Below are 104,174 nucleotides of genomic sequence, written 5' to 3'. Positions count from 1 at the left end.
AGGTATCACATCCCTGAAACCCCCCAAGGTACCATATCCCTGAAACCCCCGCAAGGTATCACATCCCTGAAACCCCCCAGGAACCACATCCCTAAAATCCCCCAGGAACCACATCCCTGAAATCCCCCAAGGTACCACATCCCTGAACTCCCCCAGGAACCACATCCCTAAAATCCCCCCAAGGTATCACATCCCTAAAATCCCCCCAGGAACCACATCCCTGAAACCCCCCAGGAACCACATCCCTAAAATCCCCCCAAAGTATCACATACCTAAAATCCCCTCAGGAACCACATCCCTAAAATCCCAAGAACCACATCCCTGAAACCCCCCCAAGGTATCACATCCCTGAAATCCCCCCAGGAACCACATCCCTAAAACCCCCCCAAGGTACCACATCCCTAAAATCCCCCAGGTTACCACATCCCTAAAATCCCCCCTAGGTACCACATTCCTAAAATCCCCCCAGGAACCACATCCCTGCATCCCTAAAATGCCTCCATGGACCACATCCCTGAAATCCCCCAGGGACCGCATCCCTAAAATCCCCTCAAGGTATCACATCCCCGAAATTTCCCCTGGATACCACATCCCTGCAACCCTAAATCCCCCAGGTTACCACATCCCTAAAATCCCCCCAGGAACCACATCCCTGCATCCCTAAAATGCCTCCAAGGTACCACATCCCTGCACCCCTAAAGTCCCCCCAGGAGCCACATCCCTGCATCCCCCCGCTCCACCTGTATCCCCCTCCAACCTCCCCCCGCCCCACATCCCGCACCCCTCTCCGCATCCCCCCCGCAGCCCCGCACGCTTCCCACCCCCTCCCGCCTCCTCGCAGCCGCTGCATCCCCCCCAGCGCCGGGTACCACACCCCCGCATCCTCCATCTCCCGCATCCTCCATCCCTCCTCGCATCCCCCGCATCCCTCCCCACCCTCCGCATCCCCGCACCCCACGCATCCCTCCCCACCCCGTATCCTCACTCCGCCCCCCCCGATCGCAGCTCCCCCCCCCCGTTCCGCAGCCCAATCAGGGCCGCTCGGAGGAATTCAAACCCCGGCCCCGCAAGCGCCGGCGGCGGCTCCGCTCCCGGGCCGGGCAGGCTGCGCCGTGGAGCGGCGGCGGGGCCGGTCCGGATGGGCTCGGGGAGCGGCGGGGCGGGCGCGGCCCCCGCCCGCCGCCCGGAGCGCAGGTGAGCGGGGAGGAACCGGGGGGAACCGGGGGGAACCGGCAAAGTTTGGTGGCGGAGCCCCGCGGCTGCACCGGGCACCGCCCGGCCGCGGCTCCGCAGGGGCGGTGCGGGATGCGGGGGGATCCGCTCCCGGTGCCGCTCCCGGTGCCGCTCCCGGTGCCGCTCCCGGTGCCCGGGTGGGCTCCCTGTGGGCATGGGGGGTCCCGAGAGGTGCGGTATCCCCGGGGGTCGGGGGTCTGTGACAGCCTGGGGTGGGGGAGAGGGGGAAAAAAGGGGAATATTGGAAGGAATATCGCTGTTCGATAAAATCTGGGATGGGCGTTTCGGGGAAGAAGAAGTGGAAAACAAGGAATTCCCGCAGCTGCTGCAAAGCCGCTGGTTTTGGGGTTCTGCTGTCGGGGAGCCAAGGGGCGGCTGCCGAAGCCCCCGAGGGCTGAGGGGATTTGAGGTCCTCACCCCGGTCTGGGAGACGGTGGGGGAGGCGGCTTCGGGAAAGTTTGGGATGAACCGGAGCCGCTGGGTCCCTGCTGGAGCCGGGGGTCGGTGCGGGAGCCGGGGGGGTCCCGCAGAACCCCAGGACAAGGGGCAGAGCCCCGCAGGAGCCGGGGCCGTTCCACTCCCAGCCCCTCGGGAAGAGCTGCGGGAGCTCTCCGGGAGTGCCGGGGAGTGGCGGGGGGAACTGGGGAAGTCTGGGCCGGCTGGAGGCAGCTTTTGGTGCAGAGCCTCGTGTTGAACATGAGCTGAGGCTCCAGCAGGGCCAGCGGTGGCATTGAGGCGCTTTGGGGGCTCCCGGGACCCGGCTGCCGTCCCCTCCTTTCTGCCGTTGCCGGGGCTCTGCCTCCTCCCGGCTCGGCTGGGGACGGGGCGATGCTCGCGGTGGCTCCGGCGGTGCCCGGGCTGGGCCGTGCGTGGGACAGGAGCCGGGGATGGTTTTCCCGGCCGAGGGAGGCGGTGGGAGCAGGATCTGCCCGGTTGCTGTGGCAGCGCAGCCCCAGCGCTGCTGGCAGTGCCCAGGTCCTTGGGTGAGGCTCTGTTTTTCCCTGAGCAGCCCTGGGAGGATCCTGGGCTCTGTTCGGGGTCTCTCCCCACGGTTCCTGTGCCAGGAGGGGAAGGGAAGGAGGTGGGATCGTCCCTGAGAGCGGCGCGGGTGGAACCCCCGGGCTGCAAATGCCCCCGGGAAGGACGAGGACAGGGCCTCAGGCTGTGCCACGCAGGGTTTAGGGTGGAGATTGGGGCAATTTCTCCACAGAGAAGCTGCTCCAGCACCGGCACGGCGGCACTGGGGGCGTCCCCATCCCCGTGGCCATTTCAAACCGTGGATGTGGCACTTGGGGACGGGGAGCAGCGCTGGCCTGGGCAATGCCGGCAACGGGCTCAGCGACCTCGGGGGACTTTTCCAACGTAAACAATTCCCTGATTCCATCACCTGGGACAGCTCCAGGGCCACCCAGCAGCGCCTGCTGTCCCCAAGGCTCCATCCACCTGTTGCCGCTGGCCCCGGCCGGGCGCTCCCGCTGCCGGCGGCATCTGCTCGCTGCTCCCGGGGCCGGGGCAGCGTTCCCGGGGCTCAGCGGGACGGAGCGGGCCGTGGGCAGCCCGGGCAGGCCGGGCTGGGGCTGGAGCAGCAGCAGGGCCGTGGGTGGATGCCGGAAAAGCCGGAGCTGGGAGCGGCAGCCGCGGTTCGTGAGCTCCGCGCCTCCCCCGGCGCCTGACACGGTGACAGCAGCGGGTGACAGCAGCGGGTGACAGCAGCGGGTGACAGCAGCGGTGACACCTCGGGCTGGCGGCTCTGAGCTCCCTGCAAGCGCCGAGTGCCGCCGGTAAATGCCGAGCCGAGCTCTGGGAGCGGCTGATCCCAAGGAAGCGCTGCCCGGCTGGAGCTGCGCTGCCTCCGAGCGCTCCCCACAAAGTGGAATTGATGGATCGGAGCTCCCCGGAGGGAGCCCAGGGCCATCAGGCTGAGCTGCAGCCCGGGGCGGGGCGCTAAACCCGGGATTAAAGGAATGACCGAGGATGGAGAGGGAATGGCGGGGTGGGAGTGCTCCAGGGCGTGGGGGCAGGGATGGAAAACGGGGATTAAAGGGGAGCTGGAGGCTGTTCCCTGCTGGAACCTGCGGGGAAGAGCTCTGGGGACCCAAAAGAGGGATCTGGAGTGGGTCTGGAATTGTTGATCCCAGTCGTGCCTGGCTGGTGGGACAGGACCTGCCCGTTCCCTTTCCCTTTCCCATCCCAGCCGTGCCTGGAGTTGAATCTGTCTGGAAACCACCCGGGATCCCGAGGGAGGGACCCACCAGACCCTTCCACGGGCACCTGCTGAAGGATTCTGTGGTGTGGGCAGGGCAGGGTGCTGCTGGGGAGCTGGGATGTGCCTGAGGTGCAGAGCTGCAGCCTGGGAAGCTCCCAGCACTGGGCAGCACAGCTGAATCCATGGATTTTCACATCTCCCCAAGCCCTTGCGTGGCTTTCCCTTCCTTGGTGCCCACCAGGTCTCTACATCCCAACCGCCCAGGCAGAACCTCCTTCAGGGAGGATTTTTGGAATCCAAACGTTTCTTTGGAAGCTTCTGCTGGGATTCCCCAGTCCTTGGGAATGGTTTGGAGCAGAGAGCCCTGAACCCACAGGAGAGCAGCAGCTTTGGGGTCATGGAGAGGAGCAGAATCCTGGGAGCTCCCAAAGAGGCAGGGCAGGAGCTCCTGGATGCTCCTCCAGCCTGGAAAGGCTCTGGAGGCCGGGCAGGAGCTCCTGGATGCTCTTCCAGCCTGGAAAGGCTCTGGAGGCCAGGCAGGAGCTCCTGGATCCTCCTCCAGCCTGGAATGGCTCTGGAGGCCAGGCAGGAGCTCCTGGATGCTCTTCCAGCCTGGAATAGCTCTGGAGGCCAGACAGGAGCTCCTGGATGCTCTTCCAGCCTGGAATGGCTCTGGAGGCCGGGCTGGCCGGGGCTTGGAGCAGCCTGGGGCAGTGGGAGCTGTCCCTGAGCCCATTCCATGATCCCACAGCTCCCTTGGAGGTGTCCCCGTGTTGTGGCTTTGCCATCCCAGCCTCGCCGTCCCCACCTTCCCACTGCCCTTGGGGCTGGCCCAGCCCAGGGGGATGAGGGATCCTCTGGCCTGGGAGAGCTCTTGGCTGGGGGAATTCAGCTGGAAAATCCCTGGATTGGCCCCGTGGAGCTGCCCGGGCTCCTCAGGGCTCCTCGGGGCTCCTCAGGCCGGAGACTCCGGTGCCTGAATTCCCTGAATTCCCGGGATCTCCCGCAGCCCCTCTGCATTGCAGGGCTGGGAGTTTGTCTTTAATTGTGCCGGGCTGTGCTAACGAAGGGATTAAGGCCTGGGAGGGCGAGCGGGTGCCGGCCAAATTCCCTTCCAAATTCCCTTCCCTGCTCCAAGGGCTGTTTTGTAACGCTCTCCTTTCATTCCTTCATCCCTGCCTGGAGCATCCCACACTGGGATCCAGATCTGAGCCACTGCTGGGGCTGGGCCATGAGTCCCCAGCAGCTGCTGAGCCTTCCCAAGGACTGAGGGATGAGGGAACTCCTGGATGGGCCTGGACACTCCCTGGATGGAGCTGGGCACTCCCTGGATGGAGCTGGGCACTCCCTGGGGGTGCTGGGGGTGTTCCAGAGGGCTGGGGATGGGCTCAGGGCAGGGCAGAGCTGGGGGATGCTTTGTCTCCTGCTCCCTGCTGGAGCTGCTCCATCCATGGGATCCTCTCCTCTCCAGGTCAGGGATGCCCCCAAGGCTCCTCCAGGAGAGGAGGAGGGGGCTGGAACCAGAGCTGCTGCCAGGGGATGGAGCAAACACACACGGATTCTGCAGAGCTGTGCAGGACAGGGGCGTCAGGAACATTCCCTGAGAGCAGCAGGGAGGGAACCTCGTCCCCAGGGCGCCTGGTGTCCCGCCAGGCCCGGGGCAGACACAGCCCTGCTGGTCCTGGAGCAGGATCCCAGCCCAGCCTGGCTGCCAAGGTGCTTCCAGGAACGCCTCTGTCCACCAGGGCACGGCGGGGAGACAAAGCAGGCAGTGATGGAGAGAGAGAGCTTGGACCAGGCAGTGATGGAGAGAGAGAGCTTGGACCAGGCAGTGATGGAGAGAGCTTGGCACCGGCCTGGCACAGAGTGTCCTGGCAGGGCAGGAGCAGCCTGGGATGCTGGAACAGGGCTGGAGCTGCAGCCCAGAGCAGGGTGGGGGACACAGGGATCCCCTGGGCAGGATGGGGGTCCCCCCTGCAGGGGGACAGCGCCGTCCCCCTGTCTGGAAGGGGGAAGGGGAAGGGTTCCAGCACTGGGATGAGAGGATTTGGGTGCTGGGGATGCTCCTTCCCTCCTGCTCCGTCCCGTGGGTGTCACTCACCCCAACCCAGGCCAGGCATCCCTGGCCCTGGGGGAGCCATGGAGGAGGGGAGAGATGGGGATGGGCCAGAGGGACCTGCTGGGATCCGGGCCCTGCTGGGATCTGGACCCTGATGGGATCCAGGACCCTGCTGGGATCCAGGACCCTGCTGGGATCTGGACCCTGCTGGGATCTGGACCCTGCTCAGATCCAGGACCCTGTTGGGATCCAGGACCCTGCTGGGATCCAGGACCCTGCTGGGATCCAGGACCCTGCTGGATCCCCCTGGTTTTGATAGAGATTTTTGGTGATTTTGGGAATATTTCTGGGGGGATTTTTTGGGTCCGTGGCCATCCCTGCCTTCCCTAATCCTGTCCATCCCACAGCACATCCCTGGAGCAGAGTCTGGATCTGGGGAGCCTCAAGGAGCTCAGGGCAGCCCCTGTGATCCACCAGCAGCTCCCAGATCCTTCCCCTGCCTGCTTTGCCCCAAATGCTGGGGACCGTGGCCAGATTTGATCAGGACCTCCCCTGAGGGAGGCAGGAATGGGATCCCCCCGCTCCCTGCAGCCCCTAAGCCTGGATAAAATCCCGGGGAGTTCTCGGCATGGGAACGGCATCGATTTCCCGGAGCTGAGCCCTGGCCCTGCCATCGATCTGCATTTTTATCAGCTCATCTCGGTGACTGAGAGGCTTTGGCACTGCGGGGGAGGAGGAGGAGGAGGAGGAGGAGGAGGGAGAGAGGAGGAGGAGGAGCAGCTCAGCTCTGGGGGTGCTGCCGGGGGTCCCTCAGCTCCTCGGGGCTCCTGCTCGGTCCTGCAGGGCCCCACATGTCCTGAAAAGCCTGGAGGGATGGAGGGAGGGATGGAGGGATGGGAGGAATCAGGGATGGAAGGAAGGAGGGATGCGGGAATTGAGGGATGGGAGGATGGAAGGAATCAGGGATGGAAGGAGGGAAGGAGGGATGGGAGGAATAAGGGATGCAGGGATTGAGGGATGGAAGGAATCAGGGATGCAGGGATGGGAGGATGGAAGGAATCAGGGACAGAAGGAATGAGGGATGCAGGGATTGAAGGAATGAGGGATGCAGGGATGGAAGGAATGAGGGATGGAAGGAATGAGGGATGCAGGGATGGAAGGAATGAGGGATGCAGGGATGGAAGGAATGAGGGATGCAGGGATGGAAGGAATGAGGGATGGAAGGAATCGGGGATGCAGGGATAGAAGGATGGAAGGAATCAGGGATGCAGGGATGGAAGGATGGAAGGAATGAGGGATGCAGGGATTGAAGGAATGAGGGATGGAAGGATGGTGAGGGATGGAAGGAATGAGGGATGGGAGGAATCAGGGATGCAGGGATGGAAGGATGGTGAGGGATGGAAGGAATCAGGGATGGAAGGAATCAGGGATGCAGGGATGCTCTCCAGGTTAAAACACTCCCCAGGCAGAGAGGCTGGGACACTTTTTTCGTGCTTTTGGGAAGGACATGGAGCAAATCCAGCGAGGCTTCGCTTTCCCTCCTCGCCTCCCTCTCCTGCTCCCTCTGAGCTGGGTGGGCTGGAGGGGCTGAACAATTCCAGAGAATTCCCCAGGCGGGGAGGGGCCGCTCTTGGCGCCTCTGGAATCCCTGGATGGCAGCAATCAGCCCGTGCCGGCCCTGGCAAAGCCCATTTCCCCTCGGATTCACGGCCGTGCGGGGATGCTGGGCTGGGGAGCACTCGGCATCCGCCGTGGATTTGGGGGTGTTCGCTCTGTTCGGCCTCTGCTGCCTTCCCAGTCGGGTTTTAGGGGCTGGGAGCGCCCTGGGACAGCGGGAGGTGCCCAGGGGCGGCGCTGCCTGCGCTTCAAGGTCCCTCCAAGCCAGCCCGGTCTGGAATTCTGTGGCAGGAGCGAAGCTGCCCAGGCTGGGATCGATGACCCCACTCTCGTGCGCTCCCATCCCCGTTTATTTCGGGGGAATTCAGCTCCGTGGTCCTCGCAGAGCCTCGGCTGCTGCTCCGGGTCCTGGTGCACGTGGAGGGCGGCTCCGAACAGCGCCTCCGACCCAGGAATGATTAAAAATCCTTTAATTGCAGCGCCGGAGTTCTTCGGAGCTGAGTCTTTGCCCATTTGCTCAATAATTCATGGCAGAGCCCGGTAATTAAATGCTAAAGACCCGATTTGCCTGGCATTGTTTGCAGTTCCATTGCTGCTTGAATGCAAGAAATTACCGAGTCATTTAATTGGTAATTAAAAGTAATGATTGCTTCCCATGCTCCAGGAATTACTCAGCATTTCTGGGGTTGTTTGCACACAGCAGAAACGCCCTCCCTGTTTTCCAGGCTGAATTCCTGTAAACTTATCCCTGGATTGGTGCTGGGGGAGGCCTCGAGCTGCCCCATCCTCTTTCAATGGCTCATAAAGAACAGGAAAAATGCAAATTAACACAAAATGAGGCGGCGCAGGCTGCCCGTGGGAAACTCCTGGGTTTGATCCCCTTCCGGGCTCTCCCACTGCACATGGCCTTGGATGGGTGGATTTGGGGGGAATTTGGAATGTCCAGGTGCTTTTGGAGCTGGGTTTGGGCCTTTGGATGAGGGAGTGTGGGGCTGCGTTTATAAATATCCCACAATTCCTGACAGGGGAAATCGGGATCTGCTCCCGGGGAACAACAACAGGACAAGAGGGAACAGCCTCGAGCTGTGCCAGGGGGGGTTTAATTTGGATATTGGGAAAAGTCCTTCACGGAAAGGATGGTCAGGATGAGGGGTCGGGAGCTGGCACTGGGATGGGATGGGATGGGAGTGGCACTGGGATGGGATGGGAGTGACTTTTAGGACCCTCCAGGAGCCTTCCCCAGGTTTTGATCCCCAGGGACGGATCCTGGAGTGTTCAGGAGGTGTCCCCACGTTTTTGGCGCTGATGAAATCCCGAATTTCCTCCCCCTGGGGCTCAGAGACCCCGACCCCAAGGGAAACATCCCCTGAACAGGGCAGGGTCAGGGCAGGGCCCTGGGGGAGCTGGGAGCCCCTGGAGGGGCTGGAGCTGACATTCCCAGAGCCTCAGGGAGCGCTGGAACTGGGATTGCAATTCCCAGAGCTGGGGACAGGGAATGATTTCATTTTTTGTGCAGAGCTCCGGAGCTGAGCGTGGCTGTTCCATGCACAATCCAGGCACGGATAACCTTTGCTTATTCCCAGCCTGGAGTTACCCTGGGCTGGGTTTTTGCTGCCTAAGCCCTTCCAGCTGCCCTTTCCTGCTCTGATTCCCAAATCGCCGGCTCTGGAGGCACCTCGGAGCCAGAATGTGAATTAATAATGTGCTAAGAAAATAAAGACACTTCAACAGCCTTTAAATCAAGGGGAACAGCCTGTTAAAGGCTTTGGACAAATCCCATTACTTTGTGTGCAGTTTTAGGGCTGGCAGGAATAAATCTCCCAGCAATTTATGGATGTGACAAATTCTTTCAGGAAGAAAGAATCCCATGGGATGCTCCCGGTTATCCAGAGGTTCTCTGAGGAGTTATGGAGCAGATTGATGTGTCCCACCGCAAGTGGCAACACAATTTGTGGCCTCTGGGTCACCTGGGCTGGCATCAAAATCCATTTTGGGAGCCTGGGATGCTCCTCCCCGGGCCCTGGAGCGGGGCTGGGGTGGCAGGAGCGGAGCAGGAGGAGGGGACGGGCACTGGGAATTTCCTGTGGTTGGTGCATGGCAAGGAAAGAGGGATCAGGGAATGCTGCGGCTCTGGAGCTGCTGAGGCCTCTCCTGGGGTGGCTGCAGGGACCTGGACCCTGCTGGTGTCCCCAGAGCTCCCTGACCCCTCTGTCACTCCCATTTTTGGTGTCACAAACCTCGACCAGGAAAGGCTGGTTTTGATGGAAAACTGCAGGAATTTGGTTGGGGTTGTCCAGAGCTGCGGATTGCCCTGGCTGCAGCCCCCAGTTCCTGTCTGGGGACACCTCAGGGCTCCCTGGAAATTGGGGTTTCCTCCCTGTGTTTGCCTAACCCTGGAAATTCCTGCTCCAGGAGTTTCCTCTGTTCCCCTCTGGAGCATCCAAAGGAGCAGGATTGCCCTCGTGGCCTCTCCTCGGTGCTTCAGGGAAGCTGCAGGGATGGGATTCTGTGCAGGGAGAGCTCCTGCAGCAAGCAGGGAGCAGCTCAGGTGTGAAACATCCCTCACCTGTCCAGGAGAGCTCTGCAGGGCTGGGCTTGGCTCGGGAAGGGGCAGCGAGCTGGAATTTGGAATTCTCTGCTTGAGCAGGGGAGCCTGGAGAGGACAGGACAGGACAGGACAGGACAGGACAGGACAATCCCTCAGTGTCACCAGGAAATGTTGGGAGTGAGGCCTCAGCCCTCGGGAAGGGGCTTTGGGTGGGAGGGGAGCCCCACCAGGGCCAGGGGTTCTGGTGGATATAATTGAATATTGTGGAACTGGATAAAGCCTCCAAGGCCATCGAGCCCAGCACTGCCAAGGCCACCCCTGTCCCCAAGTGCCACATCCCCGTGGCTTTCAGCCCCTGCAGGAAGGGGGATCCAGCCCGTTCCAAGGCCTGCCCACCCTTTCCATGGAGGAATTTCTCTCCTGCAGCCACCCAGGCTCCCAATAAGCCCAAGGTGATTTTCTTTCATTTCCATTGGCAGCTGAAATCCAACCTGCCGTGGCTGGAAGCTGCAGGAAGCACAAATGGTTTTCCCCCAGCCACGGGCAATGTTTTTTTTTGGGTTTTTTTTTGCCTGGAACTGGAGCAGCCAAGTGTGGGATTGTCCTCCAAGCAGGAACAGTCACTCGGTGCCACAGGGCTGTACCCGGAGCAGCCACTGCAGGTTCCACAGATCCCTTTGTCAGCACTAAAAAGGGCTCAGATCCTGCTGGAGGTTTCTGGCATTTTGTAGGGAAGGGAGCTCAGATTAGAGAAACACTGGGATTTTCCTGTCCCCAGACCGCAGGGCTGAGCGTGGGACAAGGCAAAGGCTGAGCCTCATTTCGTTATCCAGCAGGAACCTGCTCCTTCCTGCCTCCACCTGGAATTTCTTCAGCATCCCCCAAACCCCAGATCCCCCTGAGGCTGCAGCTCCAAACCTGGCTCTGAGGCAGGGCTGGGACTGATATTCCTGAGTGCCAGAATTTCTGAATATTCCTGAATCCCTGTGCCTCAGGGCGCCTCTGTCCCCAGCTCCCCCTGAGACCATCCAGCTTTTTGTGCTGTAGGAGGAACAATTCCTCAGCACAGGGATCTCTTCCAGCTCTGAGAGCCTTCCAAGGAGAGAGGGCAGAGTGGGAAGCTCCACACAGCAATTCCCACAGCGAGGGGCTCTTTATCAAGGACCTCGGGAGAGGCAGAGGAATTTTGGGACAAAAGTCTTGAAATTAAAGTTGAATTAAAGCCACGAATCCCAGAATGGCTTCAGCTGGGAGGGACCTGAAAGCTCTTCCAGTCCCATCCCTGTCCCAGGGTGCTCCAAGCCCTGTCCAGCCTGGCCTTGGATGGATGGATGATGGATGGATGGATGGATGGATGGATGGATGGATGGATGGATGGATGATGGATGGATGGATGGATGGATGATGGATGGATGGATGATGGATGGATGGATGCAGGGATGGATGATGGATGGATGATGGATGGATGGATGGATGGATGGATGGATGGATGATGGATGGATGGATGGATGGATGGATGATGGATGGATGATGGATGGATGATGGATGATGGATGGATGGATGGATGGATGGATGGATGGATGGATGATGGATGGATGATGGATGGATGATGGATGGATGGATGATGGATCCATGGATGGATGGATGGATGATGGATGGATGGATGGATGGATGGATGGATGGATGGATGGATGGATGGATGGATGATGGATGATGGATGGATGGATGATGGATCCATGGATGGATGGATGGATGATGGATGGATGGATGATGGATGGATGGATGGATGGATGGATGGAGAGGGAGGCTCTGAGCACCCTTGGCCACATTTGGGATTTGGAGATGGCACAGGGGATGGATTTTTCCAGAGGAACTCTGGGAGCTGCCAGGACAGCCACACCAGGCCCTGTGGCTCTTCCAGGAGCAGGTGGGAAGGAGACCTTCAGGAATTGTCCATCCATACGAGCAAAGCAGTTTTAATTTGCCCCTGCTGAGCTGCCCTGTGCCCCGGGCACCGAGCGTTCCCTGCGCTGCTGGAGTGTGGAAAACTCCCCGTGGGCACCTCCCAGGAACCCAGACTCCATCAGAGAGGTTTTTTTGGGATCACAGGGATGCCAGATCTTCCCAGGGGTCAGCAGGGAGGTTTTTAGGATGCAGTAGCTTCCCAGGGGGTCAGAGCAGAATTTTTGGGGATGCAGGAGCTCCCTGTGGGATCAGCAGGGAGGTTTTTAGGATGCAGGTGCTTCTTAGGGGGCAGAGCAGAATTTTTGGGATGCAGGAGCTCCCTGGGGTTTTTTTTTTTGGGATGCAGGAGCCCCCCGTGGGATCAGGGGGTATTTTTTGGGATGCAGGAGCCCCCCATGGGATCGGGGGTATTTTTTGGGATCGCAGGGATGCGGAGCCGGGGCGGGGGCGCAGCTCAGCCCCAGAGCCCGAGCACTCCCACGGTCTGGCTTTCCCAGGCAGGCGCCTCAGGAAACTTCTCCGGCTCCGACTGCTGCGCTCCACCTTTTATTCTAATGGATTCCGCATCGCCATAGGAACCCGCTCGGGCGGCAGCGAGCGCCGCCGCTCCCCGGGAGCCGGGGGATGGCCGGGGATGGAGCCGGGAGCCCGGGGCAGCGGCCAGGTACCGATCCCGAGGGGACAGGGACCCCCAGCCCCGCTCTGCCGGGGGGGGCAGCCAGGAAATGTTCCAGGGTGGGTGGAGAGGGCAGAGCAGCCGGGATTTGGGGTGGGCACAGCCTTTCCTGGGGTTGGATTGGTCTGGGAGAAGGGTCCTTGGCAGGGTCGGGGTCTCAGAGCTTGGGATTTGGGGAAATCCGTCCCTGCGTGGCTGGGGCTGGGCTGAGCCTTCCCCTGGGCTGCCCCTGGATGGGATGGGACATCCCAGGCGCTCCATGGGGCTGATCCACTGGGATCTCCCTGGATCCAGGGTCCATCTGCCCCACGCTGCTGGATCCAGGCAGGATTGCGGCTTGGGAGAGGGGCTGGAGCCCTCCCATCACCCACAGGCTGCTCCAGCAGGGAACTGCCCCAGCTGGAGAGGTCCTGAGAGCAGGTTTGGGATGTGAGGGGACACCAGACACCCGAGGAATCCTGATGGGGCTCAGGATCCTCCCTGGGCATTGTCCGGACCCTCCTGCATCCCTTTGTCCATCCCACAGGGCTGGGGGAAGGAGAGGGGCTGGGAGGGAGCCCCTGGGTCCTGCTGGATCCTTGGGAAGGGCTGGCACTGCCCGGTGCTGGCTGTGCCTGCTTCTCCAGGGTGGGATGGATCCACTGGAGGGTTGGGGACAGCCAGGCTGGAGGTGCAGGGGGGGCTCAGCATCCCCCAGGCACGGACAGGGTGGGAAGAAGGATCTGACCCTACCGGGGAAGCTGGGAAGGGGAGGTGGATCCCAGTGGATCCCAGTGGATCCCAGTGGGTCCCAGTGGATCCCAGTGGATCCCATGGATGGGATTCCTGGCATGGGGAACACTTTTACTCCTGCTGGGCCTGGCACAGGGCAGAGGAGCAGCCCCTGGGGCAGCCCTGAGCTGGGGCAGGAGCAGATTCCAGGGGTAACAGAGCTCTGGGACTCACAGCAGCTCTGGGAGACAGGAAAATCAGGATTGTCCCAGCCCCACAAAGCAGGGGAACAGCCCCGTGCTCTGCAGGAGCCTCACACCCTGCTTTGACTGGGGCCAGCTCCGTGCCCGGGGCTTGGATCCCACTGGAAGTTCAGGATTCCCTGGCACAGCCCCTGGATGTGCTCCAGAGGCTGCCAGGCCCCGTCCCAGCAGCAGCATTTACTGAAAAAGGCAATGCAGGGATTGCAGCTGCTCCTGGGGGGGCACCAGGGTGTCCAGAGGGGCACGGAGCTGCCTCTGTCCCTCTGTCCTGCTGGACACGGCTCAGACACGGCTGGGACACGGCTCAGACACGGCTCAGACACCAGGACCCGCTGCTGAGGAGGTGAAGGGAAGGAGGGAGGGATCCCCATGGCCCTGCCACTGAAGCCTTTCCCCACCTTTGAGGAGTTCAGGCACCAAAAAACCGTGGAAAAAACATTCCGGGGAGATTTTCCAGTGCTTCACTTATGAGGGTGAAGATGAGGGTGGGGAAGTGGTTTTAAGGGAAAAGAGGGGAGATTCGGGGCGGAATGAGGGAGGAATTTGTTAGGATGAGGGTGGGGAGGGGCTGGGATGGAATTCCCAGAGCTCCATCCCTGGGGGTGCCCAAGGCCGGGGGTTTGGAGCTGCCTGGGGCACTGGAAGGTGCCAGGGCTGGCTCTGGATGGGCTTTAAGGTCCTTCCAGCCCAAACCTGGATCCTGCCCTCCATCCCACCTGGATCACACCCAGATCCTGCCTGGCTCCGTGCTGACTCCCTCCTTTGTTCGTAATAAGCATCTCATTAGATATTCCCTGTTCCCAAATTAACATTTAATTCGTGCCTCGTTCCCAGAAAAAACCTGGGCACAGCCTCCTGGAATTGTTGACAGTGATCCTGTTCCTTTGTGAGCTCTGTCCCTATTAAGCAATTTCCTCGCCTGTGTCTTTTGAGTTACTAAGGGAACAGGAATAAAATCTTAATAAAACTCCATCAACTGTTCCTGAAATAACAGCAGCTCCTTGGAGGGGCCTGAGCGCAGGGATGGGGCTCTGCTCCAAATTCCCAGGAAATCCAGAGCACAGAGTCAGGGATGGGTTAGGCTGGAAGGGCCCAAAGCTCGTCCAATTGCACCCAATTGCACCCAATTCCACCACCCCAGGGTGCTCCAGCCTGGCCCTGGACACAGCTGCTCTGGGAGCCCCAAGGGATGAAAAGGCAACAAATCTCAAAGGGGAATAAATCCTTTATTTTCAGGAGAAATAGCACTTAATATAAACAATATATAAATTATAGAAATATATATTTTGTATTAATAGCATATAAATAAAATATAAATATATCTATAAAATAAATTACATATATTAAATATAAATAAATATATTAATATCAATGTGTTAATAATATATAAATCATACCAGGGTTACCAATTAGCAGGAATTATTCGATTTTGTCCTGACTGTGCCTGATCCTCCCTGGATTTGGGCCCTGAGCCATTTGGCATCTCCAGATCCAGGATTTATTGCTGTCCTGAGCACCACAAAGGGGAATTTTTAAACCAAATATATCCATGGGAAGCACAGAGAGAAGTTTAGGCTAGGTTTAGGATACTGGGGGAATTCCTCCATGGAAAGGGGTGGAATCCCCATTCCTGGGGGGATTTAAAATCTTATGGATGTGGCATCTGGGGAGAGGGTCAGTGGCGGCCTTGGGATTGCTCTGCCTTGCCCTTCCCCATGGATATTGGATATTAAATATTGGATATTGAATATTGGACATTGGATATTGAATATTGGATATTAAATATTGGATATTGGAGGTTGGATATCGGATATTGAATATTGGATGTTGGATATTGGAGGTTGGTTATTGGATATCGGGTATTGAATATTGGATGTTGGATATTGGATATGGGATATTGAATATTGGATATTGGATATTGGATGTTGGATATCGCTGCCAGGGAGGGCAGGGGATGTTCCTGAGCTCTCTCAGGGAGATTTTGGGCTTTTTTTTCCTGGAGCCTGGATTCAGGCTCCAGGATGCTGCAAGGGGATATTGGGGTGGGTGTTCCAGGGAGGATGGTATGGATATTTCAGGGATATTCTAGAGATTATGGTGTGGGTGTTGTAGGGATATTGATGTGGATATTCTAGAGATGATGGTGTGGATGTTGCAGGGATGATGGTGTGGATATTCTAGAGATTATGGTGTGGATGTTGCAGGGGGAATGGTGTGAATGTTGCAGGGATGATGGTGTGGATGTTGCAGGGATGATGGTGTGGATGTTGCAGGGATATTGATGTGGATATTCCAGAGATTATGGTGTGGATGTTGCAGGGATGATGGTGTGGATGTTGCAGGGATATTGATGTGGATATTCCAGAGATTATGCTGTGGATGTTCCAGGGATGATGGTGTGGATGTTGAAGGGATATTGATGTGGATATTCCAGGGATTATGGTGTGGATGTTGCAGGGGGAATGGTGTGGATGTTCTCCTGAGGGGGTGGTGTCAATGTTCTCCCAGGGAGGATGACGTGGATGTTTTCCCAGGGAGGTTGTCATGGATGTTCTCCCAGGAATGTTGGTGTGGATATTGCAGGAATATTGATGTGGATATTCCAGGGATTTTGGTGTGGATATTCCGTGGATATTGGTGTGGATATTGAAGGGACTTTGGTGTGGATATTCCGGGGATTTTGGTGTGGATATTGGTGTGGATATTCCTGGGAGGTTGGTGTGGATATTCCAGGGACTTTGGTGTGGATATTCCTGGGAGGTTGGTGTGGATATTCCATGGATATTGGTGTGGATATTGCAGGAATATTGATGTGGATATTCCGGGGATTTTGGTGTGGATATTCCATGGATATTGGTGTGGATATTGCAGGGACTTTGGTGTGGATATTCCAGGGATATTGATGTGGATATTCCAGGGATTTTGGTGTGGATATTGGCGGGACTTTGGTGTGGACATTCCTGGGAGGTTGATGTGGATATTGCAGGGACTTTGGTGTGGATATTGCAGGGATATTGATGTGGATATTGCAGGGATATTGGTGTGGATATTCCGGGGATTTTGGTGTGAATTTCTCCTGGGTGAGCTCCCACAGTGCTGGGAATTCCAGAGCAGTCCCGGGATGTGCTGTTGTGCTCCCTGCAGTGGCCAGAGCCCCTGTTGTTAACCCTGTCCCTGTTCTCTCTGTCCCTCTCCCTCGCCTCCCAAAGCCCTGGAGAGCCGGAGCCCAGCTCGGTGACGGGGCTGTGTGGGCACAGCCTGGCCTTGCTCCTGTCCCCACGCAGCTGCAGCCAGGTGGGTGCCCCTGTTCCTTCCCCCTGCTCCAAACCCTGGGGGAAGCAGCAGCTGGACACGAGTCCCCAGCAGGAACCAGCCCCCCCTGTCCTTGTTGAGTCCATCCTGGGGCAGCTCCAGGCCTCCCTGAGCAGCCCCTGGGTCCCCACAGCTCCTTTTTGTGGGGATCACCTGGGATTTGGGCTTCCAAAGGGTCCCTCAGCACCAGCCTGGGCCTCTCCAGGGATTGCTGGGCATTCATGGCCAGAGGAGCAGCCTCTGCACCAGTGCCTGGAGCTGCCCACCCACGCCTTGTGCCCTCACCAGTGGCTTCCTGAGCTTGCCAGGAAATCCAGAACTCCCTGAAAACCTCCTGAGCACCTCCCTGGGCCTGTTGCTGTATCCCGTGGCTGGTTCCTCCTCCCCAGCCATCTCTGCTTTCCCCACATCCCATTCCTTCTCCTTCACCATCTGTTTTTCCACATCCAATCCCTCCTCCCTCACCATCCCTGCTTCCCCCACACTCAATTCCTCCTCCCTCACCATCTCTGCTTTCCTCGTGGCCAATTCTCCCTCCCTCACCATCTCTGCTTTCCTCGTGGCCAATTCCTCCTCCCTCACCATCTCTGCTTTCCTGTAGCCAATTCCTCCTCCCTCACCATCTCTGCTTTCCTCGTGGCCAATTCTCCCTCCCTCACCATCTCTGCTTTCCTCGTGGCCAATTCCTCCTCCCTCACCATCTCTCCATGCCCGTACCCAATCCCTGCTCCCTCACCGGTTCTGCTTTTCCCTCCAGGAGCTCTGGGCTCGCCCAGGAGCCGATCCCGAGGGGTTGCCCATGGAATAGGCGCTATCCCAGGTGCCTGGGCACGCGAGAGGCTGAAGTTGATCGCCCCGGGGCACCCAAACCCGCCCTGCCCTGGAGCCCCCGGCCTCTGCCATGAATGATGCATCCACCATGGATTATGAACTGCTCTCCCCGTCCCTGGTGGAGCACCCCGCCGGCGCCGCGGGCATGGATGCCGAGCAGAAAACTGTCTTTGCCTTCGTCATCTTCCTCCTGGTGTTCTTGGTGATGCTGATGGTGCGCTGCTTCCGCATCCTGCTGGACCCCTACAGCCGCATGCCCGCCTCCTCCTGGACGGACCACAAGGAGGGCTTGGAGCGGGGCCAGTTCGACTACGCCCTGGTGTGAGGGGAGCCCGGGCCGAGCTCCGGTGCCGCCCCCGGCCCCGCTCCCCCTCCACCCACCCACCCACCCACCCATCCATCCCTCCTTCCCTCCCTCCCTCCGCAGGGATGCTCCGGGCAGGGGGGCGAGCAGGGGGTCCGGCCCCGGGGAGGTTTTCTAGGGCTTTCTCTCTTTTCTAAGCACTTTTCGGTTCTCTCGGCAGCCCGCGGGACGCTGGGGGTTGGACGGGGAGGCTGGACGGGGACCCCGCTGCCCCTCGTGCCCCCGGGCACCGCGGACGGGGCATGGCGGGACCTGCCCTCGGCCTGCGGGGCCCCTGGGCTGGGCTCTGCCCGGTGCCAGGCCCGAGCTTCGACCCCCGTGCCCCCGCTGCCCCCCGTGCCCCCCGGCAGTGCCCCCGTGGTCCAGTGCGTGTCCGTGTGTCCTGTAGCTGAGCTGTGTCCGTCAGGGGTTTCTCGGCACCGGCCCCCAGTGCTGGCTTTGTTCCTCCTCTGTGCCACTCCCGAGCCCCCCCAAAAGGGAGGGGAGGGTGGGGACCCCCCCCGTGCAGCCCCCCCTTGGCTCCAGCCCTGTCCCCTCTCCCTGTCCCTGCCCAGCTGGTGACACTGGGCTGAGCGAGGGGCAGTCCTGGCCTGGGGACACCAGGACGGGCCAGGGGTCCCCAAAACACCCGGGAGAGGCTCCTGGGGCATCCCTGCCGGGGTGTCCGGCCCTTCCCGGGCTCTCCCGGGGCTCTGGAAGGGGCCGAGGGGCTGCCAAGGGCCGTGGTGGGCAGCGGGAGGGTCCCGCCAAGGGATTTGGGCCTGGGGGGAGGGAGAACCTGGCCCCCCTCCATGGAAATAAAGGGATTTGGAAATAAAGCAGCACCGTGCCGACCCCAGCCGGCTCCCGCTCCGCTCTGTGCCGCGTCCCGGGAGGGGAACGGGACCCCCAAAAATCCTGGGGGCAGCAGGAGGAGGAGGAGGAGGCGAGGGGTCACTGCCAGGTGTGACCACCAGGACACGGGGACCCAGCCCGGCCGCCTCCTGTCCCAGCACGGACCGGCACAAATCCCCTCTCACGCACGGAGCTGTTCCAGGACATTTTCTGGCTGTCCCAGCTCCTGTTTGCCCCCGCCCGGTGCTGTCCCCGTTCCCTCCCGGTGCTGTCCCCGCTCCCTCCCGGCCCCGGGTGCCGCAGTCCCGCCCGCCCTCTGCTGGCACCGGGCTCCGTCTGCGCTGGCAGCCGGGAAGGGCTTCCAAAAACCGGGAATATCGGCCTGGAAGGAGCGTCTGGGCTGGGCTCCATCGGCCCCACCGAGGCCAAGCCACCCAGTGCCAGCCCTGCCATGGCAGGGACACTTCCACTGTCCCAGGCTGCTCCAGCCTGGCCTGGGCACTGCCAGGGATCCAGGGATCCACAGCTGCTCTGGGAATCCCATCCCAGCCCCTCCCAGCCAGGAATTCCTTCCCAATACCCACCCAAGTTCCCCTGGTCCAGTTTGAAGCCGTTCCCTGTGTCCTGTCCCTCCATCCTTGCCCCCATTCCCTCTCCTGGAGCCCCTTTAGGCTCTGGAAGGGGCTCTGAGCTCTCCCCGGAGCCTTCTCCAGGTTGGAGAATCCCAATTCCAGCTCCAAGGAAGCTCCAGGTTGGAGGTGGATGGGCCCAGTCCGTGCCCACACAAAGACACAGCTCCAATTAACCCAAAATAATTTTATTGTTGCCGTTGCTTCTGATACAAAAAAGGAATTCCACAAAGAGCCACCTCTCTGTGCGGGACAAGGGGCACAGGTTCGGGGGTTCAACACTTCCCCCCAAAAAAACCAACCAGCAAGAAATGTCAATATAAAACAAATTAAAAAAAAAACAAACCAAAAACTAAAAAAAAAACCCCAAAAAACAAACCAAAACACCACACCAGAGAGGAGGAGAGGAAACCTTGAGCTTTGAGACTTTGGCTCAACACACGCACACAAACCCAGCTCTGCTAATTTATTATTATTATTATTATTAATACTTTTTGCATTTTGGTTTTTCTTTTTTTTTTTTTTTAAAAAAGCACCTGTTGGAAAAAAAACAAACCAAAAATAATAATTAAAAAAAAAAAAACCAAAAAAAACAATCCCAAACATCAGGCCACCCATCCTGTCACAAGCTCTGGGACTCTTGTAAAATCCAGAGTCTGGAGCTGCTGCTTTGAAGAGTTTTCAAGTTTGCCTGGAGCCCCGATACAGTAAACACACACATCCCCCACCCCAGAGAAATTCCCACCCCTCCAAAAAAATGTAAAGGTACAGGAAAATGCACTCCTGACAGCACCGAGCCAGCATTCCTTTGGTGGTTTTCCATAAATATGGGAGGGTGGATGGATGGATACAGTGCAGAACGCTGGCCAGGAACCAGCACCCAGGAGCACCTCGGGCCTGGGGATGAGGCAGTTCCCGGGAATGAGCACCTTTATCCCGGGAATCAGCACCTTAATCACGGGAATGAGCACCTTTATCCCGGGAATCAGCACCTTAATCACGGGAATGAGCACCTTTATCCCGGGAATGAGCATCTTTTAGCCTGGGAATGAGCACCTTTATCCCAGGAATGAGCATCTTTTATGCCGGGAATGAGCACCTTTTGTCTCGAGAATCAGCACCTTTTATCCCGGGAATGAGCGCAGGGCTGGTGGAGAACTGCAAAGGGTTCCCACAAACCCAGGGAATGGCCCTGCAGGGATCGGCTGGGAGAGGCAGGAGGGGAAGCCCACAGGGGCAGAAGGGGCTGCAGGCACCCCCAGAGGTGCTGATCCCACAGGGACATTCCCCATGGCTGTCCTGGTGGTGGCTGATCCTACAAGGACATTCCCCATGGCTGATCCCACAGGGACAGTTCCCATAGTGGCTGATCCTACAAGGACAGTTCCTGTGGTGGCTGATCTTAGCAGGACATCCTCCATGGCTGTCCCAGCAGGTGCTGATCCCACAGGGCCATTTCCCCATGGCTGATCCCACAGGGACATTCCCCATGGCTGATCCCACAGGGACATTTCCCCATGGCTGATCCCACAGGGACATTCCCGGTGGCTGATCCCACAGGGACATTCCCCATGAATGTCCTGGTGGTGGCTGATCCCACAGGGACATTCCCCACGGCTGTCCCAGAAGGTGCTGATCCCACAGGGACATTCCCCATGGCTGATCCCACAGGGACATTCCCCACGTTGTCCCAGCGGTGGCGGCGGCGGTGGCAGGAGAGGATCCCGTTGTTCCCGGGGCGGGTGGCGAGGGGCAGGGCTGGGGTGGGGGTCTCTGGTGGCTTTAGTAGAGCTGGAGCTGCAGCTTCATCCTCAGTGCCTGGCCCAGCTCCCCCGCCAAGTAGTCGAGGTGGTTGTCGGCCTCGAGTTTGTGCAGTTCCCGCCGGCGGGGCAGGCCCACGCTGACGATCTCCAGCACGTAGGTGCCCGGCAGGATTTTCTTGCGGCCCAGGTGCAGGAAGCTGAGCCCTTCCCTGTGGTGGATGCGGAACAGCCCCTCCTCGTTGCCCTGGGCGATGGCGTAGCGCACGCGGTTCTCCAGCGGCTCCAGCGCCGGCAGCAGCTCCAGGATGTGCTCCTTGTGCGCCAGCTCTGACAGGTTCAGCGCCATGGACAGCGGCGCCTCCACGTCCATGCTGGCCAGGTTCACCGCGTGATCCTGCCCGGGAACAGAGGAATTAACACACAAACCGCAGAGGTTTGTGCCCAAAAAGGAGACAGAGGAGTCCTTCTGACTTTATTCGGATAAAGGGAGAACCATGTTGGCCAGGTTCACCGCGTGATCCTGCCCAAAAACAGTGGAATTAACCCACCAACAGCAGAGGTTTGTGAACTCCCTCTGAGGAACAGCACCATGGAATGCTTTAGGTTGAAAGGGACCTCAAAAAGTCTTGTCCCAGCCCCTTGGGACACCTCCCACTATCCCAAGTTGCTCCAAGCCCTGTCCAGCCAGGCCTTGGACACTTCCAGGGATGGGAAACGTGGGCTCGATTCCTTGGTTTCACAAGGATGGTTTGGGGATGCCAAACCTGGGCAGATAGGGATGAGCTGCTGGCTCTGCCTGGACTGAGGGAACGGGATCCACTCCAGGCCCCTATTCCTGAAGGGATCCAGCCCCTGCCTTGCTCCAGCCCCTCCAGGATGCCCTGGGTTCCTCACCTGGTGCCTCTCTGTGCCGTTGACGCTGCGCCGCTGCCGGCCCCTCTTGGGGTACCCGTTGATCTTGCACTCGTAGCAGGTCTCAGGGGACAGCAGGTTGTCCTCATCCTCCTCCTGGGGCGCAGGCAGGTAGGGACCCTTCCCAAATCCCAAGCCAGAAATGCAGTGGCTGGTGGCAGAAGAGCAGAGGGAATCCATGAATCCAATGGAAATGCCAGCACTCCCAGGTTCTCCGCGTGGGAAACACCCAGAGGGTCACGCATGGGTGTGACGTGCCCAAGAGACACCGCAACAAGGTGGTTTCATTAATTAACAGATTAATTAATGCACTGGGTGTATGCACAGAGCACCTGCTGGCAGCCCTGGGATCAGGCACATGGGGCAGGAGATGTGAGTTACAGGAGCCTCCTCCAGCCAGGTCTCCTAAGCTCTTGGAGCTCCATTTCTCACCCAAGGTAGCTCAGCTACCTCTGGAGGCATAAAACCAGCAGGATGGCTTCGGTGGCAGTGTTGGAAACAAAAAGGTTTAATAAAAGGCAAAACAACAAACTCACTACAGAGAAAAACTGATCCAGGTGCAGGAAGTCCTTGCTCCTGGTAAAACACCTCACAAAAGTGATTAGTTCCTTTGTTCTCTTCTTTTTTTTTAGTAAATTGCCCAGGTGGGACTTTTTGGCTCTGTCACAGACATCTCTTATGAAAAATCTTTTCCTTATGATTTTTTTTCCTCCTGAGAAGCTGAGAGGCCTCAGGAACAAAATGCAAACAATGGTTATCTGCTGCTGTGGAATGCAACAGGTGCATCTGGGATTGGGCTCATGTGGTTGTTTCTAATCAATGGTCAATCACAGCCCAGCTGGCTCGGACTCTCTGTACGAGCCACAAACCTTTGTTATCATTCCTTCTTTTTCTATTCTTAGCCAGCCTTCTGATGAAATCCTTTCTTCTATTCTTTTAGCATAGTTTTAATGTAATATATATCATAAAATAACAAATCAAGCCTTCTGAACCATGGAGTCAGATCCTCGTCCCTTCCCTCATCCTTGGACCCCTGTGAACACGGTCACACAGCTCCTGTCCAATTTGCTTTCCTTAAGTTTGAGATGAAGCCCCCCAGACCTATAAGATGCCTTTTTCACCTAATCCAGGAGAGAAACTCCTGTGCTTCTTCCCTTTTTACGGGGACAAAGGATAACTTTGTCACTTCTATCACTCAACAGGGGGCACATTGAGGCTCTTGGGACGGGGCTGAGGAGAAGCTGAGCGCTCCTTATCCCACATCCCCCCGCAGTTCCCAGCCGGGCCAGCCCCTCCGGGCCCTCCTTACCCCTGTCCTGCTCGGAAGTACCCCCCGGGGCAGCCGCACAGGTACCCCCCGTCCGTGTTGGAGCAGCCGTAGCTGCAGGGGCTGCCCCCGGCCGAGCACTCGTCCACGTCCTGGCAGCCCCCGAAGGCCTGGTCGAAGTCGAAGCCCGAGGGACAAACGCACTTGAAGCTGCCCAGGGTGTTGTAGCAGGAGGCAGAGCCACAGGCAGAGGGGCTGGAGCACTCATTCTCATCTGCACGGAGCCGTGGAGGGGTGGAATGGGGGAGTCATGGAGTCACAGAGGCGTGGGGTGTCACCCACGGGTACGGGGTGCATCCCATGGGTACAGGATACACCCCACAGGTACACGATACAGCCCACAGGTACAGGATACACCCCACAGATAAAGAGTGCATCCCATGGGTACAGGATACAGCCCATGGGTACAGGGTAACTCCCATGGGTACAGGATACACCTCATGGGTACAAGATACACCTCACAGGTAAAGGGTGACTCCCATGGGTACAGGATGCACCCCACAGGTACAGAACCCATCCAGTGGGTACAGGATACACCCCACAGGTTCAGAACCCATCCAATGGGTACAGGATGCACCCCACAGGTACAGAACCCATCCAATGGGTACAGGATGCACCCCACAGGTACGGAATCCCTCCCACAGGTACGTGACACGCCCCACAGAATGCACCCCACAGGTATGGGACACCTGCCCCAGGCAGGGCACGCCCCCCCAGGTGTGCCAGCCCTCCCCAGCGTGCCCCACTCACCCACGCACTGGTTCCACTGGTAGTGCTGCACGTAGCCCTGGGGGCAGCCGCAGCGGTACCCGCCCAGCACGTTCTGGCAGCCGTGCTGGCACCGGTGGTTCCCGTCACACTCGTCCACATCTGCACCCAAGGGACACACAGGCAGCTCACACACCGTCCCCTGGCCCTGTGGGGGCTCAGGGACCTGCCTGGCACCCTCCATGCTGTTCCTGTGCCCCATTCTGGCCCTGCCTGGCACCCTCCATGCTGCTCCTGTGCCCCATTCTGGCCCTGCAGGGACACCCTCGGCTCCCAGACAGCCCTGCTGGGGTAGTCCTTGATCCCAGCTGAGGCCTGGGCTGTCCCCAGCTCTGCTCTGAGATCTCTCCTGCTGGAATATGGCACCATTCCCGTCCCCAGGGATCATCCAGTTCAGCCCCCAGCCCTGCCCAGACCCCCCAGTAACCCCACCCCATCTCTGGGAGCGTTGTCCAAACACTCCTGGAAGTTCCCACCAGCACTGAGGCTCCTCAGAGAACCGCAGAGTTCCTCCCCATGGAAGCTCCCTGGAGGCCCAGCCCCACCTTCACAGTTGACCCCGGAGCTGTCCAGGGAAAATCCCTTCTGGCACTCGCAGTTGTAGCTGCCTGGGGTGTTCAGGCACTGCCCCTTGGCTCCACACAGGGAGGGCTGAGCTGTGCACTCGTTGTTGTCTGCAAAACACCACCAGGAGGGCTTTGTGGCCACCTGGAAATCCATCTCTGGCCACCTGGAAATCCATCCCTGGAAATCCACCTGAAAGTCCATCCCTGGCCACCTGGAAATCCACTTGGAAATCCATCCCTGACCATTTGAAAGTTCATCCCTGGTGATCTAGAAATCCACCCCTGGCCACCTGGAAATCCACCTGGAAATCCACATGGAAACCCACCCCTGACCACCTGAAAGTCCACCCCTGGCCCTGTGGCCACCTCAGATGCTGGGGCAGAGCCCAGGCTGAGCAGCAGAAGGACAAAGCAGCCACTGCCAGGGCGACTGCAGAGGGACAGGGCTCAGTTTGGGGGATTTGGGGGCTGGGAAGCCTCTGCTGAGCCAGAGCTGCTCGGTGGGAACGGGCAGGGCAGGAATTGTGCACTCACTCAGGAATTGTGCACTCAGGAATTGTGCACTCACTCAGGAATTGTGCACACACTCAGGAATTGTGCACTCACTCAGGAATTGTGCACTCACCAATGCAGGATGAGTGGTGCTGGGTGAAGCCAGGGGGGCACTTGCAGTTGAAGCCCCCGATGACGTTGACACAGAGGAACTGGCAGTTGTGCTGCTTGGTGGAGCACTCATCCAGGTCTGGAGGGACAAGGAGAAGGGCTCAGCCTGTCCCCCTGAGGCTGTGACACCTCAGTGTCCCTGTGGGTGCACAGCAGCAGCCCCGGGAACAAATCCCCTGAAGTTCTCCCGGGGGAAGGACAAACCTGTCCCCATCTCATACCCTGATGACGTGGGGACCTCATATCCATTATTTTCCTTGGTTTTCCCAATTATTTCCCCCAGTGTTGCCCATTATTTTCTCCCAATTTTCCCCATTATTTTTCCCATTCCCCCCCCCATTTTTCCCCCATTATTTTCCACAATTTTCCCCATTATTTCCCCCCCATTTTTCCCAATTATTTTCCCCGTTTTCCCCCATTATTTTTCCAAAACTTTCCTGATTAATTTCCCCCAATTCCCCCATTATTTTTCCTACCCCACACAGACACATCTGCAAGATGCAGGGATGTTCCCCTGCCTCTCCTGCAGGTCACAAATCCCAGGTTCTCCCAGATCCTGAGGCCAGGCTCCTCACACTGGAGGGGTGGGCACAGCCCCAGCCTGGCTGGTGACAATGCCACGTGCAGGGGACACCCCTCTGAGCTCCCTGGAGCTGTGCAGTCTCCAGGAAAGAACCAGGAGCTTTTTTTCCCCTGATGAGCCACACTTGGAGCATGGAAGGGTGAAACCCTCATGCACGGCACCTTTCCCCACATCTTCCTGCTGACATTTTTCCATGTCTGGCTGCCCTGTCCCCTGTCCCCCAGCTCCCTGCACCTGTACCTTTGCAGATCTTGCCATCCTCCTGCAGGATGTAGCCCCGGGGGCAGGAGCACTGGTAGCTGCCCTCGGTGTTCTTGCAGATGAAGTTGCAGGGCTTTGGGGACTGGTTACACTCGTCCAGATCTGCACTCCAGGGACAAAACACATCAGCTTGTGCTGCTGGGCAGGGTCCCCTCCACCCCTCGGACATCCCAGCCCACTCAGGGGACCCTGAACAGAAGGTTTTGTGCTCAGGGCTGAGATATCCCCGTGGATTCTGGCATTCCTGGATGAACACCCCATTTTCACTGTCCAGGAAGCAGCTGAGCAGAGCCGGGGGCTTTGGGGGAGCAGCTCAGTTGGAGCCAGCACAGCAAATCTGGGACAAGTCCCACAGAGAGAGTGCTGTGATTCCAGATGTTTATGCCAACATCTGGATCCCAGCAGGGCGCGCAGCCTGCCTGGAACCAGCTGTGCAGCCTGGGAGGGGCTGGCAGCTCCCGAATTTCAGCTCAGATCCCAGTCCTGGGCTTGGGGAAGACTGAGCTCAGTTTGAAGGAGTGAAAGGAGGACTCGGAGGTGAGCAGGGCCGAGATCCAGACCCACAGCTCCGGGGAGCCCGGGCGGGGTTAAGGACCGGGGAGGGCAGCCCGGGTGTGGCAGAATCCATGGAACTTGTGAGAGCTCCGTGGAGGATTGAGACTTAACAGTAGGAACCGCTGAGTCATGATGAGACAGCAAAATAAGCTCCTGTCTTCTGTCTCGCCCCATAGCTTATCTCTAACCCCATAGGTCACTTTTTCCCTAACCCTGACTATTGGACAAGTTTGGATCCCTCTATACCCTATAAAAGGGGCTGGTTTAGCCCATCTGACAGCAGAAGAGCCGTCGCTGGAACCCTTCACAGACCCCTCAACAAACCATCCACCAGGACCTCTCCTTCTCCTCTCTCCCGTCTCCTTCTGCCCCAGCCAAAGGCACCCTAGCGAGCCAGCAAGGAGCTGAAATCCTGAGAGAGCTGAGAATCACTAAAGAGCTGAAAATCACCGAGCTTGCTGAGGGTGGCCAGCAGCTACGAGCTGACTGGGTATTCAGCACTCTGTCAGCTCTCCCAGAGGGACTGAACTATCTGGATTGGCCTGCATCGCTCGGGGATAAGCCCAATATCTGGGTCCTATCACCCGGGGGTGGTGGGGCCATGCTGGGGATGGTGGGGCTGTGCCTGGTGCCCAGGGAGGGCAGCCCGGGGTTGGTGGGGCTGTGCTGGTGCAAGGGGTAGGCAGCCTGGCATTGGTGGGGCCATGCCCAGTGCCCAGGGAGGGCAGCCCGGGGTTAGTGGGGCCGTGCTGGGGATAGTGGGGCTGTGCTGGTGCCCAGGGAGGGCAGCCTGGCATTGGTGGAGCTGTGCTGGTGCCCAGGGAGGGCAGCCCAGCGCTGGTGGGGCCGTGCCCGATGCCCAGGGAGGGCAGCCCAGCGCCGGTGGGGCCGTGCCCGGTGCCCAGGGAGGGCAGCCCAGCGCCGGTGGGGCCGTGCCCGGTGCCCAGGGAGGGCAGCCCAGCGCCGGTGGGGCCGTGCCCGGTGCCCGGCTCACCCTGGCAGGCGGTGCCCGTGATGTCCGGGGTGTAGCCCAGGCGGCAGTGGCAGCGGAAGGAGCCGATGCTGTTGATGCACTGCCCGTTCCTGCACAGGTTGGGCAGCACCTTGCACTCGTCGATGTCTGTGGAGGGAGACAGGGACAGCAGGAGGTGTCAGTGCCACATGCCAGGGCAGCTGGCCCCCCACAAAAAGCTTATCTGGTGTTTGTTGTCAGATAATTCACACAGCACAAATGTCTCGGGGTTATTCTGGCAGCTCCCAAGTGCCAATAAACATCCCCCTGCTAAAGTGGGAGCTGGGAAGATAAACTGGATTTGTGGCTGAGCTGTCACAAAGCAGAAATCTTCTGCACATTCCCTGGAGGTGTGTGGGGCTTGTCCCCAGAGCAGGGATGGAGGCTCAGTGAAGGACTCTGTTAATTTATCATTATTTTCAAGCTAAGTTACATTTGGCTCCTGATCAATCCTATTTCTTTTGCCAGCTTTAGCTCCACGATATCTGCACAGTTTATATTCTGCTCTAATCTACCAGCAGTTCTTTTTATTTTACACTGTGCAATAAGTAATTCTGATTAAGATCTTTTATCTCCTTTGTTAATAAATAACTCATTCTATAATAGACCTGATCTGCCATCCTTAAACCTCAAAGGCCAGAGGGATTCCTTACAATTAAGCCAAAAATCCAAGGCTAAGGCAGGGCAGGTCTGAAGCTCCCCCTCACCCCGTGCCAGGCTGGAGTCTCCCAGAGAGCCAGGGAACCCTGCAGAGGCTCCTGGTCTGCTCAGGGGGATCATTCCTGTGCCCACCCCTGCCCTGTCACAGTCATATTTTCTGGAAAAATCCCTTTGCCCTGGATTCTTCTCCTGGGAAGCTGAGAAGCCTCAGAGAAAAAGGAAAACAATAATTATCTCATTTGCTTCTCCTGTGTTTTGCTGCTTTGGAATGTGGTTGGAGATTGTTTATCCAACGTGTGAATTGTTTTTACTTAATGACCAATCATGCTCAGGCTGTGTCAGGATTCTGGAAGGAGTCAGGGGTTTTCATTCTCATTCTTTGTAGCCTTCTGTCTGTATCGTTTCTCTATTCTTTAGTATAGTTTTAGTATAATATAATGTAATGTAATACACTATAATGTAATGTAATGTAATATAATGTAGTATAATATTATAATGTAATGTAATGTAGTATGATATAATGCAATGTAATGCAATATAATGCAATATATAATATAATATAATATAATATAATATAATATAATATAATATAATATAATATAATATAATATAATATAATATAATATCCTTCCAAGAACATGGAGTCAGCTCCTTCGTCCTGGGGACCCAGCAAACACCACAGTGCCCCCACTGACCTCTGCCATCCGTGGAGTACCCAGGGCCATGGGGACACATCTTCTTGTAGTGGGCAGTGCCAGGCAGGGGGCAGAGCTCGCACTGGGGGCCCCAGCTGCGCCCGCTGTTGCAGCAGCACTCGGACTTGGTGACCAGGTTGCGGTTGGTGGAGGACATCTGGCACATGGTCTGCAGCACCTCCGTGAAGCAGAAGCCCTGGCGGGTGTCTGGGCACAGAAAGGGGACACAAACCCAGGCTCTGAGGCAGTGCCAGCACCAGGGGGAATGGAGCAGGCGGTGCTGAGGAGCCTGGGGGGGTTTGGATAAAGGGGATGCTCCAACAGCTTTCCTGCTCAGGAGCAAAGAATCCCAGAGAGGTTTGGGTTGGAGGGACCTTAAACCCGCCCAGTGCCACCCTTGCCATGGCAGGGACACCTCCCACTGTCCCAGGGTGCCCCAAGTCCCAGTGTCCAACCTGGCCTTGAACAGTTCCAGGGGCAACCCTGTGCCAGGCCCTCCCCACCCTCCAGGGAACAATTCCTGCCCAGTATCCCACCTGCCAGCAGGACGCCATCCCCTGTGTCCCTGTCCCCAGTCCCTTCCCGCTCTCTGAGCCCCTCTAAACACCCAAAAATCTGCCTGTGCTGCCGGGGGGGCGCTGCAGCAGCCCAGCAGGGCATTACCGATGCACTCGGTGCCCGAGGCACTGACTTCAAAGCCCTCGTTGCAGTCGCAGCGGTAACTGCCGGCCGTGTTCACGCAGCGCCCGTTGGGGCAGATCCCGGGCTTGCTCCGGCACTCGTTCTCATCTGCCAGGGAGGCACACACACACACAGAGCCCTGCTGAGGCCAGGCACAAACCTGCCCCGAGAGCCCTCACTGAGCCCCTGAGGGTCCCTTCTGTGTCTTTGGGCAGATGGGAGGAACGTCCACCTGCCCCGGGGGAAAACATCCACCTCCACCTGCCCTGGGGGAAACATCCACCCATCCCAGAGCTCTCCCAGGGCAGGGTGGCCAGAACTCAGCTTCCCTGGCTTGGCCATGCTCCAGCTGCTGCTGGGATTGGGTAGGGTTGGCTTGGGTTGGGTTGGATTGGGTTGGATTGGGTTGGACTGGACTGGGTTGGCTTGGGTTGGATTGGGTTGGGTTGGATTCGGTTGGGTTGGACTGGACTGGATTGGACTGGACTGAATTGGACTGGACTGAATTGGACTGGATTGGACAGGATTGGATTGGACTGGATTGGACTGGACTGAATTGGACTGGATTGGATTTGAGCTGTCTCTGTCATACAGCTCTGGGCTGTTCATTCCTCCCCATCCCAAAAGTAGCTTGGAACACTCAGTAAAACTCAAAGGCAAGGACACCTGGCCCGGGGCTGTGTCACCCACGGCTCCAAGGATGGACAAAGGTTTTGTGTGTCCTACTGGGACACTCAGGAAGTTGTGACACGTGGGAAAGACCAGGGAGGAGCCCGAGGATGTAAAACAGAGAAGGATGTAAAATAAAGAAGGATGGAAAGCAGAGAAGGATGTGAACCACAGGTCTGTGGATGATCCCTCAGAGAGGAAGATTCCTGTCTGTGCCCCAGGAATGCCCCAGGAATGCCCCTGGTACCTGTGCAGCCCTCGCCGTCGGGCCTGCGCTGCATGCCAGGAGGGCAGATGCACATGAAGGTGCCGATGAGGTTCTTGCAGAGCATCCCCCGGGACTCACAGTCGTGCAGCCCCTCTGCACACTCGTCCAGATCTGCAATGAAACCCATCAGAGCCCCTGCCAGCCCTGCCAGCCCAGCTCTGCCACCCCTGCACTGCCCCCTTCCATCCCTGCAGCCTCAGGCCAGGCTGGCCGGCACACGGGTTAAAAAATGTCATGGAATGAGTTGGGACTTTGAAACTCATCCAGTGCCACCCCTGCCATGGCAGGGACACCCTCCACTGTCCCAGGCTGCTCCAAGCCTTGGACACTTCCAAGGATCCAGGGGCAGCTTCTCTGGGAAACCTCCCCACCCTCCCAGGGAAGAATTCCTTCCTAGCACAGCACCGAGGTGGGTGATGGTGAGAAAAGCCAGCGCAGAATTCCCACCTCCCCTGTGCACAGCTGGCCGAGTGCAGGGGCTGGGGGCAGTTTGGGCCGTGCCCTGGTGGCTGCAGAAGGGGTTTTACCTCTGCACATCCTCCTGTCCTCCCGCAGGGCGTACCCAGAGGGGCAGGTGCACTCGTAGGAGCCGAAGGTGTTGATGCAGCGGAAAGCGCAGAGCAGGGGGTTCAGGGAGCACTCGTTGATGTCTGCAGGGAGGAGAGGCCAGGACTCACCTGGGTGCCCTCAGCAGGGGGAGGAGCTCCCCAGGGCACGTCCACCCTCCCTGGGCATCCGTCCCATGCCAGAGCTTTGCTCCACCAAAGCCTCCTGCCGTGCTCTGCCCTTGCAGAGGGACAGACCCCTGGTGTCCCAGCAGCTTTGGCGGGAATGGGCTGCTGGGCCTTGGGGAGGCAGCTCCTGTGCTCATCCAGGGCTCCAGAGAGAGCCAAAGGAGCCCAGTGTGGAGAGGAGCCTCACCCAGCTTCCCACACCATCCATGGGGGGCTGGCCCAGGCAGGGAGTGGGGGTCCCTGGAAGCCCAGGGTGGTGGGAAATGAAGGGGCTGTCCCCAGGTCATTACCTTCACAGGTCATCATGGGCCCCGGCTCAAAGCCCTCGTCGCAGGCGCACTCGAAGCCTCCCACCACGTTGGTGCAGGTGCCATTGCCACAGGGATTGCCAATGGAGCACTCGTCCGTGTCTGGGGAGCACAGCAGCGTGAGGAGGAGGAGGAGGAGGATGGGGAAGGGCTGGGCTCTTGCAGGCAGAGCACTCCAAGTGTCCCAGCAGAGCCGGGATGGAAGGGAAGGGGCTGGGAAGCAGCAATTCCCTCCCTGCACATGCACACAGCGATCCATCCCCTCTGGAGTGATGGGGATGGAGCAGGGCACCCCCCCAGAGCCCCCCAGAGCCTCACCCACGCAGTTGACCCCTGTGTAGTCCAGGTTGTAGCCGAAGGGGCACTCGCAGCGGAAGGAGCCGTCGGTGTTGATGCAGGCGCCGTTGATGCACACCCCCAGGTTCTCCGAGCACTCGTTCACATCTGGAAATGGAACAATTGCAGCTTCACATGGCCACAAACAGCCCTGTCCCCTCAGCATTTAGGTGTTCCCTCTCCAGAGCTGAGGGATGAAGCCCTGGTGAGCAGTTTGGGGGGTTTGGGGGTGCCCAGTCCTGTGTGTCCCCCCAGGATCCCACCCTGCTCTCCAGCAGCCCAGGACTCATCAATTCCAGGCAACAACCTCCAGCCCAAACTTTTGCTCGTCCCTCCACACAGCCTCACCTTCCCGGGTGTCACCTGGGCCTGGGATGGCCCCGTGGCCATAGGGACACAGCTCCTGGAAGGCAACTGGAAGAGAGCAGGAAAATGGGAGTGGAAAGAGAAAGGAAAGTGGATGTGCTGATGGGATTCTGCTCCCAGCAGCTGAAACAGGCTTGGAAGGTTTCTGGAAGTAGCATGGAGACACAGCCACCACTGGTCCCATGGGGACACACCCATGTCTTCATGGGGACACACCCATGTCTCCATGGGGACACACCCATTCCTCTCCCATGGGGCCACACCCATCCCTCTCCCATGGGGACACACCCATCCCTCTCCCATGGGGACACACCCATCTCTCCATGGGGACACACCCACCACTGCTCCCCAGGGGACCCTCCCACCTCTCCCCTGGGGACACCCCTGTCCCTGTCCCCTCCCTACCGTTGCCCTCCTGTGGGCACAGCTCGCAGGGGTCTCCCCAGCCCTCCCCGGGCATTTTGCTGCAGCAGCACCGAGCCTTGGTGGTGTTGAAGGCCTTGGGCACCGAGCACTTCCCGTTGTCGAAGCGCGTGAAGCAGAAGCTCTGGCGAGTGTCTGGGGGAGGATGGGGACATGCCAAGGTCAGGGAGATTCCCGGGAACTCTGCAGGGATTCCAGGAGCTGGGCACTGACCGAAGCAGCGGCGGCCGTTGTCGGACAGCACGAAGCCCGGCGGACACACGCACTGGAAGCTGCCGGGGGTGTTGGTGCACGTCCCAAAGAGGCAGATGTTGGGCTCCTCCTCGCACTCGTTGATGTCTGGGAGCAGCAGGGACACAGCCAGGGCTCGTTAGAGCAGGTGAGGGGGGTGGACACCACCCCTGCCCCACCCCACAGCCCTCCTGCAGGGAGAATGGGCACAGCAACGCCCCCGGAGCCTCCTGTGCCACCAGGGCTGGGCTTGCTGGCTCCCAGCAGGAATCTGGGGGTGCTGACCCTCGGGAAGGACAGGCTGGGGTGTGCAGGGGCTGTGATGGGGCACAGGGCTGGCCTTACCAATGCAGTTGTCGTTCTGCACCTCGTAGCCAGGGGGGCAGATGCAGCGGAAGGAGCCCTCCAGGTTCTGGCAGGTGCCTGGGGAGCAGGTCCCGGGCAGGCTCACACACTCGTTGATGTCTGGAGAGGGGAAAACAGCCAGGGGTGGGGTCTGGGCTCTGCTCTGAGCACCTCAGGCTGCACCAGGCCCTGCTTTGCCCCAAAGGTGACAGGGAACGGGGGAAATATTTCCAGGATGGATCCCAGGGCATCTCTGGTAGGACTCTGGGGCATGGACAGGATGTTCCTCCCGCTGCCTGCACGCAGAGGGACAGGCCTGGAGGGAGATGGAGGCAGGGAGGCACCAGTCCAGCTCTCCATGGGCATCTCAATGAGCAGACTTTGCTTCCAGGGGACTTTTGGGTGCTTCTGGAGAATGGAAGTGCTGGGACCAGCTCGGGGACCACATGGGCAGCACCAGGCAGGCCAGAGGAGCCTGGACACTGGGGTGGGCACTCACCCACACAGTTCTTGCCGTCAGGGGTGCGGTCGTAGCCCTCCTGGCACAGGCACTGGAAGGAGCCCACGCTGTTGATGCACTGCCCGTTCCTGCACACCTGCCCCACCAGCGACGAGCACTCGTCCACGTCTGCAGAGCCACAGCGAGAGCGCCAGGTGTCACCTGTGGCACACACAGCCAGCAGGGCTGGCCCCAGGGGTGTCCCCAGGGCTCGGGCACTCACCCATGCAGTCGTTGTTGTGGGTGAGCTCGAAGCCAGGGAAGCACAGGCAGTTGTAGGAGCCCACGGTGTTCTTGCAGGTGCCGTTGCCGCAGGGCTGCCGGTCACACTCGTCAATGTCTGCAGGGACAGGGACACACCTGAGAGGCCAGGGGGCTGCAGGGCACAGGGACGGACTGGGGACAGGCTGGGGACAGGCTGCAGGGCACAGGGACAGCCTGGGGACAGGCTGGGGACAGGCTGCAGGGCACAGGGACAGACTGGGGACAGGCTGGGGACAGGCTACAGGACACAGGGACAGACTGACTGGGGACAAGCTGCAGGGCTGCAGGGCACAGGGACAGCCTGGCAGGACACTCAGCTGTCCCTGGCAGAACCCTGGAGTGTCAGGGACTTGTGTCCCCCTGGGGAGGCACTGACCAGGGGAATGACACTGACCCAGGGGGTGTGACACTCACCTGGGGTGGGTGACACTGACCCGGGGTGGGTGACACTGACCCAGGGGATGTGGCACTGACCCAGGGGGTGTGACACTGACCCAGGGGATGTGACACTGACCCAGGATGGGTGACACTGACCTGGGGTGGGTGACACTGACCCAGGGGATGTGACACTGACTGGGGGGTGTGACACTGACCCATGCACATGGTCTGCTCCCCGGTGGCCTTGAAGCCGTTGTGGCAGATGCAGACGTAGCTGCCCTCGGTGTCCACGCAGTCCCCGTGGCTGCACACGTTGGGGATCTCCTGGCACTCATTGCGACCTGGAATGGAGCCCAGGGGGTGCAGGTGAGGGGCAGGGAGGGGACAGGTGGGGAGAGCAGAGCCCCGCTCACGGTTCTGGAACAGGTGACTTGAGAGACAATGAGATTTCTGTGCTGTCACCCCCGAAAAAGGGGGGTGTGCTCAGGTGTGTGCTCAGGTGTGTGCTCAGGTGTGTCCCAGGTGTTTCCCAGGTGTTTCCCAGGTGTGTTTCCCAGGTGTATCCCGGTGTATCCCAGGTGTATCCCGGTGTTTCCCAGGTGTTTCCCAGGTATATCCCCAGTGTTTCCCAGGTGTTTCCCAGGTGTATCCCTGGTGTTTCCCATATGTTTCCAGGTGTATCCCAGGGGTGTCCCAGGTGTGTTTCCCAGGTGTATCCCAGGTGTGTTTCCCAGGTGTATCCCCAGTGTATCCCTGGTGTTTCCCACGTGTTTCCCAGGTGTATCCCGGTGTATCCCAGGTGTATCCCGGTGTTTCCCAGGTGTTTCCCAGGTATATCCCCAGTGTTTCCCAGGTGTTTCCCAGATGTTTCCCAGGTGTCTCCCAGGTGTGTTCCCAGCTGTGTCCTTACCCACGCAGGCTCCCCCCGGGGACAGCCGGTACCCCGTGGCGCACTCGCAGCGGAAGCTGCCGGGGATGTTGACGCACTCGGCGTGCCGCTGGCACAGCGTCTCCCCACTGCTGCACTCGTCAATGTCTGTGGGGACAGAGGGCACGGGGACACCGCCGTGGCACTGGGAACATCCCAGGGGGCATCCCAGGAACGGCTGAGCGGGGCTGGGATCGCTGATCCCGGCGGGACAGCTCGGGAAGGAGCACGGGGATCAGGGAGTGCAACTCCCAGTGCTGGGCAGGACACCCCGAAAATCCCCCCCTGGAGCTGCCATAGCCCCGTGGCAGCGTCCCAGGGAGGGAGGAGCCGGAATTCCTGCGGGGATGAGCTGCCCCCGGGGCAGGAAGAGCCAGAATGCCCCGGAATTCCCGCAGTACCTTCACAGATGAGCAGGATGTTGTTGTAGCTGAAGCCGATGGGGCACTCACAGCGGAAGCTCCCGATCTGGTTGATGCAGACGCCGTTGGTGCAGATGGCCGGGATCTCACTGCACTCATCGATATCTGCATCAGTGCAACATCAGCATCCCACCCTGGCATCCCAGGAATCCTCCACAACATCAGCATCCCACCCCTGCATCCTGGGAATGCTCCACAGCATCAGCATCCCACCCCTGCATCCTGGGAATGCTCCACAACATCAGCATCTCCCCCTCTGCATCCCAGGAATGCTCCACAGCATCAGCATCCCATCCCTGAATCCTGGGAATCCTCCACAGCATCAGCATCTCCCCCTCTGCACCCCAGGAATGATCCACAATATCAACATCCCATCCCTGCATCCCAGGAATGCTCGACACCATCAGCATTTTGGGAAAGCTCCACCCAGGACATGGCCCCTGCTTGCTCTGAGTGTGTCCCTGCAGTAACAGCTCAGCTCTGGGACCAGGCTGGAAATGGGGAGCCCAGGGGGTCACTGGAATATTGGGATGGCTCTGGGGTCCCAGCACAACCCACCACCAATTCCCTCTGTTGCACTTCCTTCCCAGGAAGAGAAGATTAACTCATCTCCCAGCTCTTCAGTCCCTGGCATTGCCAACCCTCTTCTCCTTGCCCCAACCTTTCACTCCCTAAGAAGCTCCCATGGGACAGGAGCAGCCCTGGCCCCGTGGGATGCAGGATTTACTCACCAATGGGCTTCCCTGTGTGGATGTCAATGATGAACCCAGGGGCTTGGTTCCCGCACAGGATCTGGTACTCAGCTGGAAAGGGAACGCCGAGGTCATGGCAGTGCCCAGGGAGGGGCAAGAGTGCTGGAATTGGGCTCTGAGAGGAACCAGGGGCTCCCCACTGTGCTGGGAGTCACCCCCAGAGTGCTCTCCTTCCTCCCCATTCACTTGTTGGTGCCCATGCCCCAAATTTAACGGGAAAGTGGGAAAATTGATGGGACAGGGGTCACATGGGAAGGGTTGTGGTGGGCAGGGGTGGGACAGGGACCCTGTGGGGGCACTTAGGGGTGGGACAGGGACCCTGTGAGGGCACTTACGGCTGGCAGGGGTGGGACAGGGCTCGCAGGGTTTGTTCCAGGCCTTGCCAATGTTGTAGGAGCAGCAGCACATCTTCTTGGTCATGTTGAAGGACAGCTCGTTCTCGCAGGTGTCGTTGTAGTTGCGGTAGCAAACGCTCTTCCTCATGTCTGCAGTGGCAGTGCCAGGCTTGGGACAGCCCTGGGAGTGGCACTGCCAGCCCCAGGAATGGCAGGAGAGACCTCCAAATGGAGCCCAAGCTATCACGCAGAGCAGAGCCCCGAGTGCCACATCCAGCTCTCAATCCCAGCCCCTGTTTCCAGCACTTCTGCTCCATCCCCTTGGCACAGCCCCCTCCCCAGAGATCTGGACCATTCCCCATGGATTTGAGCCCTCCCCAGGAATCCAGAGGACCCAGAGCCGTACCCATGCAGTTGTTTCCCCCGTTGACCTGCATGTACTCAGGTGGGCACACGCAGGTGTAGTTGCCCAGGGTGTTGTAGCAGGTGCCAGGGCCACAGATCCCGATGTGGGCAGAGCACTCGTCAATGTCTGTGGGAGGAAGGACTCAGAGCACTGGGCACGGGTGGAGAAGGGCACAGGTGGGGTGGGGGTAGGCTTGGCACGAGGGATGGGTGGGTTTGGCACAGGGACCAGGCTGGGGACAGGTTGGTGATGAGGGAATCTGGAAAGGAAAGGGGAAGGGACGCTCCCACCCATTCCTGGGGCAGCTGGCACACACGGTCAGCACCTGGGCACACACACAGGGTGCCACCCCTGTGTCCCCAGCCCCTGGAGCAGGTGCCACCCCGGTCCCCAGCCCCTGTCCCCGGTACCCTCGCAGATCCGGGTGTCCTCGTTGAGGTAGTAGCCCAGGGGACACTCGCACTGGAAGCTGCCGAAGGTGTTGACACAATTCCCGCCCTGGCACAGCCCTGGCAGCTCCTGGCACTCGTCAATGTCTGAGGAGGGACAGCAGTGGGACATTTTCACTGCCTGTGCCAGCCCCCAGCTGCAGAGAGCTCAGCCCACCACACCCAGCCCTGCTCTGCATGGCCAAGGAGAGCCACACTTTGTGTCCATCACCTGGGGGTCAGTGGGCACCCAGTGCCATGGCACAGAGTGTCCCCACAGCCCCGGGGTCCCCCAGCACCCCATCCCTCAGGAAGGGCTGTGGGAACAGGGATAACTCACCCTCCAGGATGACAGTGATGGGGTTGGGCCGGAACCCTTCTCCCCCAGGGCACAAGGTCTTGTACTCAGCTGTGGAGAAAGGCAGGCAGGGGGAGCTGAGGGGGCTGAGGGGCTCCCCTGAAGCAGGAGGGTGGGGAGAGCCAGGAGAAGCCCAGCAGGAACAGCCACGGGGCTGTGGCCAGGGCTGGATGGGGCAGCTCCATCCCCATCGCCTGCTGAGCCATCCCACAGCCTGCCCTCCCTTCCAGGGGCGGATTCCACATTCCCTCCCCAGCCCACTGGGAAGGAAAGATCCCAACCTGCGCCCCCCAGACACAACAGCCTGGCCTGTCCCACCCCACTTCACCTCTGCCCTGCCCCGGGGGGAGCAGCAAATCCCAAACTCAGCACCTCCAGTCCGGGGCTGAGGATCCATCAGGGAGCGACCCTGCCCCTCTTCTTCCCTCCTTCCTCCCCGTGTCCATGCCGAGCTGTTCCCCACTCACTGGTGTTGGCTGGAGGGCAGAGCTCGCAGGGGTTGCCCCAGGCACGGCCCAGGGAGCAGCAGCAGGAGGCCCTGGTGACCCCCACGCCGATCTCAGCGCTGCAGGAGATGCCCCCATCCCCTCGGTCCTGCGTGTCCAGGAAGCAATTCCCAACCCGGGTATCTGCACAGACACAGGGCTGCTGAGCAAAGAAACCTCTCCTGGAGAGCTTGGGGGTGCAGGAGGGATGGAATCGTGGAATTGTGGAATGGTTTGGGATGGAGGGGACCTTAAAGGTGACCCTGCTCCACACCCTGCAAAGGAATGGGAAATCTTCCAGGGATAAGGAAAAACTGGGGGTTACTGGGGCTGGGAGCTGTGTGGGATCATGGAATCCAAAATGGTTTGGGCTGAAAGGACCTGAAGGATCATCCTGGCCATGGGCAGGGACACCTTCCACTGTGCCAGGCTGCTCCAAGCACCATCCAACCCGGCCTGGGGCACTGCCAGGGAATAAAACAGCTCCAGAGCTGCCCTGGAGCAACGTGGCAGCAACAAGAGTGCAGTGACAGTGACCCCAGGTGGGACACACCCAACAGGGCGTGGGTTCTGCTGCTGCTGCAGGGTTAAACCCCTGGGGGACAGCCAGGCAGGGACAGCCACCCTCGTTGTGTCCAGTTCCAGCCACACAGGACCAGCAAGAAGGATCCCCAGGGTGGGTCTGGGTGGGGTCCCACTCACCCACACAGCCCACCCCCGTGGGGTTCAGCTCGAAGTCCTGGGGGCAGTTGCACAGGTAGCTGCCCGGGGTGTTGACACAGAGCCCGTTGATGCAGTTCACAGGGTCTGCACACTCGTTGATGTCTGAAAGGACGGACAGATGGACACTGAAGATGAAGGTGAGCGCTGCCAGGAAAGCCCAGCCCAGCCCCAGCTCTGTGTCCCCACCCCAGGGTGCCCCCTCCAGAGCATCCCTTGCCCTGTGCCACCCCCAGCTCCCTGCCCAGAGGAGGAGCAGAGCCACACTCAGCTGTCCCCCCTGGCCACCCCAGCAGCAAAGGCACCACAGGGACCATGGGCTGGTTTCAGGCTGCCATGGATGGGGCCAGCAGAGCCCAGAGCAGGGAGCCAGGAGCCCTGACCTGTGCAGTTGCCCCCACTCCTGTCCAGCTCATATCCATCGTCGCAGGCACAGCGGAACATCCCGGGCAGGTTCTGGCAGGTGCCAAAGACACAGATGTTCTGGAAGGTGCATTCATCAATGTCTGCAAAACAGGGACAGCTGGGGACAGGCTGTGGCAGGCTGAGGGCCAGGACAGGCTGCTCCTGCTCCCACCTCCTGCCCAGCTGTGACCAACCCACCCCAGGATGGCCCTGGTGCCATTTGGGACAAACTCCTGGGGGAGCTGGAACCCCCCACCCTCTCCCACTCTCTCCCCTCACCCCTTTTCTCCTGGTTTTCCATTTTGCAGGAATCCAGGCTCAGCCCAAGCTCTCTGAAGGCTGGGGACCAACCGCCGCCAGTGGCAGAGGTGGCACCTCAGGAGCCTGGCACCAGCAGGTGCTGGGGGCTGGCTCATGGACCAGGAGGAGCCAGAGAGGGCCAGGAGGGGGTCAGGGCCCGGGCACTCACCCTGGCAGGCCTTGCTGTCCTCGGTGGGGTTGAAGCCCATCTCGCACTCGCAGCGGTACCCGCCGGGCGCGTTGAGGCACTGCCCGTTCTCACACAGGTTCACATTGTCTGCACACTCATCCACGTCTGCAGGGAGGGACATGGGGCTGGGGGCTGCCCTCAGCCAGCCCAGGGACCCCAGCAGTGTGCCCACCCACGGCTGGGAGGCTGCAGCTCCTGCCATGGCCCTGAGCCTCCCCTGACACCTGTGAGGAGGTGCTGGATCCCTGCTGCAGGTGGCACAGACCAGGCTGTGCTTTGGGGAACCCCAGGCAAGGCACAGACCAGGCTGTGCTCTGGGGGACCCCAGCCAAGGCAGAACCCAGCAAGGCTGGTGGCTCAGAGGGACTGTCCTGGATTGGAAGGTAATGGGTGTATTCTATTGACATCTGTCAGAGCTGGGGCAGTTATCTTCTGTTCATTGGGCAGTTTCCTTTATCTCTTCCACAACCAATCCTCCCTCCAGGAGATATCTTCAGTTAATGGGCCATTAATTATTAATTATCTTCTGTTAATGGGCCATTGAGTGTTAAATACAAATAAAATCCCATCATCCCATGGGGATAAGCTCCGCCCAGGGGAGGAGCCAAGCATTCCTACCTGGATACAATCTGAGGTTTGGGACCAGCACAGCAGCCTTTGCCCAGTGCATTCCCAGAGGAGCAGCTTCTGCTGCCCTGCATTGCCAGAGGGAGCCCAGGCCCATCTCCAGGAGCCCTGGAGCTGCAGAGGAAAACTCCCCCCTTGTGCAGGATCCCTGCTCCAGCAGAACCACAGCTGGCACTGCATGGGATGGGGCTGTGCCACCTCCCTGACACACAGGGGGGCAGCTCCTATTCTGACACTGTCAGTGGTTTGTTTGTACTATTGCATTTGTATTTTTAATTTCCCTAGTGCAGAACTGTCATTCCTATTCCCACATCTTTACCCGAGCGCCCCTTAATTTCAGAATTACAACAATTCGGAGGGAGGGGAGGCTGCTGCCTTCCTTAGCATTCAGAACTTGTCTGTTCAAACCCGGACAGGGGCTGGGGTCTGTCCCAGCCCTGCTGCTGTGCCAGCCCTGGGCTCACCTGAGCAGGAGAAGCCATCGCCGTTGAAGCCGTCGCGGCAGGCGCAGCGGTAGGAGCCGGGTGTGTTCACACAGTTGGCGTTCAGGTTGCACTTGTGCTCCTCGGTTGCACACTCATCCAGGTCTGGGCATGGATAACAGCCTGTCAGTGCCTGGCCTGGCTAATCTGGAATGAGCTTGGGCTCCTGGATGAGCTGGACTCTCTTACGGAAGCACAGAGTGGTTTGGGTGGGAAGGACCTTAAGGATCATCCAGTTCCACCTCCAGGGACACCTTCCACCAAGCCCTGTCCAGCCTGGCATTTTCGTGGCTTTGCCCTGAGCCTGAGCAGCTACAGGGGCACACAAATGGCCCAGGAGATTGTCTGGAGGCTTCAGCACATCCCTGAGAGCCTCTACGGCCATCACCAGGACACTGCCAAGCCACTGACCATGTCACCAACCACCACATCTGCATGGCTTTAAATCCCTCAGGGATGGAGACTGGGCCAGGGCTGGACATTGCATGAAGGCATTTTCCCAATATCCCACCTAAACCCCCCCCTGGTGGCCCAGCCTGAGGCCATTCCCACTTGTCCTGTTGTCCCCTGGGAGCAGAGCCTGACCCCCCAGCTGCCCCCTCCTGTCAGGGAGCTGTGCAGGTCCCCTCTGAGCCTCCTTTTCTGCAGGCTGAACCCCTCCATCCCAGCCCAGCCTCCCCAGGTGCCTGCAGAGCACCTGCAGAGGGCTGGCCCTGCCCTGCTGAGCACTCACCGTTGCACTTGAGCCCGTCCCCGAGCCAGCCTGAGCGACACTTGCACTTGAAGCTGCCGGGGACGTTGATGCAGGAGGCGTGCATGTCACAGTTGTGGGCCCCAATCTCACACTCGTCGATGTCTGCAGAGCAAGGACACCAGGGTTGGCCCAGCTCAGCTCCCCCAGCACAGCAGGGCTGAGCCTGGGCTGATCCCACTCCCACAGCTCCCAGGGCTTTGGGGGAGAGGCTGCCTGGGCTTGGACCCTGCAGCTGAGGAGCTCAGCCCTGGCAAACGTGCAGGAGGAAGGGCAGGCTCCTGGCTTGGCCATCACCTGGGAACAGGTGGGTCCTGGCGCTCTGTGCCTGCCCAGCACATCCCACAGCATCCCCCACACAGCACCCCGGGCTGGGGCTCTCTCCAGGGCAGCTCTGGGAGGGGTTTCTTGTTTTTTCTCACTGGCAGCCCCAGCTCCAGGCGTGCTGAGCTCCCACCTGTGCACCCTGTGGTTCCCTTCTTGACGAAGTAGCCCAGCTGGCAGTGGCAGATGAAGGAGCCCTTGGTGTTCTCACACTCGCCGTGCAGGCAGATGTTGGGGTTGAGGTCGCACTCGTTCACATCTGCAGGACAAAAGCACCCATGGGACACCCCGAGGACCCCCCAGTGTGGCTCTGGGGACAGGAGGCAGAGCTGGGACACGGCCAGGGCGCAGCCAGGGCCTCACCAATGCAGGTCTTCATGTCCAGGGATGCCATGAAGCCGTCGAAGCAGAGGCAGCGGTACTCGCCGGGGATGTTGGTGCACTGCCCCCCGTCGCAGATCTCGGGGTTGTCCTCACACTCATCAATATCTGCAGAGAGGAGACCATGCCAAGGTGAACACAGGGAGTGCTGGAGCACCAGGGGGAAGGAGGAAATCCCAAATTGTGAGCAGCTGGATGTGGCAGTGCAAAGAAAAACCATCCATCTCTGGAAGGGACTTAAAAATGAGACCCCTCATCCTGGAGCCAGCTGTGGGGGACACAGAAGGTCCCTGGGGCAGCACCTGCAAGAGCCAAGGTGGGCACTGACCTGCACAGGACCTCTTGTCTGGCATCAGGGCATAGCCTTCACTGCAGCTGCACTCGTAGCTGCCCTCGGAGTTGGAGCAGTGGGTGTCACAGCCCCCGTTGGTGATGGTGCACTCGTCGATGTCTGGGGACAACCACAGCACCCTGAGCCGGGAGGGACCCACGGGGACCCAGCCCTGCACAGACGAGGGCCCAAGCAGCAGTTTGGGTGGGAGAAGAGGACACAAATCTCCCCCAGCCACAAGAGAACACCTCATTCCTTCTGCCCAGCCCCTGGCAGTGCCCTCACAGCCCAGTGCCAGCAGCACAGATTTGGCTGCCACTCATCCAGGACATTTGCTTTACCCTCTGAACACAACGCCCACGAGCCCGGGAGGGTTCTGGGCTCATGCCAGGGCTCTGGAAGGACCCTTTGGAGGAGCACTCACCCACACAGCCCTGCCTGTCCGGGGTGGCCTGGAAGCCCGAGTCGCAGGAGCACTGGTAGGTGCCGATGACGTTGACGCAGCGCCCGTTGCGACAGAGGTTGTCACTGAGGGAGCACTCGTTGATGTCTGAGGGGACAAGAGCACTACTTGGAGCAGCCAGCCCTGCTCAGGCCATGCCCAGGCCATCGTCTGGTGCCCAAACTGAATTTTTTCCCACTGGTCAAAGGGAGCAGCAAAATGAACAACACCAATGCAACAAAGCGCTGGGAATGAGCTTGGTCTGGATGAGCTCTTGGTCTTGGAATGAGCTCCTCTGGGATGAGCTGGACACACTTATCATGGAAGCACAGAAGGATTTGGATGGGAGGGACCTTAAGGATCATCCATGGGCAGGGACACGGGCAGGGACACGGGCAGGGACACCTTCCCCCAGCCCAGGCTGCTCCAAGCCCTTGGCCACCTCCAGGGATGGGATGTGCGGGATGGGAAGGAGACACCCCCAGCCCTGCAGGAGCTCTGCCTGTGGGGTTTCCCTGCTGTGCCCCTCACCAATGCAGGTGTTGCCCTCTGCTGTCAGCTCGTGCCCAGGGGGGCAGATGCACTCGAAGCTGCCGTCGGTGTTCATGCAGATCCCGCCCCGGCACAGCAGCGGGTCCCGCTCGCACTCGTTGATGTCTGCACGGGAAAATGGGATTGGTCCCTTCCAGAGGCTTCTCCACTGGGGGAGCATCCCAGAACGGGGAATAACACAGGGTTAACAGGGCAGGGAGTGCAGGGCTTGGATCCCAGGACAGGGAATATCACAGGGTTAACAGGACAGGGAAAGCTGGGCTTGGATCCCAGAACAGGGAATATCACACAGGTAACAGGACAGGGAAAGCTGGGCTTGGTTCCAGTAGTCTCTCCTGGTTGGAGTCTGAATGTTGGGAAATCTGAGCTCGTGCCTCGACCTCAGCAGAACCCAAGAGCCCCTCAGTGACAGCAGAGAAAGGGACTGAGGCTGGATATATTTAAAAAACCCTCATTTTCCTCTCATGTTTATTTTCCTGACTCCAGCATTGAAATTAAGAACAGGTTATTTTCCCTGACTTGACAAAAACACTGATGAGATGTTCACGTAAAGAGGGCTGGGATACACCAGAAAATGGGGGTGACAGGTCCCTACCAAACACCCCCAGATCAGTGGGAGCCTGCTCCTGGTGAATCCCAGGCTGCATTTTCACTGCTGGTGCTGTCCCCTGCCCCAGGTTGCAAAGAATTCCTCCCTCAGGAGGCTGAAGCCAAATTCTTTGGCCGAACACAGGTGGGAAGAAGTTAATCCTTGACCACAGGCAATGACAAAACGTCACCACCCCCTTTGGGGTGAGATGACTCAGCTCCCTGTCACCCAGAAAAAAAAGGATAAAGTGGAATTGGACAAGTAAGAGTGAGCATTAAATTTCAAAAAAGAACAATGAAATTTATATCCTTCTATAAAGATTAGAAATCAGACTACTGCAAGAAGGCAGCAGGTCATGGGTGAGGACTGTGACATTCCCAGGGTCCCAGAAATGGAGCAGGAGGAGGAGGGGGATCAGTGGGAGCTGTGGAAACCCACGCTGCAAATTGTGCGGAAAAGACAAAGCCCCTGCCAGGGACAGTGATTTATTTTAAAGAGCACAGGGAATAAAACATGAAAAATAAATAAATGGTGTTGAATCATGGCTTGAAGTGGTTTGAAAGTCCAAGCCAAAGCAGAATATTAAGAGCAGGTCAGTGAGACAAGTGAGTCTGGCTGGACAGAGGACAGGAACATGGAATGCCAGGAATTAGAGGACAGCAGGAGTCTGGCTGAGCTGTTGGAGACAAACTGAGGTACTGAGGTCACTGATGGGATTTTTTTTTTAAGCTCCAAACAAGAAATTATTCAATTGAAAACAGATGAGACTCTGACAGAATAAAAACAAGCCTTGGGCAGGCGGGAGGAGCTGTAAGGAACTGTGTGAGGATAAAGGGAGATTAAAAGGGCAGGTGAAGGGAGCCCCTATAACTGAGAGGGTGGAAGGGGGCACAGAGAGTCCCAGAGGTGGAAGAGGGCACAGGGAGTCCCAGAGCTCCTCATGGAAATGAGAATTGATCCGTGCAGTGTTTGGGGAGCTGGGCAGCTCTGGCTGTGCCCTGCCCTGCCCCAGGGCCCTGCCCTGTCCCAGGAGGGTCAGGAGGTGCCCTCAGGGGCTCAGCCTTGCTCACCCATGCAGTTCTTCATCATCATGAAGCCGCTCTCGTAGCCCTCGAAGCACTCGCACTCGAAGCTGCCCGGGGTGTTCACGCACGAGCCGTGGCCACACAGGTCCGGGGAGATGCGGCACTCGTCGATGTCTGGGTGACAGGAGAGGATTTTAAAATCATAGGAAAGTCAGGGAGTTAGAAAGAAAGTCAGGCTCAGTAGGGAAAATGTTAAAGGCAGGCCCTGGGAAATGTTAGGCCTTGTGTTTGCTGGATCGTGTGAAGCTGCACGTGTGTTGTCAGTATGTGATAAATGATGTAATTGTTAGATGTGATTAGATATAATTATTGTTTAAAGAATCATGAGAAACTACGTTAGGGGTTTGAGGGGGATCACGAGAAATCCATGCTTGGGTGAAATCAATGTATACAATAGAACTGTGTAAGTTTAATAATTAATATGTAAGGTATATAATAATAGAATATAAAACACGTTCAGCTCGAAACCATGTTGGGTCAGATTTGGGTCTGTGCAGCCCTGACACCCAGAGCTCTTCAATAAAAGCACCTGCATGTAATCATTCTGTGATTATGTGTTCCTGAACGCTAACATGGGGACAAGGACAGGCAGTGGGGCAGGACAGGCCACCAGCAGGGCCAGAGCCAGGGCTGGGCTGCCTGCAGGCTCACCAGGGACCAGCAGGCAAAGGAATTCCCCCTCCTTGGAGAGGCTGCAGTTCTGCTGCTCCCCGGGGCAGGGCTGAGCCTTCACCCCACAGGCAGGAGGAGCCTTGTGGAATCATGGAGTTCCAGGATGGTTTGGGTTGGAGGGACCTTAAATCCTCCCCAGTGCCAGCCCTGCCATGGGCAGGGACACCTTCCACTGTCCCAGGCTGCTCCAAACCCCGTCCCCCCTGGCCCTGACACTCCTGCTCATGGTCCTGCCCTTGGCTCCTCCCCACGGCAGGGACCCCTCTGGGCACCCCCATCCCTCTGAGCCCCCCAAAGGCAGCAGCAACAGCCCGGGGAGGGGAGGGGGGGTCCCTCACCTGTGCAGTTCCTCTCCTCAGCATCCAGAGCGAAGCCGTTGCCGCAGATGCACCTGAAGCTGCCGATGGTGTTCCTGCAGGTGCCGTGGGTGCAGAGCCCGGAGAACACCTTGCACTCGTTCACATCTGGGGGCATCAGACACATCCAGCCAGGGGGGCTCTCCATGAACCCCCCCAGCTCCACCTGAGAACCCCCTCAGCTCAAGCACCAGCCCTGACCACCCTTCCTCACTGGCTGCAGTGTGATTTCAGGGTTTACCTCAGAACCTGGGTCCCTCCCCTGCAGATTCCCTCCCAGGTGTGTCAGTGTCACCTCTCCTTTCCCCACCCTGACCCCTGCCAGCACTGTCTGTCAGTCCTGGCATTCCAGAAGGGATTGGCAGATCCAAAGGATGCCCTCTACCCCTGGGGGGCATTGGGGCCATGCAGGTGTCCTTTGTCCCTTTGTCCCTCCCCTCCTGTCCCTGCTTGGTGCCTCCCTGCCCCTTCCCTCCCCTCTCCCCGGGGTTCAAAGGAGCAGCAGCCACGGGCTCAGGGAGTTCTGTTGGAGCTGGTGCTGCATTCAGAGGCCAGAATAAAGCTCTGGATCCAAACCCTCCATCAGAACCAACTCCTTTCCTTCACCGTTGCCTTAAAGCTTCTCTGGCAGAGGGAAACCTGAGGAGCAGCCCCTGTTATGGGGGGAAGCTCCATCCCAGCACCACCAGAGCTCCTGCAGGCCTGGACTTGTCTGCAGTGCCAACTGCATCACCCAGCCAGCCAAAAGTGTCTGTGGGATGAAACACCACACATCCATCTACTAACAAGTCATCCCACTCTTTTGCCACAGAGACAGGTTCACTCAATTATAGCTGCTCATAAGTAGCTCGCTTGGGTTTTGGGATGGCAAACTTAAATTCATTTTGCTTGGTTTTTCTTGCTAGACCATGATGAAAAAGGTGCAAGGCTTGATCTTTGCTGTTTATAGCTTAAGTTTTCATTATTATTTCATCTTTCCCTTACGGTACGTAGTCTCTATCACACCAATGGTGTCTTTTCTATCGCCTATAATGGGACTAGGAAATGCTTTAGTTGGGCAAAAGTGTCTGTGGGGTGAAACACCACACATCCAGATAGCCAAAAGTGTCTGTGGGGTGAAACACCACACACCCAGCCAGCCAAAAGTGTCTGTGGGGTGAAACACCACACATCCAGATAGCCAGAAGTGTTTGTGGGGTGAAACACCACACACCCAGCCAGCCAAAAGTGTCTGTGGGGTGAAACACCACACACCCAGCCAGCCAGAAGTGTCTCAGGGGTTAAACACCACATATCCAGATAGCCAGAAGTGTCTGTGGGGTGAAATGCCACACATCCAGATAGCCAGAAGTGTCTCAGGGGTGAAACACCACACACCCAGCCAGCCAGAAGTGTCTGTGGGGTGAAACGCCACAGTTGCCACTGTTTGGTTCAGCAGCAGGGGCCAGGCAAGCCGAGGCAGGTCCCAGCTGTGACACTGGTGACTCCAGCACTCACCTTTGTAGAAGGGCCGTCCCGAGAGCACGTCGCCGCGGTTGGCGAAGCCGGGCCCGCGGGGACACAGCGCCTTGAACTCGGCAGAGCCGGCGCGGGGACACTCCTCGCAGTCGGAGCCCCAGGCCGAGCCCACGGAGCAGCAGCACATGTCCATGCGGAACTTGCCGGGCAGCGGCTCCGTGCACTCGTCCTCGTCCCAGCGCATGTAGCACTGCTCCACCCGCACGTCTGGGGACACAGCACGCGCGTGGGTTTGCTGCCCACCGCGGGCTTGCCCGGTGCGCTGGGATGGCAGCGTTTGCCTCAGAAATCCGGTCCCTCCCGCGGTCATTCCCTCCCAGGTGGGTCAGCCACCTCTCCCTTCCCCTCTCTGTCCCCTCCCAGCGCTGTCTGTCAGTCCTGGAATTCCAGAAGGTGTTGAGTGATTGGCCAGAATAAAGCTCTGGATCCAAACCCTCCATCAGAACCGACTCCTTTCCTTCACCATCGCCTTAAAGCTTCTCTGGCACAGGGAAACCCGAGGAGCAGCCCCTGTTATGAGGGGAAGCTCCATCCCAGCACCACCAGAGCTCCTGCAGGCCTGGACTTCTTTTAATATAATATTTATAATAAAATAATAAATCAACCTCCTGAAACATGGAGTCAAGGTTCTCATCTCTTCCCTCGTTCTGAGACCCCTGCCAACACCACCACGCCAAGGCTACCCCCATGACAACGGGATGGGAGAGAGAAAGTTAAAAGACAGGGACTCCAGCTGGCTCACAGAATGACGTGGCTCCTTGTTCACCTATTGAGAACTTTGTTTCTTTTTTATCACTAATGGGCAGTGAATGTGTCTGTTAAGTAAATGTAAATATCCTGAAAAACTATGAAAGCAACTATAAAAGCTGAAACTCTGGTTCGGCTGGGAGGTTTTCTTGGGGTCTTTCAGGTATGACTGAATTCCCAAGAATTCCTGGTGGGGAGGTGGCAAGCGGGAGGGCAGGATCCGGGCAGAGGAGGAGGTGTCCTTACCCACACAGGTCCTGGCAGTGCCATCCAGGGTCAGCCCCTCGGGGCACTCGCAGCGGAAGGAGCCGGCCGAGTTCACGCAGCGCCCGTTGGGGCACACGCCCGGGAACACCTCGCACTCGTTCACGTCTGTGGGGTGGCACAGATATATATATATATATATATGTATATATGTATATATGTATGTGTATATATATATATGTGTGTGTATATATAAATATAATATATAATATATATACATATAATATATAATATATAATATATAATATATAATATATAATATATAATATATAATATATAATATTATATATATTATATATAATATATATATTTTTTTTATATATATATATTATATATTCCATCTAAATATATAAATCTAAATATATAAATTATAGATATAAACATGTAATATAAATAGTCCTAATAACAATATCAAAAATATCAGGGATGGTGAGGGGTGGCACGGGGACGCGGCCAGCGGGGCCTCAAGGGGCTCCTGGAGGAGCTGGGAGGAGCCCAGAGCTGCCCATCGGGCTCCAAACGGCAACTTACCCATGAAAACCGGGCAGAAACAGAGCCAGGATCTGGGCACAGACACACGGACAGACAGACAGACACAGACACAGGGCCAGAGAGTGGAGATCCCCCCCAAGACTCAGAGAGGCCGGAGAACAGTGACCACATTCCCAAGAAAAGCAGTTTTCCCTCGCTGCAGCACATTACCTTCACAGGTGACCCCCTTCATGCGGGCGTACCCCCGGGGACAGGCGGTGTCTGCAAGGGACAAGGATGTCAGCAAGGAAACCCTTCCAGCTCTCCCACAGAACCATGGAATACCCAGAGCTGGGAGGGACCCACAGGATCACCCAGCCCAACTCCTGACCCTCCACAGCACCCCACCCACCCCACCGTGCCCCTGAGAGCGCTGGCAGTGCCCAAGCACCCTGTGGGGATTTCTCCCTGTTCCTGCTCTCCATCCCCGCTCCAGCGTTTCCTCGGGAACGCCCGGGCCTGGCAGAGCCTCACCGATCTCGCAGCGCTCGCAGGGGCTGCCCCAGGCTGCCCCCAGGGTGGCACAGCACTCGGATTTCAGCGTGGCCCCGTTGATGTTGACCTCGCAGCGCCCGTCCTGGATGTTGAGCCAGCAGGTGCCCTTCATGCTGTCTGCAGGGACACACCGGGGGCTCAGGGGCTGCCCCGTGCCCCCAGCCCGGGGCTGGCAGCCCTGAGAGGCAGCTGGGCAGGGCTGTCCCTCCCCACTGCTGGGAGTCACTGATCCCTTAGGATGTGGCTACAAGCACAACCCAGAGCCCTAAAACCCTTCCAGTGCCACCCCTGCCATGGGGACACCTTCCCTGGTCCCAAGGTGCTCCAGCCTGGCCTTGGACGCTGCCAGGGACCCACAGCTGCTCTGGGAAATCCGTCCCAGGCCCCCAACACCCTCCCAGCCAGGAATTCCCCCTCATCATCCCATCCATCCCTGCCCTGTGGGATTCCTGTCCCCGTGCCAGTCCAGGTGACGCTGCAGGGTGACACTGGCAGTGCCACCCAGGCTGGCAGGAGCTGGCCCTGCTCACCCACACAGATGGTGCCACTGGGGTCCAGTTTGCTGCCCGGGGAGCACTCGCAGGCGAAGGAGCCGGCGTTGTTCCTGCACAGCCCGTTCACACACGGGTTGGACGTGCACTCGTTGATGTCTGCGGGGACAAAGGGACAAGGGGACAAGGGGACAAAGGTCACTGGGGGCAGTGACAGGGACACAGCCCTGGGGGGACACAAACTGGAGGAGGTGAGAGCACAGAGAGTGAAGAATGGTGGGTTTAAATTGTTTTTTACCTGGTTTTAAATAGAAAAATAAAATTCAAACTGCATTAAAATATATTATATATCAATATATAAAGTATGTAATATAGAAATTACATAAGATAAACATAAAATACAAAACCATAAAATATAAAGAACATAAAATATTATATAATATACTCATATAGTACATCATAAATATATATAATATATGGTATGTTATATATATTATATAATATCTATTATATAATATTTATTAAATATATAATATATATTATAATCTATTATATATAATAAAACCTATAATATATAATATAATCTATAATATATATTATAATCTATTATATAATACCTATTATATAATATCTATTATATATTTACTATATTGTGTATATATAATATATAAGATAATATGTAATATATAATATATTATAGAATTAATAATAAATTATAAATTATATATATTCCATATAGATATATAAATTATAGATATAAACATGTAATATAAATAGCCCTAATAACAATATCAAAAAAGACAAGATTTAAAAAAAATTATTTGGGTTGAGGGTGGTTGGAGCACTTGTGTGCAAAGTGCCAGTTTGCAAATATTTGAGGCCTCTGCGCACAGGAAACCATTTTTCCTCCTCCAAATCACAGCCTTTCAATCAAATTCCCCAAACCTTGCAATTTTGGTCAGGCCTCAAGCTCAAATTTTGTGGCCCTGCAGGAAATTGCTCTGGTTTCCAGGCTCAGATGTCTTGGGGTCAGGTGTCCATTCTGCTTTGAACCCAGTGTGAAATATCACTAAAACCCCCAGAAAAAAAAAACCCTAAAAATGAGGCAAAACCCCCTGAACCCCAAAGGTGCAGCTGCTGCAGCCCAGAGCACGCAGAGGGGAGGGAAGCAGGGATGTGCAGCTCCAGGCAGGAGCTCAGGCCGTGGTTTCTGCAGGTGCTGGGGCTGCCTGGCCCCGTTACCTTCGCAGGTGTCGGTCTCGGTGCGGAACACGAAGCCCTTGGGGCAGGTGCAGGTGTAGCTGCCAGGGGTGTTCCTGCACAGCCCGTTGTCACACAGCAGCCGGTTGACGCTGCACTCGTCCACATCTGGGGACAGACGTGGCATCCGTGAGCTGCTTTGGGCTGGGAAGGGTTAATTTCCCCCACGCAGTCACGGGAGGGACCCATGGGATCTGATCCAACCCCTGGCCCTGCACAGGCACCCCAACAACCCCAGCCTGTCCCAGAGTGGGGCCCAAGGGCTCCTGGAGCTCTGGCAGGGCTGGGAAGGGACCATTCCCTGGGGAATTCAGTGCCCAGCACCCTCAGGGGGAAGAACCTTTCCCTGATCTCCATCCCAAACCCCTGAACCTTTCCCTGATCTCCATCCCAAACCCCTGACCCTTTCCCTGATCTCCATCCCAAACCCCAGAACCTTTCCCTGATCTCCATCCCAAACCCCTGAGCCTTTCCCTGATCTCCATCCCAAACCCCTGAGCCTTTCCCTGATCTCCATCCCAAACCCCTGACCCTTTCCCTGATCTCCATCCCAAACCCCCAAGCCTTTCCCTGATCTCCATCCCAAACCCCTGAGCCTTTCCCTGTTCTCCATCCCAAATCCCTGAACCTTTCTCTGCTGTCCATCCCACCCCCCTGGCACAGCTCCAGCCATTCCCTGGGTCCTGTCCCTGCTCCCAGAGCAGAAATCAGAGCTGCCCCTGCTCTCCTGGGGGTGCTGAACACCAGCCCACAGGGAGCAGGGCACAAATTCCTCATTTTCCTTTCCCCACTGAAACCCTTATCCCAACCCATGAGCTCTCCAGCTTCCACCCTTCCCATTCTCCTCCCAGCCCAACTTCTGTGGGGAATTTGGATGGTGCTGGAGGGGACCAGGCACTGCAGCAGCTCCTGGAGGTGCTGGCACCCCCTGAGCCCCCCCTGAGCCCCAGCCCTGACTCACCCACGCAGTTCTTGCCCGTGGGGTCAGACTCGTAGCCCAGGTTGCAGATGCAGCGGTAGCTGCCCCGCAGATTCTCACACATCCCGTTGGGGCAGATGTCGGGGTTCAGGGCGCACTCGTTGATGTCTGACAGGCAAAAAGAGGCACGTGAGGTGGAGCACAGCAAATGCAAAGACAGAAACATTCCACCCCCTGGCTCTTCGCTGCAGGAACCGTGGAGTCCCAGAGTAGTTTGGGTTGGGAGGGACCTTAAAGCCCATCTTGTTCCACTTCCACCATTCCAGGCTGCACCAAGCCCTGTCCAGCCTGGCCTTGGACAGTCCAAGGATGGGGCAGCCACAGCTTCTCCCTGTCCTGAGCCAGCCTGGGGCTCTGAGCTCAGGAGGAGAGAGCTGGATAAGGGGCTGGGATAAGCCCAGTTTTATGGCAAGGGCTCTCAGGTCCCTGTGTGACATCCCAGGGTGTTCTTTATCCCAGCACCGAGCTCAGGCCCTTGAATTACCCCTGGGTTCAGCACTGAGTAACCCAGAAGGGTGGCAGCCAGGTGGGCACCGTCCCTTCCCTGCAGCAGCATCCCCTCCTCTGCCCTTTTGGAGCCAAGCCCCGGTGCCAGGGCAGAGATTCCAGCCCAGGCAGGCTGTGCTGGCACCACAGGGTCCCCACAGTGCCAGATGGCCACGGCTGCCCAGGCACTGCTGGCCTTTGTCCCCACGCTCTTGGAGCTCACTTCCATCCAGGGAAACCCAGCCTGGAAGGCTCTGAATGCAGCCCTGGCTCCAGGCAGGGGTGGAATGACCAGAGTGTGGCCTTGCTAGAAAGAGTCTCATCATTCCCCTGGGGCTGCCTCTGGCCAGGACAAGGAGCCCTGGATGGGAGCCCAAGGAGCCACCGGGGCTTTGCCTCTGGCTCCTTCCCTGTGGAAGGCTTGGCAGGGCTGCCTGGCTGCTCCAAGCACTGCCCAGGGCTGGCACTGGCACCTCTTGGAACTCAAAGCAGCCCCTTGGCAGCACAGTTTGTCACCTCCCAGGTGCTGTCCAGCTCCAAGGAGGAGCTGGAAAGCAGAGGAGGGAAACAACCAGGAGGGTCCCACTGCTCATTCCCATCACAGCAGGGATGGGAGCCCCAGCCTCTCCTGGCACAGCTCCCACAGGAAAAGCAGCTGAGGGTGCTGTGGGATGTGCCTGTGGAATCCTGCACGCCCCTGAGGAATCCTGCACATCCCTCTGGAATCCTGCATACCCCTCTGGAATCCTGCACATCCCTCTGGAATCCTGCACCCACCTCTGCCATCAGCCGTGATCCCGATGCCGCTGCTGCAGAGAGCCTGGAATTCCGCTGGGGACAGAGCACAACAGAGCCATCAGCGTGGCAGGACACTCCCCTCAGGGAGCTTCACTGAGCTGAGGGCTTCAACCCACCAAGACTGAATTCTGTGTTTGTCACAGGGGCTGCTCTAGGCCTGTTTATGCTCATACAACACAATCACAGAACGAGGTGAGTTGGGAGGGACCCCAAGGATCATCCAGCCCAGCCCCTGGCCCTGCCCAGACACCCCAACAATCCCACCCTGTGCCTGGGAGCGCTGTCCAAGCTCCCCTTGAGCTCTCCCAGCCTTGCTGCTGCGACCTTGTACATTTCAATGCCGATACTCCCACTTCCAACTTCCACCCCGTTTATAATTTATCCATAAATTATGGATATGGAGTAAGGATATGGATTGTGGATCGTGGATTGTGGATCGTGGATCATGGATCATGGATCATGGATTGTGGATTATCGATCGTGGATTATGGATTGTAGATTATGGATTGTGGATCGTGGATTATGGATCATGGATCATGGATTATGGATCATGGATTGTGGATCGCGGATTGTGGATCGCGGATTGTGGATCATGGATTGTGGATTGTAGATTATAGATTATGGATCATGGATTACGGATTGTGGATTGTAGATTATAGATTATGGATTGTGGATCATGGATCATGGATTATGGATTGTGGATTGTGGATTGTGGATTGTGGGTTATAGATTATGGATTGTGGATTATGGATTACGGATCGTGGATTGTAGATTATAGATTATGGATTGTGGATCATGGATCATGGATTGTGGATTATGGATCGTGGATTGTGGATCATGGAACATGGATTATGGATTGTGGATCATAGATTATGGATTGTGGATTACGGATTACGTCCCAACCAACACCATGGCCCAGCCAGGCGTGGTGGCCTCACCCGAGTTCTTGGCCGGGCAGGGCTGGCAGGGCTCCCCGAAGCCGTGGTCGGGGTTGGCGCAGCAGCACTCGGATTTGGTGACGGCGCCGGGGAAGGGGCGGGCGCAGGTGCCCTTCTTGATGCCCCCGTAGCAGGTGCTGCGCATGTGGGTGTCCACGCAGACGCGGCCGTCCACGCCGATGGCCAGGCCCCCCAGGCACTCGCAGCGGAACGAGCCCTCGGTGTTGATGCACCAGCCGTTCATGCAGATCCCCGGCGTCTCGCACTCGTCGATGTCTGGGCAGGGCGGGGAGGGGAGAGGGGTGAGATCGGGCAGGGAGAGGGGTGGGAGACAGGGACAGGGATGGGGGACAGGGAGAGAGGGGTGGGACACGCAGAGAGAGGGATGGGACGTGAGGAAAAGGGGACTGGGACGTGAGGAAATTGAACTGGGACACAGGGAGAGGTCTGGGACACAGGGAGAGGTCTGGGACACAGGGAGAGAGGGGTGGGGGATATGGAGGGAGGGCTGGGACACAGAGAGAGAGGGCTGGGACATGACGAGAGGGGACTGGGACATGAGGAAATCAAACTGGGACATGAGGAAATCAAACTGGGACACAGGGAGAGAGGGTTGGGATATGAGGAGAAGGCTGGGACACACAGAGAGAGGGCTGGGACACATGAATGGGGGCAGAACACATGGACCGGAGCTCAGGACATGCAGAGAGAGGCTCAGGACACATGGCCAGGGCATCAGGACACACGGACAGCAGTTAGAACGTGCAGAGAGAGGCTCGGGACACACAGAGAGGGGATCAGGACACAGACAAGGCTCAAGTCACGCTGAAAGAGGCTCAGAACACTAAAACAGAGGGTGAAAGACACTGAGAGAGGCTCAGGACACACAGACAGGGCCTCAGGACAGACAGGGGCTCAGGACATGAGAACCTTTCCCCTTTTGCCCATTGTCCCACAAAAGGACAATTTCTGGCGGCACAGCAGGAGCTGCCTGGAGACACCCTTGGATTTCTCATCTCCCCTTGCCCTGAGGAGCTCACAGGTGCCCTGAGGAATGTGGGCAGGGTCTGGGGGTGGGAAGAGCCCAGCTGGGGCTCACTCACCCACGCAGTAGCGCCCGTTGGGAGCCAGGACAAAGCCGGGTTTGCAGATGCACTTGAAGCTCCCGTCCTCGTTGATGCACATCCCGTTGAGGCACATGTTGGTGGTGGCACACTCGTCGTGGTCTGGGGGCACAGACAGCACCCCAGAGCTGCAGCAGGACCCTCCTGTGCCCCAAACCCCCCTGTGCCCCATCTCATGGCCAAACTGTGGGTGCTGGGCCTCAAAGCAGAGGGGGAGATGGAGGGGGAACCTCCAAGAGCATCAGCTGCAAGCCCAGGGTCACCTTTCCTGGTCAGAGCTGTCCTGCTCCAGCCCTGCTGATCCCCTGCACCCCAAACCCCCTCACAGAAACCCCTCCCCAGCCCTCTCCTTGGGGGACAGCCCAGATTATCAGCCCAGGGAGGAGGTGGTCCCAGCCCAGCCCTGAGCTGCTGGAGGCCAGGGGAGCCTCACCCACGCAGTTCTTGCCGTCGGGGGTGATCTCAAAGCCGGCGTTGCAGATGCACTGGAAGCTGCCGTCGGTGTTGACGCAGCGCCCGTTCCTGCACATGACCCCGTTCATGATGCACTCGTCAATGTCTGCGGGGAAAGCACCAAAAAGTGGCAGCAGGGAGGGACAGGAGTGGTGCCAGCTCAATATCCCCTGTGAGAAACCCAGGCAGTGCCCTCAGACACGGGAATTCATCTTCAAAAACCCCACTTGGGAAATCGGAACCTTCTCACCTTGCCGGGCAGTGGGGGAGCCTTTGGAAGCCGCTTTGTCAGGGAGGGAGAAAATGAACATTTCAAAGCTTGGGCACTGCCATGGGAATCTGCCTTTGCTCGTTGTTCCTGTGGTGGAACAGTCCCTTCCCATCCCTGTTTTTTTGGCAGTCCCTCACCTGCAGCAGCCTCTTGGCAGAACAGCCTTGCTGGAAATGCTGCATCCACACCAACACGGCCCAGAACACCCCCTTTTGTCAAATGAAGCTCTCCCAACAGGATTCTGCTCTTGGGGAGGACTCTGCAGCTCCCTTGACTACCACCAGAAAATTTTAAGGAAAGCCAAGGCAGAGGAAACTTCTGGAGAGACCCCATCCCACGCCTGGCCCTGCTGGGGACCCCACACTGCATTTCACCCCTACCACCCTTTCTTGGTGCCGGGGGCTCTGCTGACCCCTCTGCCACCTCTGCCACCTCTGCCACCCCCCAAAAAGGGGGGGACAGCCCTTACCAATGCAGGCCTGCTTGGTGGGGGTGCTCTGGAAGCCCTCGTGGCACTTGCAGTGGTAGGAGCCCGGGGTGTTGACGCAGTCCCCGTGGACGCAGGGGCTGCTCGAGCACTCGTCCACATCTGCAAGGGGGGAAAGCCCCACCTGTGAGGGACCCTGAGGCACAGCAGAGCCCAGGAGCAGCAGGAGCAGCCTGGAGGAGCCCTGGGAGCTTTGGGACAGCCCCTCTCACCGATGCACTCGCCCCGGACGTCCTGCTTGTAGCCCATGTTGCACTCGCAGCGGTAGCTGGACGGGGTGGGGATGCAGCGCCCGTTCAGGCACAGGTTGGTGAAGTGTTTGCAGATGTCGATGGTCTGGTTCAGAGTGGCCGTTCCTGGGGGGCACACAGAGGGTTGGGGAGCCCTTGGGTGAAGCACCGGGAGGGGTTGGGGAGCCCTGGGATGTCCCCAGGACTTGGGATGGGGTGGCAGTGCCTGGGGAACACAGGGAGGGTTGGGGAGCCCTGGGATGTCCCCAGGACTCCGAATGAATGGGGTGGCACTTCCTGGGGGACACAGGGAGGGTTGGGGAGCCCTGGGATGTCCCCAGGATTCAGGAGGAGGTGGCAGCTCCTGGGGGACACAGGGAGGGTTGGGGAGCCCTGGGATGTCCCCAGGATTCAGGATGAGGTGGCAGCTCCTGGGGGACACAGGGAAGGTTGGGGACCCTTTGGATGTCCCAGGAGCTCCATGGGGGGATATCAGAGAGGTGCAAGGTGGGGAGGACAAGACTGAGGTGGTGATGGGAAAGCTCTGTTCCTATCTGGAGCTTTTGGGAACCTATTTGGGAACCAGGGAGTGATGCCAGACCAGACCCAGCCTCGCTGGATCCTGGTGGGGGCTCAGCATCAGTGCCACATCCCAGCTCTTCCCCAGCCAGGACATCCCGTGAGTGGCATTCCAGCCTGGGGGAGGCTGCCCTGGGGCTGGGCAGCCAGGACAAACCGGGACAAACCGGGACAAACCGGGACAAACCCGGGACAAAGGCGGAATTACCGATGCTGGAGCTCCCGGGGCCCATCCCGGGCAGCCCCGGGATCCCGCCCTGCCCGTTGGCCCCGTTGGGGCCGATGCCCCCGGGCCCGTTGAGTCCCGGCCCGACCCCATTGGGCCCGAATCCGGGAATTCCTGGGAAGTTCCCGGGGAAGCCTGGCATGACCGGGAGCCCCTCGATGCAGAGCCTGCGGTACTCGTCTGAAACAAAAGAGGGCTTTGGCTGCAGTGCCTGCACCCCCTGAGGGGAGCAAAGGGTGGGTCCTGGTGGGAACGGGGATAGGAAATTATGGGAATGGGGCAGAAGGACCAGGAGGGATTGAACACCTCGACCCTATGGTGCCATGGGGGGGCCAAGGGGGCTGGCAGAGGATTTTTGGGACATTTGGGGTCCCTCCAGGCAGGGAAGGATGGGCATGGAGAAGCTCTGCCCTGCTCAGAGCTGGGGCTGAAGGAGGGGATGCACAGTTTGCTTTGCTGAGAGGGGAGGGGAATGGACCCAGTGCTGGTGCTCCTAAATACCTGGTGCACCTTGGGGACTGGGTTTGGTGGCTCTTGGGGACTGGGTTTGGTGGCACCTGGGGACAGGGTTTGGTGGCTCTTGGGGACAGGGTTTGGTGGCACCTGGAAAGCTTTTCCAGCCTCATTTTCCAACAAGCATGGTTTTGGGGTGCTGGTTTTGGGGTGCCGGTTTGGGGGCGCAGGGTTTGGGGTGCCGGTTTTAGGGTGTTGGTTTTAGGGTGCCGGTTTTGGGGTGCAGGGTTTGGGGTGCAGGGTTTTGGGGTGCAGGGTTTGGGGTGCCGGTTTTGGGGCGTTGGTTTTGGGGTGCAGGGTTTGGGGTGCTGGTTTTGGGGTGCTGGTTTTGCGGTGCCGGTTTTGGGGTGCCGGTTTTGGGGTGCTGGGTTTGGGGTGCCGGTTTTGGGGTGCCGGTTTTGCGGTGCAGGGTTTGGGGTGCCGGTTTGGGGTGCAGGGTTTGAGGTGCCGGTTTTGGGGTGCAGGGTTTGGGGTGCAGGGTTTGGGGTGCCGGTTTTGAGGTGCCGGTTTTGGGGTGCAGGGTTTGGGGTGCAGGGTTTGGGGTACCAGTTTGGGGTGCAGGGTTTGGGGTGCGGGGTTTGGGGCACTGGTTTTGGGGTGCTGGTTTTGGGGTGCCGGTTTTGGGGTGCAGAGTTTTGGGGTGCAGGGTTTGGGGTGCCGGTTTTGGGGCGTTGGTTTTGGGGTGCAGGGTTTGGGGTGCCGGTTTTGGGGTGCTGGGTTTGGGGTGCCGGTTTGGGGGTGCAGGGTTTGGGGTGTTGGTTTTGGGGTGCCGGTTTTGGGGTGCCGGTTTTGGGGTGCTGGTTTTGGGGTGCGGGTTTTGGGGTGCAGGGTTTGGGGGTGCAGGGTTTGGGGTGCCGGTTTTGGGGTGCAGGGTTTGGGGTGCCGGTTTTAGGGTGTTGGTTTTAGGGTGCCGGTTTGGGGTACAGGGTTTGGGGTGCCAGTTTGGGGTGCCGGTTTTGCGGTGCCGGTTTTGGGGTGACTCACCCGAGCCCCGCACCGGGCACACCTCGGGGGTCTGGCCGATGGCCCAGCAGCGCCCCGAGTCGCAGCAGCACTGCATCCTGCTGGCCTGGCCCGGAACGTCCCCGGCACAGCGACCGCCCAGCAGCGCCGAGAAACACGTGCCCAGGCGCTGGTCTGAGGGGACAGGACCGGGATAGGGTGGGGACAGCACAGGGACAGCACGGGGACAGCACGGGGACAGGGACAGCACGGGGATGGGGTGAGGATGGGGTGGGGAGAGGACGAGGAATGGGGAGGGGGAGAGGGACAGGGATGGGGATGGGGAGAGGGATGGGGAGAGGGGAGAGGGACAGGTATGGGGACAAGGAAAGGGACAGGGACAGGGATGGGGACAGGGAGAAAGGGAAAAGGACAGGAACAAGGAGAGGGACAGGGACAAGGACAGGGAGAGGGAAAGGGACAGGGAGAGGGGAGAGGGACAAGGATGAGGATGGGGACAGGGATGGGGACAGGGAAAGGAAGAGAGACAGGGAGAAAGAAAGGGAAAAGGACAGAGAGAAGGAGAGGAACAGGGACAGGGATGGGGACAGGGATGAGGAGAGGCATAAGGGAGAGGGACAGGAATGGGGACAAGGACAGGGATGGGGACAGGGATGGGGATTGGGAGAAAGAAAGGGAAAAGGACAGGGACAAGGAGAGGAACAGGGACAAGGACAGGGACAGGGATGGGGACAGGGATGAGGAGAAGGATAAGGGAGAGGGACAGGGAAAGGGACAGGGATGGGGAAAAGGACAGGGATGGGCACAGGGAGGGGGACAGGGATGGGGATTGGGAGAAAGAAAGGGAAAAGGACAGGGAGAAGGACAGGAACAGGGACAAGGACAGGGAGAGGAACAGGGACAGGGAAAGGAAGAAGACACACGGTCACAATGTGGCACCACCACCCTCCCAGGCAGCTCCTGAGGGCCCATTCCCCATGGAATCTCTCCCTGTCTCAGCCTGGCCCCCCTGACCCCAGCCCTGGCCCTGCTGAGGGGGCGTTTGTGGCTCCTGGCCAAGGCCCAGGGCACTGAGGGTCTCTCACATCCAGCAGGCTCCATCCACCTGGCACCAAGCCCTCCAGGAAAACCTGGAATCTTCCCCTCCTGCTCTCCCACCTTGCTTTCTCTCAAGTCGGTTAATGAGGGGGAAAGTCTCCCGGGGTGTGGCTGCCACTTCCCAGGAGTGTAATTGGAATTAATGGCCCGGGGCTGTTTGATCTGGGGCTGGATTCTGCTCCCAGCACAGCTCGGGGACCCCCAGGGCACAGTGACCCCAGTTCAAACCAGCAGCTCCTTCCTCAGAGCTGGGTTCAGGCAGAATTGCTCCTTTCAGGAAACTTTACCCACCAAAAACACCGGCAGACACAAAGCCAGACCTGGAGAAGGGGATTTGAAAAGCAGGGATTGAATGCAAAGCTGGATCAGCCCCTAATCCTCAGGAAGGGGAGGAGAAGCCCTGGGGGTGTTTGGGTCCCAGGGCACCAGCTTGCACAAAACCCCAGAAAAGCAGAAAATGCTGCAGGAGAGAGGGGAGGGGAAATTCCAGCTGGGATTAGAGAGAGCTCAGAGGTGGGGACGGAGCCCAGGGGGTGACCAGGTCCAGCAGGGATGGCAGGGCAGGAGGGGAAGGGGGTCCTGCTCATCCTCAGGGACAGGAGCACTCCCAGGCTGGCTCTGGGGTCTGCAGGGCCTGCACCCATCCCGTGGAGGGGTCCTGATGCCAGGAGAGGCAGCAGAGATCATCCAGCACAGCCCATCCCACCCAGCTGGGCCGGTGGGAGATGTCCCGGATGAGCTCTGAGATCCCTCCTGGATTCCCATTCCAGGATCCCCTCAGGTTCCCCTTTTCCTCTTTCTTAGACCAAAGTGCATCAAAAAAAGGGGAACTCCAGGCAGGCAAAGCCCTCAGTGAAACCTCCCCAGCCTGGCTGAGCCCAGGGCTGGGCCAGGCTCAGCAAGACCCAGAACTGGAGGTGCTGAATCTGCTGCTGCTGCTGCCCCAGGAGAGGCACAGCCCAAACCCTCCAGAGCTCTGCAGGGCGAAAAAGGAGCTCAAAAAAGGCCAGAGCAAGAGAGCTGGGTGGCAGGGAGGGAGGGAGGAACACCATGTGCACGTCTGGGAATGCACTGAAAGGCCAATTTTTATATATATATATGTATTTGTTTTTTTTTTTTAATGCTCCCATGAATGTTCCTCTGGGTTTTTCTCCTGGTGGGGTTTTACTGCACTGAAAGCAGCTCCTGGCACTGGGGGTCAGCTCCAGCTCTGGGTGTTGCTGTGCCAGCTGTGAAAACTGTGAAAACTTTGCTTTTTGAGATTCTTGCAGTGCCATAAAAAGGTGTTTGCTTTGCTGGGAGGGGAGGGGAACGGAGCAAGTGCTGGTGCCCCTCAATACCTTTACATTGTCACCTCCAGGCTGGCAGTGTCCCCTCTCCTGATGCTTTACAAGTGCCCACATTATTCATTATTTATCCATTCCCACTTTCCCAGCTGCTCCCTGGCTTTATTTCATGGGATGGAAACCTGGAACCCCAAACTCTCCACACAAACCCCCCCTGGGACAGAACTGGCGAGGTTTGGGTGCCAGGGCAGCCCCAGCCCAGCAGGAGCTGTGGGTTCTGCCAAAACAAACCCAGCCTGTCCCAAAAAGGAGCTGCAGCACCCAGAGCCAGCTCAGGTGCAGTCAGAGTCCACTGCAGCTCAATCAGCTCAGCACTATTTTTAAATCTGGCCTTTCTAATTCTATTTATTTTCGTTTCTCGAAGCTCTTGGTTTCAAGGAAAGTGGGGAATGTCCCCATGACTCATCCCAGAACTGTCACACCCCTCTGGGCTCATGGCAGGGCTGGGAAACAGCAGGAAAAAAATTCCATTCCCATTAAAATCTATCAGTTTCCCAAACAAGAGGACTTGGGCTTTACTTTTTACTCACACTTCACAACATTTTTTTTCCCCTCCTGGAACTAAAACATTTAATTCTGCTCCAGGATCCGTGGCTAGAAAAGAATTTGGAGCTGATTTTTTTTTTTTTCTTTTTTTTTTTGCTGAATTCATTTCCACAGAAAGCTGTGCCTGACACTTTGCACTGCACCACCAATCCCTGCCTGTGCTGGAAGAATTCCTCTTCCCAAATCTCCTCATCCTCATCTTCCTGAAGGCAAATGGACTTTCAGACCAGGGGGAAAAAAAAAACCAAAAAAAAACCCCTGGGATTTATTTGCTGAGTGTGAATAACCACAGAGCTGCCCCTCTATCCCAGGAACTGGGGTTTGGTACCAATGGACCATCAAATATTTACAGGAAAGGAGTTTTGATCAGTTAAAAATTCAAACAATTCGCTGCAGGCTCTGGAGGTTGGAGGCAGCAGAGCTCAGGCTGGGGAGAGCCCTGGAGTGGGGCCAGTTTGGGGCTTTGGGATGGGAACACCTGGAGCCAAAATGGGCCAGGGCTGAGGGGGATTGGGATTTGGGATTCCCACAGCAGCCTGGGAAGGGCTTTGGGGCCAGAACTGGGGAGCTGGGGGGGAAAGGAGGGTGGGAATGGGGAAAGGAGGGCGGGAATGGGGAAAGGAGGGCAGGAATTGGATGCTGTGGGGGCAAGGAGGGCAGGGATTGGGAAGGAAGGCTGGAATTGGATGCTGTGGGGGCAAGAGGGCAGGAATTGGATGCTGTGGGGGCAAGGAGGCTCCCAGGGAATGTGCAGGAGGTTCCCTGTTAGCCCCACAGGGATGGGGGATCTGTCTGTGCACCTCCTCCCAGGATCCAGAAGGATCCAGAGAAGCAGCTCAGGGCTAGGAGCTCTCTCCCAAGGGCTGATTCCAGGGGGATGGAGCCAGCTGAGCCCTGTGAGTACCAGCCCGGAGCCACTGGGATTGATGAGCCGTGCTGGGAGCAGGAAGCAGCAGCAGGAGGTGATAAAATTCCCTGACTGTTTTCCCTGGAGCCCTTTCCCTGTCCCTCTGCAGAGCAGGGATGTGCAGCTGGGGCTGTCCCTGTGTCCCCCTGTGCTCCAGGGAGGGCTCCAAGCTTTCCCTTGGGCTTCCACAGCCCAACACCACAGCCAGCCCAGCTGCACTGGGAGCACTGGTGGAAAACACCAGCACAGGATGGGGAGGGGAGAGTCTGGGGCCCTCCTGAAAACTGGGAATACCCAGATGGGACATTCTGTGAGAGGAGAGCACGGGGATCCTCCCTCATGGCCCCTCTCCCAGTTCCTTCCTCACTGCCCCTAAATTCCCTGCCCCAAGCCTTCCTCCCAATTCCTGCCTCACTGCTCCTCTCCCAGTTCCTTCCTCATTCCCCCCACATTCCCAGCCCCAAGCCTTCCTCCCAATTCCTTCCTCATTCCCCCCAAATTCCCAGCCCTGCTCCTTCCTCCCAATTCCTTCCTCACTGCTCCTCTCCCAGTTCCTTCCTCACTTCCCCCAAATTCTCAGCCCCAAGCCTTCCTCCCAATCTCTTCCTCACTGCTCCTCTCCCAATCCCTCTCTCATTCCCCCCAAATTCCCTGCCCTGCTCCTTCCTCCCAATTCCTTCCTCACTGCTCCTCTCCCGGTTCCTTCCTCAATCCCCCCAAATTTCCAGCCCTGCTCCTCTCTCCCAGTCCCTCCCTCACTGTCCCCACATTCCCAGCCCCGGTCCTTCATCCCAATCTCTTCCTCACTGCCCCTCTCCCAGTTCCTTCCTCACTGCCCCCACATTCCCAGCCCCACACCTTCCTCCCAACCCTCCTCCTCCTCCTCCTCACACCCTTCCCACCCCATTCCACCACTGAGACCCCCCCACAACACCCCAAATCCTGGAGAGGCACAAAGACCAAGCGAGCCCGGCCGGGCTCAGGATGGAGCAGCCTGGAGGAGGAGGAGGAGGAGGAGGAGGAGGAGGAGGAGGAGGAGGAGGAGGAGGATTCCCCACCTGTCCCGGCACCACCCCCGAGCCCTGTGCGGGCATTCCCGGCCCCGATCCCGCCCCAAATCCCGCATTTCCCCCCTCACCGAGGCAGCGGGAGCCGTCGGGGCTGCTGATGAAGCCGCGGGGGCAGGAGCACACGTAGCTGCCCACGGTGTTGGTGCAGTCGCCTCCATCGCACACGCCCGGGATGGCCCCGCACTCATCCACGTCTGCAAGGCACAGAAAACACCACGGGCAGCATGGAAAATGTCCCCTTCCCCACCCAAAGCCACGCAGATGGGGTTTGGGGGCTCAGGGGATGCTGGGGGTCATTAAAGCTCTGCCATGCGTGGAGTTTCTGCTTCTCTCCACAGCCCATCCCAGGGGACGGTTAGGATGGACAGAAGGGAATAAATCATTCCCAGAAACAGGGATTGGAGATTGGAGAGGGCTGCCAGGGAGGGATGGAGTCCTGGACCCAAACCCCATCCCAATCCAGGGCACAGAGGATGGGAGTTGGGTTTTGGGGGATCAGGGAATGCTGGGGGCCATGAAGAGTCTCCAAAATTCTCCCATTCGTGGAGTTTCTCCTTCTCTCCACAGCCCTTCCCAGGAGAATTTTGGGATGGACAGCAGGGAAGAAATCCCTCCCAGAAACAGGGATTGGACATTGGAAAGGGCTGCCAGGGAGGGATGGAGTCCTGGTCCCTGGACACCACCCAAATCCAGGGCAGAGAGGATGGGAGTTGGGTTTTGGGTATCAGGGGATGCTGGGGGTCATTAAAACTCAGCCATTTGTGGAGTCTCTGCTTCTCTCCTCAGCCTCTCCCAGAGGAAGTTTGGGATGGACAGCAGGAGGAAATCCCTCCCAGAAACAGGGACTGGACATTGGAAAGGGCTCCCAGGGAGGGTTGGAGTCCTGGTCCCTCAGGTGACCTTGGCCATGGGCTGCAGGTCCAGCCCTTGGTGATGGGTTGGGCTTGCAGACCCCTGTGGGCCCTTCCCAGCCCAGGACATTCCCCATTTCCATTCTCTGATTCTATCCCAGGCCAGAAGGGAACACAAATCCCTGCTTGGCTCTTGAGGACTCTCAAATTCTGCCCCTGGCCACCCCCTGAGCACCCCCGTGCTGCTCTGGCTCCCTGATGCTCAGAAAAGCCCTGAGAGCTCCCAGGGCAGCAGAGCAGAACACAGGAACGCCTCCCCCACCTGGGCCCCTGCAGCCAAAATCAGATTTTATCAGCCAGCCTTGCCCTGCCATCCAACCCCAGCCCTGCCCTGGGCTCCAGCTCCTAAAGCTCTCTGCGAAATAAAGAGCTTTAGGAAGGCAAAGCTGAAAAAACCCAGCCCAAAACTTGGGGTGGCACTGGGGAGGCTCCCAGACCTGGGGCTGCTGCCAGATCTGTGCCTCTGCCATTCCCCCCTCACCCCAAGGCAGCAGAGAATCCCATTCCTACGGAAAACAGGAAACCCAGGAGCTTCCATCAATCTGCAGCTCCTCTTTTATCCGAAACCCCTTGAAAATCCCAGCTCTGAGGAGCAGGAACAGAGCCCGTTCCTGCAGGACTCCACATCCTGCGCTTCAGGAACCCGATCCCTGGGCTTTGTTGTCCTTGCAGCCCTTCCCCAGCCCATTTTCCGTCTCGGTTTTCCCCCGGTGAGCGTCCCGTGGTGGTTTGGAGCCGTTCAGGCAGCGCTGAGCCGGTGGGATGGGTTCATTAACACCGCTCTCATTAACGCCCAGCGCCGGGAGGGAATCCTGCCAGCTCCAGCCTGGCTCCTGCCCGGCTTTTCCGACCTTCTGTTCGAAATTAAAGCGGGATCCTGAGCTCTGCTGCTCAGACAATGGCAGGATTCAAGGCAAACGTTGATTTTGGAGCAGGGCTGGGATTGGAATTGGCCTCGTCCTTAAGGCTGGAAAAGCCAAAAAGGCTGCAGAGCCTCTGGAAGAGCTGGGGCTGCAGAGCTCATCCCACACTGTGCCCCCAGGGCTGTGGGAACCCCAACCTTTCCTTGTGCTAAAAACCCAGGGTTTGATGGAGAAAACACCCCCAAGGGTTGTGCCCTGCAATCACCAGGGACTCGCTGCCCTCCCCGCCCAGAAAGGAACCACAGAGGGGAAAATGGAAGCTCCAAACCGCCCAAATGCAGGGAAACGAGCTCTGGATGGAGCCAAACAAGGGAAAGAAAGCGGCTGTGGGGTTCCATCCGCCCGTGGAAAACTCTGGGGAGCCTCCTCTGGTGCAGGAACATCAGGAAATTCGGGATTCTGCGCCCTGGTGGCAAAAGCCTGGCCTGTGGGGGCACGAGGAGCACCTCACATCTACAGGGGTGAGGAACAGGGGCGAGGTTTGGAACCCCTGGATTTGTTCCCTCTGACAGAATATCCCAGAGAGGCCAAAAATGGGCAAATCCTGGCTGAAGCTTGTTGCACACAGCTTGCCTGGAGCCTTCCACTCCCTTTCCTGGTGTCTCTCCGTGGATTTTTGTTTAGTCTCTTATCACCCTGATATGGATTTTGGTTGCAGGACACATTCCTTTGGGAAGCATCCTGGAGAGGCACTGGCATTACCTCACTGATAGCAGGGCTTGGCCTTTGTCCTGCAGCACAGGAAGGGCTGTTAAAAAGTGAAATTCTTGGCAGAGAAAGCCTGGAATTACGGCAGGAAAAGCTTTGTCCAGCCAGTGATTCCCCCTTAACTCCACACCACGGAATTGCTCCCTTCGGTGTCATTTTTCCAGTTGCTTCCAGGATAATTTAAAAGTGCCCCAGCCTCCCCTTCCCTGTGATTTATGGCTCCAGGTCTCTGGAGCAGCAGGATGTGTCCCACTTCAGCTTTGATGTTCCCTCTCTCCACTTTGCACCAGGAATTTTCTTGTGTCCTCAACAATTTTCCTCCCGCCGCGTTGAGAACTCAGCTGGATCCAAACCTGCCTCTCTCCCCGGGCTCTCATTCCCTGAAAACCTCAACAGATCCTGCTTTTTTTCCCTTTTTTTCCACCATAATCCAGCCATGAGATGGGTTAATTCATCCCTAACCTGGCAATTCCTGCCCTCTTTGCCCATCTTTTTGCACAACGTAAACACAATTCTGGGCGCTTCCCAAGCCCACCTCATCTCCAGAGGTTTTTAGCGAGCAGCCTGAGCCTTCCCCTCCCTAAATCCAGCATTTCCCTGTTTCCCAGACTGCTCAGATCCCCCAGCAAGGCAGCAGTGCCAGAAACTCTCATCACCCCCGGAGCTCCTCAGAATACAATGGACAATGGGACAAACCCGAGCCACCCTCTGGAAGTGCCCCATCCACCAGGGATGAGCCTGGAGCGGAGCAAGCCCGGACTTGGAGGAGCTTCAGCTCCAAATCCGGGCTGGACATTTCCCTGAGAGCAGAAGGATTGGTTTTCCTGCTGGAGCTGAGGATCCAGCCAGGGAATATCCAGCTGCATGCAGCTCGGAGCCTCCGTTATCAGCGTGGAATATCTGCCTTGGAAAAGCGTCTTTATCCTCCCCACTTCCAGGTGTTGGGAGATAAGGTTTGGGTTAGGAGATAACCGTTATCTCCGTTACCTCCGTTCCCAGCAGCTCACAGCCGATTAATGAGGGGACAGCGTTAATGAGGGGACACCGTTAATGAGGGGACAGCGTTAATGAGGGGACAGCGCTAATCAGCGAGCGGGGCTCGGAGCTGCGGCTCCAGCACAATCCCAGCCGCTGACTTCCCACCAGGAATCCCCCAGCACCAAACCCCAGCTCTGGGCAGCTGTGGAGAACCCCCCCAAGAGAGGTTTAATCGGGGTTTGACATTCCCTGGATGCCGGGCTTGGATGGGGAAGCTGAAAATGAGAGGGAAGCAGAGAATTCCCTCCTTTCCCCACTGTAAAATGAACCCGAAAGTCAACGAGGGAACTCCTGCCCAGCTGGGACTGGGGCACACCTGGATGACAAATCCATCCTCTGGCTGTGCTTTGATCAAACCCTGGCTCCAAGGGAGGACCAAGGCAGAGATTTTGGCAGTTTCAGCAGGAATGTGCAGCTCAGGAATTTGATGCTCCATCTGCTAGGCCGAATTCCTGATGGATCAAAGGGTGCAGGGAACTCGGGGCCCAGATCTCCAATGTGTCCATGAAGTGGGAGAGGAACCCTCTCCATCCCCCTATCCACATCCTTTTTAGGGAATCCCAAAGGTGATTCCACTTTCCTGGGATCCTCCAGATCCCTTTCTGGTGGCCCTGTGGGGACCTGGAGGTGACACAGCTGGGAGAGGAACCCTCAAACCCCGTCCCTCTGGAGCATCCCTGCTGTTTGTGTCATTCCCAGATCCAGAGAGAGCCTCCAGTCCTTGGTGGTGATCCCAGGGATGGAGCAGCTCCTGGGAATGCTGGAGTTGTCCCTTTCTGTGGGCAGCACAGGGAAGGGGAGCAGTTTGTGCCCACATGGGGCTGCTCTTCCAGGCTCTGGGGGGAGTGGGAGGCCCCTCACATCTGGAGGACAGATCCAGACAATGAATTTGGTTTAATCTGGGGATGGAGGAGATTCCAGCTCAACCGGTTTCAGATGTGCTCTGCTCCCCTGAGCTGCTGGGGGAGAGGCAGGGAGGGGCAGGAGCAGCTTTCTGCTGCCCCTGCTCCCACCTTGGCCAGGCAAATTCCTGGAATATCATTGGATTCGGGGAGCTGGTCCTTCCTCTGACACAAAGAAGGGGCTGGTTTGGATTGTCCTGCTTTCAGTCCTTGGATGTGGAGCTCTGCAGGAATCCTGTCAGGATTTTAGAGAAAGTCTGCTGGCGCCCTGCCCAGGAAGATGCTCAGACACAGATGTTTCCTGGGGATGGAGGAATGTCCATCCCCCAGCAGGGATTGACCTTTGCAGCTCCTCTGGGCTCTCTTTGGAAGCATTTCCTGAGGGGCTGAACCCAGGGCACAGAATCCTGGAATGGTCAGGGCTGGAAGGGGAGGTCAGAGATCTCTGGGAGATCAGCTCATCCCACCTCCTACCATCCCAATTCCAGGGGCTTCCAGAGGCAGCCAGAGCTCTCCCTGAGCTCCCAGCACCAGCCTGATGTCCCATTTCACAGTGATTAAATCTTCACAGCCCTAATGAAGAGCCTCCAGATTAAAAGTTGTTGAGTTTTCAAGGCTTGATCAGACTCAGAACCTGGCAGAGTTTTGGAGGCAGCCCCCTGAGCTGAGCCTGGCTAAAGCCTTCCAGAGGTCCCTCCTGCGCCATCAGTCTGTGTTCCCATTAAAATATCCTTTAAAAAAAACCCTCTGTGAACAAACCAAACCACTTCCTTCTGGTCTGAGATCAGGGGATCAGGCAAAGCCCATTCCTCATTTCCTGCCCTTGGCCTGTGGGCAGCAGATCAAAAACCCCTCTGGCAGGGCTGGGCAGTGGGACCCAGCCTGGAATGGGAGCAGGAGTGAAATGCTTGGGAAGAGGAGCATCCCTTACCTTCACACCTGTGGCTGGTCTCGCTCTGCTTGTGCCCTGCAGGGCACTTGCACTCGTAGGATCCCACGGTGTTGATGCAATTCCCACCTTGGCAGAGCCCAGGGATGGCCTGGCACTCATCCACATCTGCAGCAGGAAGAGGAGGAGGAGGAGGGTGAGGGAACAGCAGCCATGGAGCCCTGGGTGTCCCTGTGCTCCCAGGAGCTGGATCACATTCCAGAGGGAATTCCCCCCCTCAGACTGCACCAGGGGATGGACAGGAGTCAATTCCTGCCTCAAGCAAGAGGGAGACTCAAAGACTCCAAGCTATGGGAATGCTTCCCCAAGGATCTGCCCATCCTGTGCTTCTCTGGGAGGAACAGCCTGTGGGATGGAGGAGCTCACCTGAGAGCCACCGTGTGCCCTGAATCTCTGGGATAAAACGGTGCTGGGAGATCCCAGGGGATGCTCCAGGTCCATGGAGGTGCTCCCTGGCACACAGGGGGGATTTGGAAAATGCCACAGAGAGTTCTGTGCTTTGGGGCTCTGCTCTCTGTGCCCTCTGCTTTGGGGCTGTTTTAGGCTCCTGTTCCAGACTTTGCTCTCAGCATTTTGGGGCTGCTTTAGGCTCCCATTTTGGGCTCTGTTCTCAGCACTTTGGGGCTATTTCAATCTCCTGTTCATGACTCTGCTCTCATCATTTTGGGGCTCTTTTAGGCTCCCATTCTGGGCTTTGCTCTCATCATTTTGGGGCTCTTTTAGGCTCCCATTCTGGGCTCTGCTCTCATCATTTTGGGGCTCTTTTAGGCTCCCATTCTGGGCTCTGCTCTCATCATTTTGGGGCTGTTTTAGGCTCCCATTCTGGGCTCTGCTCTCATCATTTTGGGGCCCTTTTAGGCTCCTGTTCTGAACTCTGCTCTCCCCACCCTGTGCCCACCCTGTACCCATCCCTCTCACATTCCCTGCCCTTCCCAGCCCTGCCCACCCTGTGCCCATCCCTGCCCACCCTGTGCCCATCCCTGCCCACCCTGTGCCCATCCCTCTCACATCCCCAGCCCTTCCCAGCCCTTCCCAGCCCCTGCCCACCCCGTACCCAGCCCTGCCCACCCTGTGCCCATCCCTGCCCACCCTGTGCCCATCCCTCTCACATCCCCAGCCCTTCCCAGCCCTGCCCAGCCCCTGCCCACGCCATGTCTGACCCTGGCAGGCCCCGGTGCGGATGTTGGGGATGAAGCCGCGCCGGCAGGGGTGTGGCTGGGCCGGGCACATCTCGCAGGGGTGGCCCCAGGCGCGGCCGATGGTGGCACAGCACATGGTCTTGGTGCACACAATGCCGCTCAGCTGGCCCTGGCACATCTGGTTGTTCACCTGGCTGAAGCAGGGCCCCGTGCGGTAATCTGGGCAGGAAATGAGAGAAATCCTGGGTCAGATCTGGTGTCACCACGTTGCTGTTCACAGAGAAAAGCAAGGCACGGTTCTTCCCAAGAATATTTCTTTCCCAAGAATATTTCTGGGTTTCACGTTCTCTGAACCTCAGAGAAAGGAAAAACCCAATTCTTGTCTCATCTGCTGTGCCTGTGTTTGGCTCCTTGGCCTGTCAGGGCCAAGTGTGTAGCCCCACATTTCTCCTCACAGAGAAAAGCAAGGCACAATTCTTCCCAAGAATATTTCTGGGTTTCACATTCTCTGAACCTCAGAGAAAGGAAAAACACAATTCTCATCATTTGCTGTGCCTGTGTTTGTGCCACAGCAGAATGCAATGTGGGGATTGTTCACCCACAGTGAGGCCTTGGTTCCTTGGCCTGTCAGGAAATAGCCCCACATTTCTCCTCACAGAGAAAAGCAAGGCACAATTCTTCCCAAGAATATTTCTGGGTTTCACATTCTCTGAACCTCAGAGAAAGGAAAAACCCAACTCTTACCATTTTCTGTGCCTGTGTTTGTGCCACAGCAGAATGCAATGTGGGGATTGTTCACCCACAGTGAGGGTGTTTTGAGTGCTTGGCAGGTTCAGTTTAGATGTAATGTAATAATATTGTAATACAGTATAGAATAATATAGTATAATAAAGCAATTATAATTAGCTTTCTGATAAGATGGAGTCAGATGAATCATTCTCTCCCCTCACTGGGGGTTCCCTGTGAATCCCATAATCCAATGTGTAAATAAATCCCAGGGTTTCTGCCTTGCCAGCACAGAGATTTGGGGGGAAATCTGTGATGGTGCCGAATTGAAGCGCGGTGTTGGAGGTGGTGGTGGCCCTAAAAGGAGCTGGAAATCAAAAGCCAGGCAAAGAGGCAATTCCAGGGCTGCCATTCCACCTGCTCTGGGAATTCCAGGGATGAGGAAAGCAATCAAATCTCAATTTAGTTACAAAGATCCTTCCCTGGAAGTGCCCAAGGCCGGGCTGGATGGAACTTGGAGCACCCTGGGATAGTGGAAGCAGCTGGCAGTGGAATTCCATGATTTTTATGTTCTCTTCCATCCCAAACCAGATTCTGGAGTTCTCACACCCTGGGATCCTGTCTCGTGATTAATTCCTTCACTTTAACTCCCAAACATCCCCTGGCAATTTCAGCTCTAAACCCCAGACACTGCAGGAACAACCAGCAGCTTTCCCATTCCCAGTCAGGATCCTCCCCCATCCCTTCAACCCCAAGGATTTTTAACCCAATTTTTGCAGGGTTTTGCCCTCAGGAATGCGGGTTTGCCCCTGCCTGGGCTCCCGTGACCCTCGATGAGGGACATTGGCACAGCAGGGATCCAGCAGGAAGCAAAATCCTTCCGTGGGATTTTCCCTTCAGCTGGGCAGAGGTGGTGGCACAGAAATGTTTGATCTGTGGCTGGGAAAAAAAAAAAAACAAACCAAGAGAGCCTTGGAGCACGTCCTGGTCAGGCCAGAAAATTCCCCATGGAGTGTCTGAGCAGTCAGGTGCTGGTCAGGCAGGCAGAGCCTGGCTGAGAGGGGCTCAGGGAATTTCCAGGCTGGAATTAAGCAGTAATTAGGAACTGCCCTGACCCCAAATCCCTGCTCCTGGATTAACCCCCAGGTGTCCCTGCAGGGAAAGGTTTGGGTTTGATGTGTTTGAAGCAATAAAAATCTTTTTTTTGGGGGGGGGTGAGAGCACTGGGAGCCCCAGGTAACCACGGCCCAAAATCCATGGAAAACACCCAGGAAATCCTCCTGTCTGGGAAAGAATCAATTAGCAAAGAATTCCTCATTTCCAGCTTAATGCTCCCTCTGATTTGTGTCCTGGAGCAGTTTGTACTGGGAATTAAAGCTGAGGAAGCTGGGGGGAGGCTGAGAGGAGAAGGATTTGAGAGGGAAAAAAAGGAATGGTTTGGAAGTTACATCAGTGTGAAGGTGATGGCACCTCCCAAAAAAGCTTTTTTTTTTGGGAATCTGACCAGAAACATGAACCATGTAATGATCCTTTTTTTTTTTTTTGACCCAAATTTTACAAGTTCCCATCGCAGTGGCCAATGTCACTGCAGGGTGGGACCCCCAAAAACTCAGAGTAATAAATGAAAAACCCCAAAGTGATGCTCTGAACAGAGAGAAAAGTGGCCAAACCCGCACCTCCCACCTCATCTCCTACCTCATCTCCCCCAGGCACTGCAGGAATTCCTGGAGAGGGATAATGAATGCGGGATTGTGAGGAGAACACCCCCTTCTAAACCCATAATTGCCCAAAATAACTTTTCCTATGCAGATGACTCCTCTGGAGGGAATGGAGCCAAGGAAATCTCAGTCTGGAGAGCCCTGGCTGCCTCCCAGCCCCAGCTGGTGCTAATTTTAATGGGCAAATGATTAAATTTTTAATGAGGCACCAATGAAATTTTATGAAGGAAATAGGGACGCTTAGGAGATGTCTGAAGCCTTTCCCAGTCCCTGCATGGGATCTGTGTTCCAGGAATCCTGCTGCAGGTAGCTGTCCTTCAGGAGCTGGGCTTTTTCCCTGGAAAAGCTGAGGGAAAACTGGGATTGCTGTTCCCCCCTTCCCAGATCCCTCAGCCTCACAAAACCCGAGCCCAGTTTGGGATGGGGAGCAGCTCCAGGTAAATCCCATTAAGGGATTGCAAGAAATCCTGGATATGGGGGGATTTGGGGACCCTCCAGAGCTCTGAATCCCTGGCAATTCCAATGGCAATTCCCATTAAGGGATTGCAAGAAATCCTGGATCTGGGGGGATTTGGGGAAGCCCCGGAGCTCTGAATCCCTGGCAATTCCAATGGCAATTCCCACTGAAGGGCTGCAAGAAATCCTGGATCTGGGGGGATTTGGGGAGCCCCTGGAGCTCTGAATCCCTGGCAATTCCAATGGCAATTCCCATTAAGGGATTGCAAGAAATCCTGAATATGGGGGGATTTGGGGAACCTTCCAGAGCTCTGAATCCCTGGCAATTCCAATGGCAATTCCCATTAAGGGATTGCAAGAAATCCTGGATCTGGGGGGATTTGGGGAGCCCCTGGAGCTCTGAATCCCTGGCAATTCCAATGGCAATTCCCACTGAAGGGCTGCAAGAAATCCTGGATATGGGGGGATTCTGGGAGAGGGGAGGGTTTGATCAGGCACTTCTGAGAATATTCACAAGGAAAAAAAAACGAGTTTCCTCCACTCCTGCAACATCCATGGAGCCAGGAGGGTGTCCCTGAGTCAATTCCAGTGGGAATTCGGATCCCTGGAGGTGGAAAAGTGGGATAACTGCAGGATTTTCTGTGCTGTCTAAGGGACAATCCCAGCCACACAAATCCATCATGGGAGTAGGTCCAGCACAAGGCAAGGGGAAGGGAATGAGGAGCTTTTCTTTCCTCCTACCCTCTGGAATTCCTCCTCTCCAAAACAAACAAACAGAGCTGAGGAAGAGGAGCTTTTTCCCCTGCCAGAGCTCCAATCCCCTCTCACAACGAACAATGGAGGCTTTGCCTTGAAACCTGCAGGACAAAAGGGGCCTGTGGAGCATCCCCAGGGATGGGATGGGGCACAAATCCTGGGATTGGGCAGGAGGCCACGGCTGGGACTGAGCCAGAGCCACCAACAGGGACTGGGAGGGACTGGGATTGGGGGGGACTGGGATTGGGATCAGGGAGAGAGCAGGGATTGGGATCAGGGAGAGATCAGGGAAAGACAGGGATTGGGATCAGGGAGAGACACTTCTCCAGGTATTTTCCAGCCTGGATTGATTTTTCCTGTTGTTCTCCAGGTGTTTCTCAGCCTGGATCAATTGTTCCTGTTCTTTTCCAGGTATTTTCCAATTGTCCCTGTTGTTCTCCAGCCTGGATTGATTGTCCCTGTTGTTCTTCAGTGTTTTCCAATTTTCCCTGTTCTTCTCCAGGTATTTTCCAGCCTGGATCAATTGTCCCTGTTCTTCTCCAGGTATCTTCCAATTGTCCCTGTTCTTCTCCAGGTGTTTTCCAATTTTTCCTGTTGTTCTCCAGTGTTTTCCAATTGTTCCTGTTCTTCTCCAGGTATTTTCCAGCCTGGATCAATTGTCCCTGTTCTTCTCCAGGTATTTTCCAATTGTTCCTGTTGTTCTCCAGTGTTTTCCAATTGTCCCTATTGTTCTCCAGGTGTTTCCCAGCCTGGATTGATGGTCCCTGTTCTTCTCCAGTATTTTTCAATTGTTCCTGTTGTTCTCCAGTGTTTTCCAATTGTCCCTATTGTTCTCCAGGTATTTTCCAGCCTGGAATCAATTGTCCCTGTTCTTCTCCAGGTGTTTTCCAATTGTTCCTGTTGTTCTCCAGTGTTTTCCAATTGTCCCTGTTCTTCTCCAGGTGTTTTCCAGCCTGGATTGATTTTTCCTGTTGTTCTCCAGGCGTTTCCCAGCCTGAATCAATTGTTCCTCTTGTTCTCCAGGTATTTTCCAGCCTGGATCAGTTGTCCCTGTTCTTCTCCAGGTGTTTTCCAATTGTTCCTCTTGTTCTCCAGGTGTCTCCCAATTGTCCCTGTTGTTCTCCAGGTGTCTCCCGGTTGTCCCTGTGGTTCTCCAGGTGTCCCTGCTGTTCTCCAGTTGTCCCTGCTGTTCTCCAGGTGTGTCCCAGCCTGGCTGTGGCTCTCCAGCCCCAGAGCTGTCCCAGCCCCTCCAGGGCAGGGAGGGGAGCAGCCCCAGGGTCTCCCTGAGGGGCTCCTTTCTCATGGAATACTTTCTCCAGCTCGTCATTTCCTCCCTTCACCCAAACACAGCCACATTCCTCCAGTTTAACTGTTTGGACTTTTGCAGAAAAGAAAAAGCTGGCGGGGGCACTCTCTAAGGCCAGACATTCCAAGTGCTGGAAAAACACATCCAAAGGAAATTGTAAAAGGGGGGGACTTTTTCTGAGCTTTCCTGTCCTATTTTTACTGTTTCCTGATGAAGTCTCGGCCTGGTGAAACCTGAGAGAGTTTCAGGGAGGCACGAAGAGCACGGGGAAACGCAGAGCTGGTGGTTCCAGAGCAGGAGGAACGGCTGGAAAAGTCAGAGCAGGGCTTGGGAGCTCCTGGAAGAGCCCTCGGGGTCAGGAATTGTCCTGGTTGGTCACTGGAGGGGCTGGGGTGGCACTTCCAGAGCTCCAGACTCTCCCCAGGCCCTCAGGGGGAAACCTGGCAGTGCCCAGAGTCCCTTGGAAGAGACCACAGCTCCTGGAGCCCAGGGAAAAACTCCAGGGAAAAGCTCCTGGATCCCAAAGAGCTCCTGGATCCCAGGGAAAAGCTCCTGGGAAAAGCTCCTGGATCCTATAGAAAAGCTCCTGGGAAAATCTCTTGGATCCCAAGGAAAAGCTCCTGGATCCCAGGGAAAAATCTCCTGGATCCCAGGGAAAAGTTCCTGGGAAAAGCTCCCAGATCCCAAGGAAAAGCTCCTGGATCCCATGGAAAAGTTTCTGGAAAAAGCTCCTGGATCACAGGGAAAATCTCCTGGATCCCAAGGAAAAGCTCCTGAATCCCAAAAAGCTCCTGGATCCCAGGGCAAAGCTCCTGGGAAAATCTCCTGGACCCCCAGGGAAAAGCTCCACAGGGAAGATTTAATTTAGGCTGGAAAAACAACCCCAAATGCAAAACCTCATCCCTGGAGCACGGGAGGAGCTCCAAACATCACCTGATGAGTCAAACTCGGTCATTTTTTCCGACTCGAGGGAGGGCGGAATCGGAGCCATGACATCAAAATCCCTCACTCTGCTGTAAATCCACGAGCAGCCCCTGGCCCCACAGCCTCAGCTCTTGCGGGCTGCAGCTTTTCCTCCCACACTGATGTAATGGGAGCTCAGGTTCCACAAAATATCCCCCAGCCACTCGTCCCCAAAGATGTCGGGGAGAGGGAGGAAATGATGCTGGGGTTCTGTGAGTGCCTGCTCCGAGGGTATTTCCCTCTGGAGGGGGGGAATTTCCTGGATGAGGTGTGAGGGGGGGCTTGTTCTGCTCCCAGTACAAAGCAGCCTCTTACTGGAGCTGCTCTCAGCACTCAGAAATTCGCTTTATTCCAATTTAAAATTCAAATTACTTCTTGTTACGGCGGTGGCAAAGTAAATTTGAGTGAAGCCCTTAAGTAAATCTGGAGTTGGATGGATTTGGGGTGGGTGAGTTCTTTCTGCCAGGGATGGGGCTCACAGAATCCCAGGGTTCTGGGCTTGGACATCACCCAGAACCAGCCCAGGGTCACCTGGAGCAGGGGACACAGAACCAGGTGGGTTTGGAGTCTCCAGACAGGGAGAATCCCTGGGCAGCTGCTCCAGGGCTCTGCCACCTCCAGGAAAAGGAGTTTTCCCTCCTGCTGGGGTGGAATTCCTGGTGTTCTCTTTGCATTTATGCTCCTCACTCATCACTCTGGTGACCAGCACAGAGAATTCCACATCTGGCAGACCCCAGGACATCCCCTGGCCCTGGGAGGAGATTTCTCCTTTCTCCCTGCCAGCAAAGGGCTTCAGGGTCTGCTCTGAATTCATCCTGCTCCAGGAAAACCCTTGGGAACGAGGACTGGAGCTACAGGAGGTGCTGGAATCCCCTTCTGGAGACCCCCAAGGATCCACCAACACCCCCTGGAGCCGCAGGACACAAACCCTGCAGCTCAGAGCCTCCTCTCAGCAGCCCTGGGGATGGAGTTTTCCCTCAGGAGGGTGAAGAAGCTGTTCCCTGGCTCCCAGATTTTCCCTGGAAGGCCAAGCCCAGGCACTCACCTGGCTGCAAACCCCCAGGAACCATTCCCAGCCCAGCTCTGTTTGTCTTGGCAGGGAGGAGCAGTGTGGACACAGCTGCAGGATTTGTTTTGTCTCTCACACAAGTCTGGCTCAGCCAAATCTCTGCAGGCTTTGTGAAAATGCTCCTTTATGTAAAGAATTTTATACAAACGGCCCCAGAGTCTCCCCCCTTGCTCAGCCCCTGCCTCTTCCCCTCTTCTCCATGCACAGGACATTTGGATTTTCCAGCCTTCTCCAGAAGTTTCCTTCAGGAATTTCCAGCTCTCTGCTCACACCCAGCCAGTGTCTGGGTGGATTTGGGAATCTCAGTGCTTCAGGAGGAAAAATGAGGAGGAGCCCACCAGGAGCTCAGGTTTAGGGGGGAAATCTCCCAGGGTAGAGCCCTCCAGAGAGAAATCCTCCTCATTTTCCATAACTAAAGCAATTCCTGTGTGTTGGGAAAAGGCAAGGAGAGGGTTTAAAGAATCTGTAACTGCTGCAGAACAGCAGAATTGTCCAGAAAATTGGGGATGTTCATCCCTGGAAGAGTCCAAGGCCAGGCTGGAGCAGCCTGGGATAGTGGAAGGTGCTCCTGGATGGTTTTAAGCTCCCTTCCAACCCAAACCACTCCACAATTCCCTGATGCCACAAAGAAGGAGACCGGCGGTGGTGAAGTAAATTCAAGTGAAGCCCTTAAGTAAATCTGGATGGATTTGGGGTGGGTGAGTTCTTTCTGCCAGGGATGGGGCTCACAGAATCCCAGGATTCTGGGCTTGGACATCGCCCAGAACAGCCCAGGGTCACCTGGAGCAGGGGACACAGAACCTGGCAGCTCCCAGACGGGCCCTGCACTTGGCCCTTTGCAATAGACCCCAAGTTCCAAGACCAGAAGAAGATTTATTGTGCTGTAACAGGAATCTCACCCTCTGATCCTCTCTTTTACTCTCATTCTCTCTTTGCCACGCTCTTGCCTTCTCTCTCCTTACCTCTCTCTCCCTCTCTGGGGCTTGCTCTGAGCAGGGCCCTGCACTTGGCCCTTTGCAATAAACCCCAAGTTCCATGACCAGAAGAAGATTTATGGCATTGTAATGGGAACCTCGGTCTCTCATCCTCTTTACCACTCTTCACCTCTTTTTACTTATCTTGACTGCTCTGAGCCGTGGCTGGCAGCTCCCAGCAGGGCCCTGCACTTGGCCCTTTGCAATAAACCCAGATTTCCAAGCCCTGGCTGCAGAGACCTCTGGTCTCCATCCCATCCCATCCCATCCCATCCCATCCCATCCCTGCTCACCTCTCTCGCACTGGGGCCCGGTGAATCCGTACACGCACGCGCAGCGGTTGGGCCCGATGCACCTGCCCCCGTTCTGGCAGCCGTTCTCACACACAGCTGGGAGGGAAAAACAGAGAATTCCATCACCCCTGCTCCTGGAGAAACCCCCTCCACGGTGGTTGGGGTGCCAGAGTTCGGAGCATCAGCTCTGTGTTCTCCCATCCGCAGAGAAATCTGAGATTTTTGGGGGTTTTTTTCCTCCTTGGAAAATTTGTTCCCTGTTGCTGCCCGAGCCCCCTTCTGCAGAAGCCATAAACTCCTCTTGCACTGGGGAGGATTTCCTGCCCTCTGGAATCTCAGCGTTGGGATTGAAGTGGGATGAGAGGATACAAACAGGAAAATGCACCCAGGGAAAGGTGTGAGGAATGGCACAGCTGGAATGGGAGAAGGGGAGGATGGATGGGCAGGGATTTAACCCCAGGGCCCAAAGCAAGGAACTGAGGTCTGAGCAGCACTTGGGTGCTCCCTGACCTAAAACAGTCACTGACTTCAAATATTCCTGACTTAAGATATTCCTGACTTAAACTCAGTCCTGCTACCCTGAGCTGAAACCCTGCACTCAGGGCTGGAGCCAAGGGAAGTTTCCTGGTTGGAATCACAGATTGATGGAATCTGCAGAGCAGGAAGGGCCCCCCAAGGACCCTGCCCTGCCTGGAGCCCCCTCGGTGCCCAGCTCCAGCTCTGAGCCTTGGCTGAATGGGGCCAGGGGGTGCAGGATTGGGCTGGATGGGGCCAGGGGATGCAGGATTGGATTGGGACGGGTCCAGGGGATGCAGGATTGGGCCAGGGGGTGCAGGATTGGATTGGGATGGCCCAGGGGGTGCAGGATTGGATTGGGACGGGCCCAGGGGATGCAGGATGGGGCCAGGGGGTGCAGCATTGGATTGGGATGGCCCAGGGGATGCAGGATTGGATTGGGATGGGTCCAGGGGATGCAGGATGGGGCCAGGGGGTGCAGGATTGGATTGGGATGGGCCCAGGGGGTGCAGGATTGGATTAGGACGGGCCCAGGGGGTGCAGCATTGGATTGGGATGGCCCAGGGGGTGCAGGATTAGATTGGGACGGGCCCAGGGGGTGCAGGATTGGGCCAGAGAGATGCAGCATTAGATTGGGATGGCCCAGAGGGTGCAGGATTGGATTGGGACGGGCCCAGGGGGTGCAGCATTCCCCAGCCTGCCGGGATGTCCTGCCAGGGGAGCAGAGCAGGATGGAGCTGGGAGCTGCACGTAGCGAGGGCTGCACGTCCCAGCCCGGCCCCGGGCTGCTGCTCCTGAGAATTTTCCCAAGCTTTTGCTGCTCAGGATGAAATTTCCCATCTGGAGCCTCTGCCTCTGGCTGAACTTTCGGGGAAGTTTCAGCAGCGAGGGATCAGGCAGAGCTGAGGCAGAGTTTGGGGAGAATTGGGGATTTTGTCTTTAAAAATCCTCAGTGGGACTGATTCCCACGTGGATCCAGGGATCTGGAATTTGGGAAGTTCTAAATGATCTAATTGAGAAGAGATTCTTTCAAAGATATGGTGCTTATTTGCTAACTAAAGGCTTCTTAAAATGTATTACATGGTGGAATATGTATATAATATATAAATATATATAATCTATAATTTATATAATGATATAATAATAATTGTAGCATACTAAATATAATTATATCATTATAATATAGTAAGAGAATATATAATTATAGAGATGTGTAACTGTATATATAATACATAGGTGTATATAATATATAATATATTGTGCATATATTATCTCATATATAAAAATATTATCTAATATATATTATATATAATATATTATATTATATAATAATAGATGATATATATTATGAATATACTATACATTAAATTCTATATTATGAATATGTCATATATTAGAAGATATAACATATCTTATCTATATAATATATAATATATTATCTCTATAATATGTTCAATATTATCTATATATTACATACAGATATAGTATAGTATATGTACTATATACATACAGATATATGTATATGTAATATAGTATATACAATACTATCAATAGCTGTTATTTATACATTACAATAGATTGAGAAATCTATATTCTACTAATATATTATACATTACACTGGGAAATCAATGAATCCATTAATTATGTCTCATATCTATTTTGATACAGAGCTGTGTTGGTCATGAGAGAGGGCTGAGATTCCAAGGGAAGGAGAACACAGTGCTGATGTTGGAGTGTCCTGGGCACCCTTCCCTATTCCCACTCCCATTCCCATTCCCACACTCACGCTGCCCGCAGTAGGTGCCCGTGAATCCCTTCTGGCACAGGCAGGACCCGTTCCCATTCCATTCCCATCCCCGTTCTCATTCCCATTCCCATCCCCACACTCACACTGCCCGCAGTAGGTGCCCGTGAATCCCTTCTGGCACAGGCAGGACCCGTTCCCGTTTCCATCCCCATCCCATTCCCATTCCCAATCCCAATCCCAATCCCAGTCCCACACTCACGCTGCCCGCAGTAGGTGCCCGTGAATCCCTCAGGACCCATTCCCATCCCGTTCCCATCCCCATTCCCATCCCCATCCCTGCACTCACGCTGCCCGCAGTAGGTGCCCGTGAATCCCTTCTGGCACAGGCAGGACCCATTCCCGTTCCCATCCCATTCCCATTCCCAATCCCGTTCCCATTCCCACACTCACGCTGCCCGCAGTAGGTGCCCGTGAATCCCTTCTGGCACAGGCAGGACCCATTCCCATTCCCATCCCGTTCCCATTCCCATCCCCATTCCCATTCCCACACTCACGCTGCCCGCAGTAGGTGCCCGTGAATCCCTTCTGGCACAGGCAGGACCCATTCCCATTCCCATCCCATTCCCATTCCCAATCCCAATCCCATTCCCACACTCACGCTGCCCGCAGTAGGTGCCCGTGAATCCCTCAGGACCCGTTCCCGTTCCCATTCCCATTCCCATCCCATTCCCAATCCCATACTCACGCTGCCCGCAGTAGGTGCCCGTGAATCCCTTCTGGCACAGGCAGGACCCGTTCCCGTTCCCATTCCCGTTCCCATTCCCATCCCATCCCCATTCCCAATCCCAGTCCCACACTCACGCTGCCCGCAGTAGGTGCCCGTGAATCCCTTCTGGCACAGGCAGGACCCATTCCCATTCCCATTCCCATTCCCATTCCCATTCCCGTTCCCGTTCCCATTCCCATCCCATCCCCATTCCCATTCCCATTCCCACACTCACGCTGCCCGCAGTAGGTGCCCGTGAATCCCTTCTGGCACAGGCAGGACCCATTCCCATTCCCGTTCCCATTCCCATTCCCGTTCCCATCCCCATCCCCATTCCCATCCCCATTCCCATTCCCACACTCACGCTGCCCGCAGTAGGTGCCCGTGAATCCCTTCTGGCACAGGCAGGACCCATTCCCATTCTCATCCCATCCCATTCCCGTTCCCATTCCATTCCCATCCCGTTCCCATTCCCACACTCACGCTGCCCGCAGTAGGTGCCCGTGAATCCCTTCTGGCACAGGCAGGACCCGTTCCCGTTCCCATTCCCATTCCCATCCCATTCCCAATCCCATTCCCATTCCCACACTCACGCTGCCCGCAGTAGGTGCCCGTGAATCCCTCAGGACCCATTCCCATTCCCATCCCATCCCATCCCATCCCCATTCCCAATCCCAGTCCCGCACTCACGCTGCCCGCAGTAGGTGCCCGTGAATCCCTTCTGGCACAGGCAGGACTCCTCGGAGCAGCTGCCCCCGTTCATGCAGCGCACGCTGCAGCTCTGCACTGGGGACAGGACAGGGACAGGGTCACCCCCAGAATTCCCTCAGGGACAGGGGACACCACCCGGGGCTGGGGGGGCTCCCCGGGGTCACGGATGCAGCTCCTGACTCCAGACACCCCAACAACCCCATCCCACCCCAGAGGGTTTTCCAAAGGCTCCTGGAGCTCGGGAAGGTTGGGAATGTGCCCATTCCCAGGGGACCCTCGGGGGCAGAGCCTTTCCCTGAGCTCCATCCCACCCTTTGTTCCCCACAAACCCAAGGCCTCCATCCTTTTACTTCCTTAAGGAATCCACCCCAACCAAACCTTTCCAGCTTTGTCCTTCCTGCAAACAAGGGCATGGATAATTCCCTGTTTTTGACACAACCCTGTCTCACAACAATCTCTTCTGTCAGGATTTTATACTTTGCCAATATTTTCCCACCGTTTTTATCATTGTTTTCCATTATTGCTCCATTTTCAACCCTTTCCACACTTTGGGCTGTCTAATCTTCCAAATTCCTCCCTGTCAAAGCCTTCTGAGGAGTTTGGGGGGGATGGAATCTCCTTGGTGGAGGAAAATGGTCAACTTTAAGATATTTCTCCTCCTTTTGCAAACAGAACGTGGCCTCCTTGACAAGATCCAGTTACTGGGAGAGGTTTTTTTTTTTAAAGGAATTTGGAAAGAAAAGCACGAATCCTCCATTCTTCCATGTGAGAGCTGAGCTTTCCCACAGGATTATGACCCACTGGATGTGACTGAGGCACTGCAGGAAAACAATAGCAATAAATAAATTGGGAAGTTTTATCCTTGCTGTGGACACCAAGTGTTGGCTTTAACTGTTTCCTCACTGCTTGGAGAAGGAATTTGGGATTCAAGCAGCCCAAAGAGGGATTTTTGGGGCTCAGCAGTGAGTTACAAACACAACTTTCTCTCTGGAATGCCTGGAACAACACATTCCTCCTCTGGAAGGTGTGACCACTCCAACTGCAAGGGCCTGAGGTTGGAGCAAATTACGTGAAAAGTGGATTTCACACAAAAACCCCACAAATCACGTGAAAAGGGGATTTCACACAAAAACCCCACAAATCACGTGAAAAGGGGATTTCACACAAAAACCCCACAAATCATGTGAAAAGGGGATTTCACACAAAAACCCCACAGCTCTGGCTGCCAGGGGGAGGAAGGGCTGGGATCTGGCAGCTCCAGGGGTGGATTTATGGCATGGAGGCTCCTCCAACACCAATTCCAGGCTGGGAAGAGCTGGGGCCAAGCCCCTGCCCAGGAGCAGCAGGACTCACGAGTGTCCAAATGGGAGAATTCTGATTTTTGGGAATGCTGGGAGCAGGGAGGGCTGGGCTGGGCAATCTCAGAGCTCCAGGAGCTCAGCACAAGGGCTGAACATGGGATCTGGGGCTGGGCTGGATCCATCCCCATGTCTGCTCATCTTCCTCCTGCTCCACAGCCAGGGATCAGCCCAAATTTAGATGGGAGTTTAATCCTGCAGGAAATGGAGCTCCAGGCTTCAAAGCCTTGCCTGGATCAGGGCTGCTCCAACTGGGAAAAGGCTCCAATCTGGGAAACTCTTCCCTACAGCCCTGAGCTCACCCAGGCAGCCCTGGGGAGGGGCTGGGTGTCAGAGCTGTGCCCATGGCAGGGCTGCTCCTGGCACATCTCAAGCCCCACACCCCAGGGAGCTCAGGGATTTGGGGATTCAGGGCTTGGGCACAGGAAAAGCCCTGATCCTCACCCAGGAATTTCCAACCAACTGGCAAACACCCTTCCAGATCCCATTTCTGCCATGATCCCAAAATCCCTGAGGTCCCATCAGCTCCTGATTTAGCGGGGAATCCCAGACAGGTTTGGGCTGGAGGGGCCCTTAAAGCTCATCCCATTCCATAGGCAGGGACCTTCCACTGCCCCAGGCTGCCCCAAGCCCTGTCCAACCTCACATTTTCCAAGCCTGGCTCTGCTGGAGCCCCCTGGGGATCTGGAATGCAGAAGAACATCTTCCAACCAGGAATTTCAAGGCTTTGTCAGGATTTGCCAGGCTAGCAGAGGCCAAAGTTGTAGGAAAAGGAGGAATGACAGGAAAAGGAGGAATGACAGGAAAAGGAGGAATGACAGGAAAAGGAGGAATGACAGCTCATCCTCATTAACTTTTCCCAGGACTGGATTAGTCCTACAAATTATTGGAAGGGATCAGTGGCTCTGCCAGGGATCAGCTGTGGGGTTTTTGTCTCTACTCACTCACTACTCCACCTAAACAGCCCCTTCAGAGCACTCCTAAACCATTCTTACTCCCTGGAGTAGGAAACCAAGCAGGAAACGCTGCTCTTTGTTATTCCAGAGGAGGCAGGGTGGCTTTCCTTGCCTCTGGAATGCACAATTTGTCTGTTCTTGAGCAGAAATCCAGCCCCCAACAGCGAATTGCAGATGGGAGGAGCCCCCCCCTCTCCCGGGAATGCCAGGGCCGTGCCCAGATGGATGCAGGGCTCTCGGCATTCCTGGAATTCCTCCCTGATTGCTCCCACATGGACCCTGGCTCCCGCAGTTTGGTGGCTCCAGCACCACCTTCCCCCGGATCCGGAGCACAGAGTGGCCCTTGGGAAGAGCAGATCCCAGAAATTTCCTTCTCCCAAACACCCCCTGGCTGCGGCTTTGAGGGGTCCCTTTATCTCTGCAGCTGGGCACAGATGGAAAATTAACCCTTGGGATGTCTCTCTCCAGCTGAGGCCTCCAAAGGCTCCAAAATCCCATTTATTTCTGCAGGGAAAACCCCCGGGGTAAGCGCCCCAAAGCACAGAGTAGGTTGTGAAACATGGAATATCACATGGAATATCGGGTGGGCTCTGCCCAGTTCAGGATGGGGCTGCAGGGATTGGGTTCCTTTCCCTTCTGGGAGAGCAGGGAGGCCCCGGGACCAGCAGCAGAATTCCCTCACCTCCAGCTGAGCCACAGTTGGGGGAGAGCTGTCCATTGGAGCAGGTGCACATGTTGGGCCGGGAGCAGAATCCATCCCCACAGGAATTCCTGCAGATTGCTGGAGGCACACAAGGACACTGGGATCATCCCTCGGGAATTCCCAGAGCTGGTTCTGCCCCTGGGATCATCCCTGGGCAATTCCCAGAGCTGGTTCTGCCCCTGGGATCATCCCTTGGCAATTCCCAGAGCTGGTTCTGCCCCTGGGATCATCCCTCAGCAATTCCCAGAGCTGGTTCTGTCCCTGGGATCATCCCTCAGCAATTCCCAGAGCTGGTTCTGCCCCTGGGATCATCCCTTGAATTCCCAGAGCTGGTTCTGCCCCTGGGATCGTCCCTTGGGAATTCCCAGAGCTGGTTCTGTCCTGGGATCATCCATTGGCAATTCCCAGAGCTGGTTCTGCCCCTGGGATCATCCCTTGGCAATTCCCAGAGCTGGTTCTGCCCCTGGGATCATCCCTGGGCAATTCCCAAAGCTGGTTCTGTCCTGGGATCATCCATTGGCAATTCCCAGAGCTGGTTCTGCCCCTGGGATCATCCCTTGAATTCCCAGAGCTGGTTCTGCCCCTGGGATCATCCCTCAGGAGAGGAATCACCCAGGGAGGGGCTGGAGCACCTCCGTGGGCACAGCAGCAGTGGGAAATGAAATGAAATGAAATGAAATGAAATCCAATCCCATCCCATCTTTATCCCACAGAAATGCAGGACATCACCCAATTCATGGCTTCTCCAGCCCAGACAGGAAGGAAAACTCCCAGTCCAGGTGAGATTTATCTCAATCATCCTCCCAACTCCCAATCCAAATGAGATTTATCTCAATCTCCCTCCCGTGGCCCCTTAAAATGCAAATTCCCTCTGGGGAACAAACACCTCTGGTGGCACCAGGTTTGCAATGTCCCCATCAATTAATGGAATCATTAATCCCATTAATAATGAATGCCTCCTGTCCCAAAGCAGGCGCTGCCAGGGCACACGGTGACACCTGAGAGGATGAAAGGCTGAGTTCAGTCACTGGGACCAGTTGGGTTTAACTGGGATTGGCAGAGCTGGGGATTCCCAGGAGCTGGGAGCAGGGAAATCAGCTGGATCAGCTGGATCAGGGGAGGCAGGGACAGGGGGATACTCACGGACAATGCACTGGTTCCCTCCAGGCAGAGTTTTCCAGCCAGGACAGCAGTAGGAGTGGAACCTCGAGCCACAGACGTTCGGGCTGAAAATCAAACACAGTTTGGGGTTTTTCCCCTCTGTTTCAGTGGCTTTGGGTAAATCCAGGCTCTGCAGGACAGCAGGGAAGAGCTCCCTGTGGGACATTTCCCTCCAACTCCATTTGTAATCCCCCCTGTTTGTAATTTTGGGAGGTTTTGGTCAAAATCAGTGGAGGAGGAGGAATGAGGCATCAGTGCCAGGGACTGAGAGAGAAGGGAGCTCAATGGGATGGATAAAGAGGAGTATTTTTAATTAGGGGGCAGACACCACCTCTTTCCCAAAGGGATTCATCCCAGGATTTCATGCAGGGATGCTGGGAGATGGAGGCTGAAACTCAAAGATGCCAATTGTTCCTCCCAAAGTGAACCTTGCTGAGCATCTGCTAAAAATTAGCAGAGTTTCAAAATAAACCATGGGGAGAATCCACTCTGGGATCAATGATGTCCCAGCAATGACCCAGGGGGGAGAAGGGAATGAGATTCCAAAGCAAAAACTCCAGAAGGACAACGCTGGTTCGTAAGGGGAAAAAGAAAATGCCATCTTCAGCAAATCAGGGATGAAATTAGAGTTATCAGCAGTTTGCTCAGTGCAGGGAAACACGAGCTGGGATCCCTCAGTTCCATCAGAAAGGTCAGGATAAAAGGGACGTCTTAAAATCGTGGAATTACAGAATGGTTTGGGATGGAAGGACCTTAAAAGGTGTGGAATTGCAGCCCTGCCAGGGACAGGGACCAGGCCTCTCCAAGCCCGTCCAACCTGGCCTTGGACACTTCCAGGGATAAGGGCATAATTTAAAAAAAAAATTAAATAAATTTAAAATTAAATTTTAAATATTTTTTTTTTAAATCCAGAGGGTTTTTTCCCCTCCTCTCAGCTCTGCCTCCTTGGGGTTTTTCCCAGAGCTGGCGAAGCCCTGGAGCGTTTTTCCATGGCTGGATCAGTCCCTTCTCACCTTCTGTGCCTCTAAAAGGGCTCATTAGCTAATGAGAATTATGCAAATGAGGTGAATGTGACCCAAAGAAGGAAGGACGGAGGGAAAACAAACTCGGCATCGCCTTTGTGCCCCTTAAACAAACACCGGGATTAGCGATAAACAGGGAGGGAGCAGCGGGAATTTCAGCGGGGGAGGAAAGAGGCAAAAAAGAGGGAAAACGGGGGAAAAAAGAGGAAAAAAGAGGAAAATATATGAATAAAAGAGGAAAAAGAGGGGGAAAAGGAGGAAAAAAGAAAAATAGGAAAAAGAGAGAAAAAAGGAGGAAAAGGAGAGGAAAAAAGAAAAATAGGGAAAAAGAGGAAAAAGAGAGGAAAAAAATAAGAAAAAAAAAAAGGAGGAAAAGGAGAGGGAAAAAATAGGGGGAAAAGGGAAGAAAAAAAAAGAGGAAAAAAGAGGAAAAACCCACTGGAACAGAGCCCTGGGCTGGGAAATGCTGGATGGGAGCCCCATGAGCCAATTCCCAGCTTGTTCACCTTTTTTAATAAATTCCCATTGACTCCAGGTTTTCCCAACCTTCCAGAGCCACCTTTTGCTTCAGCAGTGAAAATTTACCTATAACCAGGTTAATGAGGATTTTCAGCACCAAAAGAAGGGATGTCTGTTATCCATGGAAAAGCAGGAAGAGATGGGGAAGGTTCTTTTTGGGATTATTTGTGACCCCCCTCCCCTGCAGCCTGTTTCTCATTGTGGGACTCAAACAGAATGAATGTGGATGACTTCAGCCTGTGGTTTTCCGGGGACAATGATCCCACCTCTCCAATCTGGACACTTTTCCTCCAATTCAGGCTTTGCTCTGGTTTTGCTCCGCGCCCGGATTTTTGCTGCGCCCTCGGGATCAGCTCTGACAATGGCTGGGGACAGCTCTGGAGCCCCCCTGGGATGGCAGGGGGACAATCTCTGCTGCCAAATGCCAGGGTGGGTTTTGGGAAAGCCGCTCCCTTCCCACCCCGAGGGATCTGGGATTGTGTCAGGGCGTGGGAGCAGATCCCAAACAAAGCTTTGGGGTCCCGGGTGGGTTTGTGTCCCCGCTCCTGCGCTGGCCAGGAAATGCTGACGGGGTTGATTTCAGAGAATCCCCACTCTGAGGAGTCCTCTGCTCACTGCCCCAGGCCTGGCTGTGTTTGATGAGGAATTTGCAATGGAAAAATTCCCGAATTCCCCCTGGGAAAGTCAGACCTGCCCCTGTTCAATGTGACCATGACAAGGTGCTGCAAAGGGGGCTCTGAAATTCCTCCCAGCTGGAACCCATCCCTGCTTCTCCAAAGCAGCTCCTGAGGACTTTTAGGAATGGGTTCAAGTCCCAACAATTCCAATTATTTTTTTGTCCTAAGAGCTGGTGTTAAGAGGTGAGAGGTGCTAAATGTCTGTACCACAAGGAAAAGCCACAAAGCTCAGAACTTCCAACAGAAATTTGGATGTGTGACACTGCCAGCGCAGAAATATTCCAAACTCAGCATGTAGAAACACGGGATCATAAAATCCCAGACTGGTTTGGGCTGGAAGGACCTGAAAGCCCATCCAAACCCAGCCCTTCCATGGGCAGGGACACCTCCCACTGTCCCAGGCTGCTCCAAGCCAGCCTTGGACCCTTCCAGGGATGGAGCAGCCACAGCTGCTCTGGGAATTCTGCTCCAGGGCCTCACCTCTGGGAGATGGAATTAATATTTTTAATTATTCTTATTCGGTTTCATCAAAGGAATGAAGGAAAACAGAAGGAAAGTCTTGCAAAGGCTGTGCAGGGGTTGGGTTGCAGCTGCTCTGGGTTCAAGCCCAATAATCCTGATCATTTTCTATTTTATGTTTTTTCAGCAAGGGAGGGGGATCTATTAAAATTTTGTTAAACACCTTTGCTTTGTCCATAAGAGGATTTTTTCCCTTTATTGGGTTCTTCCCACATCTCCTCTGGGTGATGGTAGGAAAATCTCCCTTCTTGGTGCACATTTAATTCAACCCCTACAGACCAGCAAGGAACCTTTTCCTTTGAAAAAAGAACTAAAAATCCAACAGATTTCCAGGAACTACTTCACACTTTCATTTGGAATGCAGCACTACCAACTCTTCCATTTTAATTTTTTTTTTCTCTCCCTCCTTAAATTCTGAAATAAATCAAAACTTCAAATACAGCCCTTAAAACTTCCAGACAAAACCCATACAACCTCTGGCTCCCCCGCCAGATATTCCTTTGCCATTCCAATATTCTCCCTCACGATCCCTGCCAAAAACAAGAGAGCCCAGCCACGGCCAGGAGGCCAAGATCAACCATTTCACAACATAAATCAGGACCCAGAGGAAAACTGAGGAACAAAAGTCTCGAGTCAGAGGTTTCCAAGTGCCGCCTTCACGTCGTTCCTGGTGTTGTTCGTAGTATCCCAGCCCTGGCACGGGGAGCGAGGCTGGGACGTGGAGCTGGAAGCAGGAATGTGCTCCAGAGGTGCCTGGATCACAGGGGCAGAACTCCAGCTGCACCTTTCCTGAGGGAAATCTGGGGCTCTTTTTGCTCATTTGGGTTTTTGAAGGGTTTTAATCGCCGCTCTTTCCCAGCTCCCCCCACCAGCGAGGGGCTCTGGCTGCCTGAAACCCAGGACTGAGGTAAAAACTGGGAAATTCCAGCTTCTGGTGTCTCTTAGGAGCACCTCGGTTCAGAGAACCACAGAATTGTTGAGGCTGGAAAAGACTCTGAGGTGCTCAGCCAGTGCCACCACCACAGTCACCAGCACGTCCCCAGGCGCCGCCTCCACGTGGCTTTGAAACCTTCTCATTCCTAAAATTCTGGTGGAACTGCAGGGCCAGGGATGGACCCGGGTGAAAATCCTGCTGGGAATCCCCTGTGCCCCTCTCTGGGGACACTCAGAGGTGCTGGAGCTCCATCCCTGACCTTCAGCATCACCCCAGAGTCAGCTCCAGGCCCCTCTGTGTCCCCTAGGCCCCAAATCCCAGCCCTTGGATTTTCCTCTGCTTTGCATCCAAACTCAGGGGGGTTTTGGAAACCCCTGAGCTCCTGTTCTGCATCTCCAGCACTTCCTTGTCCATCCCTCAGTGGAAAATCCAAGCTCAGGGGGATTTTGGAGAACCTCCCTGCATCCCTGAGCTCCTGTTCTGCAGCTCCAGCATTTCCTTGTCCATCCCTCAGTGGAAAATCCAAGCTCAGGGGGATTTTGGAGAACCCCTGAGCTCCTGTTCTGCAGCTCCAGCATTTCCCTGTCCATCCCCCAATGGAAAATCCAAGCTCAGGAAGGTTTTGGAGAACCCCTGAGCTCCTGTTCTGCAGCTCCAGCATTTCCTTGTCCATCCCCCAGTGGAAAACCCAAGCTCAGGGAGGTTTTGGAGAACCCCTGAGCTCCTGTTCTGCAGCTCCAACATTTCCCTGTCCACCCCTCAGTGGAAAATGAGGAGGTGTCAGAAATCAGCTGGAAGCTGCTCCCGTTCCCTTTTCCCCACAATTTTTAATTTGGCCCCTCTGAGTGCTGCCCTCAGGACAGGGGTGCCACAAGCTCCTCTCCCAACCCCTCTCCCCACCCATCTTCTCACTTGCAGGGCCCAGCTGGTAATTAATGGGCTCGACCTAACGAGCTGTGGTTAAAGCCAGGCCTTTACCCCTCCTTGCAGAGTGGAAATGGCAGTGCCAGCCCAGTCCTGCTCCCCTTTGTTCCACACAAACCCCTGGAAACTGCCCAAGAGTTCATTAAAGCAATAATAAAGCAATAATCCCATCCCAGGCCTGCCTCAGAACGGGATTTGTCAGGGCTGGGCCCTTCAGGAGAGGCTCATTTGAAATTGTCTCTCCTTTAATGGGTTTAAGGCCGGATTAAAGCCGGGCCTGGGCCGGGATTTATTGCTCCCCATGCCTTTATTAATTGTTATTTGGGAAAGCAGGGCTGGATAAGAGGCTTGTTTATTTTGCATTTAATCCCCGCTTTGCATTTATTTCATGCTTTTCCCTTTATCGAAGGAGGCTGGGATGGGAACGAGCTCTAAATAAATATAATTCCAGCAGAAACAGACCCAGTCTCTGGCCTGAACTGCTGCAGCCTCTTCCCAAAGCCTCTCCAAGTGGCCTGGAGCAGGGACAGCAGCAGGGACAGCTCGTGTTGGGCACCTGGAGTCACTGGGAGCAGCTCCTCCCTCCCATCCCATGGTTTTGATGGATTCTGGATGATCTTTGAGGTCCTTCCAAGCCAAACCACTCTGGGATTCTACGAAACCCACAGGAAGTGGTCTGTGCCACTTGTGGGTGATATTTAAGAGAAACTGAACCAATGTTTGGGTATTTTTATCTCCCAGAGTTTAAAAAAAAAAAACTCCCTGAAAATGGAACCTGGGTTCCCATTTTTCTCTCTGAACTCCTGGTGGGGTTTTGGGGTTTCTTGTCCCATTTGGGAAAACAACAGAATTTGGAGATGGAGGGAGAAAAGGAGGCACAGACCAAGATAAATCCCAGGAGAATCAGGGCTGGAAAACACCTCAGAGATCATCCCAACCATTAACCCAGCAGAGAAGGGGAAAATTCCCAAAGGAAAGGGAGAAATCCCCAAAGGGAAGGGAAAAATCCCCAAAGGGAAGGGAGAAATCCCCAAAAGGAAAGGGAGAAAGCCAAATCTTGTCAGGGTTGGTGACTGTCCCTGGAGTCCTTGGATGTGTCTGTCACCCACCAGGCTTTTGGGGAAGGAAAACATGGATAAAATGCCCATCCAGACCCAACATCCACATTTTTGGACCCTCTCTGAGCAGCCCCAGTGCCCAGGGCAGTGCCCGGGGTGGTGCCCAGGGAATCTCCAGCTCAGCTGGGCTTTAATCCCAGCTCTGGAGTTCCAAATTGCTCCCTGCAAGCCCTGGAGCCAAGGAAGGCTGAGCCCAGCCTGGAGCTGGTTTTTTATCTCCCTGAAAGGAAAAGCTGAGGGGCTGGGAAGGCAAAGCCACAGCAAATATTTGCAATGGTGTCATGAGCTGCTAAATGGACACCAGGGATAAATGGGATTAAATGTTCACTGGGTGGCTTTGGGGAAGAGATAATTCCACAAAATGCAGTTGTCAAGGTCGCCCATGTGCCCACGGTGTGGAACAACCCCAGATTTAAACAGCTGAGCCAGCCTTTATTGACATTTCCCCCTTGGTTCATTCCTTTGGCCTCTCTGAGAGAAGCAAACCTGGAACTGGGACTGATCTGCTTTTCCCAAAGGGAAATCCCACAGCAGCAAAGGATCCTGAGGCCTCAAAGCAGCAAAAGCCAGGCCAGGGAAGATCCCGGAATGATTAAACGTGGAAACAACTTCTGAGATCACCAAGTCCAACCTCCCAACATTGATCCATAACTGAACTTCCCAGAATTGTTTCAAGGATTCCCTTCCATGCAGGCTGGAATTCCAGGAGGAGATTCCTCCATCCCCACAGGTTGGAATTCCAGGAGGAGATTCCTCCATCCCCACAGGTTGGAATTCCAGGAGGAGATTCCTCCATCCCCACAGGTTGGAATTCCAGGAGGAGATTCCTCCATCCCCAAAGGTTGGAATTCCAGGAGGAGATTCCTCCATCCCCAAAGGTTGGAATTCCAGGAGGACATTTCTCCATCCCCACAGGTTGGAATTCCAGGAGGAGATTCCTCCATCCCCAAAGGCTGGAATTCCAGGAGGAGATTCCTCCATCCCCAAAGGTTGGAATTCCAGGAGGAGATTCCTCCATCCCCACAGGCTGGAATTCCAGGAGGAGATTCCTCCATCCCCAAAGGCTGGAATTCCAGGAGGAGATTCCTCCATCCCCAAAGGTTGGAATTCCAGGAGGAGATGCCTCCATCCCCACAGGCTGGAGTTCCAGGAGGAGATTCCTCCATCCCCAAAGGTTGGAATTCCAGGAGGAGATGCCTCCATCCCCACAGGTTGGAATTCCAGGCGGAGATCCCTCCATCCCCACAGGTTGGAGTTCCAGGAGGAGATGCCTCCCTCTCCAAAGGCTCCAGCTGCAGCCCAAACCCAGCCCTTTTCTGGGGCAGTGCCCCCATTCCAGCAGCATTCCAGCATTCCCCAGCCCCTGGCACTGCCCAGCCCCACATGGATCCCACTCTGCTCCTGCCCACGGGCACTCTGCCCAGGAGCTGCAGCCAGATGGGCTCCAAAGAGCTTAAAATAACCCCAGATCAGCAGGAACCATCTTAGAGCAGCAGAGCCGAGCTCAGCCCAGGCTCTCCTGCTGGGCCTGGGCTCCCTCCTCAGGTGGGAAATGGCCCCAAACTGGGCAGGGAGCAGGAGCTGCCCCAAGGGGCAAAACCCTCCCAGCACAGCCCCAGGCCTGGAGCACAGCCAGAGGGACCCCAGGGGCAAATCCCGAGGTGACAACACCCCCCAGGGACATGGGAAGGACAGGCACAGCCACCAGGGCCAGGCATGGCATGGGCCAGCATGGAAGGGACCCTAAATCCCACCCAGTGCCAGCCCTGCCATGGCAGGGTCACCTCCCCCTGTCCCAGGTGCTCCCAGCCCCGTCCAGCCTGGCCTGGGACACTCCAGGGATGGGATGTCCCCAGCTTGCCTGGGAATTCTGTGCCCACCCTCCAGGGAAGGCAAACCCAGCCACCAGGTGGGTGCAGGTGAGCCCCGAGTGCCGCGACCCCAAAAGGAGCTCAGTGACTCCAAAAGGAGCTCAGTGACCCCAAAAGGAGCTCAGTTACCCCAAAAGGAGCTCAGTGACCCCAAAATGAGCTCAGTTACCCCAAAAGGAGCTCAGTGACCCCAAAAGGAGCTCAGTTACCCCAAAAAGAGCTTAATTACCCCAAAAGGAGCTCAGTGACCCCAAAAGGAGCTCAGTTACCCCAAAAGGAGCTCAATTACCCCAAAAGGAGCTCAGTGACCCCAAAAGGAGCTCAGTTACCCCAAAAGGAGCTCAGTGACTCCAAAAGGAGCTCAGTTACCCCAAAAGGAGCTCAGTGACCCCAAAAGGAGCTCAGTTACCCCAAAAGGAGCTCAGTGACCCCCAAAAAGAGCTCAGTGACCCCAAAAGGAGCTCAGTTACCCCAAAAAGAGCTTAATTACCCCAAAAGGAGCTCAGTTACCCCAAAAAGAGCTCAGTGACCCCAAAAGGAGCTCAGTTACCCCAAAAAGAGCTTAATTACCCCAAAAGGAGCTCAGTGACCCCAAAAGGAGCCCAGTGCCCAGCACTGCTCCCATGGGATCCTCCCAGACCCAGCTCCTCCTTCCCGAGCTCAGGGGACGGCGACGCTGCCAGCCCAGCTCTGCCAACCACCCAAAACCCGCTTTGCCAAAGAGCCACCAACTGCAACTCACCCTCGCAGCGAGTCCTGGCCCCTTCTCCTCACTCTGCTCGGGGGCCTCTCCTCGTAGGCTGTGAATCTGTCTGTCTGCAAGTCCCCCTCGTACTGTGCCGCGGCCAGCACGGCCGAGCAGCCCAGCAGGAGCCTGGCCAGCCACCAATCCCCCATGCTGGCCCCACTTCCAGCGGTCCCCCGAGAGCTCTGTCCAGCTGCAGGCTCCCTGCTGCCCTCGCAGGAGGACGAGGACGAGGAGGAGGAGGAGGAGGAGGAGGATGGATTTTGGCAGCAGCGCCCCGGTGCCAAGGACCCGTCCTGGAGTTCCCTTTCTGGAAGGAGAAGAGGGGGAAAGAGACTTTGGAGGGAGTTTCTTGTTCTTGAGGTCAGGCAGGCCCACCCAGTGTCCCCACTGCCAGCCCCACCCCTGCCCTCCCAAATCTTCCTTTCCCCAGGAGCTGGAGGGCAGGAGATGCCCAGGAGCTGTGGTTCTGCCTGGCGCCGATTTCTCCTGATGGAGAAACAAAGAGCAGCCAAAGTCCTCCAAGGCAAGAGGAGAACGTCAAGGAAGAGCAGCTCCTGCCCGTGGGCCATCATCCCACAGCTCTGCTGAGCCCAGCTCATCCATGACTGAGGGGACACTGGCATGGGGACAGCCCCTGGCATGGCACTGACCCGCCCAGGGGTGGCCCCTGGGATGGGGTGGGTGATTTTGGGGCGCTGAGGAGAAGGCAGGGGTGGCAAGGCTGGGATCAGGGGGCAGGAGATGAGGAATCCCAAGGGAAAGGCTCTAAAGGGGATCCCAGCCCATCCCCAGGGCCACGGCTCCCAAAACCCCCAGCTCTGCCCGTGGGGAGCCCATCCTTCCTCATCCTTCCTCATCCTTCCTCCTCCTTCCTCCTCCTTCCTCATCCTTCCTCATCCTTCCTCCTCCTTCCTCATCCTTCCTCGTCCTTCCTCCTCCTTCCTCATCCTTCTTCATCCTTCCTCCTCCTTCCTCATCCTTCCTCATCCTTCCTCCTCCTTCCTCCTCCTTCCTCCTCCTTCCTCCTCCTTCCTCATCCTTCCTCCTCCTTCCTCCTCCTTCCTCATCCTTCCTCATCCTTCCTCGTCCTTCCTCGTCCTTCCTCCTCCTTCCTCATCCTTCCTTCTCCTTCCTCCTCCTCCTGGCTCGGGGGGCAGCTCTCACCTCAGCACCCCCAGAATTTGGTGCCGCAGGAATGAGGAATCCTCCTGGAACAATCTGAGCTGCGAGAGGCCCCGGGTGGGGAAGGAGAGGCCCCCGAGCCACCCCTGACTGTCCCCCCTGCTCTCCCACTGCAGCTTTCCCGGGCCAGCCCAGCCTCGAAAATCAGCCCAGACAGGACAGAAAATGTGTCTGAACCAAAAAAAAAAAAAAAAAAAAACCCAACAAACCAACAAAAAAACCCCACCAGAAAAAAAAAAAAAAACCGAAAAAAAAAAAAAACACCCAAAAAAAACCCCCAACCCTAAAAATTATGAGAAAATAATTAAAAGTAATTCAAAGTTCCATTTCCCTCGCTGCTCCCAGCGTCCCAGCTGGGAATGTCTCAGCTCTGGAGGGCAGGAATTTTTCAGGCTCTAAGGTTTCAAACGCAGGGAGTGAGGAGGGTGGGAAGGGGAAAGGAGACAAAGAAATGCCCTCCCCGAGCCTGGCTCCCCGCTTATCTCCAGCCACACAAAAGGCAGAGTGTTCTTTCCCTGTCCCGCAGCTCCCGAGGAAAGGGGCACACGGAGGAAAAAGTAGCAAAAAAAAAAAAAAAAAAAAATTTAAAAAAAATTAAAAAAAATATATAAAATAATTAAAGAAAAAGGCACGAAAAGTTTCGCACTCCAGCGATTTAAAGCGAAGGAATTCCAGCTGCATCCATTTCCCCGCGGGGGGATGAGGAGCCTGACAAATGATCGATACACGGGACATTCCCGGAGAGCTCACACAGGCATGGAAAAGTCATTTACAGCCGCCAGAGAGTCGCAGCTTCAATGGAATAAAAGCCTCCAAAAGTTCTTTGCAGCGCTGAGAAATTCCAGCAAACCCCACTTGTAAGCAAGACACTGAGAGAATCGAGCCCTAAAAATCAGATTTTAAACCGCTTGGGAAGGAAGCAGGAAAACGTTTCCGAGGCAAGGCTGTGAGTGTGAAATGAAATCAATTAAAAAAATAAAAATAAAAAAAAATGTGCGAGACACAATCAAAGAGAGAAAGGAACCGATAAAGAGAGAAAAGAAATCAGCTTGCGCAGCTCCGGAAAGTGGTGAAGAAATACCTTTGGGTCCTGGGGCTGGGGATGTGCCCAGAGCTCCTTTGTTTAGCGGAGGTCTGGGCAGGACAGAAGGACTGCAAGGCTCCCTCCTGGGCAGAGCAGAAAAGGTGCAGCCTCAGCCGGGCCAGGGGGAGGGCCCGGGCGGTGGGAGTAGCTCAGCCCAGCATCCTCCAGCCAAAATTCTCCGAGGAGGGGCTGGGGGAGAGCTGGGCTCCAGCGGCACCTCGGCCCTGCCCCGGGGAAAGCTCCGAGCCCCAATTTCGGCTCCCGGCAGCGGCTTCGCTTCAGAGACACCAAGGGGTTAATTAGGGTTCAGCCGTGATTTCGGGGGAAGCGGCACAGCAGGGGAAAGGAGGGAGTGAAAAGCACTTTTCTGGTTCTCCTGGTTCGAGTGTGAAACAATGGAGTGTAAGTTGCCCGAAACATGGATTTTTTTGAGGGAATAGGTGATCCAGCCCAGGATCTTCACACCCAAAAGTTACCTTGGCTCCAGAGGAGAAAAACCTGGGAGGTTAAGAAGCATTTTCTCAAAAGAAGTCATTTTAAAAAGAAAAGCACGATGCAGATGTTCAGTCTTCCATCTGAGGAAGAGCTTTGTGAGTTGGGAGTTCAACTCCACTCTTTGGCTCTGTGAAAAAACAAAACAATAAACCAAAAAACAAAACCACCCCAATTTTCCTCTGCTTCTTGCTGTAGGCCTCACGACCGATGGCTTTTCTTCAAATAGAATGAAATGCCCATAAATCCTCTCTCTGCTCCGTGCCACCGCACACCCACGGCCTTTCCCAGGGGTGCAAGCCCAGGGTCCTCCTGGGAAAGCCCAAATCCAGCTGATTTCCAGTCCCAAGGCACTCAGAGGAGCTCCTGCACCAAGCAGGACCCAAAGGGAGAGCCAAGGGTGCCCCCAGATTGTGGCAGCCCCGTCCCCTCCTGACCCAGCACGGGAGGCTCCAGCTGGGCCATCGTCTCCATTCCCCAGTTCCAGGAGAGCTGAGCCCTCCTCCCCTGCTCCCTTTGAAACCCTGGGCTCTCCTTTGTTCCCAGCCCTGCTCCCACTCAGCCCCTGCCGGCTCCAGAGGGGTCAGGAGAGGCTCAGCCTAATTAGCAGCAGCCTAATTAACAGCGACCTTGCGGGATGCCAGGGGAAAGGCAGAGCTGGGAATGGGGCTGGGCTGGGAACGCAGCTCTGCCAGGAGAGAATTCCCACTGCAATCCCCATTCCCACTGCAATTCCCATTCCCACTGCAATTCCCATTCCCACTGCAATCCCCGTTCCCACTGCAATTCCCATTCCCACTCCAATTCCCATTCCCACTCCAATTCCCATTCCCACTGCAATTCCCATTCCCACTGCAATTCCCCATTCCCACTGCAATCCCCATTCCCACTCCAATTCCCATTCCCACTGCAATCCCCATTCCCACTGCAATTCCTATTCCCACTGCAATCCCCATTCCCACTGCAATCCCCATTCCCACAGCAATTCCCATTCCCACTGCAATCCCCGTTCCCACTCCAATCCCCATTCCCACTCCAGTTCCTATTCCCACTGCAATTCCTATTTTTATTCCCATTCCCATCTCATTCCCATCCCCATCCCCATCCCATCCCATCCCCATCCCATTCCCACTCCAATTCCCACCCCATTACCATTCCCATCCCACTCCATTCCCATTCCCATTCCCATTCTCATCCCATTCCCATTCCCATTCCCATTCCCATTCCCATCCCCGTTTTCATTCCCATTCCCATTCCCATCCCATTCCCATTCCCATTCCCATTCCCCAATCCTGCCCCCATTCCCATTCCCATTCCCATTCCCATTCCCATTCCCATTCCCCAATCCTGCCCCCATTCCCATTCCCATTCCCATTCCCATCCCATTCCCATTCCCATTCCCCAATCCTGCCCCCATTCCTGTTTAGATCCACCTGGGCTTTACCTGCCTGGGAAGGGCAGGACTGGGACATCCCATGGGGAAAAAGAGCCAGGAAAGACCCAAAAATGACATTTTCCTCCCCCTGGAGGAGAGAGGCCTAAGCCCAGCTTAGGCTCAGCTCAAGGAGCTGTCACAAAACTGCCCAGGAAGGGTTTCACTCCTTAATGAGTGAAGCACAGCGGAAGAATGCTGGTAATTAATTATTATTGTTATTAATTACGTGCTTGGAGCAGAACCTGCAGAGTAATTTGAGTTTTCTGCTGCCCCGAGCAGAGTGAGAAATGAAGAGAAAGGAGGAGTCGTTTAGGGGTGATTTGATGAATGTTTTAGTTTGGCCTGAACATAGAATTTTATTTTAGATAACACAAATTCGGTTTCAAAGGGCTTTTAAATTAATTTTCAATTATTGTATTTATTCAAGCTTCTAAAATGTTGTTTGGAAAAGGAAAAAGCACAGCCTATAACTTTACCATTAATGAAATCAAATATTTGCAGATGATTCATTATCTGTCCAAACCATTTAACAAACCCAGAATGCATTTATTTATGAGTTTTCCCAGTTTGGATTCGGGAATTTTTGCCATGTCTCCTGTGCAAGCAGGTGGAACTTTGAGCAGTAAATAATGCAAGTGAGGACAGAGAAAAAGATCCAATCTCCTCATTTTGGGGAGCTCCAGGCAGCACATGGAGGTGGGAAAATCCTGTGGGGAAATGGGATGAGATCCTCATTCATTAATGTCTTTGGAATCATGGAAATGCCCAGGGGAGGGGGCTTAAAGCTGCTTTAAAAGTTGTTAAATTCAGCATTCACCTTTTAATGCTCAGCAAACTCTGTGGCTCCTTCTCTGGGAGGAAAGGATACCAGGAATTGGGATATTGGGAATTGGGAACTGGGAAATCAGGAATTGGGATATTGGGAACTGGGGAATCAGGAATTGGGGTACCAGGAACTGGGAATCCAGGAATTGGGATATTGGGAATTGGGAACTGGGAAATCAGGAATTGGGATATTGGGAACTGGGAATTCAGGAATTGGGATATCAGGAACTGGGGAATCAGGAATTGTGATATCAGGAAGTGGGGCACCAGGAACTGGGAATTCAGGAATTGGGATATCAGGAACTGGGAAATCAGGAATTGGGATATCAGGAATTGGGATATCAGGAACTGGGATTTCAGGAACTGGGAAATCGGGAGTTGGGATATCAGGAACTGGGATTGTCCAGCTGCAGAAGTGGAGCTTGGGGTGGCCCAGCTGTGGATTTTCAGTGCCTGAAGGAGCCACAAGAAACACGGAGAGGGACTTTGGGCAGGGGATGGAGGGCGCGGGGAATGGTTTTCCATGGGCAGGGAGGGGGTCCAGGGGGGATATTGGGATGGAATTCCTCCCTGGGAGGGTGGGAAGGGCTGGGATGGAGCTCCCAGAGCAGCTGGGGCTGCCCTGGATCCCTGGGATGCCCCCTGGCACAGGGGAGGTGTCCCTGCCATGGGAGGAGAGGGATGAGATGAGATTTAAGCTCCCTCCCGACCCAAATCATTCTGGAATTCTTTGATCTCCCAAGTGCGACAAGAGCTGGGGCTTTGGGTGTCAGCCCTGATTCCTTCACCTCTCCCCTTCATTTCTGCATCAAAGCTGAGCTGGTTCAGCCCCATCAGGGCCTGTCAGGAACCCCCCAGCAAAGCTGCCTGAGAGCCCCTTGAACTTCTCCATTCCCGTCTTTATTAAAAGTGTCACCTAAAAAACTGCCTGGGCTAAAATTAGCCTGCGATGCTTCTGCCAGGGTGACACAATGCTGTCAGGGCAGCAACAGCTCTGAACTGTGATGTCATCTCAGGAAAAACCAAGGAAAAAGCAAATCCAGGCTCTTGTGCCGCCGTCCTTGCAGAGAGCAGGGGTCAGGGAGTGTGGGATGATGGACGCTGCCCACGCTGCTCAGAGAGCAGGGCAAGCAGGGATTAATTCATGGGAATGGGCTAAAAGGGGCTCAGGGGGATGAGGACACGCTGGGCCTGCGCTGCTCAGGATTTCCAGAACCTCCCCATGGAATTTCGGGAGGAATTGGAGATCAAAAGTGGCAGCGAGCAGCACGCGAGGCCCAGTGTGAGAGAGGCACTCAGGAACCAGCCCAGACAAAGCTTTCCTCAGGGAAATTGGTCCACAGCTTTAACTCCCTCCCCAGCCTCCCAGCCCCACACACCACCAGCAGGGTTTTGGCCCCAAATCAGGCTGGTTTCTCCTCATCCCTGCCATTAAATCAATAATCAGCCTGATTGATTATTGATTATTATCAATAATCACCTTCCTGCCTCACCTTTGGCTCAGTCCAGCGACCTCTGCTTGCCAAAAACACATTTAAAAGGTGCTGTGTGGGCACAAGGGCTCCGGAGAACTTTCCAAGCTGGGGAATTCAGGGGATGAGCCCAGGTGATCCCAAGGATGGGAATTATCCCATCACCTGGCACCTCCTGGCATGATCCACACAAATCCGTTCCTGCACCTTGTCCAGATGCCCTTAAAATGTACCCCAAAAAAAAAAAAAAAAAAAAAAATCCTGAATGCAAAAAAAAAACATCCCAAGGGATCCCTGTGGCTTCTCTGGGGATCCATCCCAGCACCTCCCAGGGAGGAATTCCTGCCCCTGCATTCCCTGGGGACTCACTGGGATGAGTCTGCGCCCATCCCAAGATTTTGGGTTTGGACAGGAGCAGGTCGGACCTCAGGGAGCTCTGAGTGACCTCGGGGCTGGGGCAAAGCGCCAGCAGAATTCCCCAAACTCTCCCAGCCTCCTGCCATTCCCAGGGCTGGAGAAACTCCCGAATATCCTGGAGGAACGAGGGGTTCAGGGATGTGGGGCCGAGGTGCCACCGGCCCCGTGTAACATTTCCAGCCCCCGAGCTTGTGACCAGGCTTGCAACATTCCTTTTGTTTTCTAGGAATTCGACTCCACCAAGGAGGGAAACCACAGGGAAATTGTTTCAGTGTGTGCTCTGGATTTGGGAGAGGAGGGATGGGGCCGAGGGATGATGTATCACACGCGGCTCCGCAGCCAAGAGCTTTAGAAAAACACCCTTTGCTTCAAACCCGGAGAAAGGGACTTTTTCCCTCTTTGGCTTGGCAGGGGCTGAGCCCAGGCAAGGGGAGATCAAAGCCAGGCCAGGGCTGCTGCGAAAAATCAAGCCCTGGACATTTATTAAGATTTTATTCATAAAAAGCCCTGCTCTGAGTGCAGCGGGATTTCGCTGTGGAACTTTTGACACGGGAGCTGCCTGATTTAGAAGGAAAATTGCCTCTTTCTCCTGCCAGGAGTAAGGTGATCCCTCCATTTCCTGTGAAATTCCAAGCAGGGGTACAAACACCTTTCTTGTTGCCCTCAGGTGGGCTGGAGGCACATCCAGCCCTGGCTCCTGGGCTCTGCAGCGTCCCCACCACCTCCCCAGGCAGATGCGGCTCTCCCAGCCCCAGCTCACTCCCTTTGCCCTCGGTTGAATTCCGAGTTTCCCGTTTTCCGAGGTGTTTTTTTTCCTCCCCTTTGTGCGATCTGCAGCGCAGGAGTTTAGCTTGGCAGCGGGGCCGGAGCAGATGGAGAGCCCTGGCCCGGCTCCCCAGATCCCAGGAGCTCCTGCTCGGGGCCGTGGGCAGCATTTCCAGCCACTCACTGCCTGGACCTGCCAAGGCAGAGCCTAAAAAACAAAATAAAAACGCCACTTTTCAGATAGAGGAGCTGGAATTTTCTTTAG

The 104,174-nt window shown here is 56.2% G+C and overlaps 2 protein-coding genes across 2 annotated transcripts; one reads left to right on the top strand and one right to left on the bottom strand.

The window, feature by feature from the left end:
• The first annotated feature begins 1,001 nt into the window (after positions 1-1,001).
• Positions 1,002-18,623, top strand: CTXN1 (cortexin 1). Its single transcript, XM_054649954.2, has 3 exons — positions 1,002-1,194; positions 16,488-16,572; positions 17,348-18,623. Exon 3 carries the CDS (start codon positions 17,492-17,494, stop codon positions 17,744-17,746), a length of 255 nt encoding a protein of 84 aa, XP_054505929.1. The 5' UTR covers positions 1,002-1,194; positions 16,488-16,572; positions 17,348-17,491; the 3' UTR covers positions 17,747-18,623.
• Positions 18,624-20,946: 2,323 nt separating this feature from the next.
• Positions 20,947-96,386, bottom strand: LOC129131134 (fibrillin-2). Its single transcript, XM_054649908.2, has 64 exons — positions 96,232-96,386; positions 87,888-87,970; positions 86,724-86,822; positions 83,707-83,802; positions 79,988-80,083; positions 71,748-71,945; positions 70,570-70,695; positions 65,225-65,350; positions 60,211-60,363; positions 58,696-58,893; positions 57,891-58,034; positions 57,661-57,780; positions 56,901-57,026; positions 56,447-56,569; positions 55,344-55,619; positions 54,385-54,438; positions 53,104-53,229; positions 52,125-52,250; positions 50,922-51,041; positions 50,371-50,508; positions 50,068-50,118; positions 49,348-49,473; positions 48,334-48,561; positions 46,819-46,944; positions 45,794-45,922; positions 44,114-44,239; positions 43,565-43,690; positions 43,138-43,260; positions 42,792-42,917; positions 42,562-42,687; positions 42,087-42,209; positions 41,336-41,458; positions 40,224-40,349; positions 39,733-39,855; positions 39,332-39,454; positions 38,612-38,773; positions 38,127-38,195; positions 37,769-37,894; positions 37,359-37,484; positions 36,953-37,102; positions 36,597-36,668; positions 35,845-35,970; positions 35,426-35,551; positions 34,731-34,856; positions 34,097-34,213; positions 33,874-34,002; positions 33,375-33,494; positions 33,012-33,137; positions 32,781-32,933; positions 32,358-32,423; positions 31,992-32,117; positions 31,656-31,775; positions 31,159-31,281; positions 30,611-30,742; positions 29,677-29,802; positions 29,014-29,220; positions 27,641-27,766; positions 26,071-26,193; positions 25,210-25,326; positions 24,564-24,692; positions 24,001-24,120; positions 23,233-23,464; positions 21,906-22,074; positions 20,947-21,405 (listed from the first exon to the last, which is right to left on the bottom strand). The coding sequence occupies exons 1-64, from the start codon at positions 96,384-96,386 to the stop codon at positions 21,031-21,033; spliced, it is 8,607 nt and encodes a 2,868-aa protein (XP_054505883.1). The 3' UTR covers positions 20,947-21,030.
• Between the last annotated feature and the right edge of the window lie 7,788 nt (positions 96,387-104,174).

The sequence above is a fragment of the Agelaius phoeniceus genome, chromosome 29 (assembly GCF_051311805.1).
Source record: "Agelaius phoeniceus isolate bAgePho1 chromosome 29, bAgePho1.hap1, whole genome shotgun sequence".
Classification (NCBI taxonomy): domain Eukaryota; kingdom Metazoa; phylum Chordata; class Aves; order Passeriformes; family Icteridae; genus Agelaius; species Agelaius phoeniceus.
This window is presented reverse-complemented; position numbering and strand designations above follow the sequence as displayed.

What these genes read in the sequence shown, in the direction of transcription:
- CTXN1 (XM_054649954.2), top strand. Translation starts at nt 17,492, where the DNA reads ATGAATGATGCATCCACCATGGATTATGAACTGCTCTCCCCGTCCCTG.
- LOC129131134 (XM_054649908.2), bottom strand. Translation starts at nt 96,386, where the DNA reads ATGGGGGATTGGTGGCTGGCCAGGCTCCTGCTGGGCTGCTCGGCCGTG. An exon ending in CGACGGCTCCCGCTGCCTCG is followed by an intron (nt 60,364 to 65,224) that starts GTGAGGGGGGAA and finishes CTGTCCCCTCAG; the next exon opens with ACCAGCGCCTGGGCACGTGT. An exon ending in TGAGGAGAGGAACTGCACAG is followed by an intron (nt 45,923 to 46,818) that starts GTGAGGGACCCC and finishes CCTGTCACCCAG; the next exon opens with ACATCGACGAGTGCCGCATC.